The 115,447-nt window shown below is 36.9% G+C and overlaps 11 protein-coding genes across 31 annotated transcripts; 8 read left to right on the top strand and 3 right to left on the bottom strand.

Moving 5' to 3' along the window:
- The first annotated feature begins 19,784 nt into the window (after positions 1–19,784).
- LOC140037386 (ethylene-responsive transcription factor ERF023-like) lies at positions 19,785–20,742 on the top strand. The gene has a single exon (XM_072081508.1). It carries the CDS (start codon positions 19,829–19,831, stop codon positions 20,537–20,539), a length of 711 nt encoding a protein of 236 aa, XP_071937609.1. The 5' UTR covers positions 19,785–19,828; the 3' UTR covers positions 20,540–20,742.
- Positions 20,743–22,010: 1,268 nt separating this feature from the next.
- LOC113733323 (exportin-2) lies at positions 22,011–26,551 on the top strand. Of its 3 annotated transcripts, none has more exons than XM_027259654.2 (3): positions 22,011–22,154; positions 22,230–25,246; positions 26,029–26,551. In XM_027259654.2, the coding sequence occupies exon 2, from the start codon at positions 22,307–22,309 to the stop codon at positions 25,226–25,228; it is 2,922 nt and encodes a 973-aa protein (XP_027115455.2). In that variant the 5' UTR covers positions 22,011–22,154; positions 22,230–22,306; the 3' UTR covers positions 25,229–25,246; positions 26,029–26,551. The 3 variants fall into 3 exon arrangements, with proteins under 3 accessions (XP_027115455.2, XP_027115456.2, XP_071937379.1); XM_027259655.2 differs by having other exon boundaries at positions 22,244–25,246; XM_072081278.1 differs by having other exon boundaries at positions 22,021–25,246.
- A 9,086-nt stretch (positions 26,552–35,637) lies between these two features.
- On the top strand, positions 35,638–40,767 carry LOC113733324 (auxin response factor 11). The gene is made up of 14 exons (XM_027259656.2): positions 35,638–36,535; positions 37,068–37,180; positions 37,310–37,405; positions 37,506–37,562; positions 37,759–37,911; positions 38,111–38,195; positions 38,374–38,464; positions 38,553–38,717; positions 38,806–38,919; positions 38,999–39,071; positions 39,165–39,315; positions 39,398–39,975; positions 40,057–40,244; positions 40,350–40,767. Exons 1-14 carry the CDS (start codon positions 36,463–36,465, stop codon positions 40,495–40,497), a joined length of 2,085 nt encoding a protein of 694 aa, XP_027115457.1. The 5' UTR covers positions 35,638–36,462; the 3' UTR covers positions 40,498–40,767.
- Positions 40,768–44,439: 3,672 nt separating this feature from the next.
- LOC113733328 (large ribosomal subunit protein P1-like) lies at positions 44,440–45,044 on the top strand. Its single transcript, XM_027259672.2, has one exon. The coding sequence runs from the start codon at positions 44,620–44,622 to the stop codon at positions 44,926–44,928; it is 309 nt and encodes a 102-aa protein (XP_027115473.1). The 5' UTR covers positions 44,440–44,619; the 3' UTR covers positions 44,929–45,044.
- Positions 45,045–46,738: 1,694 nt separating this feature from the next.
- On the top strand, positions 46,739–57,136 carry LOC113733325 (uncharacterized). Of its 16 annotated transcripts, none has more exons than XM_072081287.1 (13): positions 46,739–46,914; positions 49,022–49,138; positions 49,989–50,037; positions 50,121–50,202; positions 51,777–51,847; positions 52,289–52,347; positions 52,861–52,965; positions 53,443–53,500; positions 54,057–54,193; positions 54,278–54,334; positions 55,026–55,123; positions 55,292–55,479; positions 56,567–57,038. In XM_072081287.1, the coding sequence occupies exons 2-13, from the start codon at positions 49,127–49,129 to the stop codon at positions 56,635–56,637; spliced, it is 987 nt and encodes a 328-aa protein (XP_071937388.1). In that variant the 5' UTR covers positions 46,739–46,914; positions 49,022–49,126; the 3' UTR covers positions 56,638–57,038. The 16 variants fall into 16 exon arrangements, with proteins under 16 accessions (XP_071937388.1, XP_071937387.1, XP_071937393.1 ...); XM_072081286.1 differs by having other exon boundaries at positions 49,032–49,138; XM_072081288.1 differs by lacking the exon at positions 46,739–46,914 and adding an exon at positions 47,615–47,904 and having other exon boundaries at positions 49,032–49,138; positions 55,003–55,123; positions 55,321–55,479; positions 56,567–57,136.
- A 3,295-nt stretch (positions 57,137–60,431) lies between these two features.
- LOC113733329 (uncharacterized protein At4g00950) lies at positions 60,432–63,207 on the top strand. The gene is made up of 2 exons (XM_027259673.2): positions 60,432–61,534; positions 62,883–63,207. Exons 1-2 carry the CDS (start codon positions 60,887–60,889, stop codon positions 62,952–62,954), a joined length of 720 nt encoding a protein of 239 aa, XP_027115474.2. The 5' UTR covers positions 60,432–60,886; the 3' UTR covers positions 62,955–63,207.
- An 865-nt stretch (positions 63,208–64,072) lies between these two features.
- On the bottom strand, positions 64,073–66,570 carry LOC140037128 (uncharacterized). The gene is made up of 3 exons (XM_072081279.1): positions 66,405–66,570; positions 64,921–65,003; positions 64,073–64,265 (listed from the first exon to the last, which is right to left on the bottom strand). The coding sequence occupies exons 1-3, from the start codon at positions 66,481–66,483 to the stop codon at positions 64,236–64,238; spliced, it is 192 nt and encodes a 63-aa protein (XP_071937380.1). The 5' UTR covers positions 66,484–66,570; the 3' UTR covers positions 64,073–64,235.
- A 1,062-nt stretch (positions 66,571–67,632) lies between these two features.
- On the bottom strand, positions 67,633–72,785 carry LOC140037129 (uncharacterized). 4 transcript variants are annotated; one of them, XM_072081281.1, is made up of 4 exons: positions 72,423–72,785; positions 71,673–71,895; positions 69,947–70,924; positions 67,633–68,334 (listed from the first exon to the last, which is right to left on the bottom strand). In XM_072081281.1, exons 3-4 carry the CDS (start codon positions 70,891–70,893, stop codon positions 67,851–67,853), a joined length of 1,431 nt encoding a protein of 476 aa, XP_071937382.1. In that variant the 5' UTR covers positions 70,894–70,924; positions 71,673–71,895; positions 72,423–72,785; the 3' UTR covers positions 67,633–67,850. The 4 variants fall into 4 exon arrangements, with proteins under 4 accessions (XP_071937382.1, XP_071937381.1, XP_071937384.1 ...); XM_072081280.1 differs by lacking the exon at positions 71,673–71,895 and having other exon boundaries at positions 72,423–72,783; XM_072081283.1 differs by lacking the exons at positions 71,673–71,895; positions 72,423–72,785 and adding an exon at positions 72,315–72,403.
- A 3,456-nt stretch (positions 72,786–76,241) lies between these two features.
- On the bottom strand, positions 76,242–94,780 carry LOC113733333 (uncharacterized). Its single transcript, XM_027259683.2, has 16 exons — positions 94,287–94,780; positions 90,851–93,532; positions 89,458–89,911; positions 88,592–88,820; positions 87,120–87,284; positions 85,496–85,768; positions 85,169–85,414; positions 83,967–84,356; positions 82,478–83,866; positions 82,288–82,344; positions 80,356–80,784; positions 79,426–79,649; positions 78,487–78,620; positions 77,156–77,413; positions 76,905–77,083; positions 76,242–76,804 (listed from the first exon to the last, which is right to left on the bottom strand). Exons 1-16 carry the CDS (start codon positions 94,696–94,698, stop codon positions 76,703–76,705), a joined length of 7,623 nt encoding a protein of 2,540 aa, XP_027115484.2. The 5' UTR covers positions 94,699–94,780; the 3' UTR covers positions 76,242–76,702.
- Positions 94,781–101,102: 6,322 nt separating this feature from the next.
- Positions 101,103–104,796, top strand: LOC113729518 (probable alkaline/neutral invertase F). Its single transcript, XM_027253807.2, has 4 exons — positions 101,103–101,809; positions 102,464–102,907; positions 103,344–103,902; positions 104,239–104,796. The coding sequence occupies exons 1-4, from the start codon at positions 101,279–101,281 to the stop codon at positions 104,535–104,537; spliced, it is 1,833 nt and encodes a 610-aa protein (XP_027109608.1). The 5' UTR covers positions 101,103–101,278; the 3' UTR covers positions 104,538–104,796.
- Positions 104,797–105,695: 899 nt separating this feature from the next.
- Positions 105,696–106,536, top strand: LOC113733335 (uncharacterized). The gene has a single exon (XM_027259686.2). It carries the CDS (start codon positions 105,984–105,986, stop codon positions 106,254–106,256), a length of 273 nt encoding a protein of 90 aa, XP_027115487.1. The 5' UTR covers positions 105,696–105,983; the 3' UTR covers positions 106,257–106,536.
- Positions 106,537–115,447: the final 8,911 nt, after the last annotated feature.

Consider the following 115,447-nt stretch of genomic DNA (forward strand, 5'->3'; position numbering starts at 1 on the left):
ATTTGATAATCTTGTTTGAAGGTGCGAACACTCTTTACACCAATCCACTTTTAGTACAAAAGTCAAAATTGGTGATTTAATTAACTCTGTTGAATTTTGTGGAGTGCGTACTACAAATGAAAATGCACGATCTTTGTACGAATTAATTCGTTGGCTGAACAACCTATCACCATTTTCTTGATAATTAAGAACGTACGAAATTAGTGTATTTTTTTACATAGTTTATGAATAATACTATAAAAAATAAATATTTTATTAAGAAATTCTACTTTCCTTTGTAATTCTCTGAGATAAAAATCATCACAACCAAATACGAATCGTGCATGTCTGTCTTGTAGATTAAGATGCATGTTACCACTGGAATCTCTGATTTGTATGTTAACATTGTACCTGTTTGACAAATAAAATATTATATACAATACAGAAAAACATATTGAAATTAAATATACATGAAATTAATTACTCAATAACAGTGTCAACAATTAAAAAATGTCGTTGAAATATACACACTATTTTTGAAAAATGACCTTCACATAGTTGTCCACAATTTTTGCATAGCTCGTAGAACATATTTTCTATGTTAATGCTCTGAATGTAAGCAAGTATTCGAAAATATTTAACCTAATAAGAATGAAAGAAGATATAGGTTATGATTATAAATTAAAAAAATTCATTCAGTAATTAATTAAAATTGAGTAAGCTTACCGTAGGCATGATTGTATATTCAGATATCCATACTCTCTTTAAATTTACTATCAACAGTGCTTGTGGTGTTGTGAAATTGCTTGATCTTAGCCACGTAACTAACTTGCGAGCACATGTATTATTTTCAAACTTGCAATTTTTTGAAATACATGTCGATAAAAGTACGAAACAATATTAATAGTTTGGTATAGTGTTACTGAGGAACTCACCAATTGAAAGAGAAAGACAACACCTAACCAACCAAAAAGAGTAAAGAAAGATTCACCAACACTAAGAGACCAGAACGACACCACACAGACTCTTTAGGAATGGAAGTGATTGACATGGGAGCTCCTCTAAGTGTTCCGCTAGGAGGAGCAACTCTGGGACGAATTTTCAACGTGCTTGGAGAACCTGTTGATAATTTAGGTGCAGGTATCGAGTAAAATCTAAATTGTGATTAATATACAATTTGCCAGCTCCAATTGTACACAGTGATAGTCCTGCATAGTATGGTTATGTTCGCTCAAAAGTTATTCAAATTATATAGAATATAACTAAAAGCAATTGATTTACCTCTGAAATTTCGTACGCAAATACCACATGCTATTAAAATATTATTTTTTGTAGCAGATTGATATAACCGTTCACCATCATCATTAGCAAATTTATCCCACAATATGAATCGAGCTACTGTCAAACTGTGTTAACAAAATTTTGATAAGTGCAAATCTAAATTCTCTAAAAATAAAAAGTTTTAAAGATGTCGAGATTTGTTAACTAACATTTTGTCAACCAATAGTATCTCCTGACCAATTTTGTTATTAGTAGATATCTGATAGTATGGACCAACAGATACAACTAAGCCAATTACATCTGTAATAAATAAAAAATTTTAATTAATAGCAATTGATTTGCAGAAATATAATAAAAATGATATTAATTGTGAGGACGTACCTATCAATTGCAGATCATTATCCATGTACTGTTCTATATGTCTCAATTTGACCAAATTGAACTTGAAACGGGGGATGGTTCCACAATCATCTAAAATCTTCACTATTTTTGTATCATTTTCAAATGACAATTGGAACTGATGTGGTGCAATCCGGTACTTGGCATCTGCTAGGATTACATGTATATTCTGAAATAAAATTGGTGAGACATGATAAGCCACTTAACTCTCTGCTAAAAACCCTTTCTACAATACATATAGATATAGATTAGGAGTCGTTGTAGGCTGAGATAAGAGATAGTGAGAAAGTTTTAAATTTTAAATTGGACTGGTGATAGGGTTGGTTATAACCCACTACTTTCTATGTATTAAAATAAATACAAAAATCTAGAAAAAAGAATGAGAAGTTTGGAAGCCATTGAGAGGGTTTCTGCTAAAAACCCCTTCTTGAATACATATAGATATAGATTATATTTGAAAATTTTATTTTTGAAAAAATGACCAATCCAAACAGAGTTATCTATATCTATATCTATATAAATTTGAGAAGGGTTTTTTTAGCAATAAGCCTCCACACACCTTCCCACCCTCAATTCTAATTTTCTAGCATTTTACATTTAATTTATTTTGTAAAATATATCATGTTCACGTTTGAAACACACCACTAAGTTTCCATTAAATAATAATCCTAATCCAACTAACACTCCTTCCTTCACACATCTTCCCACTCCAATTAATACTCGTTCAATTAACAATTTCACTCCAATTAAAACTCATCCAACCCAATAATAAGATATAATAACATAATTTCACTAGAAACTGCTATCTATATCTATATAAATTTGAGAAGGGATTTTTAGCAACAAGCATTCACAAACCTTCCCACTCTCAACTCTATTTTTCTAGCATTTTATATTTAATTTATTTCGTAAAAAATATCATAGGCACATTACACCCCCACGTTTCCCTCAAACAAGAAGTTAACTCCAACTAACACTCCCAAGTTTCCCTCAAACAAGAAGTTAACTCCCATTAACACTTCTTACACACCTTACTCCAACTAACACTCCCCACCCACCTTCCTACTACAATAAACATTTTCGCAGATCATCTCCATGAAGGCAAGGTATACTGGTTTCAAAATCTATATCTATATGTATTCAGGAAGGAATTTTTAGCAGAAACCCTCTCAATGCCTTCTAAACTTGTCATACTTTTTTCTAGATTTGTGTATTTATTTTAATACATAAAAAAAGTAGTGGGTTATAACCCACCTTATCACCAATCAATATTCTCACTATCCCACTATCACCTTATCACCAATCAATATTCCCACTATCTCACTCCCACTATCCCACTATCTTAACTCATATTTTTGTATTTATTTTAATACATAAAACAGTAGTGGGTTATAACCCACCTTATCACCAATCAATATTCCCACTATCCCACTATCACCTTATCACCAATCAATATTCCCACTATCCCACTATCTTAACTCATCCTACAATTACTCATACAAATTCTTCTTTTACTGATCGACTTAATTAACTTATCGAGTTAAATCCCTCACCCTCTCTCTCAGTTTCTTATTTGTTTTGGGTTCTCTATTGATTTTGTAAATGTATTGATTTTGTTTCTTTTGTGAGCAGTAGTTGAAGATATTATGTGCAGAGACTCCAGCAGAAATCAACCTTCTTGCGGCCAGCTTAATTTTCCAGGTCAGTCCCCTCTGCCTTTTAAGTATGTTTTGCTTTTGCTTTATTTTTTGTCATGAATGATATTGCATTGATTTTCTGATCATCCATTATTTCTGAAAACTGTTTACAAAATCTTATGAACGGTTGTTTGCTTATTGTTACACTGTAAAGCAAAGATAAAAAGGTATTACTTGCTTATATAATTACGGATGGTATAGGTTCATAATTGAGAGTTCAACTATTTCTAACATAAATTGTATATTATAAAAATTTATTTGTTTGTATTACTGAAATTTTTTTAATTATTTTTTATTGCACATTTATCACATAAAATAGGTGTTACGATAGTTATTTTCATAATTTTATTACAAAAATGATCGTGCACGAAATAAAAAAAAAGATTTTTTTATAATTTTAAAAAATAATTAAAAATGGTTTATAATTGAACAAAAATAATTCAGATACTACTAATAACTAAGGCACTATACGCCCATTATTAAAATTGGATTAATTTTTAATTTCGTCAGAAATCATTTTGGCAAAATTGCATTCTAGCCTTTCTTTTCTTTATCAATAATGACAATTACAACTACGTGATTCATCTATCTAGCAACAGCACAATTTAACTCATGGAATAAATAGTTCATTGCTTAAAGTACTTAAATGAAAGGTTAGAGTCAAGTCCTACTTAACACTTGCAAGTAATATATTACAATTAGAAAAAAGAAAATGATTCAAGAGAAGCAAAAAACTCACCAAGCCCCTGACATATGTGCAATCGTCAAGGCACTTTTGAGCATTTAAAACTGCATTCCTTAATTCAGGTAACCACTTCTCTGTAATTGTTTTCATTTGATTACAATGCAATTCTATTAAATTCTATTGATGCTATTTCTATATTAATTATTGTATTTTTTCGGTTAACAGTTCTCATACAATATATCACTATTTACACATAAAATAAATACATAAACTATTGATTTTTAATTTAATATATATTTTATTTCTAGATCAAAGAAATGAAAAATCTAACTGTACTCAAGATCGCCAGGCATCCACATCACCAATGATTTTGCGTGATCATGGTAAATATACAACTTCTTATATCGTCATACTCATCTTACATACACATTTTTTGGCTGCACTATTTTGCTAAATCAACTATAGATATAATACAATACAATTGTATTACAATTGTTCGATTACAATACAATTGTATTACATTCTATTGATACTATTTATAGACAACTTAGCAATTTTATAGATTAGCAATTTATTTTATTTTATAGATTACCAATTACTACATGTACCAAAATATTTTTATATAGGGATTACTTCATTAACTATGGGTGCTAATAACAATTTAATTGGTGCGTATTTTTCATTTGATTACAACACAATTGTATTAAATTCTATTGATGCTATTCTATATTAACTATTGTATTTTTTTGTTAATAATTCTTATACAACCGAAAAAAGACGGTTATTGAATGATATATACATTATATTATATTTCAAACTATTGTTAAACAGATATTATATTTTAATTTTATTAGTAAAGTTTTTTCACCTTTATTTGTTCACCATTTTATTTTTTTTCAATAATGTCAGCACCGTGCATAGCACGGGTATTCCCACTAGTTTACCAAATTTGAGAAGGGGTTTTTAGTAACAAACCTCCACATCTACTTTTCAGATTTGAAATAATTGGTTATTTTTTAAAATCATTTCATTTCAAATTGTTAGTTAATGTGCATGTTATCCTATTTAAATTTCAACTCATCACATTTCTTGATTGCAATGTGTTATTTACAATTCTACTCCAATTAAGACTTCTATAAGATCATAAGAAAAGATAACAAATATAACATCCTTTTCATGCCTTCTTAATTTAAATAATAAGTAAGGGGAAATATTATTTACACTCCTATTTTTGTTATTCACACTTCCATAATCATTTTGATCATATGGTTTTCATTAATTAGACTATATGATAAAATAAATGGTGGAATTGCAAATTATAAAAAAATGGAGTGCAAATAACATTTTTCTAAATAAGAAGTGGCTTTCGTGCATTTCTAATTTAAATAAGTAAGAAGTGGCTCCAATTATATAGGAATTTGATTTGAAATTTATTAGTGGGAGGGTAAATAAAGAGAAAACATTGCCAAACTTAGTAAAAATAAAAAAAGTAAATGATAATATTGTATATTTTAACTTAGTAATTCTAAGTAAAATGGCAAAATTAAATAGAAAACAAAAACGAAACGAAATAATGTCATGGATTTAAAAAATTAAGAATGGTACCATTCATGAAATCTAAATTATGAAATCACTAAATATAAAAAAAAGTACTACTGGCCTTTTAATGTGGAAATTTTTATTTGAAAGATTCATTTTTGATAAAAATAATGATAATAACAATACTAATTCTACCCAAAATTTTTAAAAAGTAAGATTATAGTTTAAGAGAAAGATGTAAAACATTCGACCCTAAGATACTATTTAATTTGTAGGGAAAATCGTTCAAGACGTCCATCATATTTTACAAGATGACTTTTTTCGTCCCTCACTTTTAAAAGTGTAATTCTACCAAAACTTTTTAAAAAGTAAGATTATAGTTTAAAAGAGAGATATAAAACATTGACCCTAAGATACTACTTAATTTGTAGGGAAAATCGTTCAAAACGTCCCTCACATTTTATAAAATGACTTTTTTCGTCCCTCACTTTTAAAAGTGTAATTTTACGTCCCTTATAAATTCATATTGATCAAATTTGGTCCTTACCTAGGTTTTTGACTAGTATTTCAAGCTCTCAAATTAACTATAACTCATATATGAGGCGACGTTTGAGCACATGCTTTTCACTGCATATTATTGTTGTTTCTGGGAAGAATGCTCTCAAACTAATAAGCATAACGTACAAATGCGAGGGGAAAATGAGACTCAATAAAACTTCAAGGGGCAAAGTGAGAAATAGTTGCTCTTCTTCTGATAGCTTAATAGATCGAGACAAGGCAGTCGTGATTCGTGAAGGATTAGTTAAACACGCGTGAGAAAAGCACCAAAAGCAAAACCCACGTGGCAAAGACTGCAATAAACAACGTGTAACATCTGAAGATTGGAGGAGAATTATTGCTGGAAGTGAACGCATGCCTGAGCGGGAACCGCCCAAAACGCGTGATGGATAAGCGGCCTGGCTTCCATTTTGGCCTTTGCATATTATCATCCAATGTCCATTCTCTTGCACAATCGTGCCACCACCTTTCAATGTTATCACGTGCAATTCATGATACCCCGTTTCCGTTTTTGAATCTTCCAATTCCAATTTTCACGACTGTGAAGATAATGTTCAATACTCTATTACTAAGAAGAAGAACATAAAGATTTTGGGAAATGATTTTAAGTTCGAAGTCAATTGGATGTCTGAATTTGGTAAGCGATTTTGAGTTACCCTAATATCTACAAAAAGGAAAAAAAAAAAACCTAGTTTTAGTCTCCGATATTTAACACGTGTCCGGTTTTAATTTTTTAAAGTTATAGTAAAAACAAATTTGATCTCCAATATTTAGCAATTGTGAAGTTTTACTGCCTAAAATTTTAGCAAAAATAAATTTGGTCCGCATTGTATCTAATTTAAGGTATATTTAGGACATCTGAAGATTTTTTCTCAATTAATGACAAATTTTAGTCATATGCAATCATGTGCCAATTAATTTGAATTTAAAAACTAAGAATTAAAATAATGGTTTACTTTAGAAAATAAGATTAAGGACTGATAACTCACGTGCTAATTAATCCAGCACAAAAGGAATAAAAAAAAAAATAAATCTATGTTAAACTATAAAATTGAGACTAATTAGATTATGCAATTCATTGATCCAAAACTTTTTTTCACTTTCTGTCTCTCATCGCTTCTGAAAAATCCTAAAGCTCAAATTTTTACATATAATTTAACAAATTTTTTTTATTTCCTTGTTAATTAATTACTCATTTGCCATCACGTGAGTTCTTCTCATTGTTCACAACTAGCTACATTTTTTTTTTTCGGTACGTGAGAAGTCTCGAATCTAAGACATTTTATTTACAACCCCTTACATCTTACTTTTTAACCCAATCTTCCTCCAATCGGCTGTCGTTTTGCTTCTTTATAAAAAATAATTTAATTTAACAAATATTTGACTGATTTTTGTAAATATTCAAAAATGTCCATAAATTGTCCTAAACCTACTTCAAATTTGAAACATTAGGGAACAAATTTGTATTTGTGCAAACTTTGAAAACTAAAACTGTACTAAGTGCCAAACATCGGGATCTTATTTGTTTTTATCAAAATTTTAGGTCGGCCTGTCAATCGAACCATATGAGCTGACTCATTTAATTTGTAATGATTCCGGTTCCGGGCAATGAGTTTTGGGTTAATAAATGTGAAGATCATAACCAACTCACAAAATATTCAACTTTTTTTCTTTATTCGGGTTTAGTCCAAATTTATTTATTACTTCTCAATTTTCTTAATATAATTACTATAACTATTAAATTGTAAAATTAATTTAACATTCACATGACTATAACATTAAAATTAAACATGAACAACTAATAGTTCTTAAAAATTACATAGATCAAAAATTTTCAACAAATTTATATCTAATCTGTTCAAAATACATGAAAAAATAGTAATAAAACATGCGATGATGAGCCAATACATCTTCAAATGTTGGAACTTCTTCATAGCCTTGTAATTTAAATCTAAACATGCTTGATGATTTGTGTTTCTAGACCAAAAAGAAATCGACCAGTATTATACCAACATAAAAATTTACTCAATCAATAAGAAAAATTAGAGTTTCAACTATGCATTACCAAAATTGGATCTCAAAAAAATTAATAGAGAAGTTTCAGATGTATCTTTGTGTTTTGTAATTTATATATATTAGTATTTAGTAATAATATATTTGAATATATAATTATATATAATATTAAAATATAAATAATAAATACATCATTATATATTTAAGTAATTAAAGGGTCGGACCTATAATAGTTTTGAGTTTAATGAGACCCAAGTTGAATTCATATTTAATTCAAATATATTTTTTAGACCCAATCGCAGATCGACTCACTGGAAAAACGAGCTTATTAGATATTTTTTCGAACTGAACGAGGATATCTCAAATTGATCCGACTCCGTTCACAATCCTAGTAGGGCTGCAAACGAGTCGAGTTGAGTCGAGTTTTGAGCTAATCGAGCCGAGTCTCAACTGAATTTTACCAAGCTCGAGCTCGAGCTCGACGAGCCGGCAATTTTCAAGCTCGAGCTCGAGTTCGAACTCGAAAAAAATAAAAAATAATTATTTTATTTTTAAAAAATAAATAAAATAATATTTTTTCTTAATAAATAATAAAATATTAAGGATATATATGTAATTTTACTATAAAAATAAAAAATAAAAAATATATATAATATACGTAATTTTATTATTAAATAAAAATAAAAAAAAATATATATATATATACTCAAGCTCGCGAGCTAACGAGTTTAATATTCTGAACTCGAGTTCGACTCGAGCCGGCTCGAATTCGATATTAATCGAGCTCGACTCGAGCTTGACTCAAGCGGCTCGATTCGTTTGCAGCCCTAAATCCTAGTCGGAAGACGAATCACCCCTAGGGAGTAGGGAGGGTGTCCGTCTAAAAGTGGATCGGGGATGCACTGATGAGCGTCCAAGTGGGATTAGGCCGATTCTCGGTGCAGACACTTTGGGATTTTTATTTTTTTTTATAATTTTTTTTTTTGCCGGGGTCGAAAAGACGCTTTGGGGTTAAGTAGCCCCGTTTTGTTGCGTCTATAGTCAGTAAACTCTCCCTTGGTTAGGAGAAAAAAAAAGGAACACGAATCACACCGTTCACGTGCTCCCTTGGATTGGACCGGGTCTCCACCAGTGGTGGTCCCCGCCCACCCGAAATTTCATTTCACAAAGGTTGCACCGCAGTACTACTCCATCTAGAACTTCTATGAGCACGAATTTCTGATCCGTAACGGAACCGGCTGGACCTCATAGCTTCACGGGCAGGATTGTCAAACAATCGTAATTCATGTGGCTAAGGTTTTCTTAATCGAAAATTACGCGGTGAAGATAGCAAGGTTTTCTTAATAACGCCCATGATCAAATATATGTAGTGTTTTAGTTCCTATCATTGGAGACCCTGAATGTTGAGAAAACTCTTCTTAGAATCATCAATAAAAAATAAAAAAAGTCACGTGCTCAATCTAATATAAAGAAAAGCTTCCCGTAATTTCAAAACGTATAACACGAGACTTCATGCTTTGAATTAAATTATAAAGATGATGGAATCCGTTAAACTTAACGCAAATGGATGAAATGACAAAAATACCATGATATAATTAAGCAAAAGACAACTCAATAAAACCATTTGTTTTATTCTTTAGAGAAAGAAAATTGAGGGTTAAGGGGTAGAACAGATATATTTGTTAAAAATTAGGTATAATTTTTTTTTAAAAGTTTCAATAAAACAAAAGTTTAACGGAAAACTCTTCTTAGAATCATCAATAAAAAATAAAAAAAGTCACGTGCTCAATCTAATATACAGAAAAGCTTCCCGTAATTTCAAAACGTATAACACGAGACTTCATGCTTTGAATTAAATTATAAAGATGATGGAATCCGTTAAACTTAACGCAAATGGATGAAATGACAAAAATACCATGATGTAATTAAGCAAAAGACAACTCAATAAAACCATTTATTTTATTCTTTAAAGAAAGAAAATTGAGGGTTAAGGGGTAGAACAGATATATTTGTTAAAAATTAGGTATAATTTTTTTTAAAGTTTCAATAAGTCATTTCCCTTAAGTTTAACGGATTCCATCACCTTTACAATTTATGTCTTGTTTGGCAGACAAGTTTTTTGTCAAGTTTGTCTGCTACAAGTTTTTTAAAAACTTTAGCTACAATAACCTAAAAAAAGTTCTTAAAGTTTTTAAATTATACACTTCAAAATATTTATAAAAAAAACACACTTCAAAAAATTTTTTAAAAACTTCTACGGTAAGTTACAATAAAGTTTTAGACAAATATCCAAAAAACTCACTTGCCAAACGGGACCTTAGTTCAAAACATGAGATGTCGCGTTATACGTTTTGAAATCACGGGGGACTTTTTTGTATATTAAACTTAACACAAGGGGATTTTTTATTTTTTTCCCTAGATAGTATCCTCTGGGGTTGGACAAAATTAATTTGTACTCCCCTATGTTTGAATAACCTTTATAACATACTAACCTGATTGCTGCAGGTTAGTGTACCCAAATAAATAAATTTTTCGTTTTATTTTTTAAATTCCACCATTCTCTTACTATAAATGGAAAAAAAAACGCTTCATAATTACAGATGAGCAAGATTACGTGATATTTCTTTGTATATACTCTACATGTTTAAAAATTAAAAAAGCCCCATCACGTTGGTGTTGGAGACTTTTCTTCTTCTTTAACGTGAGAATTGTTGACCACGCTCTGGTTAATGAACCAAAAGGGCAAAAAAAGAAGTCTTTGTTTCTTCCTTCGCGAGGTTTTACTTTTATTAGAGGAGTTTTTAAATGTGTTTTTAGTGTTTGTTGGGTGTTTCAAGTCCTCAACGCACCAGGCCCCTGCGGTCGCAATCAAGGCAACTGTGAATGCGCGAAAAGGTTGTAGTATTAAATTTCCTTCGCTAACATGGGCGATTGAATTTTGTTTGGTTCTTGCAGTCTTATTTGCTTAATCACTGTTTAACTCTCGTGATATTAAATGATTTCGTCTTGCATGCACCTCTGCAGGGAAAATGACAATGAAGGACCAATTATGCGCTCGTGAAAAACGATGGACGCAATTTTGATCAACTTCGATAACTCAATACATTGCTTATTAATTAATTACATGAATCAAGTCATTATTTTTTGCTTATTAGTTTCTTTCTCTCTCCGTTTTTTTTTTTTTTTGGTTATATATACTACTAGTAGTTATTTTAGTACTATTATTGCTTTTAACTAAAAACAAGTTAAGAAGCTCGTTTTGGTTTTAAGCTGATAGGTTCCGTATGTTAGATGAGGGCTTGGCGCTTCTGCAAATTAATCTTGTTTCTAACGACCAATTCAAACTCAACAGTTGTTATTTGTGAAAAAAAATAAAAATAAAAGTTGGGGACCGATCCAGCCTATTTTAGGTATCCGTCAACATCAAATGTGACTCGTGCTGTTAAACGAAATGAGTGGTTTGAAAGCTCGAATAGACTTGGTTCGATAATATTTGAATTGAACTCGTTAATTTTAGCAAATGAGTCGAGTTCGAATTAGAGATATACTTGATTAATTAACGAGTCGAATTAGTTCGAATTGTTTGTTATTCGAACAGCTCACTTGAACTCGATAAAAAATGGCATATATGTCATTTCATAAAACGAGTGTGATTGAATTGTGGCATTCGAGCTCAAATTCGACTTCGTGCGAACTCGGCTCATATGTGATAAACGAGTCGAACTCGAGTTCAACTTTTGAGCCACAAGTCTCAATCATCAAGCGGATCTCGAGCATGCTCAAGGCCATCCACTTAGTCGAGCAAGCTCGAATTTGATTCGATAGAGGCACAAGTCGAGTTCAAGAATCAAATACTCGGCTCGGCTCGGCTCGATTAACAGCACTAATTATGTGACAGACCTATGTATTTTCCCTTTCTTTTTTTTTTTCTTTTTAAAGCAATAATGGGCCTTCCTTCAAAGTCTAAACTAAACTGGATTTAGATTTTATACACTATTAATTAATTATGTTAAAGATCACTCAGGCATGTGATTATTTGGTGAAGCTAATCATTAAATGGTTGAAATATCTGTCAAGTCAAGCCATGGGTAGTGTCATAAAACTTCTCCTCACGTTTTGTGTTAGACTTTGTTGGCTTCTTGTTTTGCCTCTTCCTAAATGAGTAAAAACCAAGGTCTCCACCATGCCGAATGCTAGTACTAATTAAGGTTTAACTAGAAAGAGAAGACAAGGTCTACATGCTTGTTGGTATTTTATTTGTAAGCACCTTCTCTAATTAACCTCTTAATCTTTTTATTTTTTTCATTTTTTCCTTAATCTCTTAATGTTATAAATATAACCTTCTTTCACATATCGCTCATCTGTATGATGTATCCCCTTGTGAATGTGGACAACTCTTACTAAGTGGTGTGAACAGAAGGCATATTGCGATTTAACTGGTCCGTTGAATTTGCAGTTTAGCCCACAGAAATGAAAGTTATCTCTTTGGTTCAGTTGAGCCCACCCACGACAACAAAATCTGACAACAGTTGTCTAGCCCCCTCCCAAGTCCCAATCCCCCTCCCACCCCACAAAAAAAAAAAAAAAAAAAAAAAACTCTTGCCCTCTTTTTAAAGCCTCTGAAGTGCGTCTTGTAACCTCAGGGACTTGGGTGAGGAGGGCCAGGCTTTTCAGTCAGACTGAATGGGCGGAACTTATAATGGAAACCATTTTTTTTAATTGGTCAAATTCCTGTCCCAATAACCAGCTAGCTCCGTCACTGCAGTGTTCCCAATGGTGTGGGCTTCAATCAACTCCGAATGAGACACGGCCCTAAAAGGAAATATTTTGACCGTGGGGCAAATAATAATTAAAGGAAAAAGATTTTCCATTGCGTTTTTTTTTATTGTATAATTAAATGTTTTCTTTTATTGTATAATTAAAAATATCCCTTTAGAAAATAAAAATTACACTTTGACCCCCTCAAGATTTTAGAAATCCTTTTATATACCATCCAAAGATTAAAGTTTTTAACTTGTATCCTTGAAAATATTAAACTTCATCCCAATTTTTTTTTTTTTTTTAAAATAAATGTAAGGATGCCCCTCCAGGTATACTTCTTTACTGGTCTTGTCCTTCACTTTCTTCCTATCGCATGGATTCATCTTTATACTCTCTTTTTGTCGTCGTATAGGATACTCCTATCTTTTTCCATGACTAAATATAAAAATTCATAAATCATTAAATTGCCAATGTTTGCGGCAGGGTGACTGTCCGAGGCCTGTCGAAAGGCCATATTGAGCAAGCGCAGGCCCCCAGTGATCCGGCCTAACACTTGGTTTTGGACGGTTAGCAGGCTCCCACCACAGATTGTGATTGCTTACCCAACCTTCAATGCCAGACACGATAGTTTGCCAAAGTAGACAAGGAATTTTTTTTGTGGCAGAATAGTTCAAGGTTGAAACTTCACACCCACAAAAGCCACGTACATGAATCCATCTGCGCCACATGCAACTGACGTATCTTTCATTGTAGATTTCTTAAAAGATCAGAACTTTTCAACATATTTTGCTTCAATTGTTCAGTCCCGTCGATTTTTTTAGGTCTTGTTGCCGACTACAGAGGAGCCAATCCTCCACAGACACGTGTGTTCTACCAATCCTGTTCGGCCCAACAGATGAGTCTGTTCAGTCCTCACCCTGAACTCTTCTCCAAGCCGAACTGAATAGCTCAAGGGAGAGTTCGTGATTCTGCGGGATAAGGCCAGAGGGAGAGTTCAAGAGGGACTCCGCTTCTAGTAATTTAGTTGGACTCACATTCGAGAATGGGATAACTACTACAGGTAGAGGGATAACTTCAGACTCCTTCGTGACTATCCTAAAGAGCTCTCTAAATAATGAATGAAAGAACCAAAAAAGGTACAATAGACAATCCTGTCATTCCTTTATTCCTTCTTACCTCCCAACTGACTTGAGCGTTAGAGTCACAACGGGGAGCTAGTCTCGCTGTTCGACTCATTGCAGGTCAGTTCGGAACCTTAGTCGATACCCTGTTCGGATCGCGATCTCGACATATTCATCGCAATCTAATGTATAAAAAAAAAAATTGTTGCACGCTCACACACACACATATATTAGAACTTTTTGAGAATGGGATAATCCTGGCTTAACTAAACACACGAAACAGAGACCTTTAATCGCTAATATATCTGTATTGGATTCTGAATGGCTAGCGTTCTTGTGATCGACCAAGAGGAGCCAAAATATCTCAATCAGTCTAATAATGTATGATTTGTGAAACCCTGTAACTTGAAGTACGACGGAAGGAGCAAGGGGGCCGGGGGAGGTGGTCCTCCTCTTATGTTCTTATCAGCCGCGGGAACCTGATGCCTCTATGTATACAGCGCTTCTGATGAAATGTACTACTTTTTGCTTTCTGTTGTACGAGCATTGGGGAATTGAAGATGACATGAATATATGGATTGAATTGAATATGTTTGGTACAGAGAGAACTTGATGTACGGAGTCCGCCGGGGAAAAAAACCTAAAAAAATCATTGCCGACAAGAACAACTGATCATGCACATCAATACTAGTACATATAAGAACAACGTGAAATTCATTCTCAGTTTTGCTCGAGATACTGGAGCTGGTGATCTTGAGACCTGAACAGTAATTCTAGAGAGCATGGAGTCAATACTGTACGTGTCTGCGCTCTTTTTCTTTTGGTTGATGAAAAAATTGACTCGTGAATTCATTGCAGGTAGTTAGGTGCCTGAGTCATCCTAATTTATCTTCAAATAAAATGTATAAACATTTAGCAAATTCTTCCAAGGAATTCGCATGCGCGCAACCATTTTTTTTTATATAAAAAAGAGAAAAAAAGTTTAGCGAATTCTTCCGATAAGTTGTACTGTTTTGGATCGCTGTAAGTTGTAGGTATCATTTTTCTCTCCCATTTTGCTCTTTCACTACGAGCAATGAAAGTTGGTTTGATATTCATCATTCAGGACGGAAACTTTTGTTGTGGTCGAAGCCTGAAGGGAAATTACTAATCAGGCCTGGCAAAAATCAGGTAACTATATATAGTGTTGCTTGCAAGAAAATTGAAAATTAAGAATTAAAAACAAAAACAAAGAAAAAAATCATTCAGCAGTAGTACTAAAGATTTGGGACTTTGATGGGCTAAAGTGAAAGGGTACAAGGAAGGCCCGCTCTTGAATGTTGTAGATGAACAAGGCTTGCATTAAATTAGTGAGTGGGCCAAAACTTGCTCAGCAACTCTTTAGGAAATGTGCGGAAAACAATTTTGTCATTTTCTAGCCCGACAGCTTGGCTTATGTTATGAAACGAAACCAGTGGGCCCTCCCTCCCTCTGGAACCCCGCGGTTGTTAACAAAAGATCGATCGCATCTGGCTGTGGCTCAAAATTCTTCTTCCGCCACCAGATTCTCTACTAGCTGCACTGTATGAATCAGGTTTGAAACTTACAAAGATGGTACTGTATGAATTAAAGTTCCAGTCCCAACAGCCTGCCGGCCGATTTGGTAACAGTATGGCTCCCATTATATACGCTAAGCATTAAGCACTGCATGATCGAAACAAACAGATATTTTCAAAATGTTCAAGGACCTTCATCATAATTAACCCAAGAATTGCTTCCTAACCCTTAACCTCCTAATTTTGTCATTTTATTAGTATTTTGTTTTCTGAAAGCAGGTCCCGTCCGAGTACATGATGTTATGCCTACGCAGTTATAAACTGCAGCAGCACAGCAAGTGCTTGATAAAGATAATGCACATGTGGTCTTAAAAGAATTACTGTGCAGGAGAGAACGATGGACGACGTGGTAGCTAGGCACGTATTTGGGGTTGAGGACCGACTCTGAATTGAAAGGGATAGATCGAGTGGAGTCAATAAACTCATGCCTTCCCTTCTGTCCTCTCCTTTCTCCTGCAATTCTTGCCACCACCAATACTTCCACGGCCTCCACAAGACAAGAGAAGAGGCCGCGGGGGGGTTGGGTTTCGGGCTTTGGGATTGGGGATGGCTATGGTTGACAGTTTATTATTGTGTATTTGTTTCGTAATTTATATACACTCATGAACACACATTGAACTGATATATACGAACAAAATTTATGCGTATAATAAACGTATGTTGCATCACGTCTCTGCAGTATAATCTCAACGTTAACTACTGCCCCAAACTCATGAATTGGAAGTACGTACCTGCTCGTTGTATACAATTTTCACAGAAGCTAGAGTAGTGAACAGCTATGACAAACAGCGTTAATGCATTAGAATCTTTTCGTACAAGGAATAAAACAGAACTTAATTGTCAAGAGCTGCCTCCTTCAATTCTTCAATCCATCCATGTTCTTTTTGCTATTCTAGTCTCAGAAGAATCCACCCAAAAATAATGCAGAGCAAAGTTGCAGAAGAAGACACGTTGGACCATGCCATGCATACCACAGTTCCCATAACGGGGCCTTTATTTCCATTCAGTCTTTTACCATTGGAATCATTTTTTTTATTCAAGAAACGACGCTAGCTAAAGTTGGTGATGGACTTCTAGCTAGTTGTTCTAAAACTGACTTTAAGAAAGCTCTTTGAAAAATTTTAGGAACAAATCTAACTAATTGAAGGTGCAAATGAGAATGCGCCAAAAAGGAGTATAGTTGTGGAAAAGTTAGTTGATTACTATATATATATATATAAAAAGGTACGAGTTTCTCGAACAAATTTGGTAACAATAGAATCGTTTTTTGCTTGTTCAGGAAAAGTTTTTGGATTGAGGGTCTGTTTGGTTGGAAGTAAAATGTTTTCCTTGGGAAAATATTTTCCGTTGAAGTAATTTTCCATGAAAATCATTTCCCTTTTATCATTTTTAGGTGTTTGGTTAGCTTATTGAAAATATTTTCTTACTTCATTTTTCTGATGTTTGTTTAACTTTTGAAATATTTTCACTTTTATCTCTATCTTTACTTTCTACACATTATAACTACATACTTCTTCCCATGCAAAATAAGAAAATTTATCTCATTGTTTAACTTTAAAAAATCTTGAAGAAAGGTATATATGAATAAAAATATTTCCTTAAGCAAATAAATAAATTGCTGGCCATTTAGTGTCAAATATCAATCACATGCAATGCTTATTGTGACATATATCTTGCACTCTCACTACTGAAAGTTTCTCTAGAAAAGAATGTCCCTATTATACATAATTAATTACTAGCATAGGATGAGCAGGATGAGGTTTTTTTTTTATTTTGAATATACTAGGGGGAGGGTTGGGTGGTACGGGGGAGGGAGTGTAAGGAAGAGGTCTTGGGTTCGAGTCTTCCTGTTTACACTAAAAAAAAAAAAGAACATACTGCAAGATGATTTCAGTAAGTTTGGAACATACTACAGGCAAGATGCATGCATTTCGGAAAACAACTTCAGGAAGTTGGGAAGGGAAGTTGTTTTCCATAAGATGAGTGAAAATATTTTACATAGGAAAATGTTTTCAGTAACTTTTGTGCAACCAAACACGGGAAATTAGGAAAATATTTTCCTGGAAAATATTTTCACCCGAAACAAACGGACCCTGAGAGACAAAGTTTTTGCAGTCAAAACTTGGATAAATTCGATTTTCAAAACTCAGTGCGATTGCGGCGTTGAAGAAGATCAGATCTCTTCAAGTGATTTTGCATGCTCAATCTAGATATATATATAGCAGTAGTAGTACTTGCAAGCCATGAAAACATAGGACCACCTAACAGCTGCAAACGTTGGTGTGCGCAATATAATCAATCATTCAATCCCACCAAAAAACACAAAAACAAAAAGGAAAGAAGGAAAAAAAAAAATGGAGCTGGTCATTAATATCTCGTGTAAGGCCTACACATGTGAAGCTTTACGGCCCAAGGGACCCCGAGAAGCTTTAAGCGTTGAGAGCCCTCATGATAATGCACGAAGGCCGATTTCCCAGAAAACAAAAATTAATAATCAATCGCTATCCGAGCACGCGGGTACCTATACATACAAGAACTAATTATTATGGTCACAATTGGTGAGAAATTTTTGGGTGACTTGTGACCTTCCATCACAAAGGCCGTACATTTTTATTTTTTTTTTTTTTGCTTACGGAGTGGGTGTCCGGGTCAATCCTTGCGGGGTCCGACTAATCCCACTCCGACCTGGGAGGAGAGGCTCCATCTCCCGAACACGATAACTATGGGACTCGAACCATTGCGGGCACTGGGCCGTACATGTACATGACGATATTTATTCTCTATTTTTTTTTTATCCTACTTCTTATTTTGATTTAAAATTAATGCGTGCTCTCTCAGTCTCTTTGTTCCAAAAAAGGGGACAAGCAAACAAAAAAAAAGAAAAAGAGAAAAGAAATGGAAATCCTCCTTCATCACTCGTCTAAATTTTGACGGCCGTCTACTACATGGTAACCCAGTCAATTTCTTGTAGGATTTTTTTTTTTTGATTTGGTTACATGATAAGTTGAGGATTGGTACCTTGGAGTGTGTTGTATTATATACACCTGTTAGTGTTGGAAAATTGTACTTTCATTATCTAAACTTTAGGCTTGTTTTCAATTATTTATTTTAGACTGATTATATATTCTAATTTTGGATAATCAGTTTTTTTTTTTATATTCTCAATCAGTTTTGTATTCTAATTATAAATTTTTAAATGACCATAAAAGTTAAAATCTATAATCAGTCAAAGAGTAACTTTTTGCTGATTCGGATTATTCTTCATAATCAGCTTCTATATTCAGATTTTGTGAAATCTAGAGCAATAAAGAACGTGACATATGTCTATGTGCCAATGGTTACTCGCTTTTCACCCTATTGTCAATTCATTGATTAATTCCACACTAGATACTTTCAGGATTTCACGACACTACTTAGAATTAAATGGAGACGTTGGAAAATATGCTTGATGAATTCAGAAAAAGGGTGAAGCACGTAGATGGTTAATTATCGTTGTTTGGCATAGGTATGGCAACGGGTAGAGTAAAACTCTATCCTTGTGGGTGTTTCAATTAGACGATAGATGGGTAATCCGTTAGACGTATTAATAAGGAGTTACTGATGGATAACCCGATAGAATTTGGTAAGATATTTTCTAAAAATTGGATACTCAATACTCGATATTCCATACACATGTCCGCGCGAGCGCACACACACAATTTGTTTCATATGTGCGTGTATCAAAGAATTAATACCTCTATAATAGCTATTTATCCTCTTAGTTTGTATTCAGTTGACACACATATTTATCTTTATACAATGTACATGCGAGTTAGGATTTAATAAGAGAGATTTTTAAAGGTATTCAACTCGCTGCCATTCCTATTTTGGAATTATAAAGATAACTCAATATGGCATTTTCAAACTTAAAAATAGTTAAATAGAACCATGTAAATTGTTCAAAACTTGGTACCATGCCCAAGTGACTAATTTTACATTCTCACACTTACACGATGTGAGTGATAATCCTAGTCTTACGCACGAGTGCCAGCTCATGCAAAATAAATAAATGAATAATTAATGGAAAAGGGCGTTTTTGTCAGATTTAAGAAAAAGGTGAATGGTAAGACACACTGCAAGCATAAATACAGAGCCGCGATAGATTTTATGTATTGGTTGCATGCCCAGCTAGCTAAGCTTTGGTTTAATTGTTGGTTAATAATGGAGATGCTCCTACAGCAACCACCGGCGCCGCCATGCATTAATGAAGATGACCTAGCCCCTTCTTCCTCCGGCTCAACCACCACCGCCACCACCCCCACAGCCGCCATCAGCAGAAGAAGTGATACCAGCAGTAGTAGTGCTGCCAGTGGGGGCACACGGCATCCGGTCTTTCGAGGGGTCCGCAAACGGCGGTGGGGCAAATGGGTGTCGGAAATTCGAGAACCGCGAAAGAAATCACGGATATGGCTGGGTTCTTTCCCAAGCCCAGAGATGGCAGCAAGGGCATACGACGTGGCCGCATATTGTCTGAAAGGACCCAAGGCCCAACTGAATTTCCCCGACGACATCCAGCTGCTGCCGCGGCCATTAACCACCACGGCTCGAGATATTCAGGCAGCAGCCTCATTGGCCGCAAGAGTGGCGATGGCAGAAGGAAAAAAGACTACTACTATGTGTGGTAGTAGTAGCACTACCGCTACTACTACTGCAGCTCATATCGGCGACGATGGGAGTGGGAGTGATGATTTTTGGCGGGACATAGAGCTGCCGGAGCTCATTGAAGCTTGGCCGGGGGAGAATGATAACAGTACCAGCGTAACTGTGAGGAGGGATTATGTGTGGGAGTTACGCTACTGGAGTGCTTCATCATCGTTATCATCATGTTCAGGGATGTTTTCCGGCGATATTGCCACGTCGCCGATGGAATGATTCCAGTTGGATGAAGATGACCGAGCCCCCGACGGACTGTGTAATTGCATGTACTAGTTGTACGTCCGCGGCCGTATGACCGTACATAATAGTTAATACAACACTCCTCCTGCAACTAGTATTAATTACTTGGTGTTACAGTTTTAACTTCCTCATTCAATTAAAGCTTCAGATTGTGATTAACTAATGCTCCATTTCTACTACTACTGTATATATCTATTATCTACTCGATGATGCATTTACTTGCTCTTCTTCAATATTTAAGTGACATGAATATTATTGCCTTCTTGTAGTTTTTTTTTTTCTCTCAAAGCCATATCTATGTAATACATATAATATCCTCCTCCTCCTCCTTCTGAGTAGTTGAATCTGAATCTGCTAACTAGTAGCAATAAGGTTCCGACCAGCTTCACTAGAAATCGTCGGAAGGAATTTGTGATGATGGATGGAAAAGGAAGAAAATTAAGCCTGAATTAATGATAAGTATAAGCTGGAATCAGCTTTGCCAGACTCGAAGTGGTATATGAGAATTGTACACCTTTTGATTACTACTATTTGAAGATTAATTAGAATAAACAAATTGCTAGGAAATTAACAATTGGAAATTCATTGTAAGATGGATTTTTCTGACACAATATTTGATGTTCCGGTATCTTGTTGGATAGAGATCGGGAGGATGGTTTAATAGTAGTGGTAAGGGTCTTAATCGACTCGAACCCCCAACACTCTTAACAGTAGAGTGGTTTAATAATGTCTTTGGGCTGGGCGTTTTCCTACTTACTTGTTGCTTAAGTGGTTCTAGTATTAATTTGAGGTTGGGTGGCGAGAGTGTGCAGTCTGGACTAACTCAAACACTGGCCTTTCAGTTTCAGAAGCCTGTCCCAAGAATAATGTCCCCGTTTGGCAAATAAATTTTTTAAGTGTCTGTCCAAAATTTTACTGTAACTTACAAAATTTTACTGTAGAAGTTGTAGGAAAATTTTTTGAAGTGTATAAGTTTTTGGATATTTTGAAGTGTATCGTTTAAAAATTTTGAGAAGTTTTTTCTTGAAATTATTGTGGTTAAAGTTGTTAAAAAACTTAATAAAAAACAAATTTGGCCCAAAACTTGTTTGCTAAACAGGCTCAATTGATTATGAACAACTTTGATCGAATTTTTTTTTTGTTGGTGCCTTTACAGGCAAACCCTGTTCCTGTTCCGCTCCAGATGCCCAAATTGTCTTGTCTTTGTGACTGCTGCTGCACACGAAAAAAAGTAACCTCAAGTGAGAACAGAATAGTTGTTGTAACAGTGAATGAAAATGGGCCAAAAATGAAAAGGAAAAAGGCTCAGCGGGTCAAACCATGATACAGGACCAGGACCTGTCTCTCTGAACCCATACCCATATGTTCGAGATCGACGGACGATTAGTTTCATTCACCAATAAAAGAAAAGAAAGCTCTCCGCAGGCCCAACAATTAGTCTCTTTTATTTCAACAAAAATCCCTCCCTCATCCCTTTGTCGTTCAAACTCTCTCTCACTCACGTCTAATAAATAATTAAAAAAAAAAAAAAGACTGGTGCTGCTGCTCTTAGTTGTGGTGTGTGGAACAGTGGCCCTTCTCCAGTGCAGAGGTAACTCTCTTTCTCCCTCTCTTTTTAAACTCGTTTTAGTATTACATAGTGTTAGACTTAAAAAAGAAACCCTAGATTTTTTTTTATAGGTTTCCGTTGCACGCATTCGCAAAAGTCTCTGTAAAACCCTAGCTTACGTACAAGAATTGAACATGGAATGGAGTCCACAAACCCTGCAATTCCTATCGGAATGCTTCCTTAACACTCTCTCCCCACTCCCCGAACCCCGTCGCCGTGCCGAGTCCGCTCTCTCCGATGCCGCCGACAAACCCAACTACGGCCTCGCCGTCCTCCGCCTCGTCGCCGAGCCCTCCGTCGACGACCAGATCCGCCAAGCCGCTGCTGTCACTTTTAAGAATCACCTCAAGTCCCGTTGGTCCCCGCCTCCTCCCTCCCACGGTGACGCCCAAATCCTTACCCCGATTCCCGACCCCGAAAAGGAGCAGATTAAAACCCTCGTCGTCTCTTTGATGGTCAATTCTTCCCCTAGAATTCAATCCCAGCTCAGTGAAGCTCTGGCCGTTATCGGCAAGCACGATTTTCCGAAAGCGTGGCCTACTCTATTACCTGAGCTTGTGGCGAGTGTTGATAAACTAAGCCTGGCGAATGATTATGTCTCTGTTAATGGCGTGTTAGCTACGCTGAATTCTTTGTTTAAGAAGTTTCGTTTTCAGTATAAAACCAATGATTTGCTTCTGGATTTAAAGTATTGTCTTGATAATTTTGCCAAACCCTTGTTGGATTTGTTTCAAAGGACGGCTAGTTTGATTGATCATGCCGTGGCTTCGGGTGCTGCCAATGCAGCTACCCTCAGGCCCTACATAGAATCTCAGAGGTTGTGTTGTAGGATTTTTTACTCTCTGAATTTTCAAGAGTTGCCCGAGTTTTTTGAGGATCACATGAGCGAGTGGATGGTTGAGTTTAAGAAGTATCTCACCGTTACATATCCTGCTCTCGAGGATAGCAGCGGTGATGGGCTGGCGCTTGTTGATGCGCTGCGCTCTGCAGTCTGTGAGAATATCAGTCTTTATATGGAGAAAGAGGAGGAGTTGTTCCAAGGGTATTTGAGTGGTTTTGTGGAGGCTGTTTGGGGTCTTCTTCTTGTCGCATCTGCCTCTTCTAGCAGGGAACAGCTAACGGTCACTGCCATTAAGTTCCTCACAACTGTCAGCACAAGTGTACATCATACTCTATTTGCAAGGGATGATATCTTGCAACAGATTTGTCAGAGTATAGTTTTACCCAATGTAATGTTGAGGGATGAGGATGAGGAGTTGTTTGAGATGAATTATGTGGAGTTCATAAGGAGGGATATGGAAGGGAGTGATCTTGATACTAGGAGGAGGATTGCCTGTGAACTCCTCAAGGGAATTGCCTTGCATTACAAGGAAAAGGTCACTGAGAAGGTCTCTCTTCAGATCAACAGTTGTTTGGGTTTGTTTAATGAGAATCCAGCTGCAAATTGGAAACAAAAGGATTGTGCTATCTATTTGGTTACTTCGCTTGCCAACAGAAAAGCGGGTGGGACTTCATTTTCTACTGATCTAGTTAATGTCGAGAGCTTTTTTAGTTCTGTAATTGTTCCTGAGTTGCAAAGTCAGGATGTCAATGCATTCCCTATGTTGAAAGCAGGAGCTCTGAAGTTCTTCACCATGTTTAGGAACCAGATATCAAAACCTATTGCGCTGGCATTGCTTCCAGATGTAGTCCGGTTCCTTAATGCAGAGGCAAATGTAGTTCACTCGTATGCGGCAAGCTGCATTGAGAAACTCTTGCTGGTCAAAGATGAAGGGGCTAGACCAAGGTACACATCCTCAGATATCAGTCCATTTTTGTTGGTCTTGATGACAAATGTTTTTAGTGCCTTGCAGAAGCCAGAATCTGAGGAGAATCAGTATGTTATGAAGTGTATCATGCGAGTTCTTGGAGTTGCTGAAATCTCTCGTGAGGTTGCTTTACCTTGCATCAATGGGCTGACAACAGTTCTCAATAGGGTCTGCGAAAACCCCAAGAATCCTGTGTTTAACCACTATCTTTTTGAATCTGTGGCTGTTCTTATTAGACGGGCTTCCGAGAAGGACCCTTCTCTCATTTCTGCATTTGAAGCCAGCCTTTTCCCTTGCCTTCAATTCATCTTGGCCAGAGACATCAATGAATTTTTTCCTTATGCATTCCAGCTGTTGGCTCAGCTTGTGGAGTTAACACTCGTGCCTGATAATTATGTTGAGATATTCAAGATCCTTCTTTTACCTGAGTCATGGAAGAAGTCAGCAAATGTTCCAGCTCTTGTTCGTTTGCTCCAGGCTTTCCTTCGAAAGTCACCTCTTGAGATGATTCAGAAGGAAAGATTGGAAAGTGTGCTTGGGATATTCTCCAGACTTGTTTCATCTCCTAGCACCGATGATCAAGGATTTTATGTGCTGAATACAGTGATTGAGAATGTTGCATATGACGTAATCTTTCCGTTTGTACAGCAGATTTGGGTTATACTGTTTAACAGGTTGAGTTCCAGCAAAACAGTGAAGTTTGTTAAGAATCTGATAATATTTATGTCTCTTTTTCTGGTCAAATATGGTTCTCAAACCCTTGCGGATACAATAAATGCAGTTCAGCCAGACATATTTCGTACAATTTTGGAGCAGTTCTGGGTACCAAACCTCAAGCTGATCACAGGTTCCCTTGAGCTAAAGCTCACTTCAGTTGCTTCAACCAAACTTATCTGTCAATCTCCAGATAATTTGGATTCTAAGACTTGGGGTAAACTGCTGGACAGCATTGTGACACTTCTTTCACGACCTGAGGAGGATAGAGTGGATGATGAACCTGATATTCCTGATTTTGGTGAGACTACGGGCTATAATGCTACCTTTGTCCATCTTTACAATGTTGGGAAAAAAGAGGATGATCCTCTCAAGGAAATTAAGGATCCAAAGCAATTTTTGGTTGGGTCTTTGGCTAATCTTTGTGGTGCTTCCCCTGGAATGTATACCCCAGTCATTGGTCAATTTCTTGAGCAATCTAATCAAGCTGCATTGCTGCAGCTTTGCAACACATATAATGTCTCATTAGTTTGAAGAAGAAGCTGTCTCATGGTATGCCTTCCACTAGTGCATCTGTTAATCAGATACACGAAATGTCTATGTTTTTGTATTGAAACTGTGGACGTACTTGATGAGGATAGTAATTACTCTGTACATTTGATGAATGATCTTTCTTCTTGTTATTTTAATTTCTGCTTATGTATTGCTTGATAAGTTGATAGGGAGTGTGGTTGAATATGCTTTTTGATCTTCTTCTGTGTGTATAATGACATTTGTGGAACCAAGATGAACAATGCTGTGCTTATGCATGTTTTATTGTTATCTGCTGCTGAAAAGTATTTGGGGTGTATTATATGAAGATAGTCGTTTTGGAGGCCTTTGCTCTTGTACACTGTGTCTTTATATATTGTGTGTTGATATTATGAGTTATGCTTTGATGAGAATCCTGATGTTCTTTTACCAAAAAATGATATTTAATTTGGCCTTAATTGTGGAGATTATTGTTGCTTCTGTTTGTTACTTGTGTAGTGGGAGCAACTTCCGTATATTCATCTTTTAGAATTTGTATTGCCTGAAAAGAGGCTGATAGAAAATGCTAAAAGTTATGGCATAAATTATGTTCAAGGTGCGCCATGAAATGAGTCCCACGTTTAACCTCCATGTTCTCTTTCTTACTTTCTATATTCCTCTCGATGCTGGTAAACACTGCAACAATTAAGACTCCATGTCAATGCCTGATTGTTGAAACTATGTGATTGGATGCGCATTTCTATCATGTTTTGCCAACTTAAACATCATTGGTCTGATTTTGAAAATGCGGTTTCTTGTCGCAGATCTCTGGGTTCGTGTTATTCAGTGTTGGATATTGAAGTGAGCAGGACTTTTGCATTTTATTGACTGGTACAACGAGTTATAGGTTCAATCTATAATTTGGGCTTTTTCTGGCTCGTGGTTGTGTTGCAATGTCCATTGCTTCATCTACCGGCCAGACTGATATGGATAAGCTATTGAATCAGCCCTGAAGTCTGGGATTTTCTGGCTTCCCGTGATGTGGTGATCAATGCTGCTGTTTTTTTGTTTTTTTCATGCTGTCCAGATGCTTGTTGAGCACATTTGACATCATAGTCAGAAAATGATACTTGTGTTGGCATTTAAATTTTGCTTCCAAATTTTGATGCTGGCCTTCGGCATTTTCATTCGGTTGTATTGTTAGGTCACTGGGGGAAGAGCCTGTGGGAGTCTTGAGTTGCTGTAATTTCTATGTATTTGCGCTCGCTGAATGTGTATTTTAGGTATTTTTGCTGTTGAGGTTTTACACATAATTAAATCTTAAACACATAATTGGTGTTGGGGTAATCAGTAATTTCCGACTACTGTGACGCATTGCAGAAAATTTGAAGTATGGGGAGTGAAATGGAGACTTGGAACTTGTAGACTTGTAGTAGTTACGACTAACGCACTTTTGCAGGTTAATAAATTTTTTACAGATGAATGGGTTATGGTACATGGTTTTTGGTGCATCCCTCGAGCGACATTGGATGTTTGCACAAATTGGACCGACATTGGATGTTGCACAAATTGGACAATTCCTGTGTACAATTTGTCTTTGCCATTTGACACATGTTGGCTCCATGCGCCACAGGGAAAGTTCTAGTGAAAGGTCGTGGGGTATATGGATCCTACTCTTTTTCTTTGGAATGAGCTGCGGTTGGAGTAGGAGTACGTGCATGTGCATGCATGCTATTCTAAGCGTCTATTTGGGGTAGCCATAGGTCCAACCTGCTCAAAGACCGTGCGAAGGTTCCAAAGCACATGCCGTAAACTTAATTCTGTGTCAAATTCGCTTGTTTGTTTCGTACATATTGCAATTGCCATATTAAGAGAAAAGTTTCCTTGCACGTATAACTATTCATAAAATTCCCTTTTTTTTTTTTGAAAAAAAAAAGGCACATAAGCAAGTTAGGAGGAACACTAAAAGAAACAGCCCAAGAGTACGAGCGGACAAGAGAACAGTGAAGTCCACTTTGGGCCGTTCGTTTGCAAGAACACAACAACAGAGAAGTAGTAGTCTGTCATTTCTCCATATGTATTCTTGGGCCCTTTGTTTGCAGGCGGCCATGGATTGATGCGCTCGTAATCAATAGCTGTAATGCCGTCAGAGACCGATAAAATTTGATATTTCGTACTACTAACTTTTTTTTCCAACAATAGAGATGATGAAATTTTTAAATCTTAATCTTCAACCCAACTCAAAAGGCAACTGTTGACTTTCAAGTTGGATCAAGGGACTTAAACTCTCATCACTCAACCCTCACTGGGAGAAAGGGGAGAGGGAAACACTCAGATTGACGCTAGCTATTACCACTCTCCATGACTCTTGTTTCTTTCCAACAATAGAGAGGAAGAAATTTTTAAACCTTAATCCTCAACCCAACTCAAAAGTCAATTGCTGACTCTCAAGTTGGATCAAGGGACTTAAACTCTCATCACTTAACCCTCACTGGACCGATGTGGGAGAAAGGGGAGAGGGAAACACTCAGACTGACGCTAGCTATTATCACTCTCCATGACTTTTGTTTCTTTCCAACAATAGAGAGGAAGAAATTTTTAAACCTTAATCCTCAACCCAACTCAAAAGGCAATTGCTGACTTTCAAGTTGGACCAAGGGACTTAAACTCTCATTACTCAACCCTCACTGGACCGATGTGGGAGAAAGGGGAGAGGGATATTTCGTACTACTAACTTGAGGGGGTGGGAGTGAGACCTTCCTCTCAAATCGCTCATTGGTTAAACTGTTCGCATGGAGTAATCGGTTTTGGAATCATAGTTATAAAATCTGGCCCAACCCACGGCTGCACTGGTCAATCAAGTGAACCGGTCATAGAGCCCGGGCTAGGTTACTAATAACATCGGTAGGTCAAGCACCGAATTCGTTAATCGACTCAACGGTCAACCACTGTATCAGGAAAAAACCGTCAGTTGAACTGTCAACTTAAAAATTTTAGTATTTTTATAATTTAAAATATATTATTACATTATATAATATAACTGTTGTACAACCTACGATTGAACTGATAATCTATAAATCAGTCACCTCTTCGGATCAAGTTCCAAATCGGGTTTGATAACTATGATTAGAAGAGATGCTACGAGTTTTAAATTCTTGAGACCAACGGTGCAACATATAGAGGAGAGGAGACAAGAGAGGTATGAGAAGAGACTTTTGACTTTTTTTAAAAAAGTTTTTTTACTAGTATTTGATTGTACGTAATTGTTAGGTGTTTGTGTTTAGTTGAAGAAATAAAAGAGGAATGGGGCAGGAACACTTGGCCTTAAGCTCAATTGGTGCAGTTATTGTATTCTTTTTATGATTTGATGTAGATTCATGTAATTTTGTTATATTTTATGATTTAATATACACCTGCATAAGTAAAACTGAGAGTCTCATTGACCTTGACAAATACCATATTCATTTTGCATTCAAGCTACAGAAGCTACACATACTACCACCAGCCACTAAGCCAATGGGAGGCCGTGGACCTTTCGCCTCTCTCTCTCTCTTCTTTTAATTTGGGAATCAGTTTCATGCCCTAATGTTAACCCTTTTTTGGTTTAAATCAAAATAAGACCTTCTTCTTCTTCTTTTCATTGTTATTTTGTTAATCCATTAAAGAAAAGGTAGTAAAATAGACAAATTCCGTCTTGCAAAACTGCCTGACTTCCACTATACTGACACGTGAGGGTTCCAACATAAACAAGCATATAATAATAGACCAGGAGTCTAATAGCGAATCCATCCATCCATCCATAATGCTGTTTTTTTGCCAAATGACGCTTCACAGTCGCAGCTGCAACTGAGGTGCTTTGCATTTTCTCCCAACCCGAGACTGTTCCAGCTGTTCCTGAGTTAATACTAGGAGAATGTTAGGTGAAGAATTAATTAGTTGGGGCAAAAACTAATGCACGATAATAATTACGGCCTTCACAAAGAGAAAGAGGCCATCCCTTCTCATGTTAGATTAAGGGGGTCCAGTGTGGAAATGGGCATTAAATTAATTGTAACCACCCCCCAATTAAAGTAATGGGAGGGAATTTAGAAGATTCTGAGATACCTAGATAGTGGTCTGCAAAATTTGTTTAATGAATTGTAATTACTGCTACTAAATTGGCTAGGTTGGGGGGGTGGGGACCGGAATCTTATGAAAATTACTAGTAGGACAAGAGGAGCGATCTTTGTATGCAATTGCCACCAAATGGTCCTCCAATATCTGGATTTTAACAAAGTGAAGGGCATAAGATCTTCTAATCCAAATGGAATCTTGAAATCATCCATCAGGGATAAGATCTTTCGATAAGTCCAATTCAGCTTAAAGCATTCATTGTTCTTAATCTTTGGTGTGTGTGATTAGTAGAGGCATCATATACATGAGTTTTCAAAGCCTTTGGAGCCACCGGTTACGTACTTAGCCCTATAATTAACTCAATTAACACCATTTACCACTTAATTCTAAGTGGAAAATTTTTGGTATTTGGTAATCAGTCAAGTTTTAATTAAACGGGCGGGTTAGAGAGTATTAATTAATTACTTAAATCTTTTGCGCAAGACTGATTTTAATGACTCATTACTCTTGAGAAAGAGTTTAAACACATGAAAGAAGCTGCCCAAGACTGATCGATCCAACCACTACCACTTTTATACTCATAGTCTGATTTGCGCTCACTTGCAGATTCAATCGTTGTACAAAAGGGATGGAGAGTGAGTTTTCCTTACTTTTGACCTTTCTCTGGGATAAGAATTTCAGTACCCTTCACCTTTTTATCTCTATTTGAATGTGGTGGTGCATATATTCCCTTCAAAAAACAAATTCAAAAAAATGAAAATCCTGTTCGACTAGCTAACACATATAAACATGGGGATGAATGGGCACATGCTATGTACTATTTGTTTCTTGAAAAAGGAAAAGAGGAAGAGATAAGACTTCCGATCGAGCCCAAAATGACGCCTTCATTCATTTGAAGTTCTACAATAATAGCATAAAATAATAATAATAATAATGTTACTTACTACAATCTTCCAAAATTTCACGAGCTTATATATGATACTATGAAATAAATAAGTAGATAAAAGTGGCCCCCCCGGGGGTGGGGGTGGGGGGAGGGGAGGGGTAATTGACTTGAGGTTGGTTGCATTCTGTACCTTTTCTTGTCCAACATAAGTGAAACATAATAGCCTGAATTAAGGGCGTCCAAAACCTCAGCCATAAATAAATAGATACACTCTATTATATATGTTTATGAATGGTAGAGTTAGGAGAATGATTTGGAATCCACCACAGCACTTTAACAACACAAAATTATTCCCATTCGTGCGGGCAACAGGCCGGGGGGGAATAAACTACTAAGGCAACTATATATATAAATATACATGGTAGAAAGAATAATACTCCTACTAATAATCTAAATAGTATATAAATATGCACGTCAACTTGTCCCTTCAAAGTTGCAAGGATCGTTGTTTCAAAAAAAAAAAAAAAAAAGCTACTATGTATATAATTTGCACTCTCATATCTCATCTACTAACATCTTCCATCCTCTAACTAAACATGTCAACTACTACTATACTTCTGCAGAGTGCAGCGCTACTAGCTATAGTATGTATAACATAGCATTTGATTAGTAGTGTTTTGCAGGTCGAATTGAATTGAATTGCTTTCGCAGCACTGCACAGACAAAACTAGTACGTCTGTTACGGACTCCCCAATACGGTACTGGACAACATCTGCATGCATGCAGCAGCAGGAACATGAACAGTAATATTATTATTGTCCCCAGCCCTATTCTTGCTGCTTTTCTATACAACAACAATAACTTGTATCGCTTGATGGTCTTGAAATTCAAAAGACCTATCCATTGTGAAATTCAGCAATTACTTTTTGTGTTGCTTAATTATGTTCGAAAGCGCTTCCATCAACTTTTCATTACGCTGATTGTTGAACAAAAATATATATATATATATATATATATATATTTGCATGCAAAACCATGCAGGACAAAGTCGAACCAACATTCGTGTACTGTTGGGCGTTAATACATGCTCCATTTTACGCACCTGAAATGAAATTAGGTTTGGCCGGCCGGAACCGGATCATGAGCTGAGTATTAATTAGTACTATTTCTAGTTTAAATCATCTGTCGACGTCCGCAATTGAAACACTGAATACGTACATATCTCTCATCCCTAGCCACCACTTTGATGAATTAATTAGCTGCTGCTGGCTGCTGCTGCTGCATTCTGAGTGGAAGTCTTGGTGCCAGGTCTCAATTACATAAACTTCAAACTTTGTCAGTTGGATGGTTGTTCAAACATTTTAATTCTCGATCTTGAGTTAAGTTTTGACCGAATTTACAAGGTTTGATTCGTTTGCATCCCTTCGCGTATATTGGTATATATAAATAAGGCAAACCCATGCATTTTTTGTGGTACAAAAATATTTTTGACACAAGATTCAAGGGTTATCAAATATCATCCTTTTGACAGAAATTATCTGCTCGCGTTACTTGCCTGGTATATATACACGGAGAAATCTCATTTCCAAGGTCATCTATATGTTTATCTATAGAAACTACACAACTTCAAGATCATTAATTACTTTGTATTTATACACTTCAAAGGGACGTCCATCATAAATTTTTCACCGGAGCCTAAAAGGAGATCACAAATCCTAGCTCACGATAATAAAGATCTTTAAACTTCAGATATTTTCATCTGCAAGGGTGTGATTTAACTCTTATGTTTTGGTATCAAAATTTGTTCGACTAGAGATAGGTACATTATTGATTTTCAAAAATCACTTAGTCAAAAACAAATACGAAATGTTGTTCGATTCCTTGCGATTACAGAATGAGAACCTGGACATTGGGAGTTCGAACTTGAGATTAAACACGAATTCTAAATTTAAGAATTTAAGATTGAGCTCGAACTTGAATTTGAATTGTTTAATAAAATTAAATCAAACCCAATTTGGCTCGGGGAGAGCGGGAGGGGCAAAATTTCCTCTTGCCTTGAGGTTGATGGGCAGTAGGACAGGAACATGTCCAGGGCGTCCAACATTAAAACGAGCGTGATAGGAACAGTAGGGATGTTGATACGTCTCAACCGTTGTGGCAAAAACCACGTGGGCTATGAATAATGAGGCAAAATGATGACCTGTACAGCGGGACCCGCTGCTCTAACAAATTGGGGCAGAGTCTGATAGTCTGAGGAGGGAGCTCTGCGGTCTGCGCAGTACAGTATTTAAAGAGTACTTAATTCCCCTAGCCGCAGTTGTGGGGGGTGCTGAACACACGCCGCAAATCTGTCCCCGGATAATTAACGGCTTATGCAAGCGGAAAAAATAAAAATACAAAAAGAAAAGTTGATGGTATTCTACTTAGGAGTGAACGCACACAATGCGTTCGGTGGTACTTGACTCAAACTTGTTGATTCGGTACAAGTTGACCTAAGTTTGTTTTATGAACTAGTCAAACTAAATAGAAACAACATTTTACGTGGATAGAGAATCTGGAAATGCATGACACTAAGGCCTTGTTTGGATTGCATTTTTCTAGATTTTTTTTAGTAGCGATTTGATATATATGATATAAAAAGATAATTAAAAATGTGTTCACGAAAAACGTAAATTTTTTTTTTTTGAAAAATAGCAATCCAAACACACCATAATTTTTGAATTTTGTCGAAGTAGTTCAATTTCTTGAATTACATGGACTCCAGCTCCCTTATTAATATTAATACTATTTCATAAATTTCTCAAGACTGTCCTCGCTTTCATGATTACATTTTTTTTTCTTCTTTTTATTGTCCTAATCATAGAACAATTAAAAAATTTCAATGATGTGATTAAAAATTTTTATTGTCCTTGCTTTCTATCCTCATTTTTAGTTCTCACGAAATAAGAGAAATGATTTTGGATTCATCGGCTAGTATTATGCGATTGTTTCGCATTCCATAGATAAATCTGGCATTTTGAGATGTTTACAATGCATGAGTTGAACTGCCATTTCTCTCAATTTTTTAGATAGAAACTTTTTAAACCAATTCATCTCTCTAATTCTTTTTTTTTTTTTTTCATCCCACTTAAAACTCATAAAAAAGAAAATCAGATCTTTTTCTTTTCCCAGTATGACGCATGTCAAACGAAAACAAAATAATAATAATAATAATAAATCGTTAGACATTTAGGGGCTTGGCTCAAAGAATCATCAGGTGATTATGAGTGTGTTTGGATAGTAAGTTATTTGGCCAAATATATTTGCTTACATCATTATTACAATTTTCAATACACATTTTTATCTTTCCAATTACTTTTTTATTTCACATACATCACATCATAAAAAGTGCTACAGTAAAAATATCTCAAATAACTTACAATCCAAACACACTCTATATAAACCAAAAAAAAAAAAAAAAGTAATCCCGTTCCCAGCATCTGCCCAACAGCATAAAAGTACTATATGAGAATGAATTAAAAGAAATAGGAGTAGAGCTATAGCCTATAGGACTAATACTAGTCTACTTTAGCTTGTACAGTCAACGTTAGACCTGTATACCACTACATACAGTCTTCTGCGTGTTTACTCTTGTACAGACTACAGAGCCCTGCCCGCCAGATTGCAGACAATGAAATGGACGTGAACAGAAGGAGTCTTCGTTATAACGTCGTCAAACTCCAAGTCCCATGTTCGCGAATGTCCTCCCAATTTTGCCCCAGTGTCCTACGGAATCAAATTCATTTTCTTAGCAGACGTTAGAAAGTACGGATAATTTCAGACTGATAATTTCACTGTCCTTCCCTGAGATTACGGAATCAAATTCATTTTCTTAGCAGACGTTAGAAAGTACGGATAATTTCAGACTGATAATTTCACTGTCCTTCCCCTGAGATTTTAAAATTTTCACTTACCTCCCCTCCTATCAGTCATTTGGAGCCCAACTCTTACATCACTAATGACTAAATGACTCTATTACCCTTACACATATATGTGAAGGAAAAGAGTTAAATGTTTGCTAACTACGTTGATCATAATTTGGATTGTAAAAAGTTAATTAATTTGTTGTCTAAAAATAGAGCCAATATTAGGTTCATTTTGTTTAATTTATATATTCTCGACAAATAAAAGAAATCAGATGTAATGCAGTTGATGAATTAAAGGATTTAGACACGAGAAATAATTAAGCTGTTTGCAAACTAAATTAACCATAATTTGAAATGTAAAAAAGAAAATCTAATATGGCATCTAAAAATGGATCAAATACTAGGCATCCTTTTTTCAATTTATGTGCTTGATAAATAAAGGGAATCAAATATAAAGAGGTTTCAGTTGGTCTAATTTTTTTTTTTATATAATTGTACTGATAGCAAAAATCTTAAGGTATGGAAAAAAATTGTTCTGTTAATTTTTGAAAGTTATTTTTTGTTATGAATGATGGAAAATTTTTATTGACCTTGTGTTTGTAATGGCCCTAAAGTAAATTAACAAGTTAGATCAAATATTCAATCTAACTCGTATAATAGGGAGGGGGCACTTTTGGCATATATAAATCTGCGCACGCCTGATATTTTTTTTTTTCCCTGGGCAAAATTGTTACAGGAAAATTGATTTCAAGGGAAGTTGATTATTATTTTTAGAACCTCAGGGAAGACAGTGAAACTGTCAAAAACCCCAAGGGAGGTTTCTGAAATTATCCCTAGAAAGTAATGTCCCAGTTTGATTCTCGCCCTCGCTTGCCCATCTTCTCGCTAGTACACTAAAATAAAAAAGGTAAGGGAATGCATGATGACATTCACAGGTTTTTTCCTTATTTGATTGTTATGTAAATCAAAGTATTTTCTGCAGTTGGCAGTTCTGAAAACCCAATTATGAGACATGAAGAAGAAGAATATGTGCTCGACAGTGTCGTTAAAGGTTGGTACTAGAATTCTTCAATGGCAAAACACTACACTGATGTAACAAGTGTGGATTCCTGTCCTGTTGGGCAATAATATTGAATTCGGTTTCATACATTACTCCTAGTAGTAATGTAGTATAGAGTACGTATGTGCTTGAGACTGTGGAGAGTGATTGATGCACACGCACATTGCGCACTCAAGTGGAGCCACGACAAACTGACCTGCTCCTATATAGTACTACTCTGTAAGTAAGTAAAGACTACAGAGAGAGAGAGAGAGAGAGAGAGAGAGAAGGGGGTGGGGAGGGAGGTGGGGGATTGGAGATCAGAGGAGGAAAGTGTTTTTTTTTAAAAAAAAAAAAACCAAACAAACGAAAAGAGGAGAATGGTTTTGGGGATTTGGTGGGAGGGGCAATTAGTGGTACTAGACTACTGCTAGTGGTAAGTAACGTCTCCTATTGATGATGATGGTGCAGCTATTGCTATTTGCTGCAGCAGCACAAGCGGTTTTCTTTTCTTTAATTATTTTTGATGATCTTCTGATGGACAAAAATGGTTTTATGTTTGATTTGATATCATATCAGCTTTGATAAGAAGACAGCAGGTAATCAAAGCCTTCACAGAGAGAGAGAGAGAGAGAGAGAGAGGCTCTTGTTGTTGTAAGTTGTAACTTGTAACTGAAAAGTGAAAGGAGGAAGAGAAAAAAACCAAAAAAAAAAGAAAAAAGAAGAAAGTGGAATTGCTGATCATTTTTTTTTGGTCTCTCTAACGTAGTAGTTTACACTTCCCTCGCCCAGTCGCTCGTTACACTTGGAAATAAACTACACTACTGTTACTCCTCCTGCAAAGCAGCCGCCTTCTTTCTCCTCCTCCTGACGCCTGACTCCTCTCCACCACTCCTCCTCAGCTTATTACCACACAATATAATATATTATTGTACCATACAACCGGTAGCAGCAGCAGCAGCAGCAGCGGTAGCAGTAGCAGTGTTGTGTTTTGGTAATGAATGAAGATAACGGAGGAGGAGAGGGGTTTTGTTTGGATTTTTGCTCTTTGATGATGAATATGATGACGATGGTAAAATGGGTTTGGGTTGGCTCAACTGCGTGACCAAGCCTTCCCCCCCCCGGCCCCCACCACCTGTTTTCTTCTTCAACTTCAAGCTACCCGGCCCAATCTTTTCCTTCCTTTTTGTTTTTCTTTGTTACTACTCCCTCCTCCTCACTGCTCCCAGGCTTATTCTTCAAACTCTTCTTTACGACTATTAGTTTTGCTACTGCTCTCTGAGCTCTGGGTATAAAATACTTGTGTGGGTTTTCGATGGCTCATGTTGATGGGTTCAGAGGTGGTGCCTCGTCTGCTCCCTCTCACGCTCTGCCCGCTCGTGATACAGGTGACACAATATCAATGTTGTTTTTTTTTTCATTTTTTTAATTTAAACGTAGGTTTTTCCGAATTTTAGTGTTTCATCTGGAAAATGACACCAAATAGTCTTATCTACCTGAGGAAAATCAATGGGGCGGGCTCTACCTAGTGAGCATGTACGCCTTCGTTTCATGGCAGGACATAATGGCAAAGCTTGGAATCCTCTGGGCTGTTTACTGTGGTTTTTGTTCTTTCTTTGTTTCTCCGTTTCTAAGCCTTTAAATTGTTCGCTCAAGCAAATGAAGGATGAGGGATACTTGATAAGCAAAACTGTTGTTTCATTGGAAAAACCCGTATGTCTGGCGAACTACCCCCTTATTTTCCTTAAAAAACCAAAAATTGTGTCAATATTGGTCGTCTGTTTGGCTTCGGATGAGAAGGAGCTAAGGGGACGAAAAAGTTAAAAGGAGAATAAGCCTATTTGTTTACTTAATTTCTGGGCACTCGAGCGGCTCATGAATTTATTGTTTGCTTTAATCATCTGATTCTATCTTTGGTAGGCCAAGGAGATGACATGTATACAGAGCTATGGAAGGCTTGTGCAGGACCCCTTGTTGATGTTCCTCGCGCTGGCGAGAGAGTTTTCTACTTTCCGCAGGGTCACATGGAGCAAGTGCGCTTTCCCGTCCCCTCTGATCTCCTTTTCTATTTTCCTTTTCCTTCAATCCACCGAACACTTTTTAGTTTCTTCTGCTACAATTTCTCATGCACTGTAGCAACGTGCGCTCTGTTTCTTCTTCAGTTGGAGGCATCAATGAATCAGGAATTGAATCAACAAATTCCACAGTTCAATCTACCTTCTAAGATCCTCTGTAAAGTAGTTAATGTTCAGTTGCTGGTACGTGTTCCACCTTTTCCAGTTCTGATCTGTCTTTGAGGAACACTTTCCCGCACATTTTTCATTTTAACCTGCTTATCTCTCATTCTTCGCTTTATAGGCAGAAGCAGAGACAGACGAAGTCTATGCTCAGATAACATTACATCCTGAAGTAAATGTAAGCATTTTTTATTTGCTTTTGTTGTTTATAATAAGGACTTCTAACTTGATTGGGCTTATGGTGTATGCTTATTTTAGTAGTTTAGTTGCTTCATGCTGGCTATCGATCTTCTCGGTGTTTTGTCTGCTTTATCTTCCATACCTTGTGACCATCATTTGAATGACTGTGTGCCCTACTGTCCATGCATTTGCAGGAACAGGAACCTTCGAGTCCTGACCCATGCACTCCTGATCCTCCAAAACCGACCATTTACTCATTTTGTAAGATATTAACAGCATCTGATACTAGTACGCATGGTGGTTTCTCTGTTCTCCGCAAACATGCCACTGAATGTTTACCTCAACTGGTAATTTTCCTTCCTCTTTTCTATTTCACTCATCCTCAGTTTAATTCTACTAAATTTATACGGATTGCATGACAAGCTCAACTGGTTGATAGACATATGCTGCTCCAATTACCAAATGTTTTGCGTACAAATTGAAAATTGACTTTCCAAATAAATGGGCCTGTCCCTGAAAATTGAAGTTGTCTTTGGTTACTTTCAGGATATGACTCAAGCAACTCCAAGCCAGGACTTGGTTGCGAAAGACCTTCATGGTTATGAATGGCGATTTAAACATATATTCAGGGGCAAGTGTTCTGTGTTTCTCGTAGCATAATATTGCAGATTCTTTTTTCACTTGGCCATTTTTTCCCCCATTAAAGCTACAAAAAAAAAAAATTAAATAAGGAGGGCACGTCCTAATGGTGATGCTCAGTATCAACTGAAATTGAATTCTTAAGTTTCCTTGTATTCATGGATGAGCAGGCCAACCTCGGAGACACCTACTTACAACTGGATGGAGCACATTTGTAACTTCCAAGAGATTAGTTGCTGGCGATGCATTTGTTTTCCTTAGGTAAACCATGTTCTCAACTTTAGTTACACTTTCTGGTTATGGATGCTTTTAGGTGTTTGCTCAATTGTTGGTTTACATTTTATTGTAGGGGTAGTAATGGGGAATTGCGCGTTGGCATTCGCCGTCTTGCCCGGCAGCAAAGCCCGATACCTCAATCTGTCATTTCAAGCCAAAGCATGCATCTTGGAGTGCTTGCAACTGCATCACATGCCATTATAACTCAAACCTTGTTTGTCGTGTACTACAAGCCAAGGTACACATACACTATTTTTTCTACCATGCATATGTACCCTATTTCTAGGATTTAGGTTTTATTTCTTAAGTTGTGCAATATTTATCAGGACAAGCCAATTTATCATTGGATTAAACAAATATCTAGCGGCTGTAAGTCACGGATTTTCATTGGGCATGCGCTTTAAAATGAAATTTGAAGGCGAAGATTCTCCTGAGAAGAGGTTTGTTGATACATTTTGTGTTTGTGTTAGGAGAGGATTCTAACTCATGAACCTTAATCTCAAGGATCATGTTTGTCAGGTTCACAGGCACTATAGTTGGTCTAGAAGAGGTATCTCCACAGTGGCCAGATTCTCTGTGGCGTTCATTGAAGGTTGGCGGTGGCTTTTGATTCTTTCATCTCATTCTTATGTCTTTTATGTCATAGATTGTTTATGAATGTCTTCCAAATATTGCGCCGTATTAGATTCAATGGGATGAACCAGCATCAATTAAGAGGCCAGAGAGGGTCTCTCCTTGGGAAATAGAGCCATTTGCAGTTGTTTCATCAGCAGATGTTGCTGCCCAACCAGTACCAAATAGCAAAAGACCTAGGCCCCTTGATCTTCCAACCTCTGGTATAAACATCTTTGGCCTTTATGTTGTTTTGAAATGTACCATGTTTGACTTGTATAGTAATAATTTGTGTCGGATACATAGAAAATAGAGCCATTGCTGCTGCTTCTCCTTTCTGGTGTCCGGAAGCAACTCAATTGCTTGAATTAAGCCACTATGACAACATTACTGAAGTCCAAAGCACGGATGATCAATCTTTCTGGCCACCTAAGCCGAAAAATCTTAACAGCAACATCTGCTCTGGTTCTAGCTTCTCTTCTCGTGGAACTTGGCCTCGTCCACTTGCTAATGGCTCATTAAACCAGGAAAATGTATCTGCAAAATCACCTCTTTGTGACTATGATTCTCCTATGTCATCAAGGGCAAGTAACGGCCATGTACTTGGCCAAGTTGAAAGGTTCAAAAGGCTGGAGAATTCGTCAAGTTGCAGATTATTTGGCATTGATTTAAGAAGCAACTCAAAAAATCTCTCTCTGCTGGATAAGGACGGACCTTCTACAGTTGTACCAAATGGTGCTAATGATGCTGAGCCTCCAGTTGGCATATCTGATGGAGATGTTCTGAAGTCTTGCAATGAGATGAAACTGGGCCAATCAGAGGTGTCACCAAAAGATGCAACTAACCGACAGGGTTGTTCCACAACTACAAGAACCCGAACAAAGGTTTAGCCAGATGATTTTCACCGTCGTCATTTAATATTAGATGTAGCCCTTTAACAGTGTTTAATTTTTGTCTATCATCAGGTGCAAATGCAAGGGGTTGCTGTTGGGCGGGCTGTTGATTTGACTGCCTTGGAAAGTTATCATGACCTTATAAGTGAGCTGGAAAAAATGTTTGAGCTTGAGGGGGAGCTTAGTCCCCGAAACAAATGGGCGGTTGTCTACACTGATGATGAGGGTGATATGATGCTTGTGGGTGATGATCCGTGGCAGTGAGTAACTTAACAATTTTCACCAACCATTTCCTTGAAAAGTAAAAGAGGTTTCTTTTTAACGTACTAATTCCTCCTCTTCCCCCCCCCCCCACCCACCAACAGAGAATTTTGCAAGATGGTTAGGAAGATCTTTATATACTCGAGCGAGGAAGTGAAGAAGATGAATACAGGAGACAAATTCCCTTTATTAACTCTGGATGGTGAAGGGACAGTACAGAGCTTAGATTCGGAGCTAAAGCTGGAATCTTGAAGTAATGTCATCGTCTTCTTTAGTTTTGTATTGTATATCTTAGAGCTAATCATCTGCGTCTTTAGTTTTGTATTGTGTATCTTGGAGGTGGAACTTGCAAGAGTGTTTCATGGAACATAGGCAGGTATATCTTTAGTGCTCAGGTTTTTTGGAGTTGGGAGGGTGTGCAAGCCAACCAAGTGACTGGTTTTGACGGAGTCTAGACTTAAACTATGTTGTATTAAAGAAATTTGAAGGTTGGTTTTGGTAAATGTGAATGTCTTCTTGCCATGTTTTTGATCCACAAGTTACAATTTATACATCTATCTTTTGATGGCAAAACAATTCTAGTTGGTAGCTGGAATATGTATGTGCGCGGCCGCGCGCTTGCTATGTAAGATTTTATGCACTGTGCAGGCAAATTATGAATGTATATTTGTATGTAACTTGGTAGTGATATGTGAAGAATTCCTCGTCTTGATCTCCAGCATTCAAGCGAGGAGGGCCAGACATAATATGGCCCCCTATGTCCATTATCCACTTATTTGCTCTGTACTAGGATCTGTACCAATTTGGGCTTATGTATCTCTCCGAGTTCCAGGGCAGTGGTCCTCAACTGTTAAAATGGTTTACATGCATGTGAGCCTAGTACGAACTGTTGCAGTCTCTGAGGCAGAAATTTAGAGATCCATGATTCTGTATCAAAATTTCTTTTTCCGTTCTAGTTTCCTGGGTAATCTAATAATCTTACATAATTAGCAAAAGGGTTGGTCTCTCCGTTGCTTGATATCGGGTGAAAAGGAAGGAAAATAATGATTTTGCACTATTTTACTGCTGTTCTTTTTTCTCTTTTCAGAACATCAAGATTCGAGCTTTTTGTAACAAAGCTGATCTCCTTTAGCTGTCCATACCGATTTCCTGGGGATGTGTTTTTCAAAGTTGGTCTGTTTTGAGTGGACTGTAGTTAATATACTACCCTACATTTTGACAATTCAGGAACTCTCTCTGCTATGTCAGAAAAAAGAAAGGGGAAGAGAAAAAAATAACCATGTCTATGTTGGGAAAAATAGGAATTAGGGAATTGAGAAGATAATTCATTAGTAAGTAGGGCGAAAGTTTTGGCAAATCTGGTTATGGGGAAAAAAAAATACTACTGAACAATGAGGAATATATTAGAATACCCCCATTACCATCCAGAAAGCATGCACCTTCCAAAGTCTAAATCTCTGGCTCAGAAAGTAGATCACAAATTCACTATCAAAACTGCATGAAAATGGCCACTCATAAGAGACTGAAGGCGCCACCATTACCACATTTCTATCTGGCAAATATGTCCAAATCCAAACAAAACTTACATTGAACTATGATGTTATGTTGGAGGGTAGAATCAGAATGTGGATTTATTGTCATTTTTGCAAGAAAGAAATATTACTGAAGAGGGCGAAGCGCCAGAGACCCAAAGCAGCTCTTTGAATATTGTTGTTTAGCATTTATGTGATTTGGAAAAACATATTAACTCATATCATCATCATAGGTGTTAAACCAAACCTGGAAAAGGACCCGGACAAAGGGACCATTTGAAATGGACGGTAGGTAGATGAATCAGCTAGTGGGTTAATAGAATAATATTTGCAATTTCATAATAATAATTTTAGTGCACATAAAATTTTTTAAATAAAGTACTTTTAAATAATAATTAATGTACTTTGAAAGATATATTCTAAACCTATGATAAAAAGATTTAATTGCATTTTATTGTTCTTTCACATAATAGACTATGTAATCAGAGATAAAACAAATTTATTTTTGTTTAGTTTCAAGGAATTAGCAGCATGAAGGAACATTTAGTTATTAAAAAAAGAAAAATGCAAACAAATTAATCTAAAGGAACATTTAGTTGTTAAAAAAAAAAAGAATTAACCTAGTAATAATATATAAAGGATCAACCGAAATAATTGGTCGGCTGTCCTAATTGAAAAAGTAGGCGTGATTGGGTCAAATCCTTATTTGATCAAATTAGGAATCCGGCCTTATTTAGTGGCTTGCTCATTGGGTTGTATGGTTCAATTGTCGGACTAGATCGAGGTGAACTTAATAACTATGCATATAATTGTTAGATAGGAGTAACATTTTTCTAATGCCAAATTTGTCAAAACTATTACCTTGTTATAAATTTTCATTCTCCTCATCATCTTACACTTAATTTTCCCTTGGGGTTTGAAAGTTCAAAATAGGAAAAAATGGTTAAAAGATGAAAAATGATTAACGTGTTGGAGTGAGGCAGATGGGACTCGAACGAGGTCATGTTGGCGGATAATTTTTCTTTTTCGAAGACGACAACTGTAATATATTTTAATTTATCCTACACTAGGGAAGGGGGTGGACCTAAGGAAGTCTAGGGATAACTCGGAGGGGACTGAACCACTACCAGACCAAACGGGTGCATTGCGCACACGCCTGAATTTTTTGAAGCAAATCCACATTATAATGTAGCAATTGGTGGTGCCTCCCACTCAACCAAGCCTTAAAAGCTTGATGGTGGCCACCAGCTCAAAGGCTGGTGGTTATGTTGGCGGATAATCAACAAACTAACGGAATGTTTTCAGGTTATAAAACAAAACTGGAATTATTAAATGACACCAGAATGATACATCCTTCTCTCTCTTTCTCTCTCTCTCAAATGCTTCTCTAAATTGGAGCTCACCATTTTGCCACACTGCAACAGAAAAGTTTTGTCAGGGTAAATTCTACTTTGTCTCTTCAAATTATAGGCAGAATCTCACTTCAATTCCTAAATTTTAAAATGAAATATATAAATCTTAAACTATAAATCCACCCCACTGTATTCCAATTTTTTATGGAATGCACAAAATCTAATGAAATAGTTCCCAATTCTGTTAGTTGTTATTATAATTAAAAGTTAACCAAATCCAACAGGGACATAAACATAATTTCATAAAATCCAAAACTTTTGTGACACTTTTTATTTTTTCCATTTCCTTTTCCCTTCTCTTTCCAAGCCGTTTTCTTTTGCTGCAAACTCTTCACCATTCTCACCACTGCCTCTCTCCTCTTCCCCCGCCACCCTTCCTCCCTCCCTCCATTCCTCTCTCTTCTCCTACCTTCTCACTCCCACTCACTCTCTTCCTTCCTTCCAAGAAAGAGGGGGAGGAGGGAGAGAGGGTGGCAGGGATTAGAGGAGGGTGGTAGGGATGGTGGTGGAGAAGGCAATATTCATGGGTTTTCATTTTCGCAAAAGGAGGGGATGGTGAAGATATCACTATTATTGAGGGGTGAGCAAAATTATCCGCAAACTTGAAAATTCGACATATTCGATTCGATCCGATTCAAAAATTAGTACACCCGATCTGTATTATTTGATCGGGTCAATAGAGGGTTGGGTACCCGTTAAAATATGGGGCAAGTTAGGGTCACACAATTAAAAACCCACGAGCACTATAAATTCCCGCCCCACATATATATATATTTATTTTTATACTCATACTATAAAATAATATTTTTAAAACTAAATAAGCAATTTCATTGAACAAATTATATTACAAATATAAGAGACTATAGTTTATTTATAAAACTCATTTGTAAAGGTCATGATCTTATGCTTTATAGAAAAGAATTTAACTAATGTAGAACATATATTTTAAAAAATGTGTTACTTATTTTTAAACTTTTATTGATATTGAATTCTTTTTAAATTTTTTTGTAGTCTATTTGCACGTTTGTTTCTTAGTAGGGGAATTTTTTGAGAAAAAAATCTTTATTAAATTTTTTATGAATCTGTAAAATGTAAAATTAAATTAGTATAAATTATTTTTTTAAATAATAAGTAGGACATGACGGATATCCGCTGATCCGATCCTATTTTAACGGGTATCCTATAACGGGGTACCTGCTAATATGTGAGGTGGATAAGAGACAAAAAATAGTTTACTCGCAAGGTGCGGGTTGGATCAGTACAATGATAGACGGGACCGTACCCGAACCATACAGACCCTACTGCTATCTAGTGTTCAAAGAAATGGGAGAGGCAACGTCGGAGGATACCGTCCCAAACTTTAAGGCCTGCCTAATCCCCGACCCCGTCTGCACTTTCTCAGGTGATCAATTTTATCATCAAGGATAAAGATGTTGGTCAGAGAGCTCGCCTGCATCTACACTTCTTGGATTCTTTACGACGATGGCATCCCTGTCACTGCAGAGAAGATTGCTACATTGGTGAAGGCTGCGAATTTGATCGTGGAATCCTACTGGCCTAGTCTCTTTGCCAAGCTTTGCAAGAAGAGGAACATCGAAGATCTTATCGTCAATGTTGGCTGTGGCGGTGGCGCTGCCGCTCCTGTCGGCGGTGATGGTGCTACCCCTGCCGCCGCTGAGAAGAAGAAGGAGGCGGCCAAGGAAGAGAGTGATGAAGACATGGGATTCAACTTTGTTTGATTAGGTGTTTCTCAAGCTTATTCTCTTAGAAAATAATTAGGATCAACCAATTGGTAGTTTTTTGGTATACTTTTGTGTTATTTAAAGAAGTGGATCAAAGAAGATATTTCGCAAAAGAGTAATCTTCGTGGGCTTGAATTATCATCAGTACAGAATATGCATATCAGCTTCTTGTGTCGAACCAATTTCCTGCTGGTGAAATTAGTCGTTATGCAACATTTACATATGAGTTTGAGTTACCCGAGCGAAATCAGTGGTTTTTTTTCTGGCGAAATCAGTGATTTTTTTACTTTTATAACTTGAAGGTATTGATACGGGTTGCTTTTTTATTATTAAAAAACTCTGCTAAAAACAAAGCAAGATAGAACGAGAAGACATTGAAAATAAAAAAGGAAAGAATAATCATAAGAATAAATAAAAAAAAGGAAAAAAATTTACTATAAAGGGATAAAAAGGGAAAGGAAAATTAAAAAAAGGAAAAAATTAACCAAAAATGGGTTTTTTGTTAGGTGTAAAATTTTTTATTTGAATCGCATAAAATTACATTTATGTCCCTATTAGGGTTGGCTAACTTTAATTATAATAAGAACTAAAACAACTATTTTGTTATGTTTTATGCATTCTGTCAAAAACTACAGTAAAGTATGATGGATTTTGTAGTTTAAGGATTTAAGTGTTTCATTTTGAAGTTTAAGAATTAAAGTGAAATTTGGCATATAGTTTGAGGGGGACAAACTAAAAGGTACTTTTTTTGTTAAAAAAAAAATAAAAGGTATCTTTTTGAGTTTTGAGCAAGAAAGAAAAGGTTAAGTCCTACTCTATTTGGTTTATAGCCTAGATTGGTTAAGTCCTACTCTATTTGGTTAATGTTTGGATTGCCGTTTTTCGTCGGAAAATTACGTCGTTTTCCGTGATCACATTTTCCTATTACCTTTTTCCCTCACATACATCAAATCGTTACAGTAATTTTTTCATGAAAAATCATGAAAAATGCAATCCAAACATTCCGCCATCAAATATTTCATTCTTCCTTCTAGTAATACGTGTGTGGTGCAATTCAGGTAAAGATTTGTTGTCTATACTACACTCTTTCTTTCAAAATTTGGGGTTGGACAATTTCCAATTACTCAAAAATTACTGAAGGCCATGCATCTACTGCACTATTCCTATTTCCTAAGCTGAAAAATGCAGCAAAAATTTACGTTTTTTTTTTTGTAAAAAATTCCTTAAAAAAAAGTAAAACCAAATAAAATGACTCTTTGCCCATGCGGACTATATTGCCCTATGTTTTCAAGGTCAAAGGCTGGAGATGTTTGTTCCCTTTTGGTTTTTTTCCACTGCCACTAGTTTGGTGAGGGATATTTCATTAAAAAAATTTCTATATTTTTTATGATTATATTTTTTAATTATCTTAATATTCTATATATATTAAAATACTACGATACATTTCCTATAAAAATTTCAAAAAATTGCAATCCAAACCAGTGTTGTCAAAATCGCGATCCGGATCGTAGGATTGTACGATCCTACGATTCGGATAACCAAAATCAATCCGAATCGTATTCAGAGTCGCAAATTGTATTAATCTACATAGAATCGCGTAGGATCGTAATAGGATCGGTAGGATCGTGTAGGATCGTACGATCCTACAATTTTTTGCAAATTTGTGAAATACGAGACTCCATTTTGCAAGTAAATGAAAACATTTGTGGTAGGTTTGTGATTTATCAAAGAATTGCAGCTTTTAATTGTAATTTTTTAACAATTTTTGCCTCAAAAAGTCAAAAAAGCTCTTATTCTTCTCCTCTACTCAGTTATCTGTGTTGACTCGTTTCTTCATTTTTCATTTCAACCTTCATTTTTCAGTTTTCACTTATTCTCCACCGCTGCAGCTCCAACCAACAAGACGATATCGCTGTGGGTTCTACCAAATACCAAGTACCAACATCTGAACAACGGGAAAATTTTGATTCAGATTCTACACAGGTTTGGACTTACTATTCTGGCTTTGAATGTCCTAATTTGACACTGTTTTCTTTGTTCTTCTTTTTTTTGTTTTTGTTTTTGGATCTTTTCAATTGTCCGATTGGATCTTTTCAGTTTCAACAACATGATTTTGATTTGCCTACCTCTTTATAACGTTGATTTGTCTAAATGTCATCAAGTGAAAGTTGCAATTAAAACACAAAGTGCTTCAGCTCACATAGATTATGTTTGCTTACTATTGATTGCAATAGCTAAGCACATTCCTTCAGCTGAAAAGTATTGGGTGTCACCCGAACTTATGATTTTCTGGCCTTTATTTTTGTTCTTAAGCTAGAAAGGTGCATTAATTGCCCAGATATTCTTATTTAGACCAGAAAAATGGGTTGCCGTGGACGTATGCTTTTGAACTTTTTGTTAACAAGTTTGAAAAATCTAATTTTTTCTAAATTTTCAGCACAAATCAACATTTAGCCTGACTTTTCTCATAGTATTACTTTGCAATGGCTATAATTGTGAAAAGAAAAATGCTATATATTTATTATTTATCAGGCAGTAAGTAAAAAATGCTATATATTTATGAATAACTTATTTATTTGATATCTTTTAGAATGTACAAAATGGTATATGAATCTGAAATTCATTAATTTAGTAAATTTAAAAGCTTTTGGTGGGATCTTACAATCCTACGATCCGATTCTGTAAAACTAAAATCGATCCTACGTAGGATCCCGATTTTACAAACCTTGATCCAAACAAGACTAAGGTTGGTTTTCCATCATCTTATTTATCTTTCTATTCTCCACCCCTTCTCCCTTTTTGGGTATTTAAAAAAGCAAGAAAAGATGAAAATAAAAACTTCCTCGTCTCTCGTTTAAGAGAAAGAAAGAGAGAAGCTTCTTATTAACTCTACAAGTCGGCCCAGACGCGACTAAAGGTTGGACAGATTGTGATAGTAGTTCAGCCATAAGCTAGGGAGATTTTTCAGTCCCTGTAAGTTTGTTAATTTCTTCACATATTTTTAGCAATTTATACCTTGCAAGGTTTTCTTATTGGCGGGGGCGAAATAGTTTAAGCCTTTATGTTTATGTACAGCTCTACTTATTTGTCTATTTTTTTCTTCAGCTCTACTTATTTTCTTCAAACTTACTAATTTGGGTGAATTTGGGAGATGTAATAATTGAAGCAGCTTTTTAGTTGTTCTCTTCTTGCAAGCCATCTAGTTAAAAACTGAAAAAGATTGGAACTTTGTTTTGATTTCAAGAATTTTAAGAATTTCCAACCAAATGCCGCCTGTATTTCAGCTTTCTTTATCAGGGTTCCTGTGGTATCTTAATTGAAAGTGCTTCTAGATTTTACATTTAAATTTCTTTTACCTTTTCTATTTGTTTTTTTTTTTTGGGGGGGGGGGGGGGTGGGGGGTGGGGAGGGAATTAGAAAGATAAAAGTTTCGTATATTATTCTTTATTCTGTTTGTGGAATTTGTAATGCTGAATTAACTGAGTGTATATGCTAGCAACAAGATCATGTTGCCAAGCATTTGGATTGAGTTAGGCAGCTGCCCTTTAAATTGGAGATAGCTGGCGAGTTCTTGAATTTTCATCTGATTGAGTTCTGTGTTAGTTAAGCAAAAACCCATCTTTTTTTTTGCTTTTTTCCTTCCTTTTTAAACAAAATAGATTCTGAATTTTGTGAATGTTCACCACGGGTTAAGCAGCCAATGGAATGGGTGTTTAGTGTGAGAATCTCTGATGTCAGCGTCAATGATTGAAGTTTATTGTTTGAGAAAGATAGAGTGGTGGTTTTGTCTACTTGAATTGCATGTAGAATGACACTCTCTTCTTCGTTGTTCACCAAAAGATCCATCATTGTTTATTTCTTAATCTACTTGGATTAGCTACTTTATTTGGCCGTTTTGTGAATTCACAGAATTTATCATGTATTGATAGTTTATAAGAGCTAATAAAATGGAAGAGAAAATAAGCACTGGCTGTGATAACCACAAGGATACCATTTCTCAGCCCCTCTCACTTACGCAATAAGCATAATGGAGCAAAATGGTGATTCATTAGCAGTATAAAGCAGCCTAGCTTAACATCTTCTCTATTAGTGGTTTGCAGGATAAGAAAAATTTCCCTGTGGTGGGTTGTCCCTGATAGGAATGAGCAAAGTGCGTTGAAATCACGCCTGAGATTGCCTGGAGTAAACTTGAAAAATGAGAAAGAATGTAAGGAAAAGTTCTTTTTTTTTTTACCTTCTAATTTGTAGAGTACCATGGTTGTTAACTGTTTTATTTGGCAGAGAAGTACTGTTGCTTTTTCCTCATCTTCATATGTAGTGACTAGAAATCTGTAATGCTATGAAAATAAAATAGTTTAAAAAGGATAGGGTATTATTTGAAATATTATTGGAATAATTACTGTAGCACTTTTTGTGATGTGATGTATGTGAGATAAAAAGGTGGGTTGGGAAATGTGTTTATGATGCAAGCGAAATATTATTTGAGATAATAGTGCTATCCAAAGACTCCCATTTATTACAACAGAGTTGAAAATCCCATCTTAGTCTTTTTTAGCACATAAGAGAGGATTGCATGTTGCAGTTGGGCAGGAGGTTGGAGGGTACAGGAAAGGGAAGGAGAAACCTATGAAGAAAAGGAAATCCAATCATGTGTGGGTCATGCTCAAACTTAGACAGTCTTATATGTCTTGAGGTCCTCAACTAGGGGGTAACTGACAGTCTAGTTAGATGGCTAAATGAAGGCAAGAATCTTTTTCCTTGTTCTGGAGCTGGGGAGGGTGGGTGTGTTCTGCGAACTACAGACTTGTTTTGGGGATGGTGCATGGGTGGGTTTCTGGGAAGAGGGTGTGGAGATGAGCATAGAAAAAGTAAACTGTTCATGAAAACTTACATGTTGATTCTTAACTATATATGGACCAATTTTTCCTTTCAACCATTTAGCTCCACCTACATCCAGCCTGCTTATTCATTTTTTTTTTACTGTTACACCTTGCCAGTCTTTTAACTCAGATAATTTATTGTTTTCTTAATTTCCTTTTTATTTGTCTGTATTGTAGAATTTTCTGCAAGAGGAGGATAATCACTTGGAGATGACTCGGGCTAGATGTAAATGTTTTACATTGAATTTTCTTTCTTTATTTTTTTTTCTTTTGCGTCTTACTGTCTTAGTAGTAGTTTGTTTGACATAGTTCTGAAATTGGAATGCATTTTTCTTCTTGGAGTCTCAAATGTGCTTAAAAGGCATGGAGAATTAGCAGAACGCCTGTCTAGGTAATGTTTTTGGAGTTTATCATTTTTTTTTACTATTCAGTATTTTTTTCCAAGTTGTAACTGTACGTCTCTTTTTGAGCTTTTTGTTTGAATTCATCCTTATTCATAAGAAAAATAATTAGCTTCAAGCTGGGAATCAGAAGATAGAATTTTCTCCTATCTTACTAAATGTGCTTTATATTTGAAGAGAGAAGCAGTATTATAGGTGTTGTTTACTGGTCGTTCTACTACTGGAAGGTTGGGATAAATTTATATACTTATATCATAATTAAGAAAAACATTATGTGCTAATTAACATATCTTGATGTATAAAAATCTCCATGCAAGGTAGACATCTTCAGTCCTAGAAACTTAGGCTTAAAAAATTTTGGTAGATAGGATATTGCTAGAATTCTTTGCCTTTTGATATATATATATATATATTTCAGCTGTCCATATGCAATTCTGCACGTATACTACGTTAGTTGACTTAAATCTAATAGAGAATGATGATTAAAGGTTGTAGACACAACTTAAAATGCCCAGCCTCATAAGCCTTGTGCTTAATGACCTGGAAGCAAATAGCCTGCTGCTCTGAATTGAGGTCCTTTCCTTGAAATTGTTTGCATTTTACCGCATACAGAAAGGGCAGCTTTCTCCTAGATTCTGATTAATTCTGGACTAGTCCAGCAGCTGTTTGTACTTGCGGTTCCAACGTGTTATCTTGGGGGGTCAATGTTTTGAGTGGTACGATGATTCTTACTCCTCATGTTATGATGACTGTCTCACGCAAAACATAGCTTGGGGAGTTTTCACTAGGAGTAATTCTGTCCAAGACATTAACATCATTCCCTTAAAGTCAAACTTGATTTGAGAATATGATTACCAGCGTCAATGGCTCTGATATCACTATCAAAAGCTTCAGTTTGAATTGAAATTTTTGGTTTACAAACCCAAGAGCACTTGGATGCTAACAGTATCTGAAGTGAGTAAAATGATGGAAAATATGGAAGTATCAGAATTTGATCAAGGAATTTATTTCATTTTAAGTTTTTCTCTGCATCTTGATATCGTTTCCATGCAATACATCACATTTGGTCTTTAAGTTACATGAAGGAATAAAATCTGATAAACAAAGCTTAAGAATGGAAATATGAAGCCATTGGAAAAAGCAATCGCCAAACCATACAATGCGCTCGGAAAAAAAAAGTCAAAGGTTAAATGGGAAGTGGCTTTCAAACGTTTGCACATGCATACAGTGTCATGTTGCTAGTAGGTTTTAAATGTTACTATCATACTTCTGAAAGATAGACGTGCTTTAATAACATTTGTTATAATTGTTCTGGAAAAGTTTCTTAGAGGTGACATTGAAGTGGGCTGAGATACGAGGGAATATTATGGTTACTGCAGTCCCTGGCTAGAACTTATCGACTGTTAAAATTTTTTAGGGCAGAATTAGTTACACATGCAGTAGTTGTTTTCTTGTCTGATTACTGTTTGCAGTCCCTGGCTAGAATCAAAGTCTACACGTAGCCCAAGCTACTTGTAAATTGCTATATTGGAAAGTAAAATTGTCAACCCTTCTGTTATATCAGGGACTCTGATAAGATGATATTTGAGCGTTTGCAGAGAGAATTTGAAGCTGCTATTGCTTCTCAAACTCAAGGTATGTTTGCATGTAACCCTTGATATAGCTGAAGTTGGTGATATTTTTTTTGGTACTTCAAAGAAACTGCTAATAGTGCTTTTAACTTCTACATTTATATCTAATAATTATAAGATTTGCACTTGCTTTACTAGTGTCATTATCTGTTACATGACAAATTTGGGATTGTTGATAGTATCTATCTTGACTTTTCTCCTCTTCTCAGTAAATCGCATTAACTGTTAGGTTATCACATGTTCCATATTTTGACGATTGAGGCTCTGTTTGGTTGTGCATAAAATACTTTTTTGGAAAATGTGTCCATCCTTTTCCTCCTTTTCTGTATAGCCTCTGTTCTTCAATTTGTCCCTCCACCAGCTTCAAAACTTTTATGAGGATGGATATTTTTCTTGTAAGTTCTATATTATACATTCCTTTTTCAAGAAGCTTTTTACTATGCAGAAATTTCTTTAGATGGTGAGCAGTGGAATGATGGATTATTGGCTACAATAAGGGAGCGGGTATGCTGTTTCAAATTCCACATGACTTGTAACCTTGGGCTTTTCTTGGGCAGTGGTGATATAACTGTTCTGTTTGAAATATTATATCTTTTCTTTACAACCCTGTGCTTAATATTCTTCTATTATGAAGCCATCAGCTAGTGCTTTTATCTTTTAGTTAAAGAAGGAGATAGATATAAATTGAGAATTTCATGGTTTAGTGCTTTTTTTTTGGTATATTTAATTTTCAACATTAATAAAGTGCTATTCCTGAAATCAAAGCTCTTTCAAGTACTTCTAGTAGAATTCTTCTGCTTGCAAACAGACTCACTGCCTAGTAGTTGAAAGGATGTCTGCTTAACATGACTAGTGCTAAATGTAGTAAAGTGGCAAATTTTGCTGGTTCTAGCTAATAATCTGCTGTATAACTTGCTTTTCCTGTTTGGGGTAGATACCCTGTCATCTTGTTTTCAGCTTTCATACTGCATGTTATATTGATTGATACTCACGTGAAGAGGTCCTAAATTGCATCAGGTTCATATGGAGGCTGAAAGAAAGGCAATGCAATTGCCAGGGGATACAAGCATGTTGCATGGTCTTCCTTTTCATGATAAAATCACTTACAAAGTTGCAAACAAGGTATATTCTGGCCAGTGAATATGTATACTCAAGCTGGTAATTTACTTAAATAATTTCAATTTAGATGTTTAAGAGTATTGAAATATAACTTGGGCGCGTTGTTGCTTATGACCTACATAACAGCACTAGAAAGAAGAAGTATTGTAAAGTTATCTATCTTTTTCAGTTGTAGTTTTGCAGGTATTTATCTGCGATCCCTTTGTAGAACTTTGTCGCACTTTGTGCACTGGATTAGGACTCTATTCCCTGTATACATTTGCCTCTCACATAGTTTTCTTGTTCAAGTAGATGTGTAAGAATATCTTTGTATTCATACATATTCTGATCCCCAAAACCTTTTTGTAAAATTAAGCATTCAAGAGCGAACAATATTTGGGCTTTTTACTTAAAAGACTAATGAGCCATTGATGCAAATTGTTCAAATCTATAATTTCTCATAGTTTTACAGAATTGTGCCATATTTTGTTTATTGAGCAGATTATCTGTTGTTTGGAAGGAGCAAGGATCGGCATACAGTATGAGACAACATTTGCAGGTAAATTTGGAAATTCATCACTGAACATTGGTGTCAGAAACATGTATTCTGTTCCATGATTATATATGTAGCTGTTTTGTCTTGTGTTGCGATACATTGTTGAGGAAATGATCGTACTTGACTATGTTGATATTTGTTGCCATCTATGTGTAGTTTCTTGTCTGCAGATGAAATCATTTTTGGGGAAAATGGAAGCCACATAAAGTGCATTTAGGTTGATTGAATAACAAAGAGATAACGAATTGAGCACTGGAAAAAACAATTGCAGCTATGATTTATTGTAGCTTTAGAAAATTTTCCGTAGTCTTTAAGGTGTCTATTTGTATCTTGAAGCAGAATGGATGTCTCTGACTAGGGTGATGTGGTTTTTTATTGTTGTGAAGGATCTCTTATACATTGCCGTTTTAGATTTGGTGCCATTTTGTATGTTGTATATTGGAACTTTTAGCTTTGCTTTTCATTCTCTTTGATTTTAAACTAGGTTGTCAATATATCACGTAGTTCTCCAAATAGCAATTAAGTAAAAAGCAATGCATCTGGTTTTGCAATATTGCAGGAGAACCCTGTGAATTGTTCCACTGTGTGCTTGAAAGCAAGTCATTTCTTGAAAAGATGACTGTCCTTGAGCATACAGTACCTTTTTTCCTACCAATACGTGAAGCTGAAAATGAGTTTCTCTCTTCAAATGCGATGGTGATATTTATAGCTTTTGATTTTTCACATTAATATTTCCTGTCTGATTTTGTTTTAATGTAGCTTTCTGCATTTTACCTCCAGAAATTCATAGATCATGTAGGAGATCTATTGCAGGCCTATGTTGATAGGCGTGAACAGGTATGATGCGTAACAGAAGAAAGTTTGTGGAATGTTGGTCTTGATGTTTAGATAGTCACAGATATTGGATAATGCTACAAGAATTTTGCAGAATTCTCTCTAAATTGGAGTTTCTGACTCATACTTGGATCAAGCATGTACGTAGTTTAAGTTGCTATTTGGTTCAGACATACCATGGCTCTGTGAAGCCTACATAAGACATGCTCAAGTAGCTATATTTGTTTCATTACCTGTCCCTGAAAAAGAACCCCATCTCTGTCTATGCTTGTTCCAAATTTACTTAATTAGATTCAAGATTATTTTAATCCCACTTTTCCTATTAGTATTGAACTGGGCACCAGAACATATTTCGAAAGTCAAAGGACAATCTTGCAAATTTATTATTCTCCTGCAAATTTTGAGCATGTGAAATTCTTAACCTTTAAAAGTTAGATTTGTACGAAAGTCCTTTTCATGATGGAGAGATAATATTTAGGCGCATGGTTGTGCAACAATGACAGTTCTATAGAAGTCTGATTACTTGATATTTACCACCTATTGTCTGTTTGGATGGTTGGAATGCTGCCACGTATTTCAGTGATATTAAATGGAAATTTCCTGAATTTAACATGTTATTATCTTCCCATTTCTTGTGATACATTTTTGAAATCAGTTTGGTCTATTTCCAGCTCCCTTTTCTTGTGGTTTTCAGGTTCGCCTTATCAAGGAATTATACGGAAATCAAATCAAAGAACTTTACCATAGTCTTCCGTACCACATGGTTGAATTTTTGCTTGACGATTATGATTGGTAGGTGGATTCAGCTTTCTGCCTATGATTTTGGTTTTGTTTTGTAATGATGATTAAAAAAAAAAGGCTGGTCATAGGTGTAATGGCAAAATAATTGTTTATTAGTAGTTTAAACAGATAATTTGTTGAATGCATAAATAACTGCAAAAACGTGGTCTTTTTCTGCAGTAAGGTGACGGTAAGTCTTAGATATGCAGATCTTGTCTCTATACTTCCAACTGGAGTCAGTGTCCTGGCATGGCCAATGCACAGGAATTTCATGAACAAGAAGGGAGGCGGACCATTAGGGAGTAAAACCATTCCAGAAAGGCTGTCTTATGCAGAGGATGCTTTACGAACCATGAGTTTACCTGAAGGTATTAAGTCAATAGAGATTTAGCCATATTGTATAATTTGCATTAGTGATGCATTGAGAGGCTTTTCTTTCGATTTTATTCAGAGAAGGAACTTTCCTTCTTCAACATTGCATGGGTATCATTGTTGTAAAATCTTTGGTTTTCGGTTCTCACCTGTCATTGATCATCATCAAACAATTGTCCTATGCTTAATTCTTCTTTTAATGGTTTATATGGTTTTTTTTTTTTTTTTTTCCACAAAGCTTGAATGGTGGAAAGAAAGACATGAAATTGCTATTTTGGATGTGAAAAGTATGTTCAAGATGCACAGCCTGGAAAAAGGGATACATCTACTTTTGCACATATAATTGAAAATTAAAATGCTTTGCGAACCAAAACCATTTATAGTGTCCTAACCTGAACAATAAAATGTATCACAGAAATTGAAATATAACCAGTTTCAATGTATGCTTAGTCCATGTTATTCCTGCTCAGTGGCGCACAGTGATAATTAGCTTACATGAATTGAGCCCATAATTTGGATTCCCAGTTAAATATCTCCCATCTCACTTGTTAGCCAGCTGCATACTCTAGTGTTAATCAGGTTGAAAATCTACAGTTACTGTTTTTCTTATGTATCCTGAGCGCCATGAGCAGTCCTCTGTAGATTTCGTCGACATATACTTTTTAACGACAGATTCCAGTTGGAAAACTGATCTAGAATTCCTGTATGATTGTAGAATTGTTATTCCGCGCTCTCGTAGAAGTTCTGGAATTGCCACTGGTTCTGCTGTATTATTTTGAAGAATAAACTTGGCATGCTTTAGAAGTATTAGATATGTAGCTGTTTGTATACTTAATTTGCACCAAAAATTGCTATTCTTGATTCACGGGATTTGTTGCCGACTGGAAACGTGGTTTCGTTTCTGACACGTTCTTGGTTTCTCTGTTAATCAAGTGCTTTAATTGAAATCCTTTGGTTGTGGTGAAGGGATCTAAGTTGGGGTCCCGTTGAAGCAGACTTATATATAGTTGTGTGTTAAACTGCGTTTCTGGAGGATTAACATGCATGCTAACACGCTGACATGCTTTCCTTTGCTCCCTTCAGCTTACGCAGAGATTGTTTTGAACCTCCCTCATACTCTGCAGGAGATATATCCGCACAATGCTTCTTCATAATCTCTCAACTTCATCACTGTAGAGAACGCTGAGAAATGGAGAGATGGTTTATGCAGAGACATTGATTTGCCAGTCACAGTGCTGCTTGTTCCTGAACGGAGTATGCATAGGTGAATTTTGATTGTTGCAAGAGGTTGAGTTCTATCATTTCTCTTGGTTGTAATGCTATAAGCATCCAGTCTCTATCCTCCACATGAATGATGATTTTTTTGGGTTGCTGATGTTACCGTGCATATCCCATTGAGGAGAAGCTAGTAGGATAGTAACGGGACCATATATATATATATATATATATATATATATTGTGCTTCTGCTTTTAGGTTGACATCATGTCTGCTCCACAAAGCTAAAGCAGTAAAATCCCTGTTAAAGAGGGAGGGGGGAATCCCTATGTTTCTGTATGGATGGTAATCATAGTCTCTAGGAATTTAACTTTTGTCTTGTTGGGGTCGGCATTTGGCAAGTATGATCATCATGTCATTCCCTGTGGCTTTTCCCATCCTGTAAATACATGTAGGACAGGTGGAGGACTTCTTAGGACGTGGCCCAATGGAGATTTTGTCAGCTCATGTAACGGGCAAACATAGAAGAATTTCTCATGAGCCGTAGGGGCCGTTATACTGGTAGAGTATTCTTCACAATACAGAGGAGGATCACGGTGGTTGCCGACAATTGGAAAAACAATATGAATAGCATCATAAAAGTAATCAAAGCAAATACCACAACGAACGAAAGGGGTGTGCCATCTCTGGCTGGCCTCGGCCCATGTCATGTCAGTGAGTACATTTGCTTGGAAGCCATCCGTAAATGCATGAAACCACGTAGTGTGTGTACATGCTCTGACCTTTCTAAAATATTAGTTACTTTTTTCTGGTGCTTTTCCTCTTGGTCTTCTGCGTTCCAAAATCAAAGCTGACAATGATTGTTAGCTAACTTTGTGCATATGGCAATTTTCCACTAGCAGAAGATGCGGACAAAGTCCATATCAAAATCAACTTAACCACCTCATTATCTTATCCGACTGGCAGGAATTTGCACCAAGATAAATGAGTACTCCCCCTGCTCACACTAAAAGATCCATCCCCACCAGTATTGAAGGTAGTTCAGCTGTCTAAATTCTTCCATATTTTGATCAATTTATAGCACATCTAACGATCTTCCAATAAATCACTTTTTCTGCTTAACTATTTGACAATAATTTTGCTGCACATCTTCTTCTTTTTTGCAATGCCAAAAGCCAAAAGCCAAAAGCAATTCTGAGATCAAATCGTGGTGGTCGTGTTCCAAACTGATACAACTAGGCGATTCTAGATGACTCTCGAGCAATGTCAAACACGGGAGAGGAGAAGTAACTTAGAACCTAGAATGACTCTTGCTACGGACATACTATTTGGCCACCATTTACAAGTTACAGCACTCTATTCACAGGCACAGCTACACAACATAAAAGGGTTTTTAATGCTAGTGTATAAGATTACCAGTACAAATTTTTAGTCCCATGATTCAAATAAAGATGGAACGGCCCGGCAAGAAAATAGTTAAAAAAATCACACACAAACACGCACACACATGTTTGCTTTTTTCTGTTTACTTTGCTGCTGTGGCTCTTTAATGTTCCTTTAATTTAAAAGACTGAAGATGGGCATATGTGGCTCAGGGGGCCAAAAAAACATTTAACAGGAAATTCAAAGTACAGCAATAATCAAATGGCTAAATGATTCTTTCAACTTAGAAACCAAATGCAACTAATATTATTAATTGTTGGACAATGGTATACGCTCATCAAAACTCTTTGCTAGAACAGACACAGACGAAATTTGTGTTGAAGTGATGGTTTGACAACAAAGCGGTAGTCCTACTATTAATTTGTTTTTCTTTTTTGATTTTATATTTTTTTTGACAATGATAATATTTATATAATCCCATCTTTTCCGTGAAATTTGCGTTGAAGTGATGGTTGAGGAGCCATGTATGACAACAAATTTTCATGTAAAAAGAAAACCTCAATCCTACTATTAATTTATTTTCTTTTGATTTTATACTCTTTTTTTTCGATAATGATAACATTTATATAACCTATGACGTGAAATTTGCGTGGAAGTGTCAAAGTGATGGTTGAGGAGCCATGTATGACAACTAAGTTTTAGTCCTACTACTAATTTGTTTTCTTTTGACTTCGTACTCATCTTGGACAATCAACCATAGCAGCAGGCAGGGCTGACTCATATTATATATAGAGAATTAGAGGCAGGAGTAGGACAGTAGTATCTGGTTCAATACAACCACAACCCAAAGCAAGGTGTGAGTTTTTTACTAGGAATGAGATTTGGTACACAATTATGAGCTAACTACTGATTAACTATTCATTCTCATTCCAGACAAATAAATACTAGCAGTATTTTTTATTTTTTTTTGAAGGAATACTAGCAGTATTTGAGTCAAACGGGTTATGTGTTGAATTATCTTCAACATGCAAAAACGGATGCATATTATTAGTACTAATATGCTAAAAAAAATTGTGAGACAGTTGAATCGAGCGTTATATTATTATTATTAGTACTGGACAAAAAATTTGATTAACCCACAACCTGGAGCATTAAACTATTGAATATGCAAATGCCTCTAGAATCCAATGCACTGCTGTGTCCGACTAAAACACCACTGCTGATTTAGTCCCTAAACTATTTTACTAATTCTCAAAATAGTCCCTAAACTTTCTTACGAGCCAGTCGATTAAAAATAGGAATTCTGGACACTGCCCTTATTAAAAATAGAAAATGAATATTTACCGGAAATTGAATCATATAGAAAGCAACAAAAATAGATCTTCTTATGAAGAGCAAAAAAAACCGAGCTGGTGCCCTAAAAAAAATTTCACATAGATCAAGCTCAGTCTATTAAATGGAGAAAAGGAAAATAACGCAATAGGAGTATGCGAAAAACTGAAAAAAAAATGGGCTAATATTATGATCACCCTTTTGGGAATTAAAGCTAAAACAAACTCACTTTCCATATAATCTAATTTCTTTGCCGATTTCTCGACAAATGTATGCTTTTCTATTGTTTTAATAAGAGTTCCGGTTAGATTGTCGACGCTGAAAGTGAAAGGTGATAAATTAAATTGATCACCCAAATAAGAAGGACTAAACTAGTTATGCAAATATACATGATGGACTGTTTGGACTTAAGTAAAATAGTTGAGGGATTAAATTGGCTCATACTTCGATTTTGTTAAAATAATTGAGGGACTAAAACTGACCCATAATGAAGTTTAGGGAGTAAATTGATGTTTTGCTTGCAGTATCCCATGGATTACAAAAGCGAATTTCTACTAAATAAATTTTTTTTAAAAATAAATGATTTTACATCTAAGAACCTCTTTTCAAACCCTAATAGGATTAATCATCAGAATGACTGTTTATGAGTATCAAGTTTTACCCTATTCTATTCATTATCATCTCTAGTTGCTTACAGGGTGGAAGTGATATTTTTTTCCAAATAAGCATAAGATTTTAGAGATTTTGTTGAACCACTTAAGTAACAAATTGTCCTTTAGCGAAGCATCTTTTTCCCTTCCTTCTAGTAATTAGAATTATAGGCAAAGCAATAGTTTTCTTTTTTTTTTTTTTAAAAAAAAGCAATAGTTTAAGCTCAACTGTTGGAATTGGAAGTTTAGGAAACAAAATCCATCATGTATGCCAAAATCCATATAGTTGAAAGGTGACTCTATTGACAAACAATAAATACACGACATGGAGTGATTAGTGATATAGCCTAGGCTTACAGATGAGGAATGAAAAGTCATGAAAGAGCGAGCTATTCCACCAATTACTCGAAGAAACAAAAAGAAATAGGTACCCCACTACTAATGGTGAAAGGTCCTCCGCAAGGAAGCATATATAGCCAAGAGGATACGGCAGCTGCATGCCATGTTTTCTTTGTACAAGACCCTGGGCTGGCACTCTTCCAAGCCTAAAAAGTGAAAACAGTAGGATGCACTAGAAATCACATCTGATCTAAAATCTAAAGAGCAAGCTGTTCTCTTTTCCATGCGTTCCACAGTCAAAAAAAAAGACTTGTCATACTTTTTTCTTTCTGCTGTTTTTAACTCCAGAGTACTCTCTCCTCCTCCCAAGTTCTAAAGCCATTTGCATATTTCTTTTGCAAGACCATCAACCTCTCCGTTCCTCCATCATATCCACAAGTCTCAACCCACACCTTTAAGCCCTGGACGTCCTAACAGGTTGCCATGGAACCTGATACCAGTTCCACACCAAAGCTTCCTCTATTCTCAATGGCAACCGTGCAATCACCTGAGCATTCAGGTATGCTAACCCCACCTCTATACACCTCAGCTTCAGTTCCATTTAGGTGGGAGGAAGAGCCCGGAAAACCTAGACCCTGCACCGCTCTCATCACTCTTCCCACCAGCACCACCACAGAGTCCCCCAGGTGCTTAGACCTGCCCCCTAGGCTATTCTTGGAGCCCAGCAAGATTACAAAAACACCCTCCCCCACCACAGTGCTGGAGGGCCCTTATGTGTTGGGCAGGCCTAAGTTCACCTCATCCTCATTCAGATTCTTCAGGGAGCGACAAGGGTCATTTGACAGTAGTAGCAGTAAGAGTCCCGAGAGAGGTCAACTCAGTAGTATGGTACTTGGCAAGAAACTGCACAAGGGAAGAGGACTCTTCGGTTCCTGGAGGCAAAAGACACCTAAATTTAGGTCTGGAAAGAGGGAAGCTGGGGGAAGTTGTAGCTTCGTCCATCCATCTTCAGTCTCAGGAGATGGTGCAGACACTGGAAGTGATGATGGCAATATTCCCAGGGTTAAGATTGGGAGAATAAGAAGAAATGGAAGCTTTTCAAGTCTCTCTCAAGCCAAGTCTCAATTTTGGGTAAGTTCTCAATTACCAGCTAGTTATAATACTGCGATTACTACTTTCTATCATTTGGATTGTGCAGTTTTTGACTGGCTGCGTGGCTAAATTCACTAACAAAGTTCAGTACTTTTTCGGTGGAAATCACTCAAATTTGTTGCTACAACCAAAAAAAAAAAAAAAAAACCTGACTTTCCTGCCCTTTTTAACAGCATACGGGCTATGGAATGTATAAACTGTTTAGCTATCGGGCTGATCATGACTACATTTGATTGAATAGCTTAGATGAAACCCTAATGATTAGGCAGTCGAAGATTTGTTGCCGCATGCGATTAAAGTGTCTTTAATTGCATTTAACAAAGGGAAAGAATGCTAGGACTTGCTAAAAAGTCCAAGTTCATTAAAGGGGTAGGTAGGCGGCTTCCTGTCCACAACTACAATGTTGTACAATCCATGATGGTGGTGAGGGGAGGGTGGGGCTGGCCGCGTAGGTGACGAGTTTAACCTTGGAATGGTCCTCGATTTAATAGAATACTAGTACTTGATAAGTAAAAGCCATGTCACAGCCCATCTTATCCGTTATGCTAATCCCGGACTTGGAAATTTCAATAGTTCGCCCACTGTGGCCGGTGGGGCTTCAGAATTAGCTGGCCTTGGGTGTGTGTGTGTGTGTGTTAAATCAGTTTCATTGCAAAATGGCTTAATGCCATCATCATGAGAGATGGTGGGAGTGGGACCTTATTTTGATCAACGCACACACTCTCGAGTGTTGACTGTACCCCTCATATCATATGTCCTGAAACCAAAATCCGGTGGCTACCGTCTTGACCCAGTCAGTTGAGTCTCTCTAATTTACTTCGATCGTCTGTCGCACGGGTGGGTCGTTCAAGGAGGTTTGTCGTCCTGTTAATGTAGTACAGCGGCCAGGTCTGTCGTCTGTGGCGAGGCGTATGGAGTATGCTGGAGGAGGATCTGGCCACTGTACGTAAATTCTCCTTTTCTTGGGTTGCCCGCAATCTTTTAGTACGCCACGGAAGGAATTAGTTGCGCCAACGTCGGAACCATTTGAATCTCATTCCGCCAATATGTATATACGTACGAAAGATTTAAACCCCTTTGAATGCCAAAAAAGCAAAAAAAAAAATAAAAAATCACATCCTTCCATCGATTGAGCTTCTTAAAAGCCTAGGGAAGAATCAATTAAAGGTTGTTATTCTCCAGATGATTTCTTTCTGGTCCCCCAGAGCTACGAAAAATATTACATTCCCATTGTTTGTAATGTTTACCCAAAATATAAGCAGATATAACATATATTTACTCTGAACATGCACGGTTCATGATTCGTACTCCTCCGTCTTTCCTGTAGGCTGCAGTGTACGAGGGCTTTAAGCAAGTGCTTCCGTGGAAGAGCAGAAAATCAAAGAAAGGAGTTCTGTAGTTTACTTTGCCTATGGATATCGTGCAATGTAAAATTAACTTCTGCATGCCTAGGGATAATCTTGATGTCGAAGTTCCTCAATCTGAGGAACGTGTGTTATTATGGCTTTGCTGTAGCTCCTACATGCAGTGCAGTAATTCTAGACTCCGACGTATTAAGCAGACACAAACGAATCAAATTATTTATTTATTTATGTACTACTGCAGAATCCCACTGCTAGTTTTGTAAGTAATCATACATAACTTCTCGTGAAGGCGTTTCGTGGTTCAGTTTACCCCATTTTCCTGTCGCTTTTTTGTGTTCGGTTTTTCCCACAGGCATTTGGCTGTTACTGTGAAAGACGCCTTTGCTCAAACCTAGATTGTAAAATATCCAAAATAATACAACGCCAGCAGGAGCTTCAAAAAGGCCAAAAAAAAAAAAAAAAAGTTATGGAAAACTTCATGCCTACACCAACAGCCAGATTGTCCTAGACTCGAACTCCCAGCTTAGATGAATCACCTCGAAATCCAAGGGTTAAAGGTCACAGAGGAAAGGCCATTCCCTTGTTCTATTCTATCTTGAAATCCAAGATTTGAGGTTCATCCAATACCATTCCGAGATGCAGAAGAAAGGCAAACGACAAAAATCAATTTCAACTTATCTTTTACCATCCTGATCCTGGGCACGACCACTTGATTCATGCAAAAGAATGTTTCCTCCTTTAACTTCAGAAGCAAACCAAACTTTACGCCACAAGAGTCTACTAAAACTAGACCAATTGTGCTCCTACTCCAAATAAAACAACCAACTTTTGCATGGCGCAGCTTAGAAATGCCTAGAAAGATCTAGATCTCTATCTTGTAACTACAGACAAGGGATCGATTAATACCTCCCAAGCTTTATACTAAATGCAAGAGTTCTACTTTATGCTGGCCCCTGACATGCATAAAATTGTATACATGCCTAATCCTCTAACCTTGATGACAGTAACCCTAAAATATGGTCACATTAAGCAACAAAATTCATCAAAATTGCCAAAAATCAAAGATAATAAAGAATGCATCAGTAAACATGACATGCAGGATACTAACTAAAGATTTTGAAAGGACAGAAAGCCAAGGAGACAAGACAGAGCATGTCCAAGCAACACGCCTAGCTAGTATGATCAAGCTCAATTTCAGTACAAAACAGTTCATAATTAGAGACAAAAATTAAAAAATTCTGGACCTTATTAAAGATTTATAATTGCATTAAGACATTACAAGAAACCGTTGACATTATCCATCACCCAGACGGACCTTACTTTTTACCAGTCATACCAGCAACCACCTGCAAAGAAGAAGACCAAACAAACAAATAAATAAATGAGTCCAACTTAAGAGGGTGAGACTAGCAGTCAGTCCGTTTTGTGTATAAATCATTACATGCTTTTTCTAGGTTTTCATCAGGGTTTCAAAATCACTTGAGAGTCAAAGGAAAGTATGTCTTTCAAAAGAATCTCAGGGGCCCAGATTATTTGAAAAGGGCTTCTTTAGAAGCCCAGAGGGGGCACTAGGAAAACTTCCAAATTATTATGACAGGGGAACACATCTGCCAAGCCCTCCCAATTGCCCAAGCTCCATGTCCACCCGAAACATAGAGAACCATGTACGCTGTTTGACCAGTTCAACTGTCTAAAATGCGAAGGAAGACAAATGTGATTAGGAAACTTCACCAACATTTGAACCTCACATACTAGTCCAAAAGCAGCTGCGACTAAGTGTACATCAAACGAATAGCTAATTTAGAGGATAAGTGTTGGCAAAATAGTTATAATATAAAAGTTTGAAAGTGTTTAAAAACAAAATCTTCATGTTCTAGCAACGGGAATTCAAAGTAAGACCACATATACCACGAGGGAAACAAATAACATTCAAAGGTGAAAGTAATCAGACAATTCAGCATATTGAGGGATAGGTAGTAAGACTCAAACTTTAATGCTTACATCACTCAAAACAGGTTGAGGGACCTGCTTCGATGATTCAAAGGAGTCTAGTATAGGCCTCACCACTGCTGGAAGAAAGAGACCTGAGATTTTTCAGACATCAAGACATGTAAGATCAAGTTGTCTACTCTGTTTACAAAAAGGAGGAAAGTCAAAGAAAAAAGTTCTCCAACCAAGGGGAAGAGGGGAATGATGGAGAACTGTTTCAAATATCGTGCTTGCTAGATTCTCCAAGATCTATACATTTGTGGAGGCATCTTCTGATTATTAACAATCGCACTTAAAGTGATGCCAAACAAAATTGCACTAGTTTTGCATGGATCAAAATTTTGAGATCTTCCACAGATGAATGCAAAAATATGCTATTACAAATCTCCTTTGAAAGCTGAGCTACAGTGGAAAAAGAAAACTGCAATTTCACAACTATAGAATCTCAACAACTGACAACGTTTTTATAATTTCATTCATAAAATGAATAACAAAAATGTCTTACACTTTGATCCAAGGTGACATAAAGGCACCCTTAAGTCATCTAATAACATTCCACAACTCTAAGATATATGCCACATGATCAACTAGACCATAAATTTAGCATAATTCTCAAGCCAATGAAGAAGAATCGAATTGTCGATTTCACCTCCTTTGAGCTGCTATATCACTTGTTAATAAAGTCACACCTCTCCTCCTTTCCCAGTCCTACTCATTTTTGTTTTCCACAAAACGGGCACCAGAAAACCTTGAAACGTATAGTGTTACCAAACTTAAAACTATCTCAATACTTTTTCATGGCTGAATCTTATATTTTTAAAATGCAATCATTCAAAATCTTTGGCATATCTCCCTTTTGATCAATCATTCAATGTTATCAAGTTAGATGATGAAGAGCACTTTGCCAAGTACCCTATTGATGAGACATAGGCAGAACGCAGCACAATACATGATCTGTTCCCTTCCCACGTCCAAAATTCACATAAATGAAAGTTGAAAATCAAGCAGGACTCTATGAGATTGCATCAAAACTAGCAGTTTTCTTTTAAAAATATTTCAATAAGTCTGGGTTACTAGCAATAATTCCAAGAGTCTAGGTTTCTGAGAGTTTGAACTATGCAATTGCAAAGCTGCCTCGCGTTGAAATGCCTTCCTCCCATTATCTGCCTAAGAAAAATCAAAACTTTTTCAAAATTAAAAAAAAATGTCAAATTGACGTACTTCATCTCCTAATTCGCAAGCCCACAGACAGTAAGAAATAATAGTAATCGTGTACTAAAATAAACAGATTCAATTATCTCATGGTCTTCAACTTTTATCAAATCAAATCAAATCACGTAAATTGAACTAACATAGTACAGCACCGAGCAATTAATGAATTTGTAGCATAGAGTCCAGGGAAATTTTAACTTTCAGAGGGTCAGAAATTTAAAACAAAAAAAAATCAGGTCTAGAGAGAGAAGCAAGGCTGAAGAGTAGTAGGAATATAGGTATACCAATGCCGCCGATGAGGCAAGATGCGGCAACGACGGGCTCTTGGACCACGAACATTTTCAGCTTCTCCATCACCGGCATCTTCTTCTGCTGCTGCTTTCTCCTTTCTCCCTCTCTGTTTTCTTGCCTCTGGTCCTTCGGAACTCTTTCCGATATTGATACGAGCCAGACGACATCAGAGCTTAACTGTTGATAGTTTGGCGATGGTGGGCTGATGTCACTCAATCCACTATTTCTTGGGCTGGCCCAAGATGTTCCACTTCATTGGCAAATGCGGCCTTAAAAGGACTCGTGAATTTATTATCCATGTTGATTTTTTTAAATTTTTTTTCAAGTTGTGCTGAGTGAAACCACTCATATTCAAGTAATTGAGCTTGAATGAAAATACAATTTTACTAATTTTTTACACACTGATTTTTTACTAGTCATGCTGCTTTTTTGTTCTGTGATGCATATGATACAAGGCATAAGCAGCATATGTTGAAAAATTACAAGAGACAAATGTTTTGTACTGGCTGCGCTGCTCCCACCATCATTAACTAAGTTGATGAAAATTTTTTATTGTTTTCTGATCGTTAAAATCGTACAACATTTAATTATGAGTCCATTTAGACGATGCGTTCGTGGGTATTTGTCTAAAATTTTATTGTAATTATTTTAGAAAAAATGGGTTAATGTTTGTCTAAAACTTTTTTGCAGAAAAGGGGGTGCCAAAGTATTAGGAGTTAGGACAGCGCTTTCATGCTGTGAGTGCTCAAGATTTTAACACCCATCATCCACTTGCTAGAATAACTGGAATTATAATGCAAAACATTCCCTATAATGGAAGGAGTATCAGAGAAAACATTTGCGAATGAGGTCTCGTGCAATGTGCAACTGCTCAAAGTACAACAACAATGGCAATAAAATACCACAGCATTTAAGGCTCCCTTCTACCTCTTTGTTTTTGCTCCTCCGTTCTCCAATCTCTCTCCCTTTTTACTCTTTTGATCCATGTAATCATGGACTGTCCTTTTGTTCAGGAAACGATCCAGCTTTCATTTACTCGAGCATTCCAGAGCAATAAAGGACACAGAGTGAAGTAGAGACATGCAGATATTAGGTCAGGCAAACGAGCGTTTCCGTGACACTTTCTTATAGCCCAAAAAACTACTCTCAGGCTCATTTCTGGCACATAATTGAGAATTAATCCGTCGAAAGAAGCAGACCTAAAGCAACACAAACATGACAAGGCAGAATATGCTCATCTATACATATATACACGGAACATCCATCAATTCACGTGCACAAACTCTGCAAGAGTTCATCAAAGCTAAAGATGAGTACCCTAAATACATGGATAGATACAGCAGGAGGTGAAATGTCATGCAATCAACCCTAGCGTAAACCAATCATCACATTGACTCACCAAGAAGGAAAAATTGGATATACCACACCACCCCGTATACTCAAAATGTCGGTAACATCCACCCAACAGTCCATCCCAAGAGTAAACCAGCACCAACAAGACTCAATCCTAATGCAAAAACTACTGCATATCTGCTTATGTCACTTCTAGGACGTCCCCTCTTGGCCCTTTTTCCCCTGGCGGCTTTCTGCCAATTCTTCCGCAATTTTCTGGTCTTCTGAGGCACCCAGGGCAACATGACAGGAAAAAGAGTTGAAATTGGCTGGCCTTTGTTGTTTTTAATCTGATAGCAGAGATTCTCTAGTTGCATAAGTTGAAACCACTGCTTGTAAGCAAATAGTTGAGATGCCTGTTTGAAAACAAGCTTGACTACATGCTCTTTCTCTGCATATGCTTGCTTTGCAGCCTTCTCAGCTTCCCTTGCACGTGTTTGAGAATGGCGCAGAGCTTCCAGTAGTTGAGCCTTACTGGAATCGCTATCAGATGCAATGCTTCTAAGTATAGCATCTTGATTTGAGCTATCTCTGTTTCAGGAGATGCAGTATCAGCGACTAATGTGGAAGGAGGACAACTAAAACAGATACATGCATGAGTTTTTAGCTCTCCAAGCCATCACTTTAACAATGCACATATACAAAAATGATACAATTTCTAACTTTTAAGAGCAAAGGGTCCTTTCATTTAATGGTCCCAGGAACCTTCAGTAGTTTCATCAATAACCTGCTACCAACAGACAAAGCGTGGCATATATTTAATGTGCCTATTGTTTACGTCGACAATTAGCACAAAATGAGTTCTAAATGAGCATCGACAGAACCAAAAAAAAAAAAAGCACTGCATCCTAGACTGCTCTACAAAAGACATCAGCTTCTAAGAGCTAACGCTTTTTAGTCAGTTTCACGGTGAGATGCACACACATACCACAGGACTCCCAAGTCATATGAAACAACAAGCAATAAGCACAATCGTACAATAGATCATTTGAAGCTTATCTCCATTAGCACCGTAAACAAAATCTTACTACATATAAAACCCGAGAGGGGTTGTGGTGTTCACATTTCTGTCAACTTATTGGATTATCTTTTTTGTCTTATTACAAAGGGTAAACAGTACAACCTTTTACCAACCAAAAAAAAAAAAAATGTTTATCAAGAACTACCAACCTATACTTTACCCACATCCATGTTTCCATTCCAAACATGTATGTTCACACTGCTCCATCCAAAATATGTACATCTAATCATTCACCATACTTCTGCAGTACTCTTAACACTACCACAGAAACTACCGAACAAAAGGAAATACCATATTTGTAACTTCCAATAACTTCTTGTCATCCTTTTACTTTCATCTTCTCTTTTGTTTCTTTTTTCTCAATCCAATTATCTAAATCATGCCTATACCACTAGTTAGAAATAATTATTCATGGCCCAAAATTGCAGTTTGAAGAAGTCAGAGCAGCTGTTCTCTACTTTTCTTCTTATTCACCATTTGTTGATGGAATTTGTGTCTACACGGGTATCAGATATATCATGCCCACCAATACCATCATCTTCTCATATGGCCCTCACAGCTAAGGTAATGTAGTCCCCAATCCTTGTTCAACACCAGCAAGTGATCACACCCAGTACACTTAAGCATCACAAAATAATTGAATTATGCTCATGCTTATTTAAAATACTTATATATGTTTTTTTCCACTCTGTCAACAGATAGAAGCATGCACACAGAAAATAGATGGAGATATAAAAGGTTGAGGGCCAAATGTCAATTGAAAAAGAACGTAAACAGGAAGGGTAAACAGAAAGCCATACATTGTTGAAGGCCCAAAAAAAAAAAAAAAGACTTCAAGTAAGCATCAGCCTATTTAAATTTGCTGAATTTTCACACAGTTTCCTTGCATCTCAGCCTACCCTCAAGACTTGCATGTAATATTGACAAGTTGGACTGCGTTGATCTATATAAAACTTTAAACTATGGCCAAGTTGGGGATTGAAAAACTTCTCAAATGGGCAAAGCAGTTTTAGCCCTCTTAAAACGATTATGCACAACTAAGATTTCTTTATAACCTTAGTTGACCATGACAAAAAATCAACTACTGCACATCAGAGAATCAGAAGAAACTGTAGGTATTACCTTAATGATGTAATAGTAGAACACTGCAATTGCTCATCAACTGACAACCGCTGTTTTTGACAATCACTTTGCGATGCAATGCTACTCTGCTTATGGACAATTAAATCATGATGACATCCAGGATGTTTTGGATCTATAGGAGAGATACAAGCCCTATCATGATCAAAACAGCATAGATCAACAAAAGCTTCCCTCTCAACACACGTGTTCTGAGGCTGGGGAAGATCACAATTTTCAATAAGTCCAAAAGATCCCCGTGAAACCAATAAAGCCAGTTCATCTTGGTCAGCTGTGCGCCACCATGGCCCAATTTTCTCATCTCCAATCCAAGGCGATTCAGAATCAGGAAACAGTTCATTTTTTTTCTTGGAAACTGTACAACCATATGTACCTATCTCTGCTCTTTCATACAAATCCCCTACATCCTCAAGCTTAGGAGAACATTGGGGATTCAGCTTATTCATAGGTGTCAAGTCCTTGTCTCCGACTTCAGTATCCTTCTTTAGACCAGTGCTAAGGATTCTTAAATCAGAATCAACAAAAGATTCAGTCTCTATCGAGTCATAAAACAATGCACTGCCATCCTCACTTTCTGGCATTTTAAGGGCTGAGCTTGTACGACCATGGAAAGTTTCCATTTCTGAATCTGTGCAGTTTAATTGTTCATCTGTTAAACCCCTTTGATGCCTATAATTTGATGGAAGCTGCAGCCACCATTTTGAGTTTGGCGACAAATTAGAAAATGAAGTGCTCCGATTGAAAGGGGGGAAAGCTACACTGGAAATGTCCTGTGCCTCAGCAGCATTTGCAGGTCCCACTTCAACCTCTCTGACAAAGGGTGACGCTAGTGGGCAGTAAGCTAATTTAGGAGCTCGCTTAGCATCTTCTTGGACCAAGCAGCGATTAACCGTTCTCTGCCAAGCAGCCCTTGCTTCTGCAACTGCCATCACTCCCCCATTCCTCAGTGCATATTACCACCTAAAATAATACTCTCTCAGAAAAATGTTATGCTCTAAGATAACAAGCTAAATTGTCATAATTAATGATTCTTCCACTAAGTGTGTAATGTACACCCATGAAACAAAAGCAAGTCTTATGATATTTATGTGCATAGAAGAAACCACTAGTATGTAGAATAAATAAAACACAAAATCAACGTAATTCAGCACTGATCTAAACAATCATAAATTAATTCCTTTCCCTGATCTCAAACTTAACAGAAATTTCTAAATAAGTACAGATGTAAACCCACCAAACAGCATTGACAAATACAGTTACCAACGTTTTCACATCATTTGCAAAAGAAGTCTTTGCAGCATTCAACAACTAAATTTGATTGCTCTTCATCTAAACTTCTTTCTAATATTCATGCCCAACTTCTTAACCAAGAAAGTCATTACCAAAGAACAAATTCCACAGAAATTATGTCAACAAACCCTCTTAGCAATAGAGAAGAAAAATTAAAGCCAATATGCAAAATGAGAAACAGAAATAAAGTAGTGGATTATGCCCTCCAGATCACCTCATTAAGGATACGACATAAAGAGTGAATATTTGTTCTTCCTCCAGGATTTGAAGGAGGTCAAAAACATCCACCATGACATTTGGATTAACGAAACCAAAACTGCAGATCCAATTATGACATCCCTTATCCCCAAAGGTTTTAACTTTACCCAAGCAACTCTAATATGTTGCAAGTCTCAAAAAGCACTTAAAAAGATTTTACCTTTATTTTTTTTCCGGTAAGAACTTGAAAAGCTAGTGCACAGAATGCTATTAAAGCAACTTCCTAGTCTATGAAGTTAGCATCAAAACTACAAACTGAGGTAGAAAACCACAAGCCAAACAGTTTGAAGAACCATCCAGCAAACAAAACATGAGAATCCTTAGAAAAAGGCTGAAATAGATGGCCCAAGTGTCCTTTTGTCAGTTCTGCAAGTTAATCAAATCTGCGAGAAATTACAGTTGGATTATTTAAATCTGTAGAGGAAAGCATACATGGAGGTGCATTACTTGTTCAGACAAAAACTTAAAACAATTGCAAGACCAGTAGATTTAAACAACCAATTCAAAGATAAATCATCACCAAAAGCTAACAACACAAGGGGAAAGAAGAAAGGTAATATCTTGCAAGTACAACTAGCCTCACCTTTACCCACCAAAGGGAAAAAAAATTATGAACCAATTTAGAAACCAAAACTGATACTACAATCAATAAACCAGATAACCTCAAGAACCACATAACATCATCAGCCCAAGGAATCTAACAGCAAATCCCCAAAACCCAAAAAAGATGTCAAAAGAATTTAACAACTGTAATCAGACAAACTTTTATTGGTAAACAGAAAGGGACAAAAAAAATTATTACATATGTAGCATGTATGTATGTATGTGTGCATGTGTCACATAGGCAGGCAGAGAGTGATGTACGTATATACATGTAGGGGGGAATATAAATATGGAAAGAAAAAGAGACCTGAGCGAGAGAGATGAAAGAGCGGAAATGATTGAATCAAAAGTTAAAGAGGAGGAAAAAAAATGGGGGAAGTGGGTTTGGATCTCAATTGATAATGGAGCAGCAGTTATCTTTGTTTCCAGTCCAAAAGACAAGCAACGATATTTCCCTCTCCTCTATCTTCTCGCTGTCAGAGAGTAAGAGGGAAAGTGAGTGAGGGAGGACCTCTTTTTCAGTTTTTTGTTTTTCAGTTATCGGTTTTTTTTTTTGGTTTGTTCAAAAAATTTTGTTTAATTTGCACAGTCCCCCTTTGTTCTTCTTCCATTGGGCTTAAAACGATGACTTGTCCCTCGTTTTGGTTCCTCATCCATATCTATCTATGTGACATTGTATGTTGTTTGCCAAGGAGGACATCTCTAATCTGGATATATCTTTTGGAGAAAAGGGGAGAAGTTAAATTCATCGTATTGGGTTTTTTTTTTTTTGCTTTAAATAAGTTTCTAATGGAAATTTGTGGGGTCCAAGTGGTAATTACCAGAGACTAGTAAAAGGAAAGGAAAAACGATTAGGATTAGGACTAGGAAGAAGAAGGTAAGCAATAATTCAATGTTTTGAGAACCGAACCGGGTATCGACTCGGTCAACTTCAGGGTTCAAGGGTTAATGAATTCAATCGAGTTTGATAGGGATTGAACCGGATCACGTCTTAAATAAAAATTATTTAAAAATTAAAATATTATATGTAAAATACCTAATAACATGTAAATATTAATAAATGTATATTCATATATATTTGATGTTTTAAATATATTTAACAAGAAAATACAAAAAACTTAGAACAATAAAGTAACAATTTATATTATTTAATGAGTATTAACAAGTTTAGAATTAAAATTATTGACTTAATTGAAAAATAATATCAAACTTTAAGAAAATATTGATAAAGTATGAAATATTTGAGGTATATTAATAATTTTTAACAATCTAGGGATCAAAACATAATATTGAAAAATTTTGAATTTTTTTTTAAAATGCTGTTTGAACCGAAAAAACCGGTTTTTTTCGATCCAACCCAATTTTTGACCGAATTTTTACTTATCCAGTTTTTAAGCATGACTTGGACTGGATACTTGACCAGTGCTCGGTTCGACCGGCCGGTCCGGTCCGAATTTTAAAACACAGGCAATATGTGTCCATCAATCCATCCATCAGTGAATGCCGCAGCTGTTTGCTTGGGATGGGGCCTGATTTTCAATTTTCAATCGTGGGCTGAGTCCTCAATAGTAATTAAGCGGTCCTTCGCTAGTCGCATAATTTCATACCCTCTCCCTTCCCTTTTCTGATGCTTTTACTACTAATTTCTTCTCGGATCACAACTTTCAACTCCTCATGCTGCATTTTCTGAGAAGCAAAAGCATTTTAATATTCCCTTTATCCTCTGGTTTTAATCAATCTGGATTACACTTATCTTATGCGTAATAACCCCATATACATATATCTATATATATTGCTTGCATCAAACGCAAACATACCACCAGTGCAATGCAATTGCGTTAATGAAGAAGCTTACTTTAGCCGTCAAAAGATGGACTCAGATAGGAACTAGTAGGAAGTCGAAGTCAACAATTTTTATTAATGAGCCACAATTGGATCAAATCAAAGCTAGATGCAAATGTATATTTTTGATCGATGAGGAGGAGGACGTACACCGTAGGCATGCACTTTTAAGAAAATTGATAAGCAAAAAAAGAGTCCTGTGACAGTGATTAGTTGCGGGTTGATGTGAAAATTATCGGTTTATCCGTCTTTGACATTATCCGTTTTGGATGGGAGGTGTCGCTGTCGCTGTCGCTGTCGCTAATGAGTTTGTTCAATTTGTCTAATATTCTCTGGAGAATGATAAAATTGTCAGAAAAAAAGGTCGGCAATACCGACCAAAGAAAGGAGAGTGGGTTAAAAGGATAAGGAAGAGGATTAGGGAAGAAAACTGGGAGCAGGAGAGAACACTAAACAGTGGGAGCCCATGGTAAAAATAGGACCAAATTGGGATCGAGCCTCTTAAGTAGTTGAGCTTCTGTCCAGCTCCCTTCATCGTTTAAACCGGTACAATTTGAATGTAAATTAACATGTCTTTAATATAATGAATTTTATTTATTTATTTATTTTTTGATCATCACAGAAAGTATTCCTTTCGGATTAATTTTTTCCGCACTTGTCCACCCGCTTTTCAAGATACATAAGACGATAGAAGAAATCAAACTACAACCACACGATACCAGAACCTAACGAGGCAACCCCAACACCAGCCGAGCCGATCTCAGGGGCTAATATAATGAATTTTATACCAATTCAATTATCAATTATGTTCGCATCAAAATCGTGTCAAATTAGGTGGGGCGCATTTCCCACGAAATTGACGGCTACGTGGAAGAAGGCCGCAACAATTAAAGCTTCTTCGGCTCTGGACTGCTTTGTACGTGTCACTTCCAAGCTGAACTCAGCTGACAAGATGACCTCCTTCGCCAAAGTTCGGCACAATATATAAATATTGCAGCCACTGGCCATTTGGTCCAGTGGTCATCACCATTAAAGGTGATGCTGGAGGTCAGGGGTTCAATCCCTGTCTCCCACAAATTTGTCACTATTTATGCCGGTCTTAATTGACCTTCATCGATGGAGTCTGTACTCACATCGAACCCCCTTCTCTTCCCCTTAGATTAGGCTAGATTAGGTTATATGACATCTATCGTTGCGATAAAAAAAATATATATATAAATATTGCAGAGTAGAACCTTTTTTGGCTGGCTAATAAAATGATACTCCTCCTGAGAGGAAGGTGGACCATCATCAGATGAAAAAATATAAAAATTTGTTGATGAAAAATTGCAATTCAAATAAGGCCTAAAAGTTCTTTAATTTTCGGATTAGACTTTGAGGGACGAGCGTGGATTTCTTTGACGTGTAGTGTTTGGCCTTTTATCAAGTTAATGTGCATTTTCTCCCACTCGTTTTTCCGCTACTACCCCAAATCCTGAATTCTGAATGACATACAGACACCTCATACATGATACACTCAGGATGGAATACATCAGCTTACTGTATTGTGGGTTCTCCGAGCGAACAAAAATTCTAGCAGTAAAAAAGAATTGTCAATTTTAAATAAAATAATATCAGATTACAATTATATTTTGACTCATGTTCTACTTTCCCATCTGGAGAGTAAGCCCCAGTTGGCCACCACCGCCGTTTCCGGATTATGCCATGCATTTTGTACTCAACTGTGTGTGCACTAGTAAACATGACTTTTACCGAAAAAAAAAAAGACCAATATAACTACCCCAGAGTCAAAGGTGCCTCAGAAGGTAAAGACACTGCCAACTCCCTCCGGTGCTGTAATCGCAAGAAAACACCTAAACAATATTGAAAGGAAAACCAAGCACTGAGCTTCAACTCAAGTGGCCACCAAATATGTACTGAATCCCTTTATAAATTGTAGGTCGAGAGTTCAAACCTTATCTGAATTCAAAAGAAGCGTCAGAACACCTCTTTGATCTAGTTAAATTTTTATACCTATTAACCTCTTATACAAAATCTCTTTAAACTCCCCTCCATATAAATTAAAATAAATTAGATTATAAAAATCCCCTTAGACACAGTCTCCCCTCCCTATAGATTAGGATAGATTAGGTTATTAAAATCCCCTTCTACACAGTCTCTTTAGACTCCCTCCGTGTAAATTAGGATAAATTAGATTATCGAAATATTATCGTTACTATAATATATACATATATATATATATATATATATATATATATATATTGAAAGGGAAACAACGGAAGGATGACCACAGAGCCCTTGTATTGCACTCTTTACAGAATTACATCAGTCTAGGTTCTAGCCCATACACAAGTAATACATCTACAAAATTTGAAGCGGTTGCTCAACGTACAGGTATCTCTGTACATGCAACTATACATTACATATCTAACAAGAGGAAATCACCATTTAGTACTATTTAGGCTATATACCACATGAAACAAAAAACGCATGTACATGGGCTCAAACCCCAAGGCCAATTTCATGGACTGATGACTTCAACAGATGAAACTGATGAAGGGCTACCTGATACGAATATACATATCATTTTTGGAGCAAGAAGGAACTCCACTTCAGAGGTGCCCAACAAGGGTATTCGTCTTAGTTCTAAAACAGACGTTCAATACTGCAACATTTCTTCAACAGCAAAGACTATCTTGTCAAAACTTTATTTTACAATTCCTCCAGGGGAACCATGTTACCTTTTCAGAAGTGAGAAAAATCTTTCAGCTTAATCAACTTTACGGTACCATCTCCACCACATGTAAGGAAACCATGAGAAACAACTTGAATATCAGTAACAGCCGCCTGCAAAACAGGATCAAATGTCGCTTCACTTTATGATCACAACTTGCAAGTCACTAGATTGACTTCCAGAAGAAAAGCTTAGACCATGTTAAAGAATTACCCGAAAAACTCCTCCAAAACCACGAGAGCTTGGTTGCAGAAAAGTGTGCCTTTCATGCAATCTTGGCCAATGAAATACTAATCTGGCCCTCTTGGCATCCCAGAGTTTTACATCTCCATCCTTACTTCCCGTCAGGAAATAACTTGTATTTGGGATGGTAGATATTTTGGTCACGCTCGCTTTACAAGAGAATCCAAGTCAGAAGATGATATAACATTCACTGGGAGAAATTATACAAACATCTACAGTACCTGCATGTGCCTTTGGTATATACCAGAGCATCCCATTTCTGTTCTGGTCTCCAGTTTTGTTGTGCATGTCTTCAGTGGAAGACAGATTGACATTTTGCTCAATGTTGTCTGTATGCTTGTGCTTCTTTGTCCTTCCAGTAGCTATGTAGCGGAAGTCATGCAGTCCAACATCACCAGCTTTTCCACCCGTGACAATAAGGGGAGAAACAGAACCACTTCCAAGATTATGATCAAAGACAGAAAGGGAGCGTGCACCACCTAAAATCGCACAATTTCCATCCTTTTTTTAGCATGCAAGTCATCATCAACTTTAAATATTAAGCATAAATCGCTATAGGAGAATGAAATTAAGTTTTTCTAATGCATGTCAAAATATGCAAATTGAGAGTAGATATTCGGCAGAAGAAAAAGTCACACAGAGCAGACAGAAAGCTGAGAGATACTGATTTCTATTTTACCAGAAGGTGAGCTCCTTTTGTTATTGTCTTCCATTTTATGGTTTCTTGTTTTAAAATACATCGAATTCCTTTCTACCACTTTGATTTCCTTAACGAATGCATTTAGCTCTCAAGCATGCATCTACTGCCCATAGCAATGCTTGATGGAACAACTGTTGATAGCGAGCAGGATGCACAAATTACCATCAGTAAGAGTAAAAAACTCTGCAGAAGGGCAGGAAGCATTCAGTACAACTAACATTCAGATAGCCTACCATACAAGCACTAGCATGCCTTACAAATCCGCCAGGATACAGAATATGAACTTAGAAATTATCAAGGGCTCTCCGAATTCCCTTTCAAGCTTTCTCGAGTCACCCTAATGTAATGGATAAGTGAACTTCGCTTACTTCTTACTGAATATTCACTAAGAGTTAATTGGATGTTTTTGCAATCAACAAGGGTCCTCTTTCACACTAAAGTATCAACTTATCCATGGCAAATGAAAGAGGAAAGATGTACAAAGACTTCATGCACTCCACCAACTGAATGGCTTTTGGGGTACTGATAGTCAGTTTTCCCTCTAATTCAATCATGGAAGCATACTGAACCACATATATCCTCAACTGACCTTCGTCTCAGTTTAATGATAGTAAAAGGACCTCTTCTCTTGCTCCTAGAACTACAGCCAACCTCCCCTTAATTTCTGCAGCATATAATACAAATCTTCTCCAGAAAGACATTCTTGTTACGCTCATAATCCTTCAAGAGGAGTATTATAATTTGCGCATGCTTTTATGAATGGGGCCAACACATTAAGATTTAAAAATAAAAAAAAAAACACTTCAAAAATGATTTTTTCCAACTAAATTAAAAATTCAATAGGTAAAAAACCTTCATGACACATTATAGAAGCCCGGGAAGTAGCTGTCGGAGCAAGTGTATCCCAAATAACCACATTGATGCCAGTAGAGCTATACCCAGCTGCCGCAATGATTGACCCACTAGGAGTAACATAAGTGACATCCCTGCAAAGATAGATGGTAAGTGTTTACCAAATGTCTACATGAAAAGAATCACAGATATGAATTGCATTTCCAGGGTAGATCTCAAATCTAAAACTACCTGTCAAGGCATGAGGCAAAGGAAGTGCACACAACTTGTTGACACTATGCTTTGAAACAAATGAAAAGAAAAGAAAAAGAAGAAGAATAGAGAGATTCAGTCCTCCATGTTTTTTCATTGATGGTGGAAAAACAATAGATAGATTATATTATCCAAAGTTGAGCTTCTTTTGCACATACTTGGGAAGAAATGAAAGAAAAGGGAAGGCCATCTTATAAACCTACTAGAAATACTTCGAAATCAACTTCACTTTTTACTTTCTTTCCTTATGCACTCAGCTTCCAGATGCTATATTAACATTTTAATTTTTTAATTTCCATTATCAAGGAAACATCATGACAAGATAGATTTTCTTTTCTTTCTCTTCCCTTCAGTTTCCTACAGGCAGTGTCCCATACTTTTCTTTTCCAAATATCGACATATTTATGTTTTTTATTCATTTGGTTTTGAAAACTTAATCTTCATACTTTTCAAAGTTATTGCATGAACCAGGCATTATTTTCAGGAAGCAAGACCAACCTTTGATATCATCAAAGATCTGCAATTCATCATGATAAACTATGACAATCTCATGTTCCTATGAGAGGTAACTACTGCCTAAAAAGATTCTGACTAAAGGAAGGATATAGAACTCTGCTACTTACATAGAATAAATGAAAAAAAAAAACAACTGATTTTTCTTGAGAAACATCTACTTAGAGTGCTTACGATGTATGATTGTCAAAGCAGATAGAGGATTCTGTTGGACCAACATTGCTCCTTCCTCCAACTTCTAGCTGCCATGTGCAAACAGTTCCATCTTGTGCAGCAGTCACAAATCTGTGTCCACAGTGGTCAAACCTTACAGCAGAGATGGATGCAAGGGCATACGGCGGAGGAACATTTGCAGCAGGAAGCACCCCATATGTAGCAGTTGCTCTGTCCTTACCAAACTGATCATCACAATTTATACAACCTTTTACAAATTATGCAGAAGGGGAAAAGAAAAACAAATTTCCAAAAGATGAATCAAAAATGAAAACTTCTGATATCTAGGACGTTAAGCACATATAAGAAAAATGTGCTATTTCCAAATCTCTAATCCTTGGAAATGAAGCAATAGAGTATTAACTAGTGCAAATTAGTTCAATAAGGGCCTATTCTCGACTAATGCAGGAATTGGTCACCCAAAAGTCCACTGACAAAGCTTTAACAGATCCTGATGATCATGGGCTTTTTAATTGTGTAATTCTCTGAAGATCCTGAGCAAAATTTTGATAGGATAGATACAAAAAGGCTCAACATAATGAAGGTATATAAAAGATCTGTTGTATGAATAAAGGAGCTTGGACAAGTATCACTCATTGACAAGTCCAGACATGGAAGATGAAGGAATCATATAAGCCAATTCTTGCTTACTTTCTAAGTCAGGTAGAGGACAGGATTGTACACCCTACACTCAGCACTGCAACAACTATCCTCCTAGACCAAAAATATACTTAAACATTTACAGGAACTGGAGGCCATTTAACATTAGAGCAATATATGGCTTGTGGTGCCAACTCTTCACCAATTGATATGATGGTAACGCAAACCTAAAAGTAAGATAAAGCAAGCCAGATTATTCATAGACACCAACTCTTGGTAGAAGACATTTACCTCCCATAAATATACATGTGTGTTGCTGGAACCAACCAGGAAGAGTGGCCTTGAAGGATGAGTTGAGAATGAACTGGCATTCACACTTCCAACAGTAGGAATTGGATCAATGAATTGTTCAAAATCTGCCTGAACCCCCCATCCAAGGCTGGATCCAACCATGCCAGAATAACCCGGAAGTCCAAATGCTCCACCATCCTTTAGCTCTTTACCTGACTCTGCAAAAAGGCCAGCACCAACAGTTGCGCCGCCTAACCCAAGGCGAGCTCCCTTTCTGCTTCCAAGACCAACTCCAGGATAAACACATGTTGGGACAGGAGTAGACTCAGATCCGGCCCACCCATTGTGGGGCCAGTCAGCATCTGCCCAGACATATTTAGATTCATCTCCACAAGGTAGCCCATCTTCCAAGTTGAAGCATATTATCCCCTAAATTTAAAGATAGGCATTTCTTATACCACAAAAGAACAAAGTAAATGAAGATTTGGACAGATTAAACACTCAGATTAAGAAATAACAGTTCAGAATTGCAAGTAAAAGCAAATCTACTTACTAAAAAGCAGCAGCTCTGAAAAACTTAATTACCAGCTATTATCTCATGGCAGATTACGTTCTAAATTCTGAGGACATTCCCCTCTCACTTGTATTTATGTTGAAACGAAATAAAAAACAGCCAATTCATTCAATTACAACACTGGGAGACACTTCTTTACGGAGTAACAAACCTGTGCATCTGTACAAGCAGAGGTTCAAAGTACTAACTTTTCCCGGAGTCACTATGTGGCTTCATTGCCGGTCAATTATCTTATCAGTTTTTGACCAAACCTTAGAAACTAACGCACTACTTCCGTAAAATCCCCAAAAAACCCTTTAGCTTTCTCATGAAGAAAACTCATATTCAAATTAAAGAAAGAAGACTAGTAGGTATAGATCAAGAAAGGGCCAACAACCCCCTAGTCCATGTTCAAACAAAAGGGCCTACCTGAATAACATAGTTGAGAAAACTTCAAGAATTATCCAGAAAGTATTTAAAATCGTCTAAAAGCATTTAACGCATTCTTAAAACCAGTAAGGTTTGGGAGTGTAATATAGGCTGAACATAATACGAATTAGACGGTATAACACAACAGAAAACAAGTAACCCGCTGCTGTATTCCAGCATATCACATGATCAAGATCTGAAATTCAATCCATCATTTTAGACTACTCATGAAACATTTCGCATAGTTACATGAATCGTTAAAGTTGGAGCTTAGGCACTATAATAATTCCAACCGTCATCAACATGTTCATGAAGATTTTGTGCTTTTTAGCTTCCAAGCCAAGTGTGGCAAGTCCAAAATGAACTATTGAAATAGCAAGATAGAACAAGCTTTTCTACGAAGTGAGCCTGCCCAAAGGCTTGGTTCACTTGTATATACTAGGCACCACAAAAAGATTCTGAATATCTCAATAATGCAACTCTGGTGAGTATTGATGCCAAACAATCTCTTCTTCAAGCTATAAACGGTCTCTTTGCACAGATGGTCCACGACCCCAGAAATCAAGGATACTTCAGACAGCTTATTTACCAGCCCCCCCCCCCTACAAAGTTTTTCCTTGCATGATGTCTTCTGATTAATTAGCAGCTGCCACGTTAAAGGGCATGATATTTTTCCCAAAGATAGGTCTTTCTGTCTGTTGTATTTCACAGATCGGAAATGTTTATTTTGTTAAATATTAGAAAAGCTCTCTTTGAGGAGTTCAAATTATAATCATTTTGAAAGCTGCATCTCTAATTAAATACAATATAGCTCACACTTTTGCAAATGCAAACCAAAACTTGGGCAAAACATCTGGGGAGGTAATAAAAGAAATAATAAATTATAATAAGATTCTCAGAATATGTCAGCATAAAAAAAGGTAAAGCAGCTTGTAGAGGGTCTGTGGTACCTTCCTATTGGTGGCAAGAGCAGCTTGACACTGATCAATGGAGTTGATGCACAAAGCCTGCCCAACATAGGAGATTAGACATCATTCAGTTCAGTAACAGTCTTTCAGGGATGGTCAACAAAATTTCCGGTTATAAATCATATACTTTGTGACGTAAAAGACAAAGGGCGAGGGAAAAAAAGGCACAAACCTCCAAAAGTTCTCCACTTCTCTTATATATTTCTGCAGGAGTTTTAAAAGGAACAACTTTCTCTGTGTCTTTTCCCCCAGAAGCAATGAAGGGATGCTCATTTGGGGTCAGACATGCAACAGGTGATCCAGCAGCTTTACAAGGACTTCCAAGTCTATCATCTTCTCGATCAATTTCCCCACCCTCGTATTCCCTCAGAATACTTGCATACACATCAACCCAGCCTCTGGAGGACTTCTTTTTAATGCACTCAAACCACTTCAAATTTTCTTTCACAAAACCAGGAATTATTTTCGGATCAGCACAGATATGCCAGAAAATCTCATGTGGTGATAAATCAGCTTCATTCTCCCACATATCTACAGTGTCAACTCTTTGACTAAAGTACTTGGATTGGGAAAAAGATTCAGAATAATCTTTTTCTGTGCTTAAAAGTATGGTTGTAATTCTTGTATCTCCTTTCAGCAGCAAGTATGAAGCTAATTGTTTTGCACAATAAAAAGAAATATGTGAACATGTTACATCCAATAGCTTAGAAAATGGTAAAACAGCAGTTGGTAATTGTACATCTTTCCCATCAGGTCCAACTACAGATAAAGTTGGCATTGTCAGGAGGGGCAACCCCCTTGGAGATTGAACAGAAGAGCTTTCTTCAAGTACTTCGATGAGCAAATCAAGCAGATGCTTAAGAAAACTAGAAATTTGGCCCCAGAAAGACACGACAATAACTAGCCATCTATCATCTTCAGGTATCTTTACTAAGATATCTCCAGCTTGTTCATGTCGCATCTCTTCGTTGATTTCAAAAGCTCCGATATCATTCAATGGTAACTCATCAGCCAAAATCTTTCTAATCTCAGAAAGAATTTTGTTTAGGTCCTTTAAGATCTCCTGAGGAGTATCTTCTTGACTAAATCTCTTTAAAATAGGCTTTGAGATCAGAGCAAGATGACTCAAGTTCATTTGGCTCCAGGAAGATGCAAAATAGACATAGTATTCAGCTAAGTCAATAACTGTCAAAGGCATATGCAGGATATCTTCAGTTGATGAGCCAAAAAACAACTTCAGTGTGGCTCTTATGCACTGTAATGACCGTATGAGATTCCATTGATAAAACTCCAAAGCTACCAACAAGTGAGAACAAGTTTCAGTAGCAATTCCACTCTTGGTGGAAGACACTTTCAAATGAGAGCAACTTAAGCTACTGGAAACGATAAATCTTGATACTGTCGAGACTTCTTCAGTCATCCTAAAAAGTAGCTTGTGCGGGTGAGAAAGGAAAGCATCAAATCTACATGATTGTTCTGGTGATAGGAATCTGGAGCCACACACACGAAATATGTGGTATCCAATATATTGAAGGCCATTGTTATGCAAGAATAATACGATCTGTAAAAGAAGATCAGAAGAAAAACATAATTAGCAAGCTCATACAGAACAAGTGAAGAAGTAAGCAGAGAATATGATTTTATCATCGGCAACTAGATACCTTGTCAATGAGATGGAAAGGATTCAAGGAGAACTTCTGCTGGAAATATTCCAATGTCACCGTTAATTTTCCATAAAAATTTTCAACAGATCTCTTGTATTCTTCGTAAGCAGACTCCATATAATTACATCCACCAAACGGTACCATAATATCCCCCCAGCTTGGATGTTCCTTTAACAATGGTGACAGGTACTGCATAGCCAAATCTGATTTAGCAAGTAATTCTTTCTGCTTAGCCAGATCACAAAATGTCCAGTTTGAGGAATCTCCAACTGGGGATAGCTCCAGAACTTGATTCAGAAGCTCAACATCACCGTTCTCTAACACGGTTCCTTGATTTTGCGCACCAAAAGCATTGCGACATGATGAAAGGCACTCCAACGCTTCAAGCTTCAAATGATAACAAAATTGGTCACCAGAATTAAACGTATGGAAACCCATATTGTACATAAACAAAAATACACATACAACAACAACACTGTTGCAGTTCTTCATTCATCTAACCTCCACGATACAATAAATTAGCTAAAGAACAACTATTCCCAGCAGCTTTCTAGCACCCACAAACAAAAATATCAGGTAGAAGAGGTGGCTTGCTCTTTTATTTTACCCCATTTTTGTGTTGTGATTCGGGGGGTGTATTCTTAGTATTTTATGAGTGCACAACTTAAATCAGCGGTATGGTCTCAACAATATGGTCCACTAGAACTATGAACCTGAGCCATTACAGTCAGGTCATACTAACAGAGTAGGTGATAGAGGTAGTACCAACAAAATGCTTGTGATAGTTACATGCTCACCAGTATGAACTATTTCTGATTGGAAGGGACAGGAAGCTTGTAACAACAACAGTGATCCAGATTAGATATTAAAGGGCCATTTGATTAGTAAACAATGAATAGTGAATAATCACACCAAGAGGTTTAAACATCTTGCTCTCGGGATTCAGAAGCATCAAGTTACTCAACTAGCATCCACTCCAGGCACTACAAGTTGAAACTGAATGTGGAAACAAGGAACATAGATACTCAGCTTCAAAATGGTCAGCGAAAGCACTGGGAAATGATGAGACTTGTTCTAAAGGGGACAAAATTTTCCTAAGCTATACAGTTATTGCAGTAACATTCCCACGCAAAAAAGTTTCCAACTGACACCAGCAGGTCTAATGTGAAAGCATAATTTAACACACAAGGATTACTTACAGGCAACCCGCATCTGCTTAATGCAATAGCACTTATCAATACTGCCCACCGACTGAGAACTGCCGCTTTTTGCTCCCCAATGGCGTTCTTCATGTTTGTCTTGTTAGCCAACATCAGGCAGTACTGACCAATACTTGGGTCCAGAAGAGACTTCTTACTAGTTGAGACAGCTGACTCCTTGTTTATTAAACTTGTCTGGTCACCAAACATTGAAAGATATGCTTTTGTATAATTTCCTAATATCCACTGCAAACAATAGAGAAAATGGAAATGAGGCTCCAGTAATAATAACACCGTTAGAACCCATCAATATGGATGAACTAGTACCTCAAAAAGACTTGCGAGCCAGTAATCACCTCTTGAAACTGCAGATGGGAGGATGATTTTTGAAATAAGTTGATGCTCTAATGGTCCACCATACCCCTCAACAAGACGACAAATTACCAGAGCAAGTTGTTCATCCCCAAGGTTTTTTGCACAGACATTCACTGCTGAATATGTATCCCCTCCAAGCAAAAAAAAAGCAATAGCAAGCTCCAGCTGATGTTTTCCCATTAAAACATAAGCATTTTTCAAAGCAGCTGCCCTATTCTTTTCATCCTATAACAGTGAGTTGGTGCAGATAAGAGTTTAAAAATAGTAAAAGAAGAAAAAGTAACTAACTAGCAGGGTTTAAGTAACTTAACAAAACGTGACAAAGTTTACTTCATAAGTGGCTATTTAGGTGGAATATAAGAATTCCAAGTTTTGCAAAGACAATGAAAACCCCTAGTGTTATCGACAGCCCGTGAAATACTCCACAAAGTTTGAAGTATTCTAACTTCCATGGTTAAAATGTATCACTTTTTCCATGATTGCCTAAGTAGGTTGAGGAAAGAAAAAACTGAGTCAAGATAATTTAGTAATGATCCAAACAGAATGGTGGAGAAAAGCCACTGATCACAATGGAAGTTGCAAAAGCAAGAGGTGTGCATGAACTAGTCCATTTGCAAATGGCTGACCCCCTAGCTGGTTGAACCAGCTCAACAAAATAGCTAAGTTTACTAATTCTCTTGCACTACTTACAGTTGAGGAGGATCAGGTATAAAGGGTAACCAAACCCCATAACTATGATCAACCTTTGCCCAAAGACACAAACAACAAGAAATGTTATTGTATATTGAAAAAATATTCACAAATCGAATATTACAACAGGCATGTCCAAAATAAGGAAAAATAGTTTTTTTTTGGTAAGTAAGAATATATTAAGGAGAAAACAGGATTTACCACTGATGAAACAGATCTCCTTTTACCATCAATTCTACTTGCATATAATAAAATTTGAAAAATAACTTCATCCCCAACTACATCGCAGATAATGGAAACTTAATATGACAAAAGCATTTTCTTGTTTCCACCTTTTCTAGTTCTTAATAACCATCAACAATTAATCTCCAATATTGATGATACAGGCCAATCAGTAATACATTAAGGCTCTAGGATTTTTTTTTTTTTTTGTGGGGGTTGGGTGGAAGGGGAACACATATCATAGAGACAACCAAAAAATTCAACATCAAGTAAGGAAGAGACAAAGTAGTAAAACTATTTACATATTCTGATTTCTTAAAATCTTATAGTCTTTCCTCAAAATAGAGACACGTCTTTTAATATCCAATCATGAAAAGAAACTAGAGCCTCCACCAACATTGGACATGTATGCTTCAGTTTTGGCAACTGCAGTACTGAAAATAAAGTAACTGTACCCTACCCTTATTTTCTTGGCTAGGTTCAGATCAAGGCCATAGAAAGCTAGCATTAAAACCCATCAAAAGGAAAGGATCACGTACTTCACTAAATACAAACCCAAGACTTGAATGCTTAAGCTTTTAGTTTTGACTTTTTCCCCTGTTCAGAATCATTTTATTGAAAAGTGCTTCGAAGTTGAGCAAAAAAATTACAACATAAGTATTACCTGGAAATTGCGTGAAAGAAACCCCACCAGAGGCTTGTCCTTTTCGTCCTTGCTCATTTTAAAAAGGCCAGCCAGAACTTGAATCCTATTCAATGCTATGTAAAGAAGTATACAAGCCTTGGGATCTTTAGCTTTCAAATACTGTTGTCTGGCCAGCTTTTCCATCTATAATCATAGAACAGATTGCTGAAGAAAGAAAAGCAATACATTCTACTACTACTTTGCGTCATTGAAAAGGAATGTCATTGAACTGAACATGATGTACTACTGTATTTTGCAAAAATAGCATCAATCATGAAAACCTAATAATAAAGCAATCAATCAAGATATTAAACCTCCTAAACAAAGAGATTGTACATGCATAACGTACACTAGTGGGAAAGGCACACTGTATGTGTGAGCAAATTAAAAGAAAAAATTATAAGAAAAAAATAATTAGCAATTATGTATTCTACTGGGAAAATGATACAAGTTTTTTCTTTTGCGGAAGAGAAAGGGGGGGGGGAGTTATTGGCGGTTATTGGAGGTTTCTTTGACCATTAATTTTGAGTATTTTTTCCCCCAAGGAAGATGGTGGTACTAGTTAGCTTGTCAATGGGAGGATACAAGAGGAAATACAAGAAGTGACAAAAAACAATTTACACCAAGCCCCCTCCTCTTCCTTTAGATATGGTAAAGATATATATATATCTCCCATGACAAGACACTAAGCATCATCAGTTAATGAATCGACCAAAGATTGACAATAGCAAATATCACAAATCTTCATTCAACAAAAACTACTTTCTGTAAGGATGCCAAAGGATACATTTACCATTTCCAACATTCCCGGTAGCTCACAACCACCCCAATAAGAGTGGGTAGTGTCAACAAATACACAAATAAACAACAGAACTTAAAACAAACCTCCATCACCTTAGTCCAACATGACACTTTATTTTCCTTGTCAAGAGTGCTTCTTTTTGTTTTTTTGCACATCAGTTCTCTTAGAATTCTCTTGTTACATTTTGTAATTGAAAATCTTCAATTAACGTGTCTGCATTTTTATATTTAAATTGCTTCGCAAATCCTTTGAAGGGTAGAGCATCCCAAGATGAATGCAGTGAGTTTTTCACAAATCACCACTAGAACTAGTTTAACACAAAAAAGCTTACGTCTGGAACACAATGTCCATACCAACCTCATGCAGCACCAAATAAATCTTGTACTACAACTTTCTCTTCATAGCAAATAATGACTGCAAAAGCTAATCTTTGACTCTCACTCTCAACAAAGCTACACAGCAATAAAGTTTATAACTTTCTAAAGAAAAGGCAACTCACAGCTAAATATACTTATTTCACCTGGAAAGTTTTACATAACTAAATAACTTTGTGTGTTTATTGGAATCAGTTCATGCCGATGTACATGCATCCAGAGCAAAAAGAAACATGTCATTAAACAGAGATAGTAGGATTAGCTACAGATGGTACCTTCAATCTCAATTGTGATGTGTTTGTATACCAATATCCAACACCAACATCACGCATTTCTTGCCAAGATGGCTCGTTAGATAAAAGAGAATCAAACAAGTTTTCTTCACAATCTGAGTGAAAGGCCCATCCAATCTGCTCTGATGAAACAACTAACTCTCCTGCCAAAGGTAACCTACCATATATCTTTGCAAAATATTGCAGTTGAAACCTCACTGCAACCCAAAACCTTGCAAAGAGGGAGAAACAGCGTCAACAAAAACATAACAATGCTATTGAATATAACAGAAATGGAATTATAGGTCAAAGAGTTAAGTCATACCAAGCAAATGACGCAGAAAAGAAATCAATGAGCAACAAGAACTATATTAGCTTAACTAAATATATTGCAGTTATTTCCATCTTTAAGAACCTAGGAGGATGCAACAGTACCAGGAAAGCACAATTTGGCAATTTTTTGAGATTACCTAAACACCCAGGCAGAACATCCAACCACCCAAACCAGCCTTGAAGAGAGAGAGAGACGGAGAGAGAGGGAAAGGGAGAGACAGAGACAGAGACAGAGACAGAGGGGCAGAGCAGAACAATGGTGATTCACCTCAACTTTTATTTGAAAGAAATGTTACATAATTTCTACTTTCAAGAGTCTCCAAGTAATTCGCAAATGGTAACTGACAGTGATCTGACAGCAATCCTTTTACCACATTACAATCTAATTGCGGAATTTGCCCAAAAAAGAACATATGATTCAGTAGCAGACAAACAAACAGTTCATTATACAACCTCTAGTAACACAAGCCTCTCTTGGAATTAAAGTCAAGTTCCTGTAACTCCAAGATATTAATTTTTTCAAAAAAAAAAAATACCTTCGACCAGGTTCATCGAGGCTTCCATAAACAGAAACAGTGTGGTGATTAATAACTTCTTGCAGGATATCAATGATAGCATGCATCTGCATCTTTTCAGTATTGGTTATGCCAGCAGACTCATACAGTTTTCCCAGAACATCAACGAAGTCTGTAGGTTCAGATCTCACTGAAAATGAGGGGAGTGCATTAGCACTCTGGGCCCAACTGGAGCCAAATGCAAAGGCTCCTTTCTGAAACTGGGAAGATGATGCAATGCTATCTGCTGCTCCATTCTGCTGAAATGATTTATCACCTGAGCTTGAAAAAGGCAGCCCTTCAAGATAATTTGACAAAGGAACCTGAGAAACAACATGGCCACCTTTCCCCAAGCAATACATTTTCCCATGTATTTTAGCGGATGCAATGTTCTCAAGAACATACTGCAAAGTCACATATGCCCGTTTCCAGTTACCTGGAGGAATTTATGAAGTCATGGTTATTTATGACACAAAGTGAACCAACAAATAAGAATGGAAGTGAGGATTAACAAATGACAGTACAATATATTAGGTACGTAGCAGGCCATGTTAAGCAAAGAAGTAAAAGCCAGCGGGTAACAAAAGGAAGTAAGCTGTATGGGAAATAAAATTTTGCAAGAATAGGAAAAAGAGGTAAAACATAACCACAGCAGTCCAACATTCAGATATTGCATTAGCAGGAATAAAGAATATAGCACTGACAAAATCCAACCCTCCACCCCAACCCATTCCGAAAAAGATAAGAAGGCTCTAAAAACTATAACAGTCAGGAAAACAGAGCATGTTAAACAATCTTTGAAGTCAGCTTATGAATGTTTCTACCAAATCAAGTTCAGAAATTGAACCATGGATCAAATTTTCAACTTATTTGCTGTTGCTGAAGTAAACCTGTTGAAACAAGATATCCATCAAACTCTTTATGCACATCAATGATCTGCATTCTGTAAGATATGATTTTCACATTTCAGATGGAGAAAATAAGCATGAAACAGACAAGGACATGCAAGTTATCAACTTCAACTACTTGTTAAGCTGCCATCAAATTACAACATCTAAAATTAATGCACAGAACATATAATAATCAGAAAAAGTTTGCATACGAAAACTCAGTCATGGGAACAGAAAAGCTGAACCAATTGAGATACACAACTAAAACTTGTCACTATTAACTCAACTTCAGGTCCAACTATTATGGAACAGTGCAAGGAATTCTATCTGTGAATTTGTCACTAAAATAGCAGATTTGCCAGTAGCCCATTCTTTGTGATCATCAAGCCTATAATCATTTTCTAGATCTTCAATGGTATAATCATTGGACAAATGAGATCAACAGAGACACAGAATATGTCCAACTATGATAAACTCGTTAATACCTTTACTTATGTTCAGAAGAAGTGCCTCGGGATGAAAAGCAGATAGAGATCCTCCCAGCTTCTGGGATACTTCTGATAAGCTCCAAAAATTAATGAGAGAATCAAATTTCAAGTTCTGTTTACTCCTCTCCACATCTAAGAATGGGAGGAGATTATCTTCTGCAATCATATTCACAGAAGGCCGGGGTTTGAGTTGTTGACCACAGTCCTCAACTGATGATCCTTCAGTACCACAAATGTCAGAATCAATGAAAACAGCAGGGAGCAAATACTCATTGCAACCATCATTCAAAATGGAAGGATGAGTACTTTTTGGGCAACAAAACAGCAGATTCTTTTTATCCAAGAGTGAGAAAGGACTGAAGAGAGAAAAATAGTCATGGTGTAAAACCCCGACAGTAGCTTTGGGTCCCCAAAAGAAGTCCTGAATAAGAGGATATTTAGAAGTTACCGCAATACAAACCCAAATATTTCCTTCAACATGTTCTTCTGACTTCAAACTATCCTGTCCTCCACAGCGTCTTTGAGCATAGATCTTCAGTTCATTTTGTGAGCAGACACCCAATAATAAATGGCCATTGCCCAGCATCAACCAATTCAAAGCAACAACTTCTCCTTCAAAACATATTGTATCCTCTAGTATAAACTTGCCACCGGTCCCAAAGTGCACACATTCCCATACATGTACAGTACTTGCACTACTTAAGCATCCCGCATGGGAGACAGTTGCAATCTTTCGTCCACAAACACTAGGCGATATAGCCAAAACTGGGCCTTGATGTGCAGCAATCACACCAACAAGATCCCAGAGTGATTTTAGACTGGATAAATTTGCAGGCAAACTTCTCCATAGTTTTACAGTACCATCGCTACAACCTGTGACCATGTGATATGTGGAGTAGCTGGGGCTAAATTCATCAGCAGAACTCCATCCTTGTTCTTCAAATGAGAAAAAGTTACTAGGATGGACCACCGCAAAACTTGAAATCATATCCTCATCATATGGAGCAGGAAGTACGGATGAGTAAGGATGAATAGAAATGAAGTATCTCGTTCCAGAAAAATCACTCTCAAATGTCCACAAATTGTTCTCAGCAGTATCACCAATGTTGCAACTGCACTCGAAACAGTTTCTCAACAAATCACAATGATGGATTGTTATGTTCCATGACAAAGCCTGAAAACTGTTCTTCCATACAGCTATTACCATGAAACTACCAGAAACAGATGTTCTATTACAGGCTGAAAGCACAGGAATTGAACTAAGAGTAGTTGGCCCTCTATCAAAGTCTTGACTGCCATATTGGATTGTACATAAACGGTGGACAGCAATTTTGTCTTCTTCATTGTCCATAACCTTTACTATAAAGCAATCAATACCTCCAGCATGCCCCATGAAAAGAACCCGAACCTCATTGAAGATAGCAGGTGCCCATGCCAAACTAGTGCACTTTGCATGAGTTTCAGAAAAAACACTTCTCCTATAAAGTTTGCATGAGGGATTCAATGTCCGCAAGCCAGCAACACCATTAGAAGCAGTGGAAAGTGACCAAAAGAGAAGCAGTCCATTTGTATCCAAAGAAGCAGCAAGTCCAGCTTCAAATAGATAAGGATGAACTACAACCTTTAATATAGTCCCAGTGTGACTATCAATATCCAGAATTCCGGAGGCACAGGATGATAATAAGTCTTTATCGTAACAATTATTTGTAGATCTATCTTGTGCATCAGGTGATGCTTGTGAATGTGAGTGCAAAAGAGCCAGAGAATTACAGGGTAATACTTGAAGCAAAGAACACATTGTTGGTGGGGTAAACATTTTATTTCTCTTGATGAATACTTTATTGAGTAGCAATCCTCCAGATCCCACTTGAGGACTGATTAATTCTTGTCTTTTCCATAATGTGACCCGGGGAAATCTCAGTGGAGAAAATTCATCAAGACAGTGAATAGCCCAGAGGGTAACTGTTAATTGAGGACCAAACCCAATTAACCATTCACAATAGCCAGTCTTATTGTATTGATAATCAGGGGAGAAAAACTGGGGGCGAGCAATACTGTCGATTTCAGTAGCCCAAGTGACAAATACAGTGGAGCCTAAAGTTCCATTGAGTGCTTGGTTTACCTCAATTACAGCAACAACTCGAAAGGATAACTTTGTCATTGCATGATCACAGCTGTCCTTGCCACCTTTTTTGACCTTCCCATCATCACTCTGACTCCATAGTCTCACACTGCCATCAAAACAGCTTGTTAATAACATCAACCTTGGTGGTTGTCTGACATCTCCATTTAGTGGTCTTCCAGTTGATGGTCTCCATTGGATCATCGATATTGGCAATGGATGACGAAGCTCAGATTGAAAAAATTTGGAATCTCCATGGCCAAAATTCACCGCAACAGAATTGCATGCCTCATTTACTGGAGAAGACAAAATTCCGACCTGCAATTTACCAAAAGGAGCTGTTGCCAGAGGTCCTTCAATTGACCAGCTAGCAGAAACAAGAGTGTGAGGCACTGTTCGCTTGAATTTCCAAGCCCTTTCCCAGGATTTCTCTCTCTTTCTCCATAAGACTATCTCAATGCCTCCTACAATTATCCCATCTCCTGAAACAGTCCATTGTATCACCTCTGCCTTGGTAGATTGTACAAGAATTGCACTCTGGCTCCAACAAAAAGAACCTGAATATCAGTAAAGAAGTTCATACTCACAATCAAGGGAGCAAGACACGGTTGACCAAAAAATTGGGAATAGTCAAAGCAAGGTGCCATACAATAAAACCAAAGTAGTTAATTATTAATGGAGGATAAGGCATCCGATTATCGGGTTGCATGAACCAGTATTCTGCAGCAGAAATCCCAACAGATAGAATCCACTAACTCCAATCGTAAATGCTTTTACTCATTACTAGTTATTCTAGAGATCAGATCATCATAGCACGTAAGAGGATACTTGACAACACAATTTGCAGTGTCCCTCAGGTCTCCATTTTTTGATGCAACTTCATAAAGTTAAAGAACAAATAAACGGAAAAATAAGGTAAATGTTGTCTAGCCCCAGCTAGAAAGGTCAACAAGGAGACGTTTCAGATCTCAGTAACTAAAACTATGGCATTCATTGTCCTAAAATCCAATTACACTAAATAAAAGCAAGGAGTCTTCATGTCAAATCAATTAAGTCTCCGCTTCAGATAACCAGCTAGTCAGAAGGTAGAAACCGTTACCCCGTATGTTTCAATGGACTATTCACGATCTAAGCTAGAGAGGACAATAAAATCTGGATTTCTCTCCGTAACTCTCTACTATAAGTAGCATATTCACAAAACATATTTGGTCTCCAAACCAATTTAAACAACAAACTGCAATTTCAAGATACGAAACATGAAAACATCCGAATAATTCTACAAGCGACATTAGAATCAACATTTGAACTTACTATTAGAAGGAGGAATATCGGAATTATAAGAGAATACTCCAATGCAATTATCCAATGCCGCAGCTAGGTCACCAGCGGAAGGTGTAGCAGGGGACCAAGAGACTGCTGATACAATGCCCGTGCCGTCGATGGAGAGCTGGAAGACCTGGCGGAAAATTGGACCGATGAGGGTCTCGGAGTGGGAAAGTGGATTGGGGAAGTGAGAGATGACTAAGAGAGAAGATGCTCCGTAGGCGATCCATGTGTAGCCGGCGAAGTCGTATAACCAGTCAATAGCCGGTCCGGAGGCTGAATTGGTTAGATTCGGGGCCGGAGGGATGATCTCCGATCTAATTAGACGGAGAGGTAAGTGGTGGGCAATGTCAAATAGTGGGGGAGACGAAGAATTGGTTGCTGCGCCGTTCTCTGCCATGGTGGTCGGTGTGTATAAGCACCTGCAAGAGGCACTCCTCTATCCCCCGACTGGCCTGAGCCTTTCTAAATTATTCATTCCATTCTAATATTTGATCATTTAAATAGGAAATATATTTTTCGTAAAATGTTCTTCTTTTACCCTCATACAAGTTAATTGCAATATTTATGGTCATATATTTTAAATAAAAATTTTATTATTGAAGCAAGCTTTAATCTTTTAAATATTTTTTATAAAATAATTTTATATTGATAGTTATAAATGTAATTATGTTGAAAACATATATTTAAATAAATAAAAGTAAAAGTATTCATGAATAATTATATATAGTTAAAATAAAAGTAATTTTTATAAGGGTTAAAATGAAAATTTACAAAGTGACAATAAATGTTAACTCTAATATTAACTCCAAACCCCTTTTTCAAACTTTATATATATAGCATAGGTATCACCTGGACTATTTGTAAACTTAGTTAATATTTGAATATAATTTTTCATAATAAATTATTTTCTTGCGTTTAAAATTATTAGGAAACAAATGTTTTAAAATACTTGATCCTTTGAATTTTGAACAATTGTGCAATAATTTTTTATTAAACTATAAATTATTGATCGTATGAGTTTATGTAATTATAATTTACATTGCTAATTGTATTTGTTAGAGGATGCAAAACTCTAGCTTTTACGTTGCTAATTATACTTGCTAGAGGATGCAAAACTCTAATATAAAAATCTAAATATTAAAACAAATCAAGTATTACAATTAAAGAATTTTGATATCAAACCTCGCCCATGGTTAAAGTAAAAATTATCAAAATTTCACATAAATAGACAAATAGCATCGTAGAACAAATAAACCAAAAAGTATTTAAATATATTATGTCCTATAAAGTAATCCAAGGTAAAGAAGTCAAACTCATTTTTTTTTTTTACTCGTATTTACTGTATTTCATTTCGACATCAAAATATTGATTATACTAAATATTAAAAATGACTTAATATTTCATTCTAACTTGTGCACTAGACCCTGGAATAATAATTTTTTCCCTTCCGTATTTGGTTGAACATATCGAGAGTGGAAATAAATTTTTATTTTTGATATTCTCATGTACCAAAATGAGGGGTAATAGGAAGCATGTACTCACGTAAATATTTACTTGTTAATAAGGCATGCACACTCATTTGTGTGCAATTTTAGTTTCCTCGAAAAAAAATTTTAGTTGCAAATTAGACAATTTTCTATCCATAGTATGTTTATGGTTTGGCTTTTTGTTAAGGGTAAAATACCAAAAAACACCTTGTGATTTATTAAATGTTTAATTTAACTCCTTATGGTTTGGAAACGTATAATATAACTCTATGTGATTTCAACTAAATTGAAAATTGGATGGAAAGCATCAAATTTCATGGTTATTGCCCCTGTATAAATGAACTCCCTATAGTTTGTTGAATATTCAATTTAACTCTCTCTGATTTAAAAAACTGTACTATAACTCCCTGTAATTTCAACTAAATTAAAAATTAAATGGAAAGCATCTCACGTATAGTGGGGGCAACGTTAACATTTCACACACAACCATTAGATTAGATGCTTTATGTTCAATTTTTAATTTAGTCGAAACCACAGAGAGTTATAGTATATGTTTCTAAACCAGAGGGAATTAAATTGAATATTTGTCAAAACACAGAGAGTTTTTTGATATTTTACCCTTTTGTTAAGTACAAAGACTTGAAGTTAATAATATTAGAACCAATTACTTATAAAAAAGCGTGACCAAATTATTTGCACACATTGGATATTAATAGGAAGCCATAATGGTTTATGCTAGGAATGCCTAACAAAAATAGTTTATACTGGAAATATATGTGGAAAATAAGAATACTTAGGCATCATATGGATTGTGAGTTTTCTATGAAAATTTTTAAAAATATTCTCTTGAGATATTTTTAATTATCTTTTTATCTCACATACATTATATCGACATTTCTTCAAAAACTCCAATTGAATGGGTCAGTATTCATAAGAGGGTATGAGTTTTGAAAGTTTTATGAATGAAGAATGGTCACTATTTACTTAATAAAATAGTTAATGAATTTATTGTTAATTGACTAGATTACTCTTGTATCAACGAGCATTCTTTATTGAGTAAAAGTATGTAATTTTAATGAATAAGCATGTGTAGTTAAATGTATTGAAATATTTAAATTAATATAGATCGTGTACTTACGAGTTTTTGGCAAAAATAATGCTCTTACTAAAAAATATTCTCAATATGATTCACTTTCAAATTTTATTCCCATAATGATGTTATTGTTGACATATAGTTATTCTGATTGCCATGTAGGATAACAAGAAAGAAAAATTCTAATCTAGTTTTATAGTTTCTAACATGAATTAAAATTTTAAAATTTTTATTATAGAGGCACAAGAAAATTGCATAACTTTTATATAATTATTTAAAATAAATTCTACCATTATTGATCTTGCCATCATTGGTCTCTGAATTTTTCTAAATGTATCAAACCTATTACATATAATTTTTCAACAAATAAATTTTAACAATACAAATATTGCAACGAAAATTTTATGCAATTACAAAAACTTCAAAACTATTATATTTGTTTATGTTATCCTTCCTATTTCTTGAAAAGACAAGAGAATAATATTCATTTGTCTTGAAATTATCAACTCAACAAGAATATTTTTTAGATGTTGTTAATATAAATATTGGCTTCTTAGACTTACGTAGGGCCTGTTTGGAATCGAGTTTTTTGACCAAGTTTTTTAGCTACTAGTTATTTAACAACTTTAGCTACAGGAACACAAAAAAACTTAACAAATTTTTTAACCTACACACTTCAAAATATCTAATACACAAAAAACTTTCTCTTTTCTTCTTCTTTCTCCCCCACCTCGATCCACCACACATTCATTGCCGCCCAGCACCTCCACCGCCGCTTCCGGCGCCGGCCACCTATTCCCGCACCGGCGTTTCCTTTTTTTTTTCCTTTCTTTCTCCCTCTCCCTCTCTCTCTTTCCCTCCTCTCTCCCCCTCTTCTCCCTGGCCACCCTCCCCCTTCCCCTAACTGCTATTTGGTCGCGCGACTGGTCACGCGACCAGATTGAGCAAAGGGGGAGAGGGAGATGGAGAAGAGAGGGAGAGAAAAGCAAAAAAAAAAAAAGAAAAAACTTCCACTGCTGGTTCTCTAGCTTCGGGAGGGAGAGAGGGAGGGTGAAGGAGAGTAGAGGGGGAGCAAAGAGGGGAAGAGAAAAAGAAAAAAAAATTTTGGGCATGCAGGCTGCTAGTTCTTCAACGAGGCAGAGGTGATGGGGGAGGGAAGAGAGAGAGGGAAGAAAGAAAAAGAAGAAGAAGAGAGGAAAGAAAAGAAAAATGAAAGAAAGAAAGAGAAAAAGAAAAAAAAAATTGATAGGACCATGGCTGCTGGGGTGGCAGAGGTAATGGGGAAGGGGGAGGGGGAAGAAAAGAAAAAGGAAAGAAAGAAAAAGAAAAAAAAAGGAAAGGAAAAAAAAAGTTTTTCATCTTAAAAAAATTTTCCAAAAACTTCTACAGTGCACTACATTAAAATTTTAGACAAATTTTCAAAAAACTCAGGTTCCAAACGGGGCCGTTTGATAAGAGAAAGATAATGAAAGAAAGAAATGCAAGAATACCTGGAGAGAAAAATGGTGAAGATATTAAATGGAAAAGAAAAATGGAGGGTGCTTCTATATCCATCACAGCACATATGCAGTCTAAATGGCAAAAAAATAATTATAAAGGTAATAAATTTTAAAATTATGTTACTTTGGATATATATTTTAGAAGAAGAATTATTTTGACAATAAACTTATATACTTACAAATCCATTTCACTGGAAGTAAATCTTACTACTGTATTTTTTGTTTTACCTGTTAAACTTTGAATAACTTTAGGTTTGTCAGCTTTTCTTTTCATCTCTTATAAATTCCTTAACACGTTAAACAAATATATGCTTGAAGGTATTCCTTTCGTCCCAATTATTTTGAAAATCCAATTTATTAAAAATAATGGTTTAATTGTGATATTTACGTCTCTCTTTCTAATATTATCCTCACAATGTCAAAATTTGAATTTGAATGGTAACATACATGTGATTAAAGGAAGAGACTATATAAGGGCCTGTTTGGCATCCTAGTTTTTTACCAAATTTTTTAGCTACTAGTTTTTTAACAACTTTTGCTACAGGAACCCTAAAAAACTTCTCATGAGTGGCGGGGGAGGGGTCGTGCTAGGGAGAAGCTGGGGAAAGGTCAGGGGGTGGAGGGTGGAGGGGGTCGCATTGGGGAAAAGGCATGGGGGGTGGCAGGGGGAGGGGGTCGCGGGTAGCAGGTGGGAGGGGCGGGGGAGAGGGGGGAAAGGGATGGTGGGCATAGGGGGTGGCGGGGGAGGGAGTGGGAGGGGTGGCGGCCCAAGGGGGGTGGCGGGTAGAGGAGGGAGGAAAGGGATCAGTGGCGGGCGAAGGGCAGAGGGGAGGAGAAGGAGAAAGGGAGGAGAGGGGTGGTGGGGAGGTGGCGGCTGCTGGGAGGTAACGGGGAGGAAAGAAAGAAAGAATAAGAAGAAAAAGGAAGAAGAAGAAGAAGAGAGGAAAGAAAAGAAAAATGAAAGAAAGAAAAAGAAAGAGAAAGAGAAAGAGAAAAAGAAAGAAAAAAAAAGGAAAAAAAAGTTTTTCACTTCACAAAAACTTCTCCAAAATTTTTCACCTTACAAAAACTTCTACAAAAAGTTTTTCATCTTACAAAATACTTCTACAAATTTTTTTCAAAAACTTCTACAGTGCACTATAGTAAAGTTTTAGACAAACTTCCAAAAAACTCAGGTTCCAAATAGGCCCTATATTGGAAGGAGAAATTAAAAAATGTTTTGACTTTCTTCCAAATATAGAAAGTTTAACATTATTTGAATGGCACAAGGGAAGTATTTCTTTTCTCCTTCATAATAATGTCACTTACTATTTTTGCTCAATTTCAGGTGGACAACAATTCAGGCTCTTAATTGGTGGATGAAGTTGCATGGTTACAGGTGGCATATGTCAGTGGAATAATCTGCTCGTTAACGCATTGAGTTAGCGTATTGCCATGTAGTAGTAAATAGGGATGCTATCAAGCCAAGTCACTCGTGAGTAATTGCTGAGCGGCTTGATCAAAAACTTGACTCGAGCTCAAGTTGCTACTGCTCGTTACGTGTAACGAGTCAAATTCGAGCATCAAAAGTAAATACTCAAGTATTCGATGAGCTTAATCGAGTATTTATGTTATTTATATATTATATATTTTAATTATGGAATGACTATTATGGATTTGTTTTTTAATAAATTTACATGAAGTAATGTTCAGTAAAAAAAGTAATGGATGGCAAAATGGTTATCTAATAAACCTAAAATAAAAAGAATAAAAAAAGAAAAGAAAAATGGGCTCAAGATTGAATAGCTCGAGTTTGATAAGGCTTGCAATTTACTCGAGTTCAAATGAGTCGAGTTTGAACTTGATTTCCATTATATTAAATCGAGTTCGGCCTCAAATTTATATACTCGATCTAACTCGAGTGACACTGATAGTGATCGAATTCGAATTCGAGCATGGTACCACTCGAGTTCAACTTGACTCGATAGCACCCTTAGCAGTAATAGAGGGCCAGTTTGTAAACATCTCCACTCTCCTATATTTAGCTTTGGAGGAGATATGGTTGGATTTGGCAGCGATTAATACGATTATTGTACCTTTTTTTTATAATTTGATGTATACTTACATGATTTTTGTAATCATAAAATATAATAAAATTGTCATGAAACATAATAAAATTATGTGAATGTATATTAAATTAATAAAAAAATCACCACATCACAAATTGTATCCAAGGCAAACCATACGTAATATCGCTTGCCTCATATGGCGTTTGAGAACAATTTTTGGACGCAAACAATCTCACGTATGTTAGAGTGAACAAATTGATCAAAAAAAATCATAAAAGGGATGAAAGCTTTTTAAAAATGGCTAATTACAAACTCTCTCAAAGTAGAGTTGAGTTGTATGGAGACTTTGTAGTATTTGTTGGTCGTTCAAAGTTGCGCTTGTCGTATCGAATCCAATTTCCATTTCCAATCCCTACTAACCAACTTGTATCAGTCAGCAGCGCCACCACTCCACCGTGCACCTGCCCTGCTACTCCGCACTACACTACTTATTTTCAAACGGAAATGCCAAAAGTATGCATGCTTGCTTTCATTCCCGAATGTATCCTTTTTTGTCTTTTTCACTACAACTATAAGTGGCCGTGGTGTAGTCGTTAATACCAGTACCTCTGGTGGATAGTATAGTCAATTCGTATCTCAGTCCCCACTCAGATTCCCTGCTTAACCGAAAACCAGAAAAACACACATATCCCCTCCCGCCTCACACAGACACACAGTGGCACAGCTGTCCTCGCTCCTCGCTCACTAACGCGCTACCCCCATTGCCATATGGTATAAAAACTTCCCCCCCCCCCTTTCTCTCTCTCGCTTCACACAGAGACAGCGCGCAAAATTGATTTCGCTCTCTGAAATGAGATATTCAACTTCAACGACGAGCACGCCTTTACTCTCCGACGATGTTACCCGGCCGGATATTAAACAACTCAACTTCATCCAGACTAACGCCGCAATGTCCTTCGAAGACGCCGTTACTGACGCTATCGACGATGTAACTTCCGAGCCCGACGAACAGCCACTTTCTGCGGCAGTTGTTTTCGGCGGTCAAGCAAAGGAGAAAGTGAAGAAGAAGGTGAAGATGCAGGGCGGAAGTAGTCCTGAGAATGCTACAGCTGGAGGTGACGCCAACCAGTTCACTTCTACAGTCGTTATGATGAGCGCTGGGAATGGAAGGCCGACGTCGGGGTTAAAGCCGTCGCCAAGTGTAGGATCAAGCCTGGAGAGCCTTGCCAAGTCGGAGGCTGATCAGAATGATAACGTTTCGCCGTGGATAATGGGAGAAGCGTGGGAGAGATTTTACAAGTCCTTCGTTTACTACAAGGACAAGCCCGTTGGCACTCTCGCTGCTCTCGATCCTAGTGCGGATGCCTTGAACTACAATCAGGTTTTACACGAATACATTTCTCCATATACAAGCTTTTTTCCTTTTCCTTTTTTTCTTTTAGTCAATGTAAATATCTCTGTGTTTATATTTATGTATGTATGTTCTTTAGTGTAGCGAAAAATAACATCATAATTTTGAGATGTAATGCATCCAATGAGATCGCAAATATGTTTATCATGATGATGACATTCTCCGTTTCCATATGAAAATATTTACATCATAAATATGTTTCTTGATTATTTGCCTTTCATATCTTGTTGTATTAGCTAGAATTATTCAGAGTTCTAGTACACAATGGTTTAGATGTAGACACAGATTTCTGTCTCTGTGTATATTAGTATATATTCACTTTTATCTTTTTAACATTTATCTTTAGGGATATAATTGACTAGCTCTATATATTTTCATGAACACGTCATGCATAAATAACTCCGTACAATCGATAGTAGTCAAAATGTGTTCAATTTTATTTTTTTATCCAGTGCGTTCAAAATTTTAGTCGTACAAAGGTACCATATGTGTATGTAAGAAATCGGTCCTCAAGAAAGCAACGCACAGAGATCTGATTAATGTTTGTTGACGTGTACATTTCTAATTTAATTCATTCTCGGTGGTTGGGTTTTTGTTTTTGTTTTTGTTTTTTTCTAACTGCAGGTTTTTGTCAGAGATTTTATTCCCAGTGGGTTGGCATGCCTGATGAAACCGTCAAAGGAAGGTTTAGATATGGTGAAGAATTTCCTGCTAAAGACTCTCCACCTGCAAGGTAACTGGGAGAAAAGGATTGACAACTTTACTCTTGGACAGGGAGTCATGCCCGCCAGCTTCAAAGTTCAGTACAAGCCAGGTCTCCAAAAGGATGTTTTGGAACCAGACTTCGGTGGCACTGCAATTGGAAGGGTGGCACCCGTAGATTCTGGGTTTTGGTGGATCATATTGTTGAAGTCATACACAAAATGCACAGGCAATCATAGCCTTGCTGAATCGCCTGCTGCCCAGAGAGGAATGAAATTGATTCTCAACCTTTGCCTTGCTGATGGCTTTGATACATTCCCAACACTCTTATGCGCTGATGGATGCTGCATGATTGATAGAAGGATGGTGAGCTTGCATTCCCATATATTTTGCTGTCTTTACTAACTTTTTATCGGAATCGTCTGATGCTGTATATATTATGGAGTTTCCATAATATATATTGCTCCAATCTTGTTTGAATTATTTCTAGTGCCTTCACGCTTGTGACATGCCCTATAGAGTTAATGATGATTAGTTTAGCTCGTGTACTGGATTAATTTGACGCTGTCTCAGTTTGTACTGCCGGTCATGTGAATGTCCAAGTATAAAATTGTGCTGGTTGATACATTCAGTTTACCAGACTGCTTCACCATCAAGTTAGTAATTTACTTTCAACTTTGAAGAGGTTACTCAGGAGTTTTGTAATCCACTGCTTGCTTATTACTCAAATTCAGTTTTAAATTTCACATAGTTTCTTATGTTGCCTCGGTAATCCAACATGCTTCAATTGCTTTTGGACTAGGGGATGTACGGATATCCAATCGAGATCCAGGCGCTTTTCTTTTTTGCGCTGAGGTGTGCTCGACAGTTGCTTATCCCGGAACATGGTAACAAGGAATTGATCGAACGCATAGACAAGCGTATCACTGCTTTGAGCTACCATATCCAAAAGTATTATTGGCTTGACTTCATACAGCTGAATAACATTTATCGTTACAAGACTGAGGAGTATTCCCACACTGCTGTCAACAAATTTAATGTCATTCCTGAATCTATCCCTGACTGGGTGTTTGATTTCATGCCACTTCGAGGAGGCTATTTCATTGGTAATCTCAGCCCATCACGCATGGACTTCAGGTGGTTCCTAGTTGGAAACTGTATTGCTATTTTAAGCTCTTTAGCAACCCCAGCACAGGCAACAGCTATCATGGACTTAATTGAAGAGCGCTGGAGTGAATTGATCGGTGATATGCCTCTGAAAATTTCATATCCTGCACTCGAGGGCCACCAGTGGAAGATTGTTACTGGATGTGATCCCAAGAACACGCGTTGGAGTTACCACAATGGTGGATCTTGGCCAGGTTAGTCAGTTGTCCACGGTCTCTCCAAATCCTGAGATGATGATAAATCATAAAAGTCACTTGGTTGAGAGTATTATTTTCATGCTTTATATGTCAGTGAAACTCGTTCCCTAGATTTAACTCATCTCCAACAATGGAGTGTGATGGTTACTATTTGCATTTGGTTCAGTTCTTACAATTGAGGGTGGTAAGACAATCTTACAATTGTTGAAGTATGTGAAAAGACTGAATATGTAGATTACACACATTTGGTCAACTTGAGAGGCATGACACTGGAGAACATAGTAATTGGAATTACTTGTATTTTTTCTTAACCACTGATATGCTTTTGTGCAGTTCTGCTATGGCTACTTACAGCAGCATGCATCAAAACAGGAAGGCCTCAAATTGCCAAAAAGGCAATAGAGCTGGCAGAACAGCGCCTTGCCAGGGATGGCTGGCCCGAGTACTATGATGGTAAGACTGGGCACTTTGTTGGTAAACAGGCAAGAAAGTACCAAACTTGGAGCATTTCTGGGTACCTGGTGGCGAAGCTTATGATAGAGAACCCTTCCAATCTCCGATTTATCTCTTTAGAGGAAGACAAAAAAATTGCTCAACCAAGGCTCAATCGGTCTGCCTCATGGTCCTCTTAGATTGTCAACTATCTGCATCTCTTTGGATAGTTATTGTTTCGCAGAAAAATTGCTCAACCAAGTCTCAATCGGTCTGCCTCATGGTCCTCTTAAATTGTCAACTATCTGCATCTCTTTGGATAGTTATTGTTTCGCTCAGCAGAGTTTTGGAATGGGGTACGAGAGGCTTGTTTTCACTATTTTGCGAACTTAGAACGCAGAGCTGTAGAATTTGGCATACAATTGAATTCTGACCCCGTCTACGGGGGTTAAATGTAGTAGCGTGCTTGAATTTTGAATGAAGAAGAGCATGAGCCTATTTGCTGCATCTGAAACTTCTGCAGTTTTGCTAATGCTTTCTGAAAAACTCACAGGAGTGTTTGAGAAACTACATCTTTGGCTTTAGAATTTGCTGCTTTCACATGAAATTTAGCAGTCGTTTATGTTCAGTATAATCTGTATCTAGTAGTGTTTGATTCCATGCCATGTCTATTCTATATATATATATATATATATGACTATCTAGTACCTGTGCCTAACACGGTTGTTTGTTGTAGGTTATATTATTCCTTGGTTGGTGTTCACTGGACTTTTTGATGTTTTGCCCTAACAGACAGGTATCCAAGTGGGTTAAAAAATAAAAATAAAAACAGTTGCATGAATCATGGATTTGTGGCGTGAAAATTGTGTGTGAATGTCGTTGGATTAGTCATGAATCAACTTAGCCAACCACTTGCAAAAGATGCAAAGACAGGGAGGTATCAAGCAAATTACTGGAACTAGGCGGCAACACACTCCTTCCAAGTATTCCAGGCCACCGACGTTATGATAGAGGGGTATTGAGGAGAAGGAAACACTGAAGACGAAGTGGAGAAGGGGCCATATCCTTTATCCTACCTCTATCATCCGTTGAAAGGAAAAGAGCATAATCAAGCAACGCATGTTTCCTTTACTGTTGGAATCCTAGCTCCAAATGCAGGGCATATCCCCTGCTGATCATTCGGCTGTTTTCTGCTGTTAAATATTTTCTTTATCCTCTTTATACACCGTGTACATAAAATTTTGAAGGAAACTTAAAAAGCAGCACTTTTGTTTTCCTGAAAAAGATTTTTTTTTTTTTAAAATCGTTAATTATTTTTTATATTTTTCAAACGAGAAAGAGCGTACTACTCGTATTATTTTACGGGAAACGTCCTCCATATACTTTCCGTTACAGAGCATAAAGAGAGAATTGGATTCCCCCCTTTGTCTCCTTCACCTCCTCATAAAATCTCCCTCTTTCCTTCCTTCGATAACCTAAAGATCATTAACTTACAACAGCCAGTCATCTCTGCCTTTTCCTTTATTCTTCCCGGCTCCCCAGGAAACATCCTTTTTACCACTCTCTCCTCTGGTTACAGGAAGAAAAAATTCAAGTAAAAGAAGTGTTATTTTGGTGGAAAAATACTCAAATTTCAAGGTAGTAGAATGTCGGCGAATCCAACGGTGCAAAGCAATTGCGGGTTTATGAATTGCGAAAAGCTGGATAGGATGGCGAATTGGGTCGGGAACAGCGTAGCCTCGGCGTTCTTCGCATCACTGGAACGCTGCTCCTGCATCAACCTCAGCACCTCCCATGACGACGGCGATGATGACGATTTTGAAGAGGCCAAGGACCGCCCCCTCATCCTCACAAAACCCATCTCCTTCGACGATCCTCCTTCTCTCCACCACCACCACCCTACCTCCACCGCCGCTTGACTATTTGGGCCAACAAACCCGGAAAAGCCATTGCCTTGTACCAAAGCGTTTAATGCTTTTGTTTCGATTGTAAAAAGGTAGAAGAAAAAAATCCTTTTTTTTTTTTTTTTATTTTCTTTTCCGTTCATCATCAGTGGGATTCGGACCCCTCTGCTCTTTTTCTTTTTGCTCTGAGAGGACTACGAGCTTAGAAGGATGTGGCTTTCTGTTAATATTGGTAATAATGATCATGCCTGCAACATGTAATTTCTGCTCAATAAAAGTTCAGACCTTTTGCCCATTGTTCCTGTTATTACCTTTTTTTTTTTTTTTTTATTATACATATCCATTTAATCAACTACTTACTAATGATGGTTCTTTATGTCTCTATAATCTAATCTCTATAAGCTGTTGATAATAGATGACATTAAGCTTGCGGATGATTTGGCTTGGCTTATTGTCTGCATAATTTTGTCTTAGTCCTTGTTAGTGTTAAGATGAACAGATGAGAACATCCGCCCCTTTTTCTAATATTTGCTTAATTGTTGTTTTGAGAAGAAAGGCCATATTATATGCATACAGATGTCATACAAGATGTAAAGAATTAAAGTTACATCTTCGCAGTCGAGCTTTGTTTGGTTCGCCTTCTTCAAAAGTTGCTTTATTAAGGTTGTCTGGAGCAGCAATTTATGGAGCCCTTATTGCTCTTTATTTTAATTGCTTTCAAGCTCTTTTACTCCTGTGGTTGAATTCAGCTTCGTTATGAATGACGTGCTAGCTTATTCAGTCCTTATGACAGGAATAAATAAAGAACCATTCAGGTTCCCTCAGAAAATACAAAAACCTCTCAGTTTAGATAAGTATGTTAGCCTGTTCGCTGAGAACAGTGTTAAGAATGCAAATTATGATTGCGGAGAAGTATCCCTAATGCATTTCAGCATTCTCAATTCCTTACTTAAAAATTTCTGTCAACAATGCTCTGGTATGATGGTTCTCTGATGCTATTTGAAGAAAAAGTGCTCATTGGATTGTACATTAGTATGAAACTGAGATTCAACTCTTCATCTGAGATATAATTCTTCCATTCTCATTCTACTAGTCCACTGATAGATATGGAACATTCTTGATCGTTTCTAGTGGTCTAAGCTTCTGCACATAACTTTTGCCTTCTTCATTTTCTGAAGCAAAGTTTACATAATTTAAAACTGGATCAGAATGTATTGAAATGTCAACTCATTTTAATCCTTCTGCTGTGAATGTATTAATGTCAATGGTGACTCTTTTCTTGTTTCCTTCATTTGATATTTAATGAATGTGGTGATGCATTCATTACAGTCTTCTATTTTAGAAGGCATTTTGCACAATCTTCTATCTTGCCCTTGAAGTTTGGATGACATGGACCTAGAGAACAGCATGCAGCCAAATGTAGTGAACTTTAGATTCTTTCACTCTACAGTTGAAGGACTGCCAACAAAGTTGAAATATTTTTCAGAACTTAATAGAATGGGCTGAACTGAAACCGCTTAAAATAACCCAGAGGGAATATTGGACACAATGCTTTTTTGGGAGGCTGGATCAAGTGCGGGGCTAGATATAAGTTAAACATCAACACATGAAAGATTCATCAACTTGCGTGTTTGCTATTGGGTTGCCTGATGCATTTCCATTTTTTGTTCATTATATATACTTGAGAAAATTCAGAATTCTGTGAATAAAAGCTTCTACTGTGTCACTTTTTAGCCACAAGATTGTTCCGATTACTCTTACATACGTGATGTTACCAAAAATTGATTAGGAATATTTGCGCATTTTAACCCTCTTGCCTTCTACCTTCTCTGGTTCTGATTGCCATGATGGGTTTAGTAGAGATGTTGATTACACGTAAATTTGTGTTTCCCACTTCTTAGTTTGGCTAGAGAAGTTTCTCCTGTTCACCTTGGACTTCTTGATGTTGGCGATTAAGTTGTTGAGAATCAGTTGAAGTTCAAGGCATGCCTGTGGCTGTGAGTTTTGGACGTAATTTAGATATCTCATCTGGAGAAAATGATGTCTCAATTCTTCGATGTTTCCACATTGCATTTCTCATTCTCAAATCAAGAGTCACATGTTGAGTGAAGTATTGCATATATTTTGGCTAATGTGTAAGCATTCCCAACTCCTCCTGAGTCCTGATCATAGGAGGTGGTTTGAGAAAATGGATAAGTGGCCGATAGATTGAACTAAAGCCAAGCCTAAACATCAAGGTTCATGTCACCTTAATTTGGTTTTTAAGCAAAAGGTGAATATTGCGGAGAAATGGAAGACTACGGTGCCTGTTCCTCTTAAGAGGAGTGTGTAGTTAACTGCAGAGAACATTTCACCTTCTGTAAATCTCAAAGTGCTTCCACAGCTTTGAAATCCGTCTTCATAATTGATGTTTACACACGAATGAAACGTCATGATTGCCCTGGAAGAAGAAACTTAATGCCAAGATGATCTTTCTGTTTCTTTCTTCTGTCATGAACTCCCAAAGCATGAATTGTCGCCTTCCGTGTCATCGTTGGTCGCGGACTGCGACATAAAGGGTATGTAACTGTTAAGATCTGAAGCAGTAATCATGCAATTTGGATTGTAAACAGGGCGAAGGAAAGAAGATGTGAGAGAGAGAGAGAGAGAGAAATGAGAGGGAAGCAACTAATTCTGTTATTCTTGTCTGACTGTACACAAGTGGGTCCCACCTTTAATATATTCCTCTGACTCAGCCACTAATCGCCATACCTAATTCAAACCCTATTAATTGGAACGACATCGTTCCATGCTCCCAGTTTCCCTTAATTGCTGACCCGATTTTCCAATTCCTGACCTAATTACCCGCTCCTAACAATTCCTTCCCCACGAAAATAGACTTGTCCTCCAGTCTGGAATTCAGGAAACTGGTTCTCAATGAATGTTTTGTCCTCCCACGAAGCTTCATCATAACTCAAGTGATTCCATTTGATCAGGAATTGGATGACAGACCTTCCTTCACGCATGATGGCTCTTCGCTTCAATATAGCCTCTGGTTTCAATAGACATTGATCACATTCGTTCAACTCTGGTAACTTAGGAAAGCTACATTGCAGTGGTCCAAGCTTTTTTTTAAGTAGAGAGACATGGAATACAGGGTGGATTCTTGCATCTGCTGGTAGTTTTAGGCTACTGTACCAACTTTCTCCTCTACCTGGAATGGTCCGTAATACTTGGCAGCCAATTTGAGACATTTCCTCACAGCTACAGTTTGCTGTCTATAAGGTTGCAATTTCAAGAACACCCAATCCCCTTCAGAAAAACTCCTTTTAGTTCTGTGCTAATCCGCATGGTGTTTTATTCTCTGTTGAGCCTTTGCAAGATGTTATTTGATGCAACTTGAAATCTGACTTCTCTCTTGGACCATATTAGACACTGTAGGTACCATTGAGTCCAGATATGGACCTAATGGCAGTGGTGTAGGTTTGTATCCAAACACAGCTTCAAAAGGGGTCATGTTCATGCTAGAATGGTAAGTGGAATTGTACCACCATTCTGCTAGTGATAGCCACTTACTCCACTGTGAGGGTAGTTCATCAGTCATGCATCTCAGATAACTTTCTACACATTGGTTTAACCTTTCACTCTGACCGTCAGTTTGAGGGTGATAAGATGATGAATAGTGAAGGTCCACTCCCACTAATTTGAAGAGCTCCTTCCAGAACACACTGGTGAACACTTTGTCTCTATCAGTGATGATAGACTCTGGTAACCCATGCATCCTGTAGATATGGTCTAGGAAAATCTGAGCAACTGTCTTAGCTGTGAAGGAATGAGTGAGCCTGATGAAGTGTCCAAACTTGGTAAATCTGTTAATCACTACCAGGACAGTATCATACCCTTGAGACTTAGGCAGTTTCTCAATAAAGTCCATAGTAATGTGAAGCCATACTTGTTTAGGAATAGGAATTGGTTGTAACAATCCAGGATAAGGAACATGCTCAGCTTTATTCGTTTGGCAAATATCACAGTTCTGCACATGTGCAATCACTTCCTGCTTCATTCCAGGCCAATAGAACAAGGACTTGAGCTTCTGCCAGCAGTTCCTCTGACCTGAGTGCCTTCCTATGGCAGAGTCATGCAAGGTCTGAATCAGTTGGCTCCTGATGTTGTTGGCACCTCCTACATAGATCATTCCCTAATACTTCAGAATTCCATCAAGCAGGCTGTATTCAGCATGTGCATTGGGGTCTAATACTAGTTGGCTCATAATATCTTGGCATTGCGAATCACCTTCATAGCTCTTCTGCAATTCCTCCATCCAACCAGGTTTAACAGATGTGACAGCTAAGCAGGATCCCAGCTCCTTCTGGTGTGCAGGTTCATGCCTCCTAGACAAGGCATCTGCTACCGAGTTTTCAGCTCCTTTCTTATATTCTATCTTATAGTCCAACCCCAAGAGCTTAGTCATCCATTTATGCTGAATAGTAGTGTTAAGCTTCTGATCCAAAAGATACTTCAGTGACTGATGATTAGTTCTTATAATGAAATGATTCCCCACTAGATAATGCCTCCATTTAGTGACAGCCATTACTAGAGCTAGGAGCTCCTTTTCATAAACTGAGAGTCCCAAGTTTTTGACTGAAAGTGCTTTACTCAGGAAGGCAATGGGGGTGTCCTTCTTGCATTAAGACAGCTCCAATCCCTCCCCCACTAGCATCTGTCTTCACAACAAAAGGCTTTTTAAAGTCTGGTAACTGGAGAACTGGAGCTGAGCACATCAACCTTTTTAAGTGTTCAAATGAATCTTGAGCTTGACTACTCCATTTGAAGTTGTCCTTCTTTAATAACTCAGTGAGTGGTTTACACACCAGACCATAGTGCTTGATAAACCTCCTGTAGTATCATGTAAGCCCAAGGAAACCCCTCCACTTCTTTACTGACTGAGGTATAGGCCACTGTAGAATGTTACTGATTTTTGAATAGTCCATGCTAACACCCCTATCTGTGATAGTATGCCCTAAGTAGTCAACCTTCTTCTGAGCAAATGCACACTTAGATCTCTTCACATAAAGTTGATGCTTCCTCAGAACCTCAAATACAGACCTTAAGTGTTGGATATGAGTATCCATGGTAGGACTATATACCAGAATATCGTCAAAGAAGATCAATACAAACCTCCTCATATAGGGTTGGAATACCTGATTCATTAGTGATTGAAAGGTTGCTGTTGCATTAGTGAGTCCAAAGGGCACGACCAGGAATTCAAAATGTCCACAGTGAGTCTGAAAAGTTGTCTTGAAAGTGTCTTGAGGCTTAACTCTGATCTGATGGTACCTTGCTGTGAGATCCAATTTTGTTTTGTAGACAGAACCAACTAACTCATCCAGCAGTTCATCTACGTTGGGAATTGGAAACCTGTCCTTGATGGTCATTTCATTCAACTTTCTGTAATCCACACAAAAACGTCAAGTCCCTTCTTTCTTTTTAACCAGCAATACAGGGAAGACCAAAGGGTTGTTGCTGTACTTGACTATTCCTTTTTGAAGCATTTCTGCCACCTGTTTCTCTGTTTCCTTCTTGTGACAGTGAGGGTACTTGTAAGGCTTCAATTTGAAAGGTTGTGCCTTATTTTTGAGGTGGATCTCATGATCAACACTTCTGTTAGGGGGCAAAGAGTTTGGAGTTTGGAACACATCATCATAGTCCTGAAGCAATTTCATGACTTCCTGTAGAATAGCCGCTGCCTATTCTTCTGTCTCATTTTTACAATTCAGTGCCATGCACATTTGCTTTTTATACTCTATGAAAGTTCTCAGATCCTTTCCTCTGATTAAATCCATATCACAGTCCTCTGCTTGTCCATGCAAGTGGATTTCATTTCTTTCACTGTGCAGGGATATCCTGAGTTGTTGGAAGTCAAATGTGATAGGGCTAAAGTATGTCATCCAGTCTACCCCCAAAATTATGTCTCATCCTTCTAACTCCATCACCTTCAAATCGAATCTGAAACTATGTTGATTGATTTTCCAGTGCACATTAGGACAGATAGCATTGCTAGTCACAGTGGTTCCATTTCCCATTATGACAGAAAATGGCTGCTCAGTCTGTCTGTAAGTAATATCCATCCCAATTACCATCTCACTGTTGATATAACTGTCTGAACTTTCAGTGTCTACCAGAATAAAAACTTTCTCACCATCTAGGATGCCTGTCAATGTAATTGTTTTCCTTCTCAGGGATTCAGACAATGCATGCAAGGACAGTTCCATAGTTTGTCATGTATTCCCTGTCTGTTCATCCTGCTCACCTATTGCATCTTCAAAAGTCGCATCCTTTTCATCCTCTAGTATCATACAGTTTACATGCCCTAGCTTACACTGGTGGTCTATGCCATATTTTTCTCCACACTTGAAACACAGTCCCCTACTTCTTCTAAACTGCAGTTCTTGTGCTGAAATTTTCTTCATGTCCTTAGTGTCCTCCTACTACCTGTTACTGAACCTAGAGGTCTTAGGGGTATTATTGACAGGAACCTTGTAGGTGTTGCTGTCTACAACTGATGTAATTCCCCTTGACAATCCAAATCTATTCTCTCCAAATTGTTTGGAGTTATTATTCTGCACTTTGAGTGAGTACTCTTGTCACTGAGACAACTCAAAAGCCTCAGTCAATGTAGCAGGTTTCAGCATTCGAATCATAGGTTTGATTTCCTCTTTTAAGCCACTAATGAAGCTAGAAATGAAGTAATTCTCATCTAAATTCCTATTCTTAACCTATATCAATGGTTTCAATTCTTCGAACTTCTCCTGATATTCTTTCACACTGTCTTCCTGTTGCAACTTATTAAATTCCTCCACTATATCCTTGCAAATATTGTCTGTGAATCTTTTGCATAACAGATCTCCAAATTCTGTCCAACTCAATCCAGGTCTTTTCAGTTTAATACCTTGGAACCACTTATCAGCCTTCCTATCTAGGTACATTTATATGATTTCAACCTTTTGGTTATCCAGAATTTGATAGTTCATGAAGTATTTGTCACATTTGCGCAACCACTCCCTAGGATTTTCCCCACTATACAGTTGCAAGTCTATCTTAGGTGGTTTAGGAAGTTGGTACTTACTCCAATCTCTTTTGCAGGCATTCTATTGTTCTCCTTCAGGTTGCAATCTCTGATGAGCTGGCGGTGTAGGAAGAATTGGCGTCTGATCCACCATAATTCCTTCCTCTCTGTATGCAATCTTGTCCTTCGCAGGAGTCATCCTGGATAGTAGCGCATTGAACGTCTGATCCAGTGACTTGCTGAAATTCTGTTCCATTCCTGACAGCAGATTCTCCATTCTCTTGTTGTTTTCTTCCAATTCCATTTTCAAATTGTTCTTAAGCTGTTGTTGTTTTGACTGATGCGAAAGTAGAGATTCCATCAGTTCTTGGAGCTTGATTTCCTGCCTCTTTACTTGTTCTTCCAATGTCCTGAATCTCGTACCTTCTGCCACGGATTTTGCTCGCGCTCCAAGGATCTAAGGCTTTGATACCAATTGTTAAGATCTGAAGTAGTAATCATGCAATTTGGATTGTATACAGGGCGAAGGAAAGAAGATGACTGAGAGAGAATGCGAGAGAGAGAGAGAGAGAAATCAGAAATGAGAGGGAAGCAACTAATTCCGTTATTCTTGTCTGACTGTACAGAAGTGGGCCCCACCTTTAATACATTTCTCTGACTCAACCACTGACTGCCATACCTAATTCAAACCCTATTAATTGGAATGACATCGTTCCATGCTCCCAATTTCCCTTAATTGCTGACTCGATCTCCCAATTCCTGACCCAATTACCCACTCCTAACAGTAACAAATCTATGAGGAAGACCAAATTGAGAATCTATGCTATAAAACAGAACTTGGCGACGTACTCGATAAAACAATCAAATATTCGATAAGGCTCAACGAGCCTTAGAATACAAGACTCGAACTCGATTCACGGCCCCTTATTGAGTTGCTCAAACTTGACTTGAACTCTATCGTCAAGTTGTCGACCAAGTTGCTTCCGAGCAATTCGATTCAATTACATCCCCAATCGCAACAGTAAGTATGAGTATTCCAATTGTAGTTGAACCACTGGATGGATCTAAGTGGTTTGAGCTCAGTCCAACGGCCTATGTTCCCAAATCCACAATTTTTGAGCTATTGTAATTTGTAGATTGCTCATTAGACTCGAAACTATTTGGGCATGCATCAAATTTTTAAATTTTTTTTTTAAAACTTGGCTAATTCTTTTAAGCCTGTAAATTGCATTATGTACCTTATACTGTCAATTTGTGGCACATTTTTTTCAAATTAATTAGAAATCAATTGTTTTTGCGTGAAAAGGCATAATTAACCCTAAGATAAATTCGTTGAGTGTAACACTACTATTCGTCTTGCGGTTCAATATAAACAAAATCCCAATTAATTTTGAAGAAGTCAAAGCCCTTACTCTGTATTTATATATTTTTTTGGTTCTTAAGTATCAAAATTCAAACGAGTTAGTTATTGTTTAGCAATCTTTGCAGTATTTAAATTGCACACAGGTCAATCTTTCTAGCTGAAGTTTCAGTACTCCTCGTAGACATGCAAATATATAAATGTGTGTGTCTGCATGTATAGTATAGTATAGGTAGGTATATGTATAGTGAGTGTAATTTGAGCTTGAGAAAATCGCACGCCAAACCTGAATTTAAAAAAAAAAAAAAAACAACGCATGGCATCAGAGTCTGAGATTCTGATACTGATAGATATAGACTTCAGTCTTTGCTTGTGAAATAGAATACCTGAAATTTGTTGTATATGGCGGCCGGCATAAACTCAGCTCATACTGTATCTATCTATCGTTTTTGTTGGTCTGTGTATCCCATATCAACTGACCTTTTGAAAGAGCTTTATTGTGTTAATTTGTTGTTCTTCTTGATTACTTAAATGGAAAGAAGTTATTGAGTTTGCAAAGTGACAATAAATGAATATCACCTTGCACAAATTGACAGGATTAAAATTTAAAGAACTGTGGAAGTAAGTATTGAGAGAATAAAATTAGCTCAAGTCAAATCTGGAGAAAAGCTTATCTAGAAAGCGTCATCTGCACTTGCTATTTTGTAATGATTAGATAGACATTTGTTAGACTTGTTCTGATCTGAACTTGGAATAACTCTTTCTCATGCGTGAAGAGGATTAGCTGTTTCTAACTCTTTT

The sequence above is a fragment of the Coffea arabica genome, chromosome 2e (genome assembly GCF_036785885.1).
Source record: "Coffea arabica cultivar ET-39 chromosome 2e, Coffea Arabica ET-39 HiFi, whole genome shotgun sequence".
Classification (NCBI taxonomy): domain Eukaryota; kingdom Viridiplantae; phylum Streptophyta; class Magnoliopsida; order Gentianales; family Rubiaceae; genus Coffea; species Coffea arabica.

Excerpts from the sequence above, each read along its gene's own strand:
- LOC113729518 (XM_027253807.2), top strand. The coding sequence starts at position 101,279 with ATGAGATATTCAACTTCAACGACGAGCACGCCTTTACTCTCCGACGAT. Across the intron at positions 101,810-102,463 it reads ATGCCTTGAACTACAATCAG|GTTTTTGTCAGAGATTTTAT; the intron begins GTTTTACACGAA and ends TTCTAACTGCAG. Across the intron at positions 103,903-104,238 it reads CAATGGTGGATCTTGGCCAG|TTCTGCTATGGCTACTTACA; the intron begins GTTAGTCAGTTG and ends GCTTTTGTGCAG.
- LOC140037128 (XM_072081279.1), bottom strand. The coding sequence starts at position 66,483 with ATGCCGGTGATGGAGAAGCTGAAAATGTTCGTGGTCCAAGAGCCCGTC. Across the intron at positions 65,004-66,404 it reads TTGCCTCATCGGCGGCATTG|GTCTCTTTCTTCCAGCAGTG; the intron begins GTATACCTATAT and ends GAAAAATCTCAG. Across the intron at positions 64,266-64,920 it reads CTCAACCTGTTTTGAGTGAT|GTGGTTGCTGGTATGACTGG; the intron begins GTAAGCATTAAA and ends TCTTCTTTGCAG.
- LOC113733328 (XM_027259672.2), top strand. The coding sequence starts at position 44,620 with ATGTTGGTCAGAGAGCTCGCCTGCATCTACACTTCTTGGATTCTTTAC.
- LOC140037129 (XM_072081281.1), bottom strand. The coding sequence starts at position 70,893 with ATGGCAGTTGCAGAAGCAAGGGCTGCTTGGCAGAGAACGGTTAATCGC. Across the intron at positions 68,335-69,946 it reads TCTACTATTACATCATTAAG|AGATAGCTCAAATCAAGATG; the intron begins GTAATACCTACA and ends CTCCTGAAACAG.
- LOC113733325 (XM_072081287.1), top strand. Across the intron at positions 52,966-53,442 it reads CTTACAAAGTTGCAAACAAG|ATTATCTGTTGTTTGGAAGG; the intron begins GTATATTCTGGC and ends TTTATTGAGCAG. Across the intron at positions 53,501-54,056 it reads GTATGAGACAACATTTGCAG|GAGAACCCTGTGAATTGTTC; the intron begins GTAAATTTGGAA and ends GCAATATTGCAG.
- LOC113733329 (XM_027259673.2), top strand. The coding sequence starts at position 60,887 with ATGGAACCTGATACCAGTTCCACACCAAAGCTTCCTCTATTCTCAATG. Across the intron at positions 61,535-62,882 it reads AAGCCAAGTCTCAATTTTGG|GCTGCAGTGTACGAGGGCTT; the intron begins GTAAGTTCTCAA and ends TCTTTCCTGTAG.
- LOC140037386 (XM_072081508.1), top strand. The coding sequence starts at position 19,829 with ATGGAGATGCTCCTACAGCAACCACCGGCGCCGCCATGCATTAATGAA.
- LOC113733323 (XM_027259654.2), top strand. The coding sequence starts at position 22,307 with ATGGAATGGAGTCCACAAACCCTGCAATTCCTATCGGAATGCTTCCTT.
- LOC113733335 (XM_027259686.2), top strand. The coding sequence starts at position 105,984 with ATGTCGGCGAATCCAACGGTGCAAAGCAATTGCGGGTTTATGAATTGC.
- LOC113733324 (XM_027259656.2), top strand. The coding sequence starts at position 36,463 with ATGGCTCATGTTGATGGGTTCAGAGGTGGTGCCTCGTCTGCTCCCTCT. Across the intron at positions 36,536-37,067 it reads TCTGCCCGCTCGTGATACAG|GCCAAGGAGATGACATGTAT; the intron begins GTGACACAATAT and ends TATCTTTGGTAG. Across the intron at positions 39,976-40,056 it reads CTACAAGAACCCGAACAAAG|GTGCAAATGCAAGGGGTTGC; the intron begins GTTTAGCCAGAT and ends GTCTATCATCAG.
- LOC113733333 (XM_027259683.2), bottom strand. The coding sequence starts at position 94,698 with ATGGCAGAGAACGGCGCAGCAACCAATTCTTCGTCTCCCCCACTATTT. Across the intron at positions 85,415-85,495 it reads GGCTCGCAAGTCTTTTTGAG|TGGATATTAGGAAATTATAC; the intron begins GTACTAGTTCAT and ends TATTGTTTGCAG. Across the intron at positions 84,357-85,168 it reads TAAGCAGATGCGGGTTGCCT|CTTGAAGCGTTGGAGTGCCT; the intron begins GTAAGTAATCCT and ends TATCATTTGAAG.